The 144,179-nt window shown below is 37.9% G+C and overlaps 4 protein-coding genes across 11 annotated transcripts; 2 read left to right on the top strand and 2 right to left on the bottom strand.

The window, feature by feature from the left end:
• Positions 1 to 2,583: 2,583 nt before the first annotated feature.
• On the top strand, positions 2,584 to 9,407 carry RBP4 (retinol binding protein 4). Its single transcript, XM_059851633.1, is given in 7 exon segments — positions 2,584 to 2,801; positions 2,803 to 2,910; positions 3,071 to 3,206; positions 3,878 to 4,014; positions 4,142 to 4,248; positions 5,644 to 5,856; positions 9,205 to 9,407. Coding segments are annotated over 7 exon segments (918 nt in total). The 5' UTR covers positions 2,584 to 2,598; the 3' UTR covers positions 9,219 to 9,407.
• Positions 9,408 to 9,653: 246 nt separating this feature from the next.
• On the bottom strand, positions 9,654 to 16,707 carry FFAR4 (free fatty acid receptor 4). Its single transcript, XM_059851632.1, has 3 exons — positions 15,355 to 16,707; positions 14,504 to 14,632; positions 9,654 to 10,684 (listed from the first exon to the last, which is right to left on the bottom strand). The coding sequence occupies exons 1-3, from the start codon at positions 15,886 to 15,888 to the stop codon at positions 10,277 to 10,279; spliced, it is 1,071 nt and encodes a 356-aa protein (XP_059707615.1). The 5' UTR covers positions 15,889 to 16,707; the 3' UTR covers positions 9,654 to 10,276.
• A 6,733-nt stretch (positions 16,708 to 23,440) lies between these two features.
• On the bottom strand, positions 23,441 to 35,484 carry CEP55 (centrosomal protein 55). The gene is made up of 8 exons (XM_059851631.1): positions 35,099 to 35,484; positions 33,062 to 33,340; positions 30,777 to 30,821; positions 29,914 to 30,052; positions 27,684 to 27,997; positions 26,633 to 26,704; positions 25,886 to 26,011; positions 23,441 to 25,425 (listed from the first exon to the last, which is right to left on the bottom strand). The coding sequence occupies exons 1-8, from the start codon at positions 35,279 to 35,281 to the stop codon at positions 25,219 to 25,221; spliced, it is 1,365 nt and encodes a 454-aa protein (XP_059707614.1). The 5' UTR covers positions 35,282 to 35,484; the 3' UTR covers positions 23,441 to 25,218.
• A 1,225-nt stretch (positions 35,485 to 36,709) lies between these two features.
• MYOF (myoferlin) lies at positions 36,710 to 101,856 on the top strand. Of its 8 annotated transcripts, XM_059851634.1 has the most exons (55): positions 36,711 to 36,957; positions 42,727 to 42,782; positions 43,656 to 43,747; positions 49,920 to 50,028; positions 51,219 to 51,303; positions 53,399 to 53,559; positions 54,049 to 54,177; positions 55,453 to 55,515; positions 55,617 to 55,667; positions 57,246 to 57,276; positions 57,729 to 57,844; positions 58,946 to 59,072; positions 59,532 to 59,635; positions 60,565 to 60,633; positions 60,763 to 60,806; positions 61,264 to 61,346; positions 63,573 to 63,611; positions 65,323 to 65,447; positions 65,879 to 65,995; positions 66,358 to 66,535; positions 67,397 to 67,521; positions 67,930 to 68,036; positions 70,285 to 70,477; positions 71,517 to 71,672; positions 72,686 to 72,817; positions 74,105 to 74,268; positions 75,936 to 76,050; positions 76,170 to 76,275; positions 77,781 to 77,923; positions 78,223 to 78,396; positions 79,610 to 79,721; positions 81,000 to 81,077; positions 82,843 to 83,024; positions 83,117 to 83,275; positions 83,429 to 83,527; positions 83,823 to 83,984; positions 84,496 to 84,661; positions 85,261 to 85,337; positions 86,761 to 86,817; positions 88,697 to 88,708; positions 89,501 to 89,599; positions 90,227 to 90,352; positions 91,101 to 91,256; positions 91,364 to 91,455; positions 92,402 to 92,572; positions 93,089 to 93,237; positions 93,481 to 93,620; positions 93,900 to 93,988; positions 94,070 to 94,165; positions 94,757 to 94,898; positions 95,206 to 95,305; positions 96,241 to 96,434; positions 97,650 to 97,759; positions 98,068 to 98,215; positions 98,668 to 101,856. In XM_059851634.1, the coding sequence occupies exons 1-55, from the start codon at positions 36,870 to 36,872 to the stop codon at positions 98,701 to 98,703; spliced, it is 6,234 nt and encodes a 2,077-aa protein (XP_059707617.1). In that variant the 5' UTR covers positions 36,711 to 36,869; the 3' UTR covers positions 98,704 to 101,856. The 8 variants fall into 8 exon arrangements, 6 of the variants coding, with proteins under 6 accessions (XP_059707617.1, XP_059707620.1, XP_059707619.1 ...); XR_009487207.1 differs by lacking the exon at positions 97,650 to 97,759; XM_059851637.1 differs by lacking the exon at positions 86,761 to 86,817.
• Positions 101,857 to 144,179: the final 42,323 nt, after the last annotated feature.

Raw genomic sequence — 144,179 nt, forward strand, 5'->3', positions numbered from 1 at the left:
CCAAATGATATTTAACTGAGGCAAAGTTTACACTGTTTATGAGTTTACACAGTTCTGCTGGCATCTCTTAGGACTGAGGAAGAATTCACCCTTGAATTGCCATAGCCCTGCTCATCTGCCAGAAACCTTTCATTCGTCCCCCAGACTTAACCAACAACAGAGCAGCTTTTTTGCCTAAAATCCCTGTTCCACTGAACCAAGGAAGTGCTTCACCTGTAACCCTGAAAGGACTTCATCAGTGTAAGCTGTGTCTCCAGCAGGCAGTGTTGGAGGTAGAGCTAAAGCAGAGGAGGCAGAGCCCAGCTCCCCATGTAACCTCCATGGCATTCTGACTTGCCCAGCTTCTCTTCCGCACTTGTCGAAATCTGACTGGGAAGTACTGGTGTGATTTCACTGGAGCTGCACTGCCCCAGATTCCCAATGATAACACATCATTAGAAGATTTTCCTTGGGCATTGTCTAGAGTTTGTAGAGATCCCAAACTCAAGGACCTGAATAAGTGGAAGTTATAATTACTGAATGTGTCAGGCACCTCCACCAGATATAAGTTGCCAAATATTGCAGAGATTGGTAGAGATACACAATTAAAGAAATGCTGTGCCATGGCTTATACAAAATTACATGTTTCTGATTCAGATTTATTGCATCAGATTAATTTAGGAGGCTGTAATATCCCTTGCACACATTTAGAACTGATCGTATTATAACTTATTGACAGAAGTAAATTTTTATTTAATTGACACCTGGTTTCATTTCCTGCCTGTAAATCTTCTGACAACAGCAGTATGCATAAAAAGAACACTGACCTAGATTTTCAGAGGTGGTCAAATCTCAGCAGGTTTTGACATATGTGCATGAGTGACTGTGGACTCCTTTGAAAACTTCATAGACAATTATGCTATTGAAAAACTTGATAGGAATAGATTTGATCCTGAGAGAACCTCTCTGGTAATATAAAGAAGTATGCAGATTTTTGAAGAGAGCAAACTTAAGAGAAATGATAAAATTTCACAAATTGGCAGAGAATAAAGAAATAATTGTTTTCTTTAAATAAAGTAATAGATTCAAAACTTATGAATGAAGCAATAATCCGTCTTATTGCTATCAGTCATGTGAGACAGTGAACAAAGAAAATCCATGTTGATTTTGGTCTTGTTCATATGATGAATTCATATATCAAGACCAGTGAGTGTCTTGTAAAGGTTTTATAAAAATGTATATCTATCACTGGTATCACCATTGCCAGACTAGAGCAAGATTCTGAAAGTCACCAGAAGAATAGAGTTTACTTTTTCTCTTCAGTCTTTGTAGGAATTAGCAAATTTGAAAATCTCAGTTTAAAAATGGAAATGTTGATTTATTGCAAAGCTACCACTGAAACTTTCAGGACAATTAATATACATACACCCTTCTAATTCCCTGTGTTAAATATGTTCTTTACTATGAATAGAAGCTTAATATTAAATACAGTGGAATTTTTAGTGACTGATGTTATCCAGGAAATCAAAGGCAGACATGGAACTGCCCTGAGCAGTAGATGTTTAAGTGAACAAAACATATTTACTGTGCAAAAAGCCTCCAGCATAAAGCAGAAAAGGAAGATAAATCAATCCAATTGTTTGCATTATATGTGAGAAGAGATTGTAAAGGACAGCAACAGTAAGAGGTCTAATATTTTTATGAATGTATGAAAGGAATATTAAGTAAACCTCTGGGAAAGGCCGTGCTGAATAAATTGGTTAAAGCTGTACATCGGCTACTACTGAGGTATTTTTTATACTACATTGGTATCTCCATATTTAAATTATATTTTTGCTTGATTTTTAAAGTAATGAATACCAGCTTTTCAAATAACAGGCTTCTGCCTTTATTCTTTAAAAAAAATGGGAGGTGAAAAAGGTAGGTGAATTAGTTCTCTTGGTAACAATCATTCCTATCCTGCTCTGGTTACATGCCTAGAAAATAATTAACAGATTTTCTCTAATGCTTCCTAAAGATGTTGAAACTAGAGAACAAATATTGACTGAGAGGCAGCAAAACTTGCCGGGACAGGAGAAAATAATGGTTTATATAACCGAAAACACTTTGCCAAAACCAGAACAGAAGTTATGGAATATCTGATTTAAAGTTAACCACATGTCAGAATGGCCAGATATGGTGTGTACATGCACTTGGATATTTGCAGGCCACACTTCAGTTCTGGTACCACATATAAGGGCTCTTTCACCATCCTGAGGATCTGCAGGCCCCGCCGTTCTTGTTGCTGGGGGCTGCTCAGATGATTTAGCCAAGAGAGCCTTTTGGAAGCAAGAGGGAGCCAGTCATGAGGACCTGAAGAGCTTCTAGGATAACCAGGCTTTCAGAAACATGAGCAGAAACTTGCAAGTATTATGTTTGCCACTGTTTATCAGGGAAAAAGAGGAAAGGACTTTGGGGAGGAGGTGGAGGAAATGAGTCTGCACCTTGTAACTGGGTCGAGCATATTGGGTAAGATGGATTTTGGACTGCAGTGTGTAAAATCACAGAGGAGGTGGAGGCAGTTCACTCTCCCCCCAAGCAAAGGTGGGATGCCTCTCATTCCATTTGTTCTCCCCACACATGTGCACACCCCTTCCCCCAGGTGTGAGCTCTGCTTTCGGTTGGGAAAAGCAAAGAGAGGCATTTGTTCCTAACGCCGGCTTGGCTGCAGATCAGGGTCAAAGACCACCTGAGCCCATGGGTGTTACGCAAGAGGCTGTTGTGAAGGGGCCCCAGCCTGCAGCATCCACCAGCCCGCCTCCCTGCTGCCCTCTCCAATGTGGCTCAGCGGGTTGCGAAAGCCCCAGGAGTACATAAAGCATTCCCTGCCTGGGCACTGCCACCACCATCAACACTTGGGCTCTCAAGAGGCTCCAGGGACCGGCACTGTCTGTAAGGGACCCTGCTGTTGTGGGCTGGGGACAACCAGGGGCCTTCCTTGCTCATGCATCAGGGAAAGCTGCCTGAGACCCTGGCGACCTATCAGGGCAGCCTTCCTCCCTTCACTTGTGTGACAGAGCTTGTTTCTGATGCTATTCTCTGTTTGCTGCAGGGACAGGATGGCCCACACGGAGAGAGCTCTGCCCTGGCTGCTGCTGCTGTCACTGGCCTTGATGGACAGCAGCACTGCAGAGCGGGACTGCCGAGTAAGCAGCTTCAAAGTCAAGGAGAACTTCGACAAGACCAGGGTAAATCTTCTTTACTCTCCTGGATTTGTGATGTCTTGCATAGCTCTTTCCAGGCTACAAAATTTGGCATTCAGTGGCACCAGTGTGGTCACATTTTGAAGTCACAGAGTGTGATACTGAGAGACAGCTAAAGTGTATGATGTCCAAACCTCCACAGATGCTGGATCCTGATGCACCTGATTGATAAAGAAATACTGCAGAAACTGAGTTTTAGCAGACTGGTCTCAAACTGTAGGGTATAAGCAGAAAGACTGTATTGACTTGGCTGTTTCTGTGAAAAATTAATACTCTAGTGTTTTCAGACACCATTGCAAGGAAATAAATGTGCATAGATCTGGCAAGATCTGCCAGTTGCTATTCCTTTTTCCACTAAATTTTGTTATACTTACACTTTGTTATATACTTTGCTATATATTCCTTATACTGGACAGCTGCAGATACAGATAAGATTACCAAAAAAGTCAGTATTTCCACAAATTATGGTAGCACTACCATGTATTGATGGGTTTATGCTGTTGAAACAGATAGATTTGCTTCTTAGGTACACCTTTGAGGCATAGTGTCAAAGATCTGCATGCTCTTCCCTCTGTCACCTCCCCTATTCTGAACTGTCTGGTTGTAATGTTTCCATTGTTCTAAGTCTACATGCAGCCTTTCTTATTTCCTTGCAGTACAGTGGCACCTGGTATGCTATGGCAAAAAAAGATCCTGAGGGGCTGTTTCTGCAGGACAATGTGGTAGCCCAGTTCAGCGTAGATGAGAATGGACAAATGACTGCCACTGCAAAGGGCAGAGTCAGACTCTTCAAGTAAGCTGTTTGCCGCTCTCCTCTTGTTCTATTTTGCTAAGCTACTGCTCCAATCCTACTGCTATTCCTGTGCAAGTCACTGAACCTGTGCTCTTACACTGGAATGTGATATTTTCTTTGGCTGCAGTAACTGGGATGTCTGTGCTGACATGATCGGCTCTTTCACTGACACAGAAGATCCTGCCAAGTTCAAGATGAAGTACTGGGGAGTCGCCTCTTTTCTGCAGAAAGGAAGTGAGTACTTAACTGTAGAAGATGCAGAACTACTTGGAAGACTAGTTATGTTGTATGTCCGTGCTGGGGAAAGAAAAAGTACTGTTGAATTTCTTAAATACACTTAAAAGACTTCATAACTATCATACTGCAAAGCTTAATGTGAACGAGGTAATCGCTACTTTTTATATGGGACAGCTGGTTGGCTTTCTTTAAACAAGTGAAGACCTGGCCTTTCTATATCGTTGTATTTCATTTGTTTGTTACCCAGCAATATAATTGAAGGCCACTGTAAAGCAGATGAAGTATTTTAAGACTTGTTTTAGTTCAGAACTCAGTTACCAGATGTTAGTGTTCTCTCTGAAGCCTGATGTCAGAGCTGGCCAAGCAGGGAAGAGGATTTATAAAATGTTATTTTGTTTGGTCTTATGTCTGCAAATATAGAGATTTATCTGTTTTAAGAGACAAATATGATCATATGTTCTTCATTTGTACTTTTATGTCATCTCTCCACCCTATAGAAAATCAGTTCCTTGAGCCAAGTAGAGATTCGGACACTTTGTAGCTCAAGACATTTCCTTGGATTGTTTCCAAGAGAAGCAGGTAGAATGTGGAACTGATAGGAGCTCCATTCCATCCAAAAACAAAGTTACAAAGCATGTTTTGGATGCCGATTTGTCTTAAACAATTCCCAGGTCTTCTAACAATATGCTGCTGAGTCATGGGTTCTTCAAGTTGCAGGCTGACCCCAAACTCTGCCTTTCTAAAAAGTCTAGTGTCCCCCCCACAGGGGAGAAGGGGAAGACAACAGAGTGTTGCCTTCACCAGTGCTGATGTACTGCAAGGGAGAATCTTTGGCTCCAGGAGAGGAAGGTGCAGATATGTCAGGTTTTACTGCAAACACTGAAACAGCCTCACTTCTGTTGGAACAGAGTGTCTGTATGACTAGGTTTTTGTCAGGTTACATAGCTAAATAGTTTAGAATTATTTGAAATTGTAACAGTGCTTTAAGAAGAGGGTTTATGGCAGAACTTGTAGCAAATACTTCTAATACACATGCAAACTGCATGATTATATTTTTCCTTAAAAATGCAGTTTAAGTAACATCCCTGGTAGGAAAATATTTATGGGTTTGAGTCGCCTTGAGCAGGCCGAGCATGTCCATCTTTATTTTCTTTTAAAAAATAAACATGGAATTAAATACTGGACACAGGAATAAATGAAAAGCTAATCTGCTATAACTTGTACTGATCTTCATCTTAGTATTTTCTTTCTTTTCTTTTCTTTCTTTCTTTTCTTTCTTTTCTTTCTTCATCTTAGTATTTTCTTTCTTTCTTATGGCAGCAATTCTCTCCGATTTACTAGATTTCACTTGTGTCTCTAACACTTTTTCTTCTTTGCTATGGTTTCTTCCAGATGATGACCACTGGGTAGTGGACACAGATTATGATACATATGCTCTTCATTACTCCTGCCGCCAGCTAAATGCAGATGGCACTTGTGCTGATAGCTACTCCTTTGTGTTCTCCCGGGACCCCAAGGGATTGCCTCCAGATGCACTGAAAATTGTCAGACAAAGGCAGATAGACCTCTGTTTGGACAGAAAATACAGAGTTATCGCTCATAATGGTGAGAACTTTTTTTTTCTGAATAATTTTATTTCAGGGTTTAACAACTAAAGCACTGGGATTCTATTGCTCATTAGATATCAAATGCATAAAGCTTTTTACTTAGTGGCTGTAACTTTGTCTTTTGAAAACTGGAGCTTGTTGTAAGTTATTTCCAACTTTTGCTTCCCTTATCTGAAGGAGAGCTGAGGTGCACAGTTTTCATGCAGCATATCAGGTCAGCTGAAACAGTAATTAGAGGAAGTTGTAAAACAATTAAATCAATGTAGTGTGAGTAAACACAGTAAGGATAAACTTCATAGCTATGGTAAAAAGTAATTGGGCACCTTTTATCACATCTCTTTGCCTTTGTTCAAATACTTTTTGGAGGAATTCTTCAGAAAGGCTTTTAAGGAAAATAGAAGTCTTGGAAAGGATACCTTACAGAGGACCCTTTCTCACAAGTCCTCATGCTGTTTCACAAAGAGCTGTGGAAGAGGGACATAGCCCTCACACTGGAAGCATGACACTATCTTGAGTCATATAGTCAGGCTGAGCTTACAACACAGGGAATTACCTCACTTATGCTCAAGTGTATTACAAAAGGCCAAATGGTAATAATCTATGTTTCTTATGATAAGAATTACACCCAGAGTGGGGAATTGTAAAGAGTGAAGGAGAAAAACCAAAATATTTAGAACAAATAAAACAGTAGTACCTCTCCTTACTCCCTCCCCACCCCTCACATCCTGGGAGACATGCTATTTATGAAAGACTTGACTGGTGAATCAGATGCAAGGGAACTCCCAATGTAGTGATGTGAGCAAAAGAGTTAATACGATTCTCACATGTGTAAACCAAGAGTCACATGAGATTGTTGTGCTTGGCATAGATCTAATTGCTATGTCACATTAGGTGACAAGCATACCTGGAAAAAGGATTGAGGATGAATTAGAAGTTTTGAAGAAAAGCAGAGAAAATGATTGAAAGTTTGTAAAATGTGTCGTCCAGTGAGTGCTTTAAAGATTTTCATCTTTTCCTGTTAGGAAGAGGTTAAAGGCTGACCTGAGCAAAGTCTGTGCTTATCCACACAAGCAATAGGAATTGGATAGGAAAAGACTTGCAAACACAGAAATAATAAATTTAAATGGATGGAACTTTAAACTGGACACATTCAGAGCAGAAATAAACAGCCATTTGTTTAACTCCAAAGGTCATTAACCTTTGGAACAGTTTACCAAGGGCTGTTGTATGTTCTTCATCACTGAAATCTGTAAATCAAGATTAAAGGCTTTTCTCAATGACATGCTAGAACAAACTGGGATTGACTGAAGAAACTTTTGTGTCTTATAAAGAAGAACAGATGAGCAAAGTCAGCTCTTGTGGCTCTATTATCTGTTCATCTGATCCATAAATAGAGAGTAATACATTGCTGTGTTGTAAAGTAGTATGCTGATAACAGGGTGTCTGGGGGAACAGGGTGCCACCTACTCTGCTGAGGCAGGTGGTGTTTAGAGTACTGATCAGTGACCTGGGAAAAGTGCCTGAGAACAATGAAAAAAAAATTGTCTTGAATGAGAATTTGGAGACAACATAAGACAGTTGAAACTTAGAACAGTAAAGAATAAGAGACATCATAAATGCAAATGGAATCAACTTCTGTGAATGATTTGTATGATTGCATAAGTGGTAGGATAGAAAAGAAACAAAGTCTTTATATAAATTTATTTCACTTTTCTGGTTTGAGTCCTGCCTTCCTTGCTTTTCAAATAAAGTCCAGCAAGAATAAAAATTTCTGAAAATGAGAAAGCCAAATAATCAGATGTTTAGGGCTGTTCTATTAAATCTAAGAAAATTTAACAGCTGATCATGCTTCTTCTTGTGTGTTATAGATATCAAATATCTAATCTACCAAGTCACACTGTTCTTTGTTTGCTATCCTAATTTATACTGAGATGTTAGGTGTTGAGTACTGTGTGAGTTGAGTGTCTGACTGTGTGAGTTCCGTAGTTTACAAACAAAAAATAGGAGCCTGGGTGCCTTTTTATTAAGGATTATGCCAGAGTTTATAAACCCAGCACCAAAGTATAAATTAAACTAAAGCCAGAAATTTGCATTTTCCCCTTCATTGATTGGGACCCTATTATTAGTTAATTCTGAATTCTCCAGTATCAGCAAGTAAAAGTTCCTGCAAAGAAAGCACATTTGGGACTGAGGGAATGATTGCGAGCTAAACCTGAAAAAAAAAAAAAAAAAATTCTGGTGAAACTTCATATCAGAAACTCTTACAAAATTTGCTTAATTCCTTATCTGTGGATTAGAAGCCTTACTGCTTTCTTTTTAACTCTGCTTTTAAGAGCTACAGAACTATTACCAAAACAAACTACCTTCAGTCATCTGCACTGACCTGCATCCCATTGTTACTGTGATAAAATTCTGTGATAAAATTCTGACTGATGTTAGTAAAGCTGCAAGAATAGGCTGGTATCTGTTGCTAATTGTGCACACTCTGCCTATGTCTTAAAGCTAATTAAGAGAGTGTGTGTGTGTGTGTGTGTGTGTGTGTGTGTGTGTGTGTGTGTGCGTGTGTGTGTGCCCGCTCAACTCATAGATATACAAAACTTACTTGATTTAAAAAAATGAAAATATCTGTTAAAATATACCGACTGTTCAAGGCAAAAGAGAAGCATAGGAAATGAAAGTTTTTTGTTCTAACTTACACTGCATTTATGATAGCAGCTCCTTCTCAAATACAGCTCAAGCTATGATACTCTTGGTCTCTCAGAGTAGTAGCTCAAGTAACTTTAAGCTGTGTAATGTCAATATTAAGTGAGAGTACTTGTAAATACAGTGTAATTTCAGTAGAGTCGAAAGCTGCATCTGCTGTTAGCATTTGCTGGAAGCAACAATTGTGAAATTAAGAGTGGTATATTCCTTCTGCTAACTTACTATTGCCATTAGAAGTTTTGGGGGTCAGGAGATTCTTACTTTGTTGAAAGACAATCCTAAATTAATTCTTTTTAGGCAAATAACTAGAAGCTTGTTAAAGTACAGACTCTTTTAAATCCAGTATCACTGAAAGATACTCTATCATTGATCTGCTCAGTACGTTGTCTGCAAAAGAATTAAAATTCTCAGGAGAGCTGTAACTGATTGGATGAATTCCTGCTTTGTTCCGAGTTGAAAATTCCTTAGAATTATAAACTGCAGAGTAAGGCAATGGCATTACTATTACAATAACAGACTGCTGGACTCAAGAGCATTTTAAAGAAATTAGATATGTATGCATTTTAAATTTGGTGAATGTTTGTGTAATTAAATTTTGTCTGGAATGTTTGACAGACACAACTGTGGTTTTTGTGTGTTTCAGGATTTTGCTCTTAAGGAGATCCAACCCTATGGAAAGAACCCATGTAACAGCACCACGGATGTAAAGTTAACACATTGATCCTGTGTTCTCTGGAAAACGCTTTAAATGGGTCCATTTAGATTTTCAATATATTTATCTGAGCTGTGTATCTCACCTTGTTAATAAACCAATGAAACATTTTAATAAACTTGGATTACACAGGATGCAAATTGTATGCAAATCTGTACATACATACACACTGGTTTCATTAGTAGCCTGTTATCTTAGTACACCCTTTTGAACTGGTGACTGGTGATAATTAAGAATTTAATCTTGCTTTTTTTAGTGGTTTCAGTTTCTGACCAAAAGAGTATTTATCATAAACCTCCAAGTATATGTATTTTATTTTCAACTAGAATATTATATTTTCCCTATAAAATACTAGAAATCATTTAGAAAAGAGAAAGGAATTCAGTGACCCTACATATCACTAATTAACTTTATTATATGACTAGCAAAGACATAAAAATATGCACCTTTTTAAAATAGCTATTTTACACATGACAATTAGCCATTTATTTCTTTATTTTTTATTTTTTAATTCACATGTATTAAGTCCATCTTTTTAATTTGAGATGGAACCAAACTGGTCATTTACTTGATGATAACACATGTTCATTATCTTGTTTCAGTTAGTCTGCTCAAACTTACATTCAGGCAGACAGTTATTGAAGTTTTTAATCAAGTTCCCTCTAAAAACTGGATTTAAAAAAAAGCAGATACTTTCTGAGGATGAACATTTTCACTAGGAACTTTAAAGTACTTAACTCAACTATTTTACATTCACCAAGTTCACTGCCATATTTCTATTTATTTCAGCATAAGAGGAGAATTCAATCCCTTAAATTAAATTGTCCAAATCTTACTGAGGCAAAGCAATGAAGTCAAGAGAATTTTACCTGCAGGAATTAAAAATACATATTTCGCTTTTTTTCCTCCTCCTCTGGCATGTAATACTATAACATAATGACCTATATGACCTGGGATAGCATGGACAAAATCCAAAATGTGGCACAGATCAGACTTTAAATAATTATCTGGTAATGAAAGACAAATGTGGCTGTTCATGGTTACTTCTTCTTGCAGTGGTTTCTGTAGCTGCTCCATGCCTTTCAGGGTTCCCTGTACAACAGAGAAGAATTTCCTGACATTTACGTCTGAAATGGGCAACATTATACAGAATTGGATTGACAGCAGAGTTGGCAAAAGTGAATAATGCTATCCAGAAGAAAACTGATGGCAAAATATTTGAATCTTGTTTTAAGTTCTGAACTAAAATTAAAAAAAAAATTACTATTATTGGAGTCCACATAATGAAGAAAGAGATCATCAACAGAAAAAGGGCTCGGAATAGTTTGTAGTCTTGCTGGGAAACACGAATCTGATGACGTTCCGGGTAGGCTAAACCAGCATTTAAACTTCTTCGTGATGCTTTTGTAATCTGCAGGAAAAGAGAAAAAAGCAACTTTCACTGCAACACATTTCTACAAGTGAAAACGTAAATTTTGGCACACGATGTTTTCTTTTGAAAAGTGACTACAAAAAAACACATTGCAAAATTCATTTCTACCTTTTGTCCATGGCTCCTTTTCAAATGTTCTCACTTCACTAGCAATTCTTTTTCCTCTCAGCTGTGAATTCATCTCAATATTAGGCAAAGCGGTTGTTCTTTTCATGGCTCTCTACCAATCACAAATGCTTTTCAGCATAAAACAGTCTTAATTACTCATGAAATCCCAACATGAAATCCCATTAAATTCAAATTATGACCTCATTTGTTGTATCTAAAGAAGCCCATTGATTTTTTTCACAAATGCAAACTGGAACATAGTTAACAATCCTATTGATGCGCAAGAAGGAAGGTGATCCAATTCTCTTATGGCCATGCTGGTATTATAAGGTAGGTATTAGAAGGAGCATGAATTTATTACAATAAATTATTTTAAATGTGAATGAGATTATGCATTGTTTTGTGTCACACTTAGCTTTTCAGACAGTAATCACAATTGCTTTCTCTGAAATCTTACAGATCGTTAGAGTCACTATAAAAACCTGTGTCTTGTAAAAGCACTCTCTGATGTAATAAACTAGACTATGGGTAGCTTGGAAACCTAGTATTCACAGGTGTGCATCATCTGTCATTAGGTAGAATATTGGACCCAGTGGGCTTGCAGAAAATTTGAAATCCTCTGCTCTACATCCCTATCTTCCCTGAAGTTGGCATGGCACAATTAAGTTTGCTACATTCATACTTCTGATACAAAGAAATTAAAACTGAAATATCTAGCAAAGATTTGTGCTAAATAACTGAGATGCCACTTTATCCCCTGCATGCAAAAAGAAGGGGTGTTTTCAAAAGCCTTGATCAATCAAGGCTTGATTGATCAAGGCTTTGATCAATCCTTAGGAAAGGATCTACATAGGAAAGCCAAAAGGTTAGGCTCCACCTGCCACTTTCCCCTTTAGCAGAAACTAGAGGAAGGATAACACTAATACGAGCAACATTTTAACTTCCTGGTACAGGTAAGGATGGAAATGTTTAGAGAGAGAGAGAGAGTAATTTGTAGTTCTGTTAAAAGTTTTCTGAATTTGTCACAGAGATAAAAGCCAAAAGGTAAGGCTCCACCTGCCACTTTCCCCTTTAGCAGAAACTAGAGGAAGGATAACACTAATACGAGCAACATTTTAACTTCCTGGTACAGGTAAGCCTGGAAATGTTTAGAGAGAGAGAGAGAGTAATTTGTAGTTCTGTTAAAAGTTTTCTGAATTTGTCACAGAGATAAATGCTCTAAGAATCTAGACATCTTCTAAATATTTCAATAGAATGTAGGTCTATAAATTAAAACCGGTGAACCAAAAGTGGGTTTCTTAGCAACTTCTGAGGCTGAGAAGGAGACAGTATCACTATCACAGCTGCTTCTCTGATTTAAAAGGAGCAGAGAATTCTGGTGTCCTGAGCATGTAAAACAACTCCAGCTTGATGATCTTCTGCTGTACAATCTGGAATCCAGAAACTAGGTAACTCCTCCAAAGAGTCCAAACCAAGAGTTGCTCTCAGAGAGTGCCTCACCCGTCTTAGTAAGAATGAAGGTTTCACAAAATGCAAAGGACTAATATCCACTTCTAATATAAAACTAGGAAAACTGGGTTGTGTACACTTCTCAGTCTTCACTGTTCAAAACTGCTGCAGAATGTCCTCTACAGATACATTTTTATCTGTCCCATATAAATACCTTCTGTCTTTCCTGCAGGAGCTGCACAGCCTAGAACTAAGAATGCAAGAGTCACCAGGACTGTGGTAAATAAGACACAACTGCTTCTTAAGAAAGTGCTCAAGAGAAAGGGGGTAGCAGTGGTATGTTGTGGATCTCTTCTTGGTCTGCCCAGTATAGATACCTATCCTTGGCATCTGGACCACACTTGACAAACAGGAACTTAGAAATCAGATATATATAAGCATGTAACTTCCAGAACACAGACATCTTCCCTAGCTCTAGCCTCTGACAAAGTCTGGCCTGAGAGGCAGAACAATGTTTCAGAGTAAATTTTGAAGCACACATTTGTAGTAGTGTGTATTTGTTAAAAAATTTCAGGTCTTGTATCTGTAAACAGTCTTCATCATCCTCCTCATCATCATCATCAATGTTGTAACATGAATACATGAATGCTTGGCACTGCTTCCAGCAATACTGAGAATCATGCCATGTGTGCACTGGCATAATGGAGCATTCTCAAAAAGTGAGAGTGAGTCTGCTCTTGGGAATGACTCAGGGATTGAGACATTCTCCAGTTCAGTTCTGCTTGCTTCCTGGAGAGAGAGAAGATTCAATTTTATCTTGCTGTGGGCCTCAAGCCTTCCTCATTTCAGGGGAAATGGTAATGTATTTTAGCATCTCTGTTAGCAAGTTAGAAAAGAAACAGGAGCAGAGCAGCACGGGGATGTCTTGTAATCCAGTATTCCAAACACTGCTTTTGGTTTCTAGCTCCCTATATGCCATTTTGTTTTATAAATTTACCTGTAATCTGGAGTCTGCAAGGACAGGACTAACACCATTCCTGTCCTGGCCTCTGACCAAGAGCTATGGCATTTCTTGGCCTGCAGTATTTTGCAGTTCTTTCAAAGGACTCACTCTCCAGTGAGTTACTCTATGCTCTTTACCTACATGTATGTGGTTGCAAGTGCATTGCTTCACTACAAGAGGTATACCTAATGCATTTACCTCAAGGTTATAATGAGCTAATACAGAAACTACAGGATGATGACTTTCACTACAAGTTTAAGTTTGATCAATAGGCAAGGATATGTGGAGACCAGATTCTAGGTTCATTTTACACCTACATCCAGCTCTGGCATGTGCATCCACAGCCTGTTGGTGCTCAGCATTTCATCAGTTAACTCCTTGCTCAATAATCTATGTATGTTGAGGTTCCTTTTCAAAACCTAAAATTTTCTTATGAGAAGTTTAATTACCCAATAAAGGAAGCAAGGATCTTGTGTGTGGTTGCTAAAAACTAGGCATTGAAGTGACTAGTTTGAAGTGCTTAGTTTGAAGATTTCTAGATCTTTCCCACTCTGGTTTTAGATAGTTTAAAAGGAAGTTAGATGCTAATATAATGCTTGCTAGACTATAGATTAAAACTCTGTGGTGCTGGGTGGCTTGACTTATATTTCAGCATATATATGTTAAACATCATCCACTCAGAAAGAAAGTGGAAGCAGATGGTTTAATTTACAGGGTTTTTTTGCAATATTTGAAATTATGGAGGATTATGTATAATCTAATGAGATCTGTGTACTAGAGATGCATGCAGAAAGCCAGTAAATCAAAAAGTGGATGGGTCTTTTTCTAGCCCTGCCTTTCTCTGCTTTCTTACAAATCCCTTATGACGAGTTTAGGCTCAAAGAAAGCAAAAAATCTAGTTTTTAGCTATTGCAAATGCTAGACTCCTTCAGCATTTAGGAGACTGACAGTCTTTAAATATGAACAGCACAAAAATGAAGAAGTGTAATCAACACTATATATAAGAAGACAAACCATGTGTTGGTAATGTGCTGTTGAAGCATGTTCTTAATTGAAGTATATAGGCTGTTATGTGCAGGTTGAAATGCTCCCTTTCAAATCACATACTTGTAATTTATGAAACAAATTATGTTTGTTCCCTTTACATGTATTTGTATTTTGTGACAATATGCTGATGCCTAGTGAGTTACTGTTTACTTCCCTTTGTTTTACAAAAAAAATTTAAAGGAAGAACATACCTGTAAGATTTTGGAGTAACTGATGACAATGATGAATCCTGGTATCAGAAAGAAAACAACAGCAAAGGTCGTATCCCAGACTGTTTCTCCTGCAGTGCTGGGCCAATCCAGGGTGCAAATCTGAATGTCCTATTTACAAAAAATTAAGAAGAAAAGTAATATTGCACCATTATTTTCAGTACAGCATTGTTCTTATCTCTATGCTTATGGGGGAAAAAAATGGCTAAACCAAGACTGTGAAAACTTTCTACTTAGACAAAGGGGTCAAGTAATATACTACTAGATGGTCTTAAAAGCCCATACAATCACAAATAGATATGTCCACAACTGGAACACTTCCATTAATTTCTTATCAAATGGTAATGGCAACTTTAAAATTGAAACTTACAGAGCCTAAACTTAATAATTTATTCAAGAGTCATGGGGGTGTGCTCTTTTGTATGCATTCCAAAATATTAGGCAGAAAAATCTGCGCATGGCCGTTTTGTACAGAGAGGGCTCCGGATGCAGGGCAACTCTCCCAGGACGCTGACACCTCGGTAAGGGGAAGTGAGCAGAAAAGGAGGTATCTGAGCCGCCCGAGGAACGCAAAGAGAATCTCAGCCGATGCGCGTTTCCCACCTAACGGGACGGTCCGCCGGGAGAGGGGGCCGGGGGGGCGGCGGGGGAGCTCCGGCCGCTCCTCCGGGCACAGCCTCGCACCTGCCCGGCACACAGATCGCTGCCCGCCCTGCGGGCGATCCCCTCGCTGGCCGCTGTCCCGCCGTGGCAGAGGCGGATGAGCCTCCACCGCCGTCGGTCCCGGCGCCCCCCGGCCCGGCCCGGCTGCCGCGCCCGGCGCTCGCCCTCACCTGGCCGACGGGGGCAGGCAGCCGCACCACGGTGAAGAAGCAGCAGAGCGGGAGGGTGGCGAGGGCGGCGAGGCCCCAGATGAGGAGCAAGGCGGCGGCCAGCATCTTGCGGCGACGGAAGGCGGCATGGCGCAGCCGGGCGATGCTGACGACGCGCTCCAGGCTGACGGCCGACAGGGAGAGGAGGATGACGGTGCCACTCAGGCTCACCACATAGAAGAGCAGGTGGCAAACGAAGTTGCCCAGCACCCAGGACTCGGTCCAGCGCACGACGGCGATGAAGGGCATGGCAGTGATGAAGAGCAGGTCGGCGCAGAAGAGGTTGAGGACGAGGCAGTTGGCGGCGCAGAGCCGGCGGTGCCGCCTCACCAGCAGGCAGATGCCCCAGATGTTTCCCGCCAACGACAGCAGGAAGATGAAGGCCAGGGCACATGACTCGCCGATGCGCAGGGCCGTCACATTGTTGCCCCTGAAGTCCGAGAAGAAGGGGAAATAGGTCTTGTTCCCTTCTGTTGTGCCCCTGGACACGGGCATGAGGGTGGCCAGTGGGCATGAGAGACCCACCGGGGATGGTGGCACCAGCCCTAAGGGAAGGGCTGCACTCCCAACCACCACGGCGGCACCTGGGGTGCCCTTCCAGCACAGAGCCAGGGGATGACCGCCATACCCCTCCCTCCTCCACCTCCTGCCCCTGCTACCAAGCGCTCAGCCGTGCCAGCTGGGCGGTTTATGGCCCTCGCACTGCAGTGGAACAAGGAAGTGGCAGTGTAAACACGGTGGAGCTCACACAAAGGCGAGGCCGCAGTGCGTGAGGCGGCAGTGAGGGGCTGCCCGACACCTCCCTGGGCAGTGGGTGGGTCAGCACGCTGCCATCTCCGTGCCCAGGCACCCAGGCCCTGGCACCTCATCAAGTGCCAGCCCTGGTCTGCTTGGCTCTCCAGGCAGGCCCCTGGGGGGCCAGTGACCCTGGGAAGCCACTCAGTTTGCTCCCATCCAATGGGGCGTGCATTGCTTAGGAATATGGATGGCTGCCACACCACTCTGAGAGTTCTCCTCAGGAGCCTTGGATGACCAGACTAATCTAGGGTAAAAAAAAAAAAAGAAACAAGAAAAGAGGAATTTACCTATCGCCTCCTGTATTGACCGGGGCTTTTGAAAACAGCAGACCTGTGCATTGCTTGTCCTAATTGTGGAGAAGTGTCACCGACATGATTTTGGGGATCTGTTTAAGAAATTCGTCTAGAATATCGCCGGTGTTATGAGTTCGTGCTGGAGAAGCCCGTTAAAGTAAGAGAAACCTAGAAAATACCTTATTTTCTCTGAACTTCAATTACTAGAAGCAGTTGCTCAGATTGTAAATGAAAGTAGGGCTTTCCATTTAGGCTCTTCACTTCAGATGATTTAGAAATGGGCTGGGAGCGAAGCACATAAATTGTCACAGCCAGGCGGATAATGTCTCATAAAAGAAGATAAAATGTTTTCATAAAGTATGTAAACAGTTGTATAACTTTAGGCTGGGTGAATTCATTTGGCTGCGTGCCAGTGCAGGCGCTCAAGGGTGCACTTAGAGGCTCAGCGTGTGGACCTACACCATTTGATGAGGTGAGAGTTATTCCACGTGTGTGCGGTACAAAACCGGAGTGCCACGGGGAGCAGGTGACGGGCAGTGCTTCTGCAGTACCCTGGGTGTGACCCTGCCATCAACCATTTACGCAACGGCATTAGCGGGGATTCCAGATTAGTGGGGATTCCAGAAACTTGGTCCTTTGAAGGGGCAATCTCCTAATGAGGGATGACAAGAATGACATCTTTCCTGGACTGCTTCCTACATCTGCCTGTGCAGAATTTGCATTTATTTCAATTAGCAATTATTTCAGTTAGTGGTTCTAACTATCTATGCCATCTCATCAAACAAGGAGTTTGCAGGGCAACCTAAACAGGTGTATGAAATGCCCCTGCTGGCTCCTACTGACAGATGACTCTATGAAATATGGGCACAGCATCCCTTGTTAAGGGGATGGGCTGTGAAGTCAAGTGAAGACAATAGGAAAACTTGCAAAGATTGGCTCTTTTTTTCAGAAAGCAATACAAGTGACTGGCAAGTGTCTCAATATAGATACTTTATCCTACTTCATTTGATGGGAGAAAAAATCTGCATCTATATTACAAAAATTTCAGTGAATTTAATAGACCCACTGATTTTTATTAGCATTTAAGATCAATGCTTGGCATATCTAGCCACAAATTATTTTGGCTCTGCTATGAACTGATTCTTTAAAATGATTTGTGAATCTTGGAATACAGCAACACCTTCTAGTTGCCACAACCTCACAGGCCTGGGACATTTTACAAGCTTACAGACTAGCCCCAAAGTTCTGGGCAGCTGGCAATAGCAGTGGTGTGGTCAGCTCTAAATAATGGGAGGGATTTGGGAAAGAGCCATTGTTAATAGTCTGGTTGTATGTGTGTGAAAACTTGGGAGGCATTAACCGAGACAGGGGGAGCAGAGGTGAAGCAGCTGGAAATGGTAGCACAGATAAATGCAAATTTTATTATGAATAAAATCTTTAGCCCCTTTGACATTAGTGGAAAGTTAAATTAGAAACTGGCCCCCTCAATTCAGAGTAAAAGTAAACATATTTGAAACAATATAGGGGAAAGGAAACAGGGAGTAAAACATACAAAGCTGCATTATTGAAGAAATTATTTTAGTCAGGGAGGAAAGGAATGCCACAAGAGAAGAAGGTTTGAAGATGAGATGATGTGTGGAAGTATCTGGGTAATCTTTGATCTTCTTTAGAAAGGACCACCTTTAGCTTTGGTCCTTAGGTGTGATTTACTTAGCATAAGCCTGTTGTTTGCTCAGGAGAACCAAAGTAAAGTGCTGCTTTTAGTATGCTGTTAGTGAGTGAAATTCACACTGACCTGTGTACAAAATCTTGTGCCTGGGGACAGCAGAGGTGTGAGGAAACATGCTGGTTTCCCTCAGGTTTGATCAAACAAGTAGGGGCTCCTTGCAGAAGGAAAAATAGTCTGATTACTCATGGATCTAATGGATCCATTATCTAAAAGAGCAACTTTCTTTTCCCTCCCGTGAGGTACAAAAGTTGTATTTGCTGTTGGGTAGGTCTAATCATAGCAACCATCACGACATGAAATCTGAGGAAGAGAGGAGTTGTAACCCCCACAGAGCCACCCTGGCTTTACTGTAATAGGTGGATGCTGTGTGTGGTATTTGCACCACGTGCTCATGACAAGGAAGTGATTACCAGAATGCCTGGAAACCTGTTATGGTTGCTTAACCTATATAATTTTTTAACCTCTGTTTGCTTTTATGCTCAAACATGGAGTCAGCTCAGATTTCATTGCTCTAAGTTAAATGAAAGCTGAAGAGACCTCTGTGGAGGTGGTTTGCCTAACCTAGCAGGAAAAAATCTTGGGGTTTTTTTGTGGGTGTTTTCTTCATCCCTAATGAAAGCCCAAGGTTTGGCCTTCTCTGTTTCAGATAAGGGCTGTGTTACCTGACACCATTAGTCAAGCTCTGCTTTTCAGATTGTTGACCTGGCAACCATGAACTGTCGTGACAGATGGGGATCGATCAGCTTATTTATATCCTCAGCATTAAGAAATATTCCCAGAGAAAGGGACCACTTAGTGGGTGACTCTGGGAGATGGGAGTTGTTGTTCCATTTGGACATGGTTTAGTAAAGGTTTTTGCCTTATTTATGCATCTTCTTGCTTGTAGATTGGTGTTTTAAGTCTTTGGGTGTATTTTTGTGCACCTGTATCACACTAGGTAAATAGCACTGACTTCTGTAACAGATGTATTGCACATTTAATGTTTTCTAAGTGATGTAAATTCATTTCATTAGAAAGGTTGTCTCTTTGTCTTCACAAGAGAGGTTGCAAGCTTATAGATGATTCATGTATCTGCACAATAAGATTTTTATCATAAGTTTCAACCAAGGTAAGATGTCTATTTTCATTTTTGCTCTCACATATTACACTGCAGCTGTTCGGCTTCTAGATGCTATGAATCCTCTGCTAGAAGATGTTATAGTATTGTAAGATATGTTTCAAATACGAGTCTGTTTTGATTTCTTTTGTTTTTTAGGAAGTTTTCTAACTGCTCACCCATTTTATATTTTCATATCAGTGAGCTGAAGTGTTTACACCAATGTGTGAGGGACAATTTTAAACTTTTAGTGCAAATATAAATGTATCAGTTTGTTTACATATAGTAGCAAGCTCACACATTCCTGTGTCCACTGAAAATAACTAGATGCTTCACTTGTTATTTGAAAAACGAATCCCTGTTTCTTCTGGGACACGAGCAAGTCACTGTTCCTTCTGGGAAGTCTCATTTTACTGTGATCAGTACCCATTAGAAGCTGGCACACCTCCTGGGAGAAGTGCCAGTGGTGCTGTAGTTTCAAGCTGTAGCAGCAGCCTTACTGACTAAGGCCTCAGCCAAAAGCAGAGCTGCCAATATTACTGTCAGATGTGCTTTCTAATAAAAGCTGGGTCAGCTTGCAGTCATCAAGACCACCAGAAGTTTTGCCAACATCAGCATTGTGGCTTACAGTGAGGAAGAGATTTCTCTCTGAACCAAATGCAAATTAAGAACATAATCCACGTAACATAGGCTTCCCCTGGATGGTCACATTTTTTGTTTTGCTGCATGCTAACCAAGCTTCACCAGAGTGACTCAGCTCCAGCTAAACTCTAATTAAAGGAGGTTGCTTAACAGTCTTAAAAACTCTGTTACACTTACACATCAAGCCCGTGGATTTAGGGAGTTTATCAGTGAATACAGAGTATAGACTGGTTTGGACATTGCAGGATCTAGTAGAAGACTTACCAAGGAGCTGAGATCCTGCATGAGTTTTTTGCATAAGAGTTGGATGTTGAAGTGCCACTGGATCTTTGCTTAACTTTCAGGTGTACATAAAGTTGCTTACATTCCTTCTAATGAGCTTTGATGCAAAGACATCAAAACAAAAGCTGTGGTGAACACCTGAAGGATTTACAAACTAAACTAGTCACCAGCCTCTCATGCTCAGGAGATGTACTCAGACATTCCCTGAACACACTGGTCTGCTGGGTTGTATGCTGTGCAGAGATCACAGACACCATTGCTTCCTCTTCTTGTCCAGAGCCCAATGGTTAGAGAATGCTCTTACTCGTGAAGTTTAAAGAGAATCAGCCCTTTTCTTTCCCTGATGTCTCATCTTAGAAGAGAAACTTGTTGGAAGCAACAGGGGTTCTTCAGCTCCAAATTGGGATAGCAGCTTTACTTTTAAAAGCCACATATATCTGAAGGAAGGTCTACAGTGCCTGTCTGCTGCAAAAATTGTCTGTATTGTCAGGCTTCTCCTTAGCTAGCATTAAGCTAGGGCTGGAGAAACAGAAAAATCAATCTTGCAAAAGCAATGAAAGTTCAAATAATGCTTTAAATTCTGCTGTAAACCCTTCTGCCTTCCCTAATGTAATGGTAATCATGTTATTTCCCATACTGTTTATGGTTTTCATTATCAGTGGCCATTTGAGATGACTGATAAGATGTAACTTGGAGCTTCCCATAAACTGAATCTGGAAAGCATGTATGCCTTAATTAGACTGTAGAGTTTTCTGTCTAGTTGCATGAGATAGCACTGACCCTATCAAGCTTGTTACATGGACAAAACTATCACTTTCACTGGCATGGTGTGCACATTCACCAGTTTTGAATTTATAAGGGAAATTAAACCTGGTTGCACTTCCATCAAGAAGCCAGCTGGATACCACCATAAGGTCCCAGGCTTCTTTCTTACAGTATATTTTGAAGCACCTTATCTCGGTCTATCTTTTTGGAACTATTAATTCAGTATAAAATACTAAAAATTTTGGTTGGTCATAGAGACCACCAAATGAATATCTGTCCCTAAATGCTGGTGGGGAGCTCTGTTCCAGGTCTGAAGGGGGACTGGGTGTTAAGGGAGCCTCTCTTCATGGATACATGTCCTATTTGAAGTCTTTTTTGCTTTTTTTGCAAGGGATGCATTTGACATTGACAATGTTAGAAGAGAATTTACATCTGTGACTCCTCTGGAGCAGTCATGTTTCTCACTGGCTGCTTAGTCAGCTCCCACTCAGGACACAAAGCTTTCTGAATCTTCTACCTGGAGCACCTTATGAAGGGGAGCCTAAACACCCCAAATACCAAAGAACCAGACACCGTGGTGCTGTTTGTTAAAACAATGTGTGAATGATGCACTTCCCAATAATCAAGAATTAAGTGACATCAAGTTGTGCCTGTGACATTTATCTTTTCAGCAGGAGAGTGATGCATGAGTGCAAGTATTGATTTGAAGCAGTATTTTATGGTATTCTATGTCTGCTTAGGCTAGAAGTTCATACAGACATAGGAATACCAGTAATTTTCCAGTTGAGAAACATGAGATTAAACTGTTTTAATGACTTCTGGTACAGTAGCTACTAATTTAGCATGTCGTGAAATAACACTACTTGCTAAAGAAGAAGAAGAATCAGTGCAGAACAATGGTGGCTTTTATATTTAAATCTTTTTGAGTCTTTTTTTCTTGCAGGTCTTTATGTGCCATTAAAAATGGGGCTTCAAGGCACTGTGAGAAATCAGTGGCTGATGTCCCTGAGCCAAGGCAACCTCGCCTGTCAGGGATGGTTTAGGTCGTTACATAAGTGTCCCCATAAATCTCCAGTGGTGATTTTACAGCCTCTGTAAGCAATGTGTTTCACTGCTCATCTGCTCCTACCACCAGAAAGAAATTCCTTATCTGTTGCAATTTTGATCATGTTACTCTTCATTGAGCACTAGATTTATTTTTCTTTCCTCTGTATGAAATTGTAATTTTTCATGGTTTTTTCTAGACTGGATAAGCCTGGCTCTTCCACGAATTTGATCAGAAATCTGAAAGACTTCTACTACATTCATATTAGTCTGAATTGTACAATACTCAAAATCAATATAACCTTGTAAAAGATTGTTATCAAAACTGAGACTAAAAGCTACACAAGCAAGTAGAGTATTAGAAGTTGATTCATGGAGCTAAGAAAAATAACAGAGCCATCTCTCAGTTTTTATTTCACAAGCAGCTCTTCTTATGGAAAAAAAATTTTGGAGTTTTAGCTGTCTTTCCAGCCACCTAACTTTGCATCAAAAATATTTAATTTGCTTAAAAAGAACAAAGTGAAAGCTGGATTTATAAATACACTACTCTTGGTAAACCATTGTATTAGCCCCCAAGCTTCCCTAGATCAGCAGCTTCCAATAATGCAGTCTTTCTGGTAGGTTGAAATTCAATTACTTGAAAGGGACATAACAGAAAAAGGCTCCTGAAATTGTAAACCCAAAGTACTTGAAGTAATGAAAACATTGCTGTTGCTTCCTGCCTTACCAAGAACCATACTTACAGCTAATTAATTCTTACCAGTAAAGTGAGCATGTTAGGCAAAAACTTCTCCACATATAACTAAAGAGAGAAGCAGCAGATCTCCTTTGTTAACTTTGAGGGGAAAAAAAAAAATTCTGAGATTTCTTTGCTTCTAAGGAATGGAAAAAAAGTAGTGTTATGATTTGCATACCTTGTGAAGTTGGAGTTTTATAGTTGGTTTTAATTACATGTAGGTGATGACAATAGTATTTGTGGGTCTGCTTTCAAAGTGTTTTACTTCACTGGAATGCCATTTTGGTATTTTGCAACATATACCACAATAATGACCTGTCAAAATTTATCAGCAAAGGGGTTTTTGTGCTTAGGTGTAAAATTTATCATGTAGCACTAAATCCATTGTTAAAGTTCAGAAAAGGTGGAATGAACAAGACTTTTTAAACATTGTCACATTATGAACTTTCCAAGTCTCCCTCTGCAGTACCAGTTTCTAATGTGGAAGTGTTTTATGCTAATTTAAGAAAGCCCCAGAACTACTGAAGAGTTCTGACCTGTAGTAGGCAAACCTATTTCATTTATAATACATAAAAGATAAGGATTTCCTTTTGCAGAAACTCTGCTGAGTATGCAGCTGAGAACAGAATACTAGCTGATTAAGGTGTTGTTCAAAGACAAACTTAAAATTTTAAAAGTAGTTTAATTAGAGATTAAAAATTATTAGGCTGTAATGAAAAGCATAGTTATCATCCCGAATGAAAAGATTTTTAAAAATATATCAAATTAAGATGATTTCCCTCATGACAAAACCTTGAGATTCTGAAGCACAATTTCTCTTTTACTTTTTAGTTTATCATATCTTTGGTCATATAATCTGTTGCTAGCAATTGAGCAAATTGTCAAATACAAAGATGAGCCTGAGACACAGTCAGTGAAATTGAAAAGTGGATAGAGAATGGCCAATACAATAAATCTGGCAGAGATATTTCAGATATAAAGATAATACCTTTTAGTATTTTCTATCTCATGAGTACTGGATTTAATTGAGAATAACATCACTTGATACTATAAGTTATTTTCAATAACTTGGAAAACACCTTCATATTTAAGACTTAACCATTAGGGATCAAGGTGAACATTAGGGGTAAAAGCACATTTTGCAGTAAAGCACAATGGAGAAAGCTGACACCAGCTAGTAATCAGAATCAGCAAGCCAGAGAAAGAGACACCTTGGGTACCTGTGTGTCCTCAGCAAACCACAAACTTGTAAAATGCGTAAATTTATTCTTAACTAGTGTATCTTTGTAAAATTTCCCCATTTTAATAATTTCCACAGAAGTAACTTCTTGGGATTTCACTACATATGCAAGGAACAAAATGCTCACAACACATTCAAGTTTACAGTAAGTGCTAGAGAAAAACAACACTGCAATTGCAAATCCATTAGGGATTTTTTTGCCAGTTTCTAATTTGTTGCCAGAATTTGCCATTAACTCGTGTTTCATATTAATACCAAAATACAGTGACACTTCAAATACACTGGAACAATTTGTTAAAAACTGCACTTTGGGACATTTGTCAAATCTAAGGTTGAATAACTGACATTTCCCAACTTTAACCTCTAAAATACAGAAGCAAAACAAGTTTAATTCAGCGTAATTCTATATGCAAAATTCAAAAATGGCCTCTGACATTGTCTGAAATAGAAACGTTCTTTGGCACCAAGGAAGTTTTTGTTTGCTAGGAAGTTGGCTTTTCTGAGGTTAAACCTCGGTCAGCATTTTAGTCACCCCTGATGGTGGTTCAGGATAATCAGCTACTTAAGATTGATGGTTTGAACATCAGTCTTAGGCAGCAACGATCTAACATGGCCCTCCTGAGCTTTTATGTATCAAGATGTTGATATTCCACATATATAAGATATATAACACATGTATGTATATATTATACACACTACGCATATATACACACACCATGTATAAATAAATAGATATATATATAGTGCACCTATGAGGGCCAAAAATCTTTTGCAGCTATTCTTCTCAGTTAAGGTACAAGCACAATCATCAGGATTCAACAACCAAGAACTGGGTATGCCAAAACTAAAATATAGTCTGACACAATAATGGTCTTTTACTATTCTTACATTTAATAGTGCAAAAAAACCCCCGTCAGTAGTTTCCTATTTAAAATATTCCTAACTCTAAAAATATAATTTGCAACTAGATAATAAAAATAATAACTAGATAATAATTTGCAACTAGAAAATGCAGTAGCTGTTTTGCAAAAACATGAGGTAAAATACTGAGGCCAAATTATAATGTTAATACTGTTTTTGTGGAACTGAATTATAAAATCAGCAGTTGTTTATACAACTGCAAGAAAAAAGCTTTAAAAGATCTTTTGCCAGGCATATTGGCAGCATATATGAAGCAAAGATAGTAAGTCCATTTGGAGCTCAAGCTGTACAGAAGTCAATGTGTGCTAGTAATTCTCTATGGTGGCTAGTTGGATATAGCACTTTACATCTGGGACACTCGAGAAAACTTTCATCAAGGCAGCTGGAATGTTTCAGGGGAGGACTTCTGTCATATGTGGTCAGCTTCTTGTCAAATACAGCTTGCAAATCTTCTTGTGATTCCGTATGCCCAGACTCCTGGAGTTTCTGGAAAAGGAGGAGCTTCACTGTAAGACTGGGGTATGCATGCACTGATCAAACACTGTAGGAAAATATATTAAAGGCTTGACGGCACAGAAGCCTTGGGTGTGTTACAGCACTAAGGACTGTGCCCTGTTCACCAGCAACAAGTCTGAGTGGAAGCACATTGCATCTTTGTCACGGTGCAACAGACAAAACTGGGTCACACACTGTGATACAGAGTACAGAGCGTTCCCTGCTCAGCACCTGCCTGTTCTGGAGCGCCTGCTGCAGTGCTCCTGCTCCGTGCCCGCTGCAGAGCAAAGCAGTGCCTGCCTGGCTTGCACAGGGCTCTGCACCTTGGGGAAACAGACATAAAGCATGCAGGGACACTTAGCGTTTGAAACAAGTTCCCAAAGCAAGAAGATGTATGTTTATGCAAAATCCCTGACTGAATTCACCTGTGAGTTGAATATTCAGTACATACCAGGGGCTCCAGACGGGTTATTTTCTCCTTGGCCTTGCGCAGCTCCTTGAGAACATGGTTTAACTCAAGCTTCAAGTTGTGGCGATCAAGCTTCCCGTTCTCTAAGTCTGTGGTACATATCTGGATCTGGCAGCCCAACAAAGTGAAAACCTAAAGTTAGTATGAATTGTGAGGAATGTTTCCCATTTATGTATTTAAAGTCAGTTTTGCTCTGCAATAACATCTTAAAATGGGATTAAAAGGAAAATTTAAATGAAAAATTAAAAATTGCTATTACTTTCATTGCAGTGAAATTCACACATGCCCAGCTATTAAAATCTCCCTTAGAAGAGGTACAGTTTAAAGTTATTTTGATTGGAGGGTGTTTCAATTTCAAATAAAGAAAATAGAAAATATGGCAATGCAATTATTTCTATAACTATATCAAAAACATATTACAAAACTTTAATTAGGTGATTAGTTTCAGGATGTTTCCTGTGCCTTATCTGAGGCTTTACCTGTTTAATAAGTGATAGTGCAGAAAACAGCATCAGGTTTGATCATACCCTCTTATCAGTACAAGGTTACAGATTTTCCTCCTGACCCATGTCAAAATTTTTGAAAGCATCAAGAAATTATGTACAGTTGAATATTCATGTCTAGCATTACTTTATTTGATATACTAATCATTCTCAAATGTGAAGTTAGTCTAGAAAGACTTTGTGCCTAACACATTAAATATCAGCATTTTAGCACGTATTTGAGTACCTGTTGTTCCAACAAAGCTATTCTTGTGTGTTCTGCCTCCTGTCTGAGCAATGATTTACGAAGAAGCTGCACCTACAAGGCAGATGAACATTTTTAACAAACAACTTCCATACACAATTGTTAATAAGCTTAAAAAAACCTAATTTATAATGAGATGGAAGCAAACTCTTACATTCCAATGCCAACAGAAAATGTATGTCTGTTATGCAAGAATCAAACTCAATTCAAATCATTACTTCCCCAAGGAAAACCCTAGTGAAAAATTATTATTGCACTGAGAAGGGGGAATGCAGGATGATGTTATTGTTAAAAAAAGAAACCAAAAATGGAAGCCTAGTGATTGCCAGGATACTGACAAAAAATATACTCACAAAACCTATGTTTGCACTAGCATGATATGATGTTAATAAAAACAAAAAATACAATTTTTTTTTAATATAAGAACAAGTTTAAGAGAAAGTACTATATTATAATGATTAAGTAAATGCATACATTGAAATATCCTCTGCTTTCAGCATGTATCAACTTTTATGATAATGGTGTAGTTCAGCTTCAAAAAATAAAATAAAATAAAATAAAATAAACATATTTTAATCATTATTAACCAGTGAGAACCAGTCTGTCTTGAGAGAGATTAAGTGTTGTTCCGCTTTTGGCCTATTTTGGTGTCTAGTAAATTTTATTCTCATATTTCAAATATCAGTTGTATTTTAGCTGCCAGGGGACAGCAAATATTAGTGGTATTCCATAGTTAGGAGCACATGATGAAATGATTTTTTAGCTTTCTTATTCTCATTTATTATTAGTCTTAAGGATGAACTATATTAGAATCAATTCAGTATTTTCTCCCTTCTGTGTCCTTTAAGACTAGGGAAATAAATTAACAAAGAAATTTCATGTTTAAACAATTCAGTTTTAACCACAGGGAATGAGTCTAAATCTATGTGAAGAACAGTTACCAGAGAGAGATGGTCCATTCTGATTAACTATGAATTTTCATCTCTCTTGATTCTTTGCTAATGATCTCAAACTTCCAAATCCATCCACTTACCTGACATAAAAGATCTTCAGACTTCTCTTTTTCTTCTCTGAGCTGTTCTTTGAGAGTTTCATTTTCCTGTTTTAGTCTTTGTGCTTTCTCTTTCATTTTATTTTCATTTTCTTGAGTCTTCATTTCAGCCAGCCGTTGTGACTGCAATAAGGCATTTAAACTCATCATTTCCTCTTGTGTTTCTTCATATGTCTTTTTGAGTTCATTAAGTTCGGATCTCAGCTGGCTTATGGTGCGTCTTTCAGTCTCAGGATCACTCTTAGCACTTAGAAACAGCTGGTCACAGTATTCTTGCTTTTCCTCTTGTGGAAGACCTTAATGAGTCAGAAATAATTGAGTTAGTAATGTGAAAAAAAACCCCACTTAAAAATCAGAGCACTAAATCTAACAGCATTTTAAGGCTTATTAACAGAAATTGAAATAGTAGGCTCTTGCAGAGCTCAGATTAGAACCAAACTTTGGTTGAAACAGCTTTCAGTATTTATAATACATTAAGTCTCCTTACCAATATACTTACTGGAAAACACAGTTCTTCTAAGGCCTCATGCATTATACTGACACATGGGAATCTGACCCAAAGACACTGGATTCCTACTTCTATTTTTCGGCTTTTTAGCCAAGCTGCTGGCATTACTCCCTCCCCAGAGATACCTTTGGAGATGTGATAGATTCTACTTCAACCTTTTTGACTAAAGCCAGACCTTCTGCTGTCTTTTGCAGACCATCTTTTAGTATGCCATAATTTACTTCTAAATAGTCAATAGAAAGGACAAGGACAGTTCTTTTGATTAAAACTGCTTGCTTCTTGGGTAGCAACTATTACTTAAAACAGGGTTAGAAAATTTCTGCTTGTTGACCTGAAAAAAGTTTAATAAGTAGGAAAAAATTAAGAGGCAGACTGCAAAAATTCAGGAGCAATACAAAATATATGTAGAAGCAGAATGAGGGATGCAGAATTTCATGGGCTTTGCTGATTTTTGGCACTGTAAGTTTTATGACTACTGTTCCTATTGAAGACTTACCCTAATTATTCAAACTGTAATTTACTAGGGAGAGTTTCCTGTTTGAATGTTCTCCCTTCCCTCAGCTATGAACTAAGCCCTATCTTCTCATTAGCAAAACTCCTTTATTGGGCAGTGACATCCTCAGAGAAAGGCCGAGTTTTTCCACAGAAAAAAATTTCATATATATACTTTCAACTTGTATAGCTAGGTTCTTAGAAACTTGAATTTCTGCTACTGCCTGGCTGCTTGAAGAGAGGAACTTTCTTACACCCTGACTTCAAGTCTCCTGGCTGCTCTTGTGGCAAAGCTTTGACTGCACTAACTCTGTGGAACATTTTCTGGTGAGCTGAGTCTGCTTCCCTCTAAAAATACTGTTCATAGATTTCTAAACAGCACCAAAACAAGCTTGTGATGATATTTCACTGTTTTCCAGAAAGAGTCAAACAGCAATACAGAAACCAAGCCACTGCCCATGAATTACTAATGGTAAGTCTGTGGGCATGCTCTTACTCCACACAATGTTCGTTCTGTTTATTGAATTTACCTTGCAGGTCAGTTACAGCATGTATGAAATCAATAATTTGGTAATAAGGAAAGCAAGTCAATGCCTTCTGGTTCTTCTGCTTAATATGATTTTTAATTTTTTTAATACTGAGAGGGTGTGCCTTATTGAGGAACTACACAGCGAGGAAGTGAGCTGAAGGTGGCCAGATCCTTATTGTGAAACACTGCTTTGGAGAGGTGCCAAAACCTATCACAGGTTTTCTCGCCCTGTTAATAACTGTTCAGCTGAGTAAAGAGCATGGCAATCTTGAGCCATTTTTATAATATTTATTTTGAAAAAAGTAAATTTAAAAAAATCTGATCCACACCTAGCTAATAAATCCTTAATGCTTCCATTGTGTCTACTGAAAGTGTACTTTGAAGGATGGGAGATGTACATATCTTTGTCTCAACACTTTCCACAGAGAGGTTGCTAATAGAGTGTCAAGGCTGTTAAAACCATCTTTGAAGTGGATAAGAACAGGAAGTACTCTTGGTCAAGTAACATAGCTAGATAACAGGAAGCAGAGGAATATTATTTAAGCAAGTTTTACCCATTAAGCAGCCAAAGCATTGAGAACAAAGTCTTGATTTTAAGTGTGCTAGAATTTGTTTTCAGAAAAATTAATTCCATAGATAATTATGGTTTGGGTCACTTGTGGGAGCAAAAATGAAGTTGATACCTTCTGAATTTGATTTAGATTCTTGCTGGCTAACTATTTCTGCCTTCTGTTCAAGTTCAAAGATCCTTCCAAGCAGTCCCCTGACATATGCTTCCCGTTGCTGGTCATACAGTAGCCACTGCTGATTTTTCTCAAGAGCCTTGAGAAACATAAGAACAACAAAAAAGTCTCTGGTAATTAATCAGCTTTTAAAAGTATTTGTCCTATGTCTTCAAAATATTAGAAGTTATTAAAGATAAGCTAGATAAGTCTGCTGCAAATGGTAGTAATCTATACGAAAAATAAATAAATCCATCTTCATTTGGAAAGTTAATTCAGGATGCTGAGCATAAGTTAAAACTGCAGCAATGGGAAAATTACTTAAAAGAACAAAGGCTTTCATGAGTCATGCCTAGATTATGAAGAATTAACTTTTCAATCTCTAATATAAAATAACAGACCTTGAAAATGGAATAAAATAAAACTGTATCTTTGCAATTTAATTTGTAAGAACAAGGACATGGATTTTTTAGCTGCTTGGCTCGTTGACTTATTCAGGACCTCAGGAGGTTTCTAATCCAACCTCATGCTATCCCAGGCAGTGTCAGTTCCTAGAGGCTTCTGAGTTGTCAGCAATCACTTTGTTCTGATGTTCTAAGCAAGGTCTTTCAAAGATGATGGAAATCTTAATTTTTTCTTTTGCAAGTTTTTTGGTTTTTAAATTTAAATTATTGCCTCGTCACAAAATCATTTTAGGGATTATATTTTAGAGAGAAACATACCCTCTGAGGTCCCATACTACCCCAAAATGTACATGATGATAATTTACATTCTTCTGCATCTCAATACAGATGGTATGTACTTGAAATTTACAGGAAACTTACATCTTTCAATTGTCTTTCAACTTCAGTGCTGTTTGTTGCAGCTTCCTGTGGACAAAGAACAACTTGTTAGTGTTGTTTAAAACAGATGTCTGAAATAGCAAAGCTACTCCTGTACAGCTATTAACCTCACATAAATAGCATAAGAATATTTTAAAAATTAAATCAGAAGCATTTAAAAATTAAAACAGATGTGCTTTTTGTGTTTAAAGATCTTTATAGTTGGTTGCTGGGTTTTTTTTGAAGGATCCAAGTTATGTAGAAAGCCATTTCAGATATTTAAAATAGACTCTTCTGCAAAATATGGGACAAAGATTTACATGCAATTTATTCCATAAGTCTGCAATTCATAGTTACATTAAAACATTTCCTAAGGAAACAATAATGTATTCTCTGCTGAACTGCTGTCTTGGAAGTCCTGAAGGGTGTTCCACAAAGAGATTTTGAAAAATAAAGATATTTAAGGGTATTATTTAAATATACAAGAAGAGGTAAATGTTTTTTTCTATTTCTGTATCCTCATACATTTGACAATGACTCATACAGGAGAAGATGGGGGAAGGCAGAGACTTCCAGGCTTCCCTGGGATAACAGGAAGACTGTGAACATCTGTGAAATCGTGCAGGCCTGTCTGCAAGCACAAGGACAAAGTGCCTGATTTTCTGAGCCTGATCCCCAGCCCAGTGAGTATGACTTATGTACATGTAGAGTAGGAGACTTCTTGAGAACCATCTAAAACTGGAGAGCAGTTACACAGTCATGTTTCTCCCACTCTGACATGTAACTTCTCTGCAGGATACAAAGTGGTTATGAAATTGTGTAGGTATAAGTAAGAGGGAACTCCAGTGAGGAAAAAAAAAAGTACATTACTACCCAAATCCAAACTACATTTTTTCCATGGATCTTGGAATGTGATTTACAATATAATTTATACCTGAAAAATACAGAACTTTGAATGTAATTATTAAACTTAAACACTTCCTAATAAAAATTTGATTTAGAGATGCCGAGCTTGTTTCTATGAACATCAGAGTCCTGCCTCAGTAAAAACTTCCTCAAAATTGTGTCATAAAACTGTTGTTTCCATTTCAGAGCTAGTATGCCACCTAGCAGTTTCAAGCAGCATTGCTAGACTTGTTTTCAAGTTCTGCAAAACATCCAGTAAAACATCATTGTCCTCTGCTGATAAATCAGTAAAAACTTTAAAAGAAAACTATGGTTTTAAAGTAATACATATTTTGGTGGTTTATTGACAAAAATATTATGAAAACCTGTAGACTTCATACACATTTTAACACTGCAAATGAAGTTCAAAGTGTCTTAAAATTTAAAATAAATACGTTGCATTTAAAGTGGTATTTCTCAATAAACTGCATTATAGGAAGTACTATATATACACGTGTTACCATTCAAAAAAAGTCGATGAAGATATTCTCTTATGTGTTTGGCTATAGCAGAATTTCTAGAAATTGCTCAACTTCCGTGTAGAGTGGAGGGAACCAGCACCATCTGCAGGTCAAAAACTGGAAAAGAAAGACTTACAGCTGCCTATTTTTAGGCACCTGTACTTAAACAACTTCCCTGTGCCCCTCATAGAGTTACTATTGCATTTTCCAAAGAACATTAGAATGGGGCAGGAGTGGAAAAACAACTGTAGAATCCGAAATCAACTTGTAAACCCTGCCAGGGGTTGGCACCATACCTATTGACCACTTCACATGAGAGGAGAAACTCATTATTCCTGTCCTATCCTGTGACACATTGAAGAATTTACCATGTGTCATGCAAAATAAAGACAATTAGTTTTAACAACTGAGGCACATATGAGGATTTGAAAGAGCAGAGAGAAGATATTCTCGTGACTGAAGCTGAATTAGGTGAGGAGCCTAGCTTGTCTTTATTAGTGCCCCATGTCTCTTATCACTGCTGCCTTCTCACTCTGTCTAATCACTGAGCACACAAATCTGAGAAGGGCACAGTGCCTGCCTAAGCAACAGTGGATCATCCCAGTAGTATCACAGGTCACACGACCTGTGTGTGACCTTGAACTTGGGACCTTGCAATACAGCAGGAGAGAATTCCCTCCCCAGCTATGCTGTCTGAAGTGTGCTCTCTGACTGCTCCTCATTTAGAGTTCAATCTGGGTACCATCTCTCTTCATACAAGAATATTTCAGCATGCAATACAGCTTGTATGAAAATTACAAAAGCACCCTATTTTATAACAGGTATTGGTGCTTAGTGGGCACAAATTCTAATTTGCAATTGCAATATTTCTTCAGTGCTTACCTGAGAAGTACTACTGGCTTCGTTCTCAAGATCAGAGCATTTTGCCATGACTGCAGATAAATTACATTTTAACCTATTAATTTCTTCTGATAGAGAACAAAGTAACTGTTCTCTTTTTTCTGCTTCCTTTGTTTTTTCCTCCAGTTGATTTTGTAGTAAGGACACTTCACTAGTCTTGGTTTTGGACCTAAGCTTGTCTTTTAGGTTTTGGATTTCTCTGTCCTTCTCTCCAAGAAGATGGTTGTATTTTTCTTTTTCTTTCTCAAGCAAAAGCATTTTCTAAATGAAACAGAATAAAAAAAGAGTAAGTGTTAGTCTATGCATCAATTGCATTAGCAAGTACTTTGAGATTAAATGAGCAGCAGGGTCTAGTGGAAGGTGTTAGAACTAGGTGATCTTTAAGGTCTCTTCCTACCCAAACCATTCTATGACCTTATGATTCTATGATAAGAATATCTCACTTTCAAAGTTCTCTCTTAGCCTTTAATTAGCTGAGAAAATTACTTTTAACTCAAAGAAGACAATACTGGAGCGATCATCTGAAATATATCAAGTGATAGTAAAACCAGTCTGAAATAGACAAAACAAGGAGAGAATGCAAAGAACCAAGTTTCACAGGCTTGGTAGGTACTCAGTTTTGAATAAAGATTACTACAGTATATGACCCTAAAACAAAAGCAGTACAAGAACTCCAAAACACTTCCAGCAAAGAGGAAGTGTTTGCTTGGAACTTGGTTGCTTTTGGGAAGCAGCAGAGCCTTCTTGCAGTGAGTTACAGAAGAGTTATAATAAAGCATTCAGGAGAAGGATCCTGTTTTCCATGTTAACTAGCCCTGTGGTTTGTGTTTTAGTAGATATCTTCAACATGCACTCTTTTTCCAGTAGGCCTCCAGCACAGGTATTCATTACACACAATTAGTACGGCATTAAAGATGCCATGGGGCTCTGCATGAGCTTAAGAAGTGATAGCATTTAATTTTGCTGAGAAAGGCTGATGTTGAAATCCTGCATGTTGACATCAAGTCATTAGAAAGAGAAACTGAAAGCAAGTGATTTTGAGAGAGCCTCAATTAGGGAGTGGTGGAACACCACTGCTCACTAAAATCAAAATAGTGACACCAAAGAGTATCCGGTGTATCTAACATGATGGTGATTTTGCACCTGTTTTTCCTAGTTTATAGGAAACCAGTATTAAATAACCAACACTGAGCCAACAGACACAGCAAGTGCACTAAGGAATCTAGCCAGAACTGTGCATGAGCTACGCCCAGCCACAGCTCATCCTTGGCTTAGGACTTCTAAACTGATGTTGTGGCACAGAAACATGACAAGCCCTTTCATTAAAAAAAGTGGCCTAGAAATATTAGTATGCCTAGTCCACATGAGCTGTATCCTTTTCTAGAGTCCATCTAAAGTTTCCCCGTCCTTCTGGGAAGCCCTGACAGGCTGTGACTAGGTCACCTATTAAGTTTTGAACTTCTCTCTCTGCAACCACAGGTTTACCTGTAGTGGAACAGTCATATAGACACACAGATGCTTCAATACCTTGCAGTGTCTTAGTTTCTGCTCTTTAGATGCAATGGAAGAATAATGTAACGACCCAATTACAGTTTAATTTACCTATAGCTGAGTGGGAGCTTGACAATTCAGTTTAAACAAACACTCTGCACTTTTTGGCATGTTCTTAATCAAATGTTTTGAAACGTTAAGCTCTTTGCAGGAAGCGCTTAAAAGACTCCTCTGAGACATGTTCTAGACACACGAGGACAGGTCTTAATGGACTAACTAGCAACTCTGGCCTCAAGTCTTTGTATTTACCAGCCTTGTCAGATGAGTGTGATTTTATTAGCTCGGCTGTCATTGAAAAATACCTGAGAATAAAAGAGTGAAACTAAAAGTTTGTCTGGACTGTCTAACACTATTAAACCAGTTGTGACATCAAAAGTTTTGAGAGGAAAGGTGGGGCTCCTGCTCCCGAGGCCGAGTGCCGTATCCGTGGGACACGGCCCGCGCTGGCTCGGGGAGAGCCCGGCTCACCTGGAGGAGCTCGCTCCTCTCCGGGTCCGTCATTTTGCCTTTGCCTGTGGCCCCTTCCTCCATGGATTTCCGCGGGGCAGCGCTCTCCCGCTTACCCTTCTCGAGCCCGCCGTCAGCTCTGGAGCTGCCCAACTTCAGGCCCCCCTTGCCAATAATTCGATCTATGGCGGTCTTGGCATTCATCTTTAGGCGCCTGTAGAAACCGAACGAGGCGCTACGGAAAAGCTATCCCTTCTAGCGGGCAGGACAAGGCTTCCGACAGCCGGAGGCGAGCGCAGGCGGCGCGGGCCTTCCCGGCTCCCGCGGGGCTCAGAGGGGCCGCGAGGGCCGCAAGTCAGGGCGCGGGGACACGGCCCGGTGCGGGGACACGGCCCGGCGGCGGCTCCGTTCGGCCCCGGCCCGTGCCGCTTCCGGGAGTTTGAATCCCGCGGCTCCGAGCCGTCACTTCCGGGCTTTCCGGATGGTGCCCGCGGGCGGCGGCGGCAGGGGCGGTGTCCCCTCGTGTCACCGCCCCCTCATGTCACCGCCCGGGCGGTGCCGTCCCTACTCGGGGCTACCGGCTAGGCTGCGGCGGTGCTTGGCGGGCAGCGGGTCGCCGTGGTGCTCGGGTTGAGCCTGCCGGGCCCGCTCAGTGCTGTCTCTTACGTGTCTGTGTCCTCGTTCCTCCCTAACACGTGGGGTTTTTCTTCTCCAGAAATTCTCTCCGTCTACTCCAAATCTAATAATTTTAGAAATTACAAAGTAAGCTAGGATAGATCTCGTGTGACCGTGTAAGAACTAGGCTGAACTGCGCTCACTTGTGACTCCTTTTGCTCCCTCTTGCTGGCTTCCCCTCCCCTCTCCTTGGGGACGCGGGGACACGTGTGGCAGTGGCAGCGGGAACCTCTCGGTTTTTTACCTCTGCTCACAGCTGAGAAAAACTAACGAGGAGCACGGGGGAGCTCCGAGCTCTTGTGCTTGTCGTGTAAATGTTACCTAGGTCATGTTACCGCAGTATTTGTGCAGGTGTTTAAGACAAAACATTCATACGCCTCCAAACTGTACAGAGAGTCTTGCCACTTTTAATTTCTTTTTTTTTTCTTTTTGCACGCATTTCCTTAATACTTTTAAATTTTTAGTTATGGATACATGTTTCAATAATGCTACTATAAATCTACTATACCCAGGATGTTCCACGAGGAAGCTGCAGTGTCGTTCCAGAATACAACAGGAGGGGGAGGACTTGCACTGTTTTTTGGGATCATCGCCTGTGTCTGACTAGGCTGCCACGGAGACAAACCAGACACACTTGCCAACAATGAAGTTCTAAAAATTAGGAAGGAAAAATATAAGCCATTGTGGAATTTCATACCTCGGTATACGGAGAGGCAGATGCGGTTTAGATCGAGTTCTAAAGTCGTGCTTCATGTTCGTGTTGCTTAACAGTTATTCTAGCCTTGGTTTCTGACGAGAGATTTATCACGCAGTTTAAGAATAAAAGCAGCAACAAGAAAGTTTTTGCAGGATTAAACAGGATCCCGTTGCAGGATTTCACTAGCGAGAGCTCTTTCTGTGCAGCAAGACAGAACCTGGTGTCAATTTACAGCACTGTTTTTTTTCCAGAGCTTTGAGCAGCTAGTCCGTCATAGATCCACCCATAGACCTCCTTTGCTGTAAACCAGTAATTCCCTGCCTCCTCTTCCTGCTAGTATTTCAGTCCAGAAGTTAAGGACTGCGAAACTGAAGATTTAATTCCTTCCGTAGTAGTCAACATTTAGGGAAGAGAGAAACAATGCTTCGGGTGATTGTGGAATCTGCTACCAATATCCCTAAAACCAAGTTTGGGAAACCAGATCCTATCGTTTCTGTTATTTTTAAAGGTAAGCAAAACTGTCATAAATGTAGCCGGGGAAGAAGTTTTGTAAAATCTAGTGCCCTTTGTAAGTATCTGAAAATCTGGGAAATCATGTTTTCCTGAAATTACATCTGATGTAATTTTAGGGAAGACTTTTTAATTAGAGACAGGAGTTACCTGAATGAAGTTTGAACTGGGTGGAGCGCATTGGTCTGTTCTGAGGAGCTGCGCTTCTGTTTCAGGATCCACATCTTACACGTTTTTCCAAAGGATTAACCTGTTGCTTTAAAAACAAATATAATTCCATGAATGAACCCACTTTTAATTCTGATATTGAAGATTACCTTGTTTTCCATCTGAAAAATCATTCCTGTCTCGATTACTTTGAACAGGCACTGCTCACTGTCACTCACACACAATAAAAATGTGATTTATTGTCGTTACAAGTAGCACACTGAAAAACAGTTGTACTGTTTCGGAAGGTGTTTGATTTTGTTCTAGTTTGGTTTGGGGTTTTTTTGGTTGTTGTTGTTTTTTGGGGTTTTTTTTCACAAACAGAATTGCACATCAAAATTTTGCCTGTTGAGATTATATAATTACAAGATTTTGGAAGGAAACTGTATTTTTCACTTTCATTGCTCATCAGTTATATATAGCAGCAGGAGAAGATTGTGATAAAGCATTTATATGTAAAGCTAAGTATGTTTTAGGTATACTTTACTTGTTGCCAACATTACCTCACTTGGCTAGACTAGAGGAACTTGATTTCTAGTATTGATTTATTTTTAAGGTGCCAAAACCTTTAAGCAATTTTGGATCATGTAATAGATCAAACCAAACTGTGACAAAAAGGCATCTTATCTTCTGGTGACCTGGTTTCCTAACTGTGCACTGAAATCCAAATGGTATTTTAAAGTATGAAAAATCCTTGCAGGAGTTTGTCACCTTTAGAAACCAAATCTGAAATCAGGACAGCAGTAGGTTGAAAAAGGAGGCACTGCACATGCAGAATCTTAACTTTCAAAGTAGCAAGTTTTCAGATAAATTTATTTCAGCGTCAGAAAGATGTGAAATCCTTCCATTTCTTTTCCTTTAGTTTCCTCCTTTTTTCACGGTTTGTCTTTTTTTTTTTTTAACCACCCTGTGTTAGAACAAGTGGTAGAGCCTGTCTCAGTAGCTTTTGGAACTTCATAATTCTTAAAATATGATTTTACTTGCCCTGCAAAAGTGAATATACTGTCATTTCTCTGGTTTGTTTCACATTCTACTACTTCTTAAGTATCCATTTTCTCTTTCCAGTTCCTTGTCTCTCTTTCCTTTCCAGTTTTGCCTTTCTATGTTGCCTCTGTTCCTGCAGTTTTCAGACTCCAGAGCTGGTTTATACCTTCTTTTCTTTATGCTTAAGTGTCTGTTTCATCCCCTCCTTGTAAACTTTTCTTCTGTGTACTCTAATGCAGTTCACTTTTACCTAGTAAATAGAAGTTACAGATTTTTTTTCTTCTTTGCTTGATTTCAGTCCTTCAGTTATCCAAACAAAAGAATTGGACAGCAGACATTAAAGGAATGAATTTGTATTTATCCTTTATGTACTAGAATTGGGATTTTTAATGTTCCTGAACATGCTTAACCAGTGTCAGCTTCATAATCATGACAGGTTTTTAGTGGGATATTTAATTTCTTATATCCTGCCACTTCTATTTATGTGATTTTACTACATACCAATAGTCTGATTTTTTGCTTCCTGTCCAGAGTGATTCAAGTGAGACAGAAAATACCAGGCTTTTACCAGCTATTAAGCAGCTCTGATTTCATTTGTAAGTGCCTGGTTACCAAGTGCAAGGACAGAGTCATACCTGAAATATGTTTGACTTCTAGCTGTTTATGTTTATAGATTTTTTTATATATACTGCTGGTTCCTCCCTCACCCTGTTAATGTGTAGAGATAGGAAACCAGTCTTATTTTGGGAAGAATATGTCAAAGGGCTTTAATCTTTAACTTTAGTCCCTACCCTGTGTAAATCCTGGGGGACATAAAAAGCACATTTGGGAGTGCATGTTCTAGACTGGGAAAAACTTAAGCATTTGCAGGACCATGGCCATGGCCCTGCAGCTCATTTTCATGTTCTTGTTTGACTCTGGAGTATTCTTGGTGAAGTCTTAGTGAACAGCACTCATTTGACAGAAAATTGCTGTAGAAGTTGGAATTTCATTAGAACAGTATTTGGTCAAATTTTGATTTACAGGGCCTTTGCTGATGTCAGGTTCAGTAAATTTAGGCCTCCCATGGAAACACAGTCTTTCAGTCTCAGACCTTTACAGCCATGCTGTGAAGAAAAAACTCATGATCCTGCACCTGTTAGTATGAAAAAACTGCAAATGTTTTATATGTTAAGACATGGAAGTTAATAAGGTTTCATCTCTGAATAGAATCGATTTAATCCAATTTTTTTAAACTAAGCTGGTTACAGACTAGGCAGTTAATATAATTGTTACATTGATATATATTAGCTGCAGATTAGGAGGAAATAGGCAGAATAGGCAGCTGTTTCAGTTCTGATATACCAGAGGAGTTTTGTGCAAGCATTCCCCCTTTTTTTTTTAACACATTTATGTCCAGTCCAATGTGATGGAACTTTTATTTACTTTAAGAAAAGCTCACAGTTCAAAGAGAACTACATCCTGAGAGTAAACGAATATTGCTATCTGGAACTGGGTGCTGTTCTTGCAGAATTCTGAGTTTTTCACTCAACATGAGACAATTCATTGGGCAAATTACCATAAAAAACTGTTGCAATTTGCTAAACTGGCACTAAGTGATAATGATTAAATCAGTACAATTGTTTTGGTTTGTTAGATTCTCGTCTCAATGTGTAAAACGGATTCAATTGCTTGTATGTGCAGTCAATGCTAGGATATTTAGTGCTTTGATCATTTATTTTGGCTGCCTCATTCCACTTTATGCAGTAAAAACTGAGGTGAAATGGCATTTAATTTGATTAATCCAACTTGATTCCATTTGTGCCTAATCTAAGCTTTTCAACAGGCCTGCAATAGTTCAAAGCTATTTTAGTTTATATTTCAGTGTGTGGATGAAAATAGTTTAATAGGAAATAGTTAAACTGGATCTAATTTTTCTGTTTTGCAGAGAGTTAAATGATCTAAATTTAATTTCAGAGTTTTGGAGGTCTGCCCATTTGATCCTGCAGTTGCTGCCATAATGCAATCTTAATTCTCCTTTGACAAAAGTTTTGTGGGATACTTAGTTAACTGAAATGTGATACTGTCTTTAGTCTTAGACTTAGGACTGTTGTAAAAGATAATGTTTGCTTCTGCTATTCCCCATCTGCTCATGTTGATTAAAATTGCTAGTTAGAAAAAAAAATTAAGATGGAAACATTAAGTGTTTTGCTATACTGTAATATTTTTAATGATGAACAGTTATTGTTTAAACAGCTCATCTTAATTTTTTTTGGACACTGAGCAATTAAATTCTTATTACAGTAATTTCCACCTGAGAATATTAACTGGCATGTTATAATATAAGGTAGTATGGTGCCTCCATCAAGATAAAGCAAACAGTGATTTCTTCGACAGTACCACAGTTACTGTAGTTAGTTTTTAAAGAAACAAGTATAGAATGTTTTATCTGTATCCATTAGAATTTCTTTTTTCATGGTAGGGTCACACAAAAAATGGTGACTGGCCCTATTGCACAATTTATCCTGATGTGGTTTAGTCTTAGTTGCTATAGCTGCAATCATTACCAGCAGACGAAAACAGCCTGAGGAGCTGAAACTTTTGTGAGCTCCTGGAATAACTGAGCAATCCACCTCACCCCGCTTGGCAACGGGGGTGTTTGATTGGAAGAAGAAAGAGCTTTGCCAAGAGCTTAAAAACAAACATCACCACCACCCACTGCATTAAAATACTGATAAAAGTGTAATAAAAAGGAAGTCAGTAAAGAGACAGGAATATATGCAAAGTATTTCCTTGAGGAATGGGAGTGTTGTACTCTGACTGACTAAATCTGCAAATAAAACCCAAAGTAAGCTGTGCTTCCCAGTGTTTTTTCATCCAGCTTTCACACAGATGCATAACAGAAAAAGGGTTTTTTTTTCAATGTAATTTAGAATATGCATGTTGGTGGAGACATAAATCTTGCTTTTGTGAGATGGATAATTCAGAATGGAAAATTTAGCACCTTGTTAAGAGTTGTTCTGACTGTTGCTCAAGCCAGGACTCACCTTACAGTTACATTTTAGCTTAGGCAAGGATCATAGGACTTTTATCCATTAGTTCCATCAGAATCAGGTCTGTAATTTACTATCCTTTTTACAAACAGCTGAAACTGTTCCTTTTTTTCACTGCCAGTGAAAACATCTTTTAATCTCCCATCTTCCAGAGGGACTTGGAATATCAGTGCCCAACCCCAGTTATTCTGGGATACCCAGTTTTGAAAATGCTTTTTCTCCTATTAGATAGCATAAAGTTGAATTTCTCTCACTAGCTTGGTAATTAGTGCTTTGTTCTGCAAAATGTCAGGCCACAGTATGGTATGTTATGAAAGCACTTTGTCCTACAATGTGAGTCAATATCCTGTATGAATTGTAGACAATTCCTGTTACATAAATGGCAGTCAGTTCTTGTAACTTGCAGCATGGGCTGATTTTTTCAGTACATCCCACTCTCATCCAATGAAAAGGGCCACCACAGTCAGTAAGCCTGACCAGTGGGTATATAAACTTGCCCATTTGGCATATCTTTACTCTTGTTTCCCAGGCCAAGTACAGTCATAACTTCAAATACCAAAAATGCATTTATCTTTACAGGAGTCTTTAAAGACATGGAGTGTGTCTAAAGCTTGGACTTCCTGTGGTGGCTGAGCATTTTGGAGATCAGCAGCTGCTTTACACCCTGTACTTAAATATGCTTGTCATCACTAATATATGCAATCTCTGTTTAAAGAGCTGTGTGTTTGTCTGTGCTCTTTTGTGCTTCTGAGTGTCAAAGACTTGTCCTCCATTAGAGCTAGATATTGTAACTGAACAAGAAAAATAATGCCAAGCTTTGTTTAATTTGCACCACATCCCACATTCTCATGATTTGTAGCTTGCCCAAGTGCAAATTTTACCATGAAGTATAGAAAATTTGCAATTTTTGTAATTTTTAGGCTAATTTTTAGGTAAGTTCAGTGAAGTCATATCTACATAACCTCTGGAAACCCTTTTTTCAGGAAGGATTGCATTTCCTCTTACATGCATGTGTATTTCTTCTAATATTTGCTCATTTAAACCAGACAGTGCTGACTGTAAGCATATCTCCTTAAGATTTTTTTTCCATGTGATTTTATTCCAGAGCTAAACATTCAAAAATACTTTGTAACTCAAGTGTAGTAAATGTGTAACACATTTTCTCTATCTACTGCTTTCAAAAGTAGTGCTTTACTGCTATCACTTAGAGGTTACTGTTTGGTTTGATATCTCCAAGTCTTTCAGTCTGTCTTTTTTCATCATTATTGAAGGTGAAGCTAAGGGTCATAAAAGGTTGTGAAACCTAAATATTTGTTTTGCTTTTTTGGAAATACAACTAACTGTGCTTAAACAAAACAATAAAAAGCCTCCACTACTGAAATTGCCCAGGGGATTGTAAAACGTGCAACTTCTGGAAGAGGTAAAAAGAATTGGAACATTTGATTTTAAGTTCAAGCCTTCTTTAGAACAGTGAAAGGAAAAAATATTATATTTTTGTAGTGCTTTAGCAAAAACAACTAATCATGCTTTGTTTGTATTTGCAGATGAAAAAAAGAAAACAAAGAAAATTGAAAATGAACTCAATCCTGTTTGGAATGAGGTAATTTTTTTTAAAATAAATCCTTGATCATTTTAAGACAATGCTTGCAAAGTCATTAAGTCATTTTCAACAGCTGAGCACGTTGTTGGACAGGGGATCTGGTGCAATGTGTTCTGTCAAGGTGTTAGTAAATGCAAGGTGAATGGATTCATCTTGCACCACATATTACAATTCATTAGCAATGTGTTAATGTAAAATTAGATGGATAACTGATGAGTTTTGGCCTGGTTTTGTTCCCACTTTCTTTCCATCAAAATGATACTCACTGTTTTAGCCACGTGTATGGGAACATAATGGGATAATTTGTTACATACCAGGAAAAACCATACAGAATTAAAAGGAATTATGTATTGAAAGTCCTCATGGTTTATTTGTAGGCCTAGTCATATGTTGCATCTTCAGGAATATTTTTCTTGGGGAAAATGTTTTCTTGGCAGTGTTTTTTCACAACAATAAATGAAAGTTAAAGATTTTTCTTACATTTTGTAATTAGAATTATAAAAAAAGGGAACACACAACTATTTGTTTAAATTCAATAGCAGCTTAGTTCAGCCAGTATTGGACTGGATTAATATCAGATATTGTGAATGACAAAACAATATGTATGTTGGTGTGAGGAAGTGGAACTGCAAAAGAAATTATGATTCACTATTAAACAATTTTATTGTGCTATTGTTGCTAGTAATCAGCAAATCAAATACGTGCTATGGGCATTTTTTACTTTACTTTCACAAATGTAAGCTGGATTTGGTCTCTCACTGAATGCAAAATTTATTTCTGAATACTTTTGTTATATCTGCTACTCTGCTGGTAATTTCTACATAACTTTTCATTATAATTTGGGTTTGGTCCGTTTTTTTTTTTCCCGTTCAGATTGTTGAATTTGACTTGAAAGGAATTGCTCTGGATAATTCATCTTCCCTAACAATTATTGTGAAGGATTTTGAAACAATTGGACAAAACAAGTACGTTCCTTCTTTCCCTCTCCCTACCCACTCCCACCCCAGTATTAAACACAACTTTCAATACTGAAGTACAGGGGGGAAATGGAGCTGATAGCTGGTGTTTGCTGTGCTCTCTCTTTTCTGTCAATGCCAAGTAGTGTTCTCTGTTGCTATTCTGAAAGGAAGCATGATCATGCCATCTTTTTTTTTATTTCATGGCAGATTTCGTGTGTCTTAGGCAAACATCCAGGTTTACTCATAGTAACCCAATTCCATTGTTAGCTTTTCTTTACTGCTGTCTGCCTCCTCCCAACATGTGGATTCTGGTTCTTACAATACTCTAACAGCTCTGTCATAAAATCACTGTGAATCAAGCCAGTGCCCTCAGGTCTCTCATTCTTGAGATTCCTGCAGGTCAGTTAGGCAGGAATATATTGCATGCCTCTGACTTTAGGGAGATCTCGAAACTTGAGATAGGAAAGCTTTTCAGTAGTCAGAATTTTGTAATGGACTTTATAATGCATCAGAAAATAAAGGAAAGTGATTATCTGATGAACCTAAAATGTTTCACTCTGTAAAAACCCATGTGTCACTTTATACATGGGTTCAAAGTTAAGCAGTCATGTGGTTGGTTTTCTTCAAATTGTATTTTACAATTTCATCTAGACTCATATTTGTAACTCTTAACCCCCAGCTTGTGCAAATGCCTGTTTGTTTTGCTTGGGTTTATGCACAGAAAGTTGTTCATACCAAAGCCAGAGTAACACCTTCAAAGTAATGCTCTTTAAAAATAGATCTTCACATGTTTCCAAGGTGTGATGAGTTTGGAAGGGATATTGGCAGAGAAACAAGATAAGGGGGTGAGAAGGGAGAAACACATGAGCAGGCATCCTGATTTCATCATGGTGATAGGAAATAGCATCTTGTAGTTCTTTTAAAGACACAAAGCACTGTAACAACAGAAGAGATTTGATATTTATGAACATTCACATTTAGATGAAAGAGTACATGAAAGGAGGGAATGTGGAATAAGTGTCTTACCTACCAATTGCATGTATGCACAACCTGTATTTCTGTAGAATTACTGATTCTATTGGAGAGAGATTTAGGACTACCATATCAAAGATTTGCTACTTTTTCATGGTATCCTCTTTTAATACTTAAGAAAAAGTCAATAGTTAGATACATGTCTGAAGTGCTCCAGCATTTCAAAACAGTGCTTAGTGGAAGAGTGTGCAAATAACACTCCCAAGGTTTGTCTGCATGCTAGTTCAGGATTGGGAAGGTGGAGTACAATGCCTATCTAAGGTCCTTACTGTGGAGAGCTATTCTAATGACAGTTTAGGAAACCCAGTGTTTGCTTCTGACATTGACAAGTAGACCCATTAACTTGGGAGCTGTGTTGGGTGTCTGAGCTAGGTGGGATTTGAATTGAAATCAACAGTCTTCCCTTTAGAGATTCATGGTTTTATTTATTTTATTTTAAATTCAAATTTAATTTGGATTTAGTTTTTGAGTGTAAGGAGCATGTCTAGGGGCCTCTGTTGCCTGAGAACAAGCAATGAGAAGAACCTATACCATGTCTTTGGCTCAATTTTCTTTCTTATGGAGGAAAGTATGCAGTGGGGGATTGCTGTTGTTACATTCAAAGTAGTGGCAACTTTTGCTCAAATGTTCTGCTACTGTCTGTCTGTAGGCCTGAAGCAGAGCCCCGCGTTTCTCAGGCCAGCTTCCCTCTGTGGCTGCTCTCACAAAGCTCCTGGCCAGCACACACTCTGCTGGTCCATGCACTCTTAGTCCTGACTAGTTGCAGACACCTAGTCTGTTCCTATGCCCAAGAGGTGACTACAGAACCTGTAGAGCAACAGAGCAGAAGATTGCAATGTAAGACATGATTTGTTCCAGTTCCTAAAAGCTGATATAACTGTTCATCCAGTCTGTTTTTAAACATGCTGGAGGAGGAGTACAGTGGATGTTATTCTGCTTTTGCACTGTGCCAAGGCACTGAACTCATTGCTTTGGCATGTTTCTGTAAATTAAGCCTGAAAGAACATTTGGATATTTTTCCATTTCTTTGTTTTCCAGGAGAGAAAATTTACTGCTTCATTTACAGGATCACTAAACTTTTGCAGATAGGTTAATGAGTGCTCTTCATGGAGAAAAGTCACAATAATTGGAAAAGATAAATAAAGCAAACCACTGTATACAGACAGAACATCATAGGAATAAACTAGAGGACTCGTATGATTCATGCTTAGTTAGGTTTTCCGGCATAAAGATGTTTGAAAAGAGAACACATCTGTTTTCTATTACATCGCATAATGTTAGTAGAAAGATTTCAGATTCTCAGAACACAAATCTTTCTGCAGTTAAAAAGTGCCAAAAACTTTACAGTAATGTCAGTTGTCTGTGAAGCTAAGAAAATGAGCTGGGATTATGTGTTTCCCCGTGTCCTTTGTGTAGTTAGTAACCTAGTGAGACAGGAAAAACAGATTGGGCACACCCTTTGCTCTAACAGAAAAATACAGCTACAAATGAGCAGTGCAGCAAATTATTTAGTCATTACTCAGGATTTCTCATAGTTAAATAATTTCCAGATTGTTTAAATCCTCCTACAGCTGTACCCTTTTGTGTGGATTCTTTTCCACATCAGTGTGACTAAACATAGTTGCAGGATTTCCTTGCATCCACTGTATGCAAGATCCAGACTAAAAGTTTGTCCTTGCAAAGAGTATTATCAAATAAGTAAAGATGAAATAGAGGTTTTTCTATTTAAATAAAAAAAATTAAACATAGTAGGAATAACAGAGGGTGGGTGTTGAGTCTTGTAGCATACTCTGTAATGAAATACACACACTGAGAAAGAATGGTTGAGTATAGTAATTGTAACTGCAGCATAGAATCAAGTTGCTGATGAGAATGATAAATATAAACTCTGCCAAATTATATCCTTAAAAACAGATTAAAAATGCTTGACTCTTCAGTAATTTGAACCTTGGGGCTTTCAGAAGAAGCATATAAGCAGCTAGAGGACATGATAGGCTGAAGAGTTTAGTATATATTGCTACCGTCAAACCAAGAGGAAGGATAAAATGGTTGGTACAGTGAGTTAGCACTTCCTGATCCAGACATGGGTGTGAATTTTCACTTCACTCTGTTATTTAGGCAGCTAACAGGAAGTGCTAACCACGACACTAACGGATTAATTAGCTCTGGCACAAATGCAACTCAGTGTTTAGTAGTTGATCATCAGCAGCTCATTGATTTCATGCTTATAAACTAGGTATTTTCATTTGATCTGTGAAATTGATCATTTGACTGTGGGGAAGCTGTTGTAGGCCTGTTAAGGTTCAAAATCAGCTTCTGAATAGGGATTTTGCATTTATTTTTTGTGTCAGCTCCAGTGGTAGACCAGAATGTTTAAACTGCTTGCAGAACAGGGTTTTTGCTTCACTCCTGCAAAGCTGGGAAAGTTTAAGAGACCAGACTAAGTCTAATGCCCAGATTGATTGGGCATTATACCTGTGGAAGTCTTAGGAATGGCCAAAGAGGTACTGAAATGTTTAAGAAACAAAACTAATTTGTTTTGGTTTTCTACTAAAACAGCTGATGAACAGAAGGTCAGAGGATGCATTAAGCTATTCCAGTAGCAGAACCTGTCCCACTTGATGTTATCAAGAGACTAGTGTGACCTGGAATTAAATGGGCAACTGTTGATCTGCTCAGGCAAGAGGAAGAAAGCTGGAATAGGTCCAGCAAAGGACAGTGTCCTTTGACGATGTACAAGGGGTAGAAAGTCTTTTCAGCTGTGCTGGAAGGAAAGGATTCCTTGTCATCTTGTAAGTCATGGCTTCAGATGGAGGTCACATACAATCCTGCCTGAAGGTAAAAAGTCTTCAGAGGAAGATTTCAGAGGAACCCAGCAACTTCACAGTAGCTGTGCAAAGAACTAGGGTCTAGTTGCCTGTCAGAGGGAAGTATAGGAGCAGACCTTGCAGCAAAGCACTAAGCATCAATGAACTGGTGATGGATGTGATCTCCCAGCAGCTCCTGAGTTCTGACGTGGCTGACTTAGCCCAAAGATTAGAGACCTGAGAGAAGCATGTCAGAAAAAAGGCCTTCTCAAAGACTTGTACAAAAGTGACAAAGACATGAGGATGACTTTGAGGCATTCCTTGTTACTTGGAATGTATTACTTCAGTCGTTGAGTAGCTGTATGATCAAAACCAGACTGGACATAGTCATGGGTAACCTGTTCTAGCTGACTAAGCTTGAGCAGAGGCACTGGACTAGATGATCATGAGTGATTCCTTCCAACCTCATAAGTTCTGTGCTTCTGATAAGGGACGGGGGAAACATCCCAAATCCAGGGAGCAGGACAGCTTTTGTAAAGGCAGAATAGTGCCCAAAGCTTAAAATTTAGCTAAAGTCTAGAAGGGGACTAAGAGAGTTTATAGATTGAATATTAAATTTCTCAGTCTTGTTAGAGTGGAAAAAGACTGGAGACTGTTGTTGCCCAACCTGCTAAAGGAGGGGGAAATAAAGGCAAGTGGATAGAGAGGCAATGTGTAGAGGGAGCTGTTTGCAAGCAAGTCTATGTAACTGATTCCCTCTTCAGTCTGCTGAAGGTGATCACTATTTTAAAAATGGTTACTAGGCATTCAGATGTGTGCAGTTATCATTTGTACAGGGCAGATGAGGGTGTAGAAATGGAAATGTACAGTGCAAAATTTGAAAAGCACTACAGGTGAATGGCAATTCTTGAGTTAATGTCACCAGATAGGAGGGTGTGGTTGCTGAAACATTCATCCTGCTGATTTGAGATTGCTTTGGGTGGCTTCGGAATTGTTTTGAAGTCACTCCATAAGCTCCAGTAAGCTTATATCAAATCAAAAGGTCAAGTCTATATAAATTTTCTACAAATGTGCATAGGAAAATATTTTCTTTCTCTTTTTTCCCTTCTATGGCACCTCAAAATATGTAACTTTCTGCAGCTGAACAGAAGTTGTGATGTGTAATACCTGGAAGGTTTATTTGGAGGAAATTGATATTTTATACTTAGGTATCCTAGTGCACTTTGCAAAAAATTAATTTTTGTTCTTGTAACACAGTATGAAAGAGTAGCTATAATAATACCCTTGCATCCTTAGCTGCTCCATGGAAAAACTCTGTAACTTCAGGGGACCTTAGGTTCTTTGTGTACAGATCTTTTTTTGCTTTGGCAGCAAAGCTGGTATTTTATTTGTGACACATGATCTTTGAAATATTTACAGGGTAAAATTATCTTGGGGTTTTTTTAATTGAAAAAAATCTCTGTTATTCCAATAATCCACTTCAGTATGGGAGTAAACTGCTACTGCATGCCATGGGAATGAAATACAGTGCCAGGTATCATGAGACCAGTATCACACTAAGAAATTTTGCCTAAAAGTAATCTCTTGGGCTAAAAGTACATGCAGTTTTCATCTTTCTGGGAGAGGGTGGGTGTGACAGATGCAGTCCCAAAGTAGACAGAAGTAGCTCAGAAGAGTCTATCACATGTCAGATCCCTCTGAAACCTTCCTTTGGTAGACTGCTCTAGAACCATTAGAAACATTCTGAGAATTTAGAAGCGAGACGATGAACCTATTCCAAAATGCAGAATGTGAACAAGAAGATTAATTTTGTGATTCTCTAGAAAGCATGTTGATTGCATTTGTTTTGTTTCACTGTTTTCATTGCAAAGACATGGTTGTGTCTGGCTTTTTGTCTGTTTCTGTGTACAACAGCTGTTATACTTAGTTTATGTTCATTGTTTCTCACCTGAGAGTTTGCAAATCTGTGTAGGGACAGAAATTTTTACATTATTTAGTTTACCAATGAGAATTCAGGGGTGGAAATAAGTGACATTGATGTTGAAAGTTATACAAAAGATTATTTTCAAAAATGCATGAAAAATAATTTCATTTTTTAACCTCTTTTAGGTTAAAGCTGCTATAAAAAAGAACAACACATTTGAGTATAGTGAAAGAGAAATAAAAAATTAGCAGTACACAATCATTACATGACATTTGCAATGGTCTTTTGTTGTGCTTTGAGTTTTCAAGTAATGGCTGGAGTTACTTGGTTGTCTAACAGATGCTAGCAAAAGAAAAATGGTAATCCCTGTTTGATGTATATTTGCATTCTAATAATGATTTTTATTTAATTCCAGATTAATTGGCAGTGCATCGGTAGCACTTAAAGATCTTGTAGGTAACCAAAGCAGATCTTTTCCCTTCAAACTCATACCTCTACTGAATGAAAGGGGACAAGAAACTGGAGTGAGTGACTTACATTTTCTTATTTTACTGTATTCTTGATCAAAATGCTCCAGCAACAAGACTAATATAAATTTAATTATTGGAAATGTCTAGGAAAAGCTCCAGACAGAGGAAATTTATAACCAGAGATGATTAAGTCTATACAATTTTGTTTTCTCTGTATATATTATATATTTGCATATATGTGTTATAAATATTATGGACCACAGAGTATGCATGGAAATCAGCCTGATGTTGAAAAAGTGCATTTTCCAAGTACCAGATGGAGTTCCCATATGCACCTTTTTGCCATATGCTTTGTAACAGCACCCTGTGTCAAAGCACATGATCAAGTACATGTTCACTGCCAGCTCCCTTCAGAAAGTTACACAAGAACTTGCTTGACTTGATTTAGCACATGTTTAGATTTCAATGGTTATTAACTTAGTTATTAATTAAGTAGGTTTTGGAACCTGGGACCTTACTGTGTTTGTGCAGTGTAGCTGTAAAGGCACTTCATACTGCATTCTAGTACACTCAGTCATGAGACTCTAAGAGTAATTTCATTCTCACAGCAGCTGCAGTTTAAAATCATGATTAGTTGGTCACAGGGTAGGGCTTTTTTTTGCTGACTCTTCATGTTACTCTGGCAACTAGTAATAATAATGGTTTGTTCAATAATCCAAAACCACAGTCAAGCAGAAAAAGGAAAATTCTATAATTAGAATGGAAAATGATGTATTGTTTTTCTTCCAGGATGGAGATATGAACAAGCAATTAGAGAAGCCAGATAGGAAATTTCACTTATGGTTCAGACTTGTTGTTGATGAGATAGTGTTATTTCTCTACTGCCTTTGTTTTTCTGTCTGCAAATGTAGGATATCACCTTGTCTGCCATGAATATTGTGGAACTAAAACTAACATTTGTAGAACATCTTACATGCCTGTATTGTGACAGATTTTTCTAAATATAAACACAGCAACTCCATTTCTTAGATATTATTTTAGAACCTAGTTCATTAGCTGAAAATTGTGTAATTGTTTGTCTATATAGCTTAACAATAGTTTATTAACTTACTGGTAGCTGAAACTTTATAAAACTGTTGTGCCCATGAATAGTTAAGTGTTCATGCACAGTGTTTGAACATCTTACTGCTTTAAGGCAACTGTTGTGAATACCATGGGCTAAATAAAAAACTATTTCTCTATAGGCAACGATTGATTTGGTAGTAGGATATGAGCCACCAGCTGGACCTGCAAATCCAACTGATCCAGGAGGGACCAGTGCACAGGAAGGTATTTCATCCTTTTCTCAGAACGTTTTTGTTAAAAGCTCTAGGAGCTCTGTAAGGTAAGGCAAGAAGGTGATTCAGCAGCTCTGTGCAGCAGAAGCAAGCATGTCAAGACTGCCAGATAGTTATTGCAGAGAAATTAAGGATGATTCAGAAGCTAAGAAAAAAAATTGGTCTTTCCTGACATAAAATGGATTTTAGCATAATTTTCTCTATTTGTTTAAAAACTTTTCAAAATGGCTTTTGTTTAGGAAAGAAAGGTTTGTGAATACTCATGGAAGCAGCAATTATCTGCTGCAATTCTAGGGCTAACCAAAAAGCAGAGATGTTCCATCTATTACTTTCAGTGTCAGAGAGCTTGGTGAAAAAATTGTAGTGATCAATTAAACTTCTTTTCCCTTGTAGAACAATTAAGTTTTGGAAGGCACTGTTTTATATTAGGTTGATATTTGACTAGGCAATGAAATACTATGATCAGCAGGGAATATTCTTTGGTCTCTCTGTACATCATATTGATCAGGCTTTTGCTGAGAGAATTTTTGAGATCTGATTTTACAGACTCTTAAAAGAACTGTGAAATGACAAACTTTTGCAGTTGATTGGAAAATAATAAGCCTAATATCAAGGCTGTGTTTGTGAAGAAAGAAGGAAGTTTAATAAATGTTGTGTAAATTTATTTTAGAGAAGTAAATCAGTTTGACTATTATCTGGTGATAGATAGTAACATAAGAAGAAAAAAATTGGAATCAGGAGTCTTCTGGAGGGAAATTTTGATTACACTGAATTCTCTCAGAGGTGTTCTTGGAGAGCAAAAGGATAAGTAATATAAACACAAAAGTTGTGTGTTAAATTACTGCATTTCAAAGTAATTTTATAGAAATGTGGACTTTAAGGCTAAAAATGCAAATTCAGTTTTATGAGATTATTTGATAGCTTTTAAATTTATTTCAATTATAACATACAGATAAAATAAAAAATGGAAGTTTTTTATCTAGTAGCAGAAACTGCCTGAAAATTATTTCAGTGTGAATTATCAAACACGCTTTAGTTAGTTATTGTAAATACCTATTTCCCATGAAATGAAATCACTTTCCCTGAGACAGCTACAGCTCAGTTTCAGGAATTAAAAATTAAGTGCTAATGTAATCAGTTAGCTGCATGGGTCCATTCAGGCAAATGCATCTTGAGAGATGGTAGAGAGGTGGGTGTGGTCCTCTGCTTATAAAATACATAGTATGTCAGTCTCTCTGGTTTTATACATCTCTTACAAGGACCATGAAGGACTTCATTATACAAAGTGGTTATCAGCCTGTAATTTATGAAGTTAGGATACATTCTGTTAATGCCAGCCAGCAGAGACGCAGCTCATTCTTCCTCTAAATTTTACCATAGTCACTGTCCAGTTGAGAAAAGCGGTAAACACAAGGAAGTGACCACTTTTGTGGTCTAGATATTTATGAATCCTATTTTGCAATACTGCAATCTCAGAGTGTGATTCAGTATTATAGTGTCATGTGGTTGTAGAACTGTCTTCCAGGGAGGTATGCTGATTTCAGAGCTGTCAAAGAGCCTTACTGAAAAACCTATTCCACACTTAAATGTTGAGAAGTATTCAGTTTTATTTTGGATGGCAGACCCTAAATGTATTAGTGCATTCAAGATTCTGAACTAAAAACCAATGCTGTGCTATAGCCTAGTCTTGCTGCTGGGAAACAGCAAGATTCATTCAACAGCAATGTTTATTCAGCTGGAATAAAATGAATCCCTTGTGGTGAATTGTGAACTAGTTGGAGAATGATTACAGCTCAGCTTTGCTTGAATTGGTTGATAAAAAAAATGTATGGGAATTGTATTAGACACTCTGCATACAGAAGAGAGACAGATCTAGAGTTAGTTTGGTAAGGATATAAGTTGTTAAGCAGGCTAGAAGGACTAGCTCTCAGAAGGAGTTGGAAGAATGTTGGCAAAAACATTGTTGATGTGAGCTAATAATAGAATTTTAGTGGAACTCTTGGATATCAGACTCTCTTACTCCTGTAACTTCAACAGCAAGTTCTGCTATTTATTTATTAATTGCACTGGGTTTTTTGCTGTATGAGATGGAGAAGATGATGGAGGTTATGAGGATGGGTTGGATGGTCCAGTTGGTGGTATCACACCAGCAGTTCCAGGTGGCACAAAGGAAGCCCAGCTGGCTAAACGCATCACCAAAGGAAAGAAAACACGGAGAATCCTCTCTAATAAACCACAAGATTTTCAGGTACTAGATTTATTAAATATTGCATGTTTCCCTTTTTCTGCTCTCCATAACAGGCTTTTACACAGCCTGAGCATAATTTAATGTCAGCTTATCTAATGCACCACAGAGATAATTAGCCTCTTTTTTTGAAAGCCAGTATTTCAAAATTAGTCCTCAAATGTTCCTGTTACTCAGATGTCCGATTTTGTACAGTTCTTACTGGAATAGGGATGAACCTTATTTGCTGTATAGTTGTACAGATTTCAAACTACTCTAGCAGCTTCAAAAATAAATGGTAAAGGCAAGTGAAAAAACTCCAGCAAAATTATTACCCCAACTTGTCTTGCAAAATTAATTACCGTCATAATTAAGCTTGCAAAGTCTTGTTTGTATTTCTCAGCTACATCAGGTGTTGGCTAACATTTTTGGTGGTATAATAAGGAATTGTTGTGATAAGGATCACAGTTAATATGGAGAATTAATTAGTACAAATATTTGTGGTTTTTTCAGATTCGTGTTAGAATCATTGAAGGTCGTCAGTTGCCTGGAAATAACATAAAGCCAGTAGTCAAAGTTCATGTTTGTGGTCAGACACACCGGACAAGGATCAAAAGAGGAAATAACCCATTTTTTGATGAAGTAAGTGGTGTAAGAGCACTCTAGCTGAAGTGTCAAGGCTATCAAATGTTGAGAAGTAGTTGATACAGCTTTCATTATGATCAATTAATAAAGATTTACTAATATTTATAGGTAATTATGGCTAACATGCATTATGCCATTCCCAGTCCCTTTCTTTATGTGTTCACATCACTAAACACATCTCTGTCACTGACAGTCTTAGCAGATAAAGCTAACTAGAAGGCAGTCAAACTTCATTTGAGACATATGGAATGTTTTCTTTGGTGCAGTTGGCCATGTGAAAGAATCATTTTGAATAGTTGTGTTCGAGTTATAAAAATCACAGAGACATGAATTAGAAATCATTGTTGATCACTGTGGTGTGTGCAGAGGAGTGCTCAGTGCAATGCCAGAGGAGTGCCAGAGAATCTGGAGGTGTCATTGCCTTGCTACCCATGATTTATAAAAGCACAACTAGATTTCTCTGTCCAGACAGGGGGTCTGTGCATCCAACATGCTGAAATACAGGAGAGAATTCAAAGCCACCTAAGGGACAGGAGAATTATCCCATAGCTGAAAGATAAATGTTGCAAATCTGAAGTGTAATAGAGAAAATGCTGAGGATGACTCTTATTATCTGGGTGCGTGTGGAAAATTCAGATTTTGGAATTGCATGGCAAGCATGTTTAACATACACAGGCAAGACCAAGGAATTTATAAAACTTTAAAACTTGACCCAAGCTGTAGGTAGCAGTCAAACTTCACGAAGCCATGGAAAAAATAGGGAGGGCAGAAAGTCGTTTGCACCTTATGTTGAAACAATTCCTTGGCAGTCTCAATATCCATAGTAGTCTAAAACTGGAATAGGAATCACTGTCACCACTAACCCTGAACAAGGCCTCTTTGACAACTACAACAGCGATGGTTAGACCAGGATTTAATGTTCTAGCAAATGAATTTTATAGTTCTGGAGTTGTTCGCCTGAGAAAAATATGAAGTGGAGAGCAAGGAGCAAAGGGCAATGCTGGAAGTTGGCAGCACAGTTATGCTGACAGTGTTTGCTCAAATGGAAGTTGTGACTGTCTTGTCTGTGTTGTACTGAGTCAATTTACTAAATTCAATTTTTCATTCTGCGCCAAGTTACCGCGTAATATGTCCAGCAAGGAGGTGGGGCAAAAGTACTGTATCAGGCATGCTTAACATGCCTCTCAAAGTAATGGTTTGCATTTTATGTTCAAGTAATTATGTGTTTATCATTTTAAGACAGGGTTTTTTGCTTGTTTTTTACCTTGACAGATATTTTTCTACAATGTCCACATGACTCCTTTAGAGCTGCTCGATGAAACCGTTAGCATTCGGGTAAGAAAAGCCACAAGGCTGCTGGATACCTGTAGCATCCTCTGGCCATTTCACCAGGTTGTTTAGGAACATTCCTGTTTCATGCTCTTCTGTCTTTTTAGGTGTATGATTCTCACTCTCTGCGGGCAGACTGTCTAATGGGTGAATTTAAGGTGGGTATGAAGAAAGCTCCATATTGGGACTAAATTAAATAAAAGGGGAGAACATTTTTAAGTACTGGTTTTAAATGTTTAAATTTATACTTCTTTTTCATGGGGTCAAAGAATTACCTGATGATGTCTTGCTTCTCAAGCTAGAGACCATTTGCCCAAAGCACTAGTAAGCAGGTTTTTTTATTTGAGTAGAAGAGTATTGTTTAAAAAAATTGCATGGTTTATATACCAAGTTCTCCAATTTGCATCCAGGTAACTTTTTCTTATTTTGTGGACAAGTGATTATTTGATGTGAGGTAGGGTTTGAAGAGATAATTTCATTAGGTAGCTTTTTATAGGCAGAATAGTGGTATGCATGGTGGCATAAAGATACACATTCTCAAATAATGTGGAGAGGTCTTCCTTTGGTCAGAAGTTAAGCAAAAACAATGGTGGAAAATTCATTTAGTTAAAGTAGTTTCTATGGTTCTGATGATATTAGTGAGATGGTCTTTATTTGGATTTGTTATTGTCAATTCTGGGAAGTAGACATCTGCCTGCCAAGAATTCCCATGTAATGTAATTCCCATGTAATTCCCTTGTAATGGCTACTGGGATCAGCTCTTTCAACACTTCTAGTATCAGTACTGGCTGTCTTTTCTGCTTGCTTATTTGGTACTGCATAAATTCAATATGTCTCTAGATCAGCTTTTTACAAAAATATGCAAGGAGGGAAGAGTGCTCTTTTCTAAATAAAACACTTTCTGCCACAAAGCTGATTGCTTTTTGCTTCTCACTGCTTATTTTCTTTGTGATTTCTAGTGACTCAGTCAGTGGTGTATTGCTGTGTGAAGGATTGATTGTCACTAAGCAGGTGACAGCACATCACTCAGCTACTTTCTGTTCCTACAGGCACAAATTCCAACAGGAAACCACAAGGGTGATTCAGTCTAGAAAAATCACCCTTTCAGATTTCACCTGCAAGGAGTACTGGCCCCAGCTGCCATGAGCAAACATACTTACATTCCTGAACATGTTTAAAATCTGATCCAATGACTGAGGCAATCTTGTCCAGATTTGACACACTGGGGAAAGAAACAGTCAAAATTCTTAATAAAGAGAAGGAAATTATTCATTTAAAAAAACCAAATTTCACTTCTGGAACTGAAGGATGAAATGTTGAGCAGGAAGAAGGAACAAAAGTGTTCAAAAAGGAACAAAAGTGTTCTGATAAGCCTGTCTGAACATAAAATAATGATTGAGCATAGGGAATTCTAGAAGCAGTAAGCCAGCCCCATCTTGTGTCTCTGGTAAATGAAATAGCTGGGGATCCAAGAAAATAAGAAAATAACTGCACGTGTTAGTTCTAATGCATCTTTTCTTGCATATTCTTCTTGGCTGCTCTATCCCTTTGAAATCCCTCATTTTTCAGTGTAAGACATTTTCTCTTTCTCCTCCTAGTAATATTTTATGTAAATTGTCTTCTGTTTGTGACGAGAGAACAATGTAGCACTGCCAATGAAAAACATGGGGGAAGTTGCCCAACCATTTTCTGTTTTGGTATTTCTTCAGAGGTAATGCCTTTGATCTTTATTTCAGATTGACATTGGCTATGTTTATGATGAGCCTGGTAAGTAATGGTTGCTTCAGAACTTCTTTCTTTGAAACAACGAGTTGAAACATTTCATTGAATTTCTAAAGTGAGAGAAGAAACTTTTAATGTAAAGTTATTTAAGTCTGCTGCTTTAAGTATTAATTTCCAAATATCCAACAATATATGACTCTTTTGAGTGAATTCACAATGAAGTACAAGCCCCTTTTTTATCAAAGACCTAAAATTTGAAAAATAATGCAAAAATATTTGATAACTATGTCCCTGAATTAGTATGCCAAAATAGTTTAACACCAGATTTCTTGTTTTGGATGGCACTATTGAGACCTGTCTAGGACAGGATTATTTTGTTAAATAATTAGGGTAATTTAGGATAAAGCATACTTTTGAAATAGTTCACTGCTTATATGATGTCTGCCATTTTGTAATGGACATTACTGGGGCCAGTGATGATGTTTGTTTTATTTCAGGCCATGCAGTCATGAGAAAATGGCTTTTGCTGAGTGATCCTGAAGATACAAATTCAGGAGCCAAAGGCTATATGAAAGTCAGCATATTTGTCCTGGGAACTGGAGATGAGCCACCAGTAAGTTTAATTTAAATTTTTTTCTTCCACTCTCCATCCCACAGATACTTATGTCCCCCCAACATTGTTTTAATTCTGTATCTTTTGCTCTATGGGCAGTGCTTATAAGACAGAATCTACTAGTGGTTTCATCCTGCACTAAGTGGCTAACTCAAAGCTGGTTTTGTTATTCTGCTCAGTTAAGCAACCTCTACCATTTGTGGATGCTCCTTCTCGTACTGGAAGCAGAGATGTGTTAGCCTGGTTTTGCATGCAAGCTAATGTGTATCTCTCCTTAGCTTAGCTAAGCAGGCAGTCACTGATACCAGTTCCAGGACTAAGTCAGGACTAAGTCAGGAATGCCTCCACTACTACAAAACATAGACAAGCCCATAGAGAAACCAGAGTACCATTAAAGTTTTCCTGGTGAAGATCAGACCCCTCAGTCTGGCACAAGTAATTTGATGCAGATGAAAGCAGCAGGTAGTTAAAACAATCCAATCCTTCCTGTCTGCTGTTCTGTCAAGGTGAAAATAGGTGATTTTTTCTTGTAATGCTTTTCTTACCAGACCATTGCCTGTAGTTTTGCTTTTCTTCCTGTCTGATATTTTTGCATACTGTTCTCCTTAGCTGAATATAATGTGGTCCCCAGAACCATGGCAGATTGCCTTTTAGTTTCGTATTAACTGTTCCTCTCTGCTATCCTCATGCTTTTTGAACTCACAAGGATATGCCTAGTTGTTTGTGGTGTGTTTATTTTTAAATGAGGAAGCAGTAAGTTCCGGTAAGTTATATCAGACTTGTAAATGCCTTCTCTTGAGATGAGTATGAATTTGCATGAAGTTGGCATTTTACATGTGCCAAAATCATCATGGTCTGATGATGGTGATTTTGAAAGTGTGATTGTAGTGGGCTCCTGCAACTGAGTACTTTAGAGATAAAACTGAAAGTAAAATAGTTTAGCTAGAATTAAATTTTTGTGGCTTGATAATTTGATACAGTCTCATTCTTCATCATGAAACTGACACCAGACTTTAGCTAATCAACAGTTTAGCTAATCACCTCAATTCTAATTCTGTACATTGCCTTGTCTTTTTTGTCTACAACTGTATCCCCCAACAGGTTGAAAAAAGGGAGAGAGATAATGAAAGTGATGATGTGGAGAGCAATCTTTTATTGCCTGCTGGGACTGCTCTTCGATGGGTCACTTTCCTTCTCAAAATCTACAGAGCTGAGGACATTCCACAAAGTATGTGGCTTCTCCCTACTTGTCCACTGGTGTTTGAATACTGTTAGAAATAGTTATTTGTATTAGCTGTTCAGAATAGAATATAGGTGACTTTTTATCCCTTACTGGCATATTTTCTCACTTATATCTGTTCCAAATAGCAATGTCTTCAAATACATGTATAATGTTTTTCAAATACAGTGATGCCTTTAAATTTAGGAGCACATCAGCACTTCTTATGATGTTTGAAAAATCTATATTCTTAAAATTGCTCCTAAGCCAAAATTCTCAGTTTTTTACCTGCAACTTCTGAATTTTGTTTATCAGATTAGTTTATCCTTCCTAGGTCTGTGAGCTGGTTGATTTTGGTAAGATTGCAATGGGCAATTTATTATTTAGGAATAGTAATAGTAATAACAATAAAAATTAAAAAATAATAATAAAACAACTACTTTAATTTACTCTTTGACACCTCTCCAGTGGATGATGCTTTTGCACAAACTGTCAAGGAAATATTTGGCGGAGAAGCAGACAAGAAAAACCTGGTAGATCCATTTGTAGAAGTTTCTTTTGCTGGAAAAAAGGTAATTTAGTAAATATCTGTACCTTTGTATTCTAATTGTAGTCCTGAGAACAGATTTCATAAGCCAACATGAGTTTTTAATTTTACTGGAACTATGGAAAATAAAAAAAATGAAAAAATAAAGTTAACTTTGTGAAATGATAAGCTTCAAGCTACAATAGAAAGGGTGTAAAACTGATGACTAATGAAAGGAATGTATGACTAAGGGCTAGAACTGGCATATGCCAGATTGCTTGCCTGCCAGTTGTTCCTGATTGCTTTTAGTAATTGGTGATACAGATCATTCTGGACAGATTAACTGCATTTGTACATTTAAATAATAATGTGTTCCTTAGAATGCCAAATTTGATCTGGGGCACAATTGCACAACTCATATTCATTACTAGTAAATTTTTTTGTCAGTCATTTAATATGCTGTATAGTTAGGTTACCACACCCAGTAGTGTAGAAGCTCTTAAGAAGGTATGACCAGCAAATAATGCAGCCTCTCCCTTAGGATATATTCTTCATCTACTCTAAAATCTGCATAAAGAAAGCTGAAATCAAGTAATTCCTTCATCTCATTTCTCTGCAGTGATAAAAGCAGGTCAAATTGTGGCTTGTGGAAATAGCAAGCTTTAATAATTTCATTCCATTGTCGCCAGTGAAAAAAAATGAGGGTAACCCAAATCTCATATTTAAACACTGTTTCAATATTTTCCTCTGAAAGTCATTAATGCTGCTTATGCAGATTACTCTAACAGTAGTTTTCAGTGGAAAACTTATTGAGCATCAATGGCTCATTGCAGCATTAATGCAGGATTCACTTACTACTACCCCTAACTTTTCCAGTCAGATGAGGATGTGTCCTAAATCATAGCTAGTAAATATTTTTTTTTCTGTTTAATCTTTGATGTTGTTCTGTTGTATATTTGATTTCATTTTTGGCAGGTTTGCACAAACATAATTGAGAAAAATGCTAATCCAGAATGGAATCAAATTATTTATCTTCAAATCAAGGTCAGTTTTTTTACCCTTGTTTCTGTAGTAACCAGCCTTTTTTTTTTTTTTGGAACTCAGGGCATTAACAATGCAGAGGTGAAAAAAAGTAATGAGGTTTTTTTACTTTCATTGCTTTTTTTTTTTTAGTTTCCCTCGATGTGTGAGAAAATAAAACTTTCAGTTGTTGACTGGTGAGTTATGGCTTTTAATCAAATTACTTAAGAAGCTAAATCATTATAAGCAAAGAATAAGAAAATTAGAAAAGATTATAAAAAGAAAAGAAAATAAGATAATAAGGAAAGTCTGTTTCTATAGATGTCAGGTATTTTTACAGTGCATGAGAGTATTTAAGCAAGTGTTTAAGTACCTTTATGGTTTCTTTACCAGAGATCTGATTAGTGTAACATGAGATTATTTTTAATTGTGTGCAGCGAGAACTGAGCACTATCACTGTTTAATGATAGTGTAAAAGTCGTGTGACTTATTCAGAGATTACAGCCTACTTTTGTGACTTGCCATTACTGGTTTTGTTAGTACTATTGAAGCATCTCAGGTCATAGAAAATGTGTGTACTAGTAGCTTGCCCCTGTATGTGGTGACTAGCTTTATATTTAAATAAAATCTTCCTTTTTTTTCCTTTTTTTGTAGGGATCGACTGACAAAAAATGATGTAGTTGGAACAACATATTTAAGTCTCTCAAAAATTGCTTCTTCTGGAGGAGAGGTTGAAGGTAATTGCTTGAGCAGTGTGTAACAACACATCATCTTCTCTTGTGTTACACAGAATGGCAAAGAGCAGTGTTCTAAGAAAGTGTATATTTATCTATAGTTTTTCAATCCCCTGGCAACAGGATTGTCTGTTCCTGTTGAAATTTTCAAAACAATGCTCCTAGAAAACATTCTATGGGACTTCTAAAAGTAAAGTATTAAAATTTTAATGACTAAACCACATCATGGTGGAAATAGCAATAATTCAAGATTTGGTTTTCCACTATATATATATATATATATATATATATATATATATATATAATGTTAATGAACTGAGTAAATTTGTGAGTACTTTCCCAAATTCAGAAAATTATGTGATATCACAATCTACCATGTGTAAGATATGCAAATTTACTTAGATGCTTAATAAAAAATTTAATTTCAAGGTAATCTGGAGTCACTGCTTCAGAACCACTTCTTTGGGCACTTGTAAGCAAGACTCCTTTTGCTACCTTATGAGGATCTGTTCTATCTCTGAGAAGAGAACCTAAAAGCTGTGGAATGTTCCTGAGTAGTTAGCCTAAAGGAACTATTTATAACCACATACTCATTTCCTGGACACCACTGAGCTGCTTGCAGATGCTGGGGAACTTGGTTCAGTCTCTGCTCTGATCAGCAGCTGACTAGAAGTAGCCACTGCATCTCATTGCACGAGTGCTCTGTATTCCTATTTTGTAACACTGATTTTGATTGCACTGCTATGATTGCAGACAGTTGATTTATATGCTTCAATCAGTAGAGATGGCTGGATATGTAATTTCATATAGCTAAAACCCAAAAATGATTAACTACAAGAAAACAAGTTAGACGAGATATGAGGTCCCTAACATATTGTTCCCATTGGGAAATAGCTTTGTAATAAAACTCTTCTTTAAGCTATTATAAGAAATCATTTTTCTGCCAGCATTTTGGAAAATATTAGAAAAAATCCAGTTACATTTATATTCTAATATAATCTTGTGATTATTGATAATTTCTTTGTGATCCAAATCTGTAACCACCTCTTTTTATAGCAAGATCTTTCACACAATTGGGCCAGCTCCCATACTAGGATTCTGTGCTAACTTGCCAGAAAAATTGTTTTTATCTTTTTAGTGAACATAGCTTGGCACATTACTTATCCAAACAGCATTGAAAAGCTCAAGGTTAAACAGGCTTAACATGTATTTATCTGACTGTCTACAGTAGTTTGAAGGACATTGTCTCAAAATCATTTTCAGCATTGTCACAATAAGAATCTAAATTACTATTTTTTTCTGTTGTATTTATAAAATCTATATGATATGTACTTGTCTGAGACAGACCAATTTGTCCTTAAGTTGGTGGCTATATCAGATGTTTAAAAACAAAGTTAGTGGCTCCAATCCTATACTGACTTGGGGCAAGAATTGGATGGAATTGTATTTTCAGTCACATAAAAGCTTATAAAATAGTCCTCTTAGAAGGGCTGCTGTTGAAGTAAGACTTCATGCAAATATTCTTTTTATATATCCTGTGCACAGCCAGAAGCAAAAGAAAAAGGCAATGGGAAAGCCAAGAGAGAGGGGTTGGGCTGTTGGGGAGAATTCAGCTCTGGAGAGATCACTTGTGCTCCCCTGTGAGTGTGTATCCTGAACTGCAGCTGAGTCACAGAGCATTTACACTTCAAAGCCAGGCACTCAGTAACTGGGGAGATCACTTTGGTTTCTCTCTCTGCTGAGGTACTGGCATTGGAATAGCCATTTCTATTATCTCCTATTGAGTGCTGTGCTGAAGCCTGTTCTGGCTTCTAAAGGATTGTGAAACTGAACTAGTCTATAGTCCTCAGTAAATGTAAATGTAGATACCTTAAGGGGCTCTGAAATGTAGTGGGGTTTTAAAATGTCCTTAAGATTTTAAAAGGAGTTTTAAAAATAAACCTCTATTTCGTGTGGAGGAGAATTGTACAAAGCTGAAAAATAAGCACTAAAAGAAGATATTTTGTCAGATATATGCTGGTTTTTTCCCCTTTGGAATTTATACAGGAAGAGTAATATATTCATATTATCTTCATATATTAACCAGATGCAAAATTCTAGCCCATATGAAATTTATTTTCTTTCAGGCTTTCAACTTTATTTTTAAAGGAGATTGCTTTGTGATGGTTTTTTTTTATTTTAAATGCTATTGTCACTTGTCATGTAACTGCTTCTCTTTTCATAATATAGATTTTTCATCTTCGGGAACAGGGGCTTCATCATATGAAGGTTTATCTCTTCACCTGTTACGGATTTTGTGTTCCATTGCCCAAACTGAAGAGTATTGCCTAAGATACTCCATCAGCTCAAAAATATTTTTAAGAATTCTTTGTCTAAAAGGTTTCACCATTGTGATTAAAGAGTATCAAACATAACTAACTCTATAAACCAGTTTTGGCACTGGAATTGGTTTGAAAATACTTCTCTTTGGCTGGTGCTTCAAGCTGTGTGTTACAGATGAGCATGTAGTTGCTTCAATTACAGAGTGCTTAGTCTAACAATGGCTGGAAATTTTTTAGCTTAGCTATGAGATCACAGATATATTTGCAACTGCAGAGCCCTGCAGAAGTAAATAACTGCCTTAAATAACTAGTGGCTGTTTTGCTTATGCTTAGCAAGCTAAACAAGCTAATAACATAAACAAGCTAATAAAAACTAATTCTGTTACTACCTGGAGAGGTGACGTTTTCCAGGTGGACATCCAGGTTTGAAAGACTTTCTGGTAAATATTTAAGTAGCGAGAAAGAAATATGAGTGGAGTACAGTTGAAAGGTGATCAACATTCATCCACATGGTACTTCATTTACTATCCTCCTTTCTTAATAAAGTAATATTAAGTTAAAGGCTGAAGTAATTTCTTAGAGTCACTTTCTATTATACATGATCATTAGCCTTCTAAAAGTAAACAATTGAATTTTAAAATTAAAAAAATAGAAAATAAATTTTTTTTATTCCAGTTTTGGGAGGGTTTTTTTGTTGTCTATATTTGCTAAATTTATACTCTGTTTAATTTATTGACATCAGTAAGTAGTGAATGCAATAATTTAACACATATCTGTATCTTAAACCTAGTCATACTGAGGTCTGATGTGAGCAGTTAAGTCTTAGAATTTTTAAAAGTTGGACATTATTCAAATTTTTTTTTCATTCAATTTTTGAGCTGTTTCTGATTCAGAGATAAGGGTGTGAAAATAGCTAAATGCAAAATAGAGAGCTGCAAATCTTTATTTTGTATTGTGCAGGTTGTAGGTGACTTTGTTGACAGAAAATGACATCAAGACATCACATCCACTTTTACAATCCACTTTGTCACTCCGCAGTGGCATAGCCACATGAGGCACAGCCCTTTACTGCCACTGTCCTACCTCAGCCTTCTTTTCCTGTGAGAAATAAGTGAATCCCTCTTTGTGCTGCAGGTCATTCCAGGAAATTTCTGTTGCAAAGTTGACCTGTTTCTCATCTCTTTTTTTCTGCTAGAGAGTGCATCTTTTCTGTGCCTGTTTAGTTTGATCATTGGCCTGTGCATTTAAGTGTTTGCAAATGCTGTTTTACTCAGCTTCCCTTTTTCTAAAAACATGTTTTCTGTTAGCATAAGAGCATATGACCCTTGCACATAAATTAAAGCCATATCTTTGGAGTGGGACATAAATTCTTCTCATTCTGTGGGATTTTTGCTGCATGAAGTGTTGTGTTGCATGAAGTGTTTTGCTGCATTTACTGTAAGTGCTGTGCAGTGAAGAAAGAAGTTAGGTACAAGTACAGGCAGTGGTATAATTACTTTAAATTCATACAGCATATCCAGAGAATAAAGTGTTCTCATATTACTAATACCTAACTAATATCTAACATTTCTTCTAATGGATTTGATAGTAATATTACTTGTTTCTTTCTGGCTCAATATAGTAATTAACAAATATATAATGGTAATGTCTTCTGTTAGTAAACTCTGGAGAAACTGAAGTTGGCTTTTTACCAACATTTGGGCCTTGTTACCTAAACTTTTATGGAAGTCCAAGAGAATACACTGGATTTCCAGACCCATATGATGAATTAAACTTTGGAAAGGTAAGTTTCTTTCTTTATTATTTTTTATAAAAGAATTAACCCAATTCATTTTAATTAATGAATTAATAATTGTAATGGGTTTTTTCACATTACACACCTCTTACTCTTTATTTTTGAATAATATTTTATATTTAAGATTAATAAGGAAGTATGATAGTATTTTCCATTCCTATCTGGGGAGCAGCAATGATTTTGAGGATTTTCACTAACTGCACCTTTTCATGCATTTGTGTTTCTTCTTTCCTTGTTTGCATAAATATGTTTTTCACTTCTAGCATTAAGCCAACTGCTTTATTTCACTTGTTCCAATATGTTCCATCCATGCCTCTGCAGGAGTTTGGAGAACACTTCAGTGACTATAATATACGCAAAATATAGTCTCCTTTAGGGCACATATATGAAATTTGATTTGGTGTGTGTTTATGTTACAGGGAGAAGGAGTTGCATATAGAGGGAGAATTCTGGTTGAACTATCTACATTATCTGAAAGCAAGCCTGTTAATAAAAAATTAGAAATGATTCCTAATGATGACTTATTGGTTGTCGAGGTAAATCCTTGTTTTACTGTCACTGTTGGTAGTGGAGGTGTGCCTTGGCTGGTTGTTTTTAGAGAGTGATCTAATTCACTAAAATCAGTACAATAGAGTTCAATCTCCAAGTTAAGAGAGGCCTTTGCTGGTGGCTGAGGAGTAGTGGCTACAAAAATGTTGTGTCCTTGTAGCAAGAAGTGTTAATCTGAAACATTTTATAATATCAAATACAGTATTTTATTCTACACATTATATTTTTTGGTTTCTTCTCAGAAAATAGTAAAAGTATTGAAGTTATTATTTCCATTTAGATATTGCTGTTGTTTTTCTATCATGGTGGGTCCTGTTTTGAAATACAACTGAAAAGGTTGTTTTGGTAGAAGTACCAGCGCAGACGGAAGTTCTGCTTGGCTGCTGTGTTTCATTCTGCCACGATGCTGCAAGACACGGGGGAGCCCATCCAGTTCGAGGTGAGCATCGGCAACTACGGCAACAAGTTCGACAGCACCTGCAAACCCTTGGCATCAACCACCCAGTACAGCCGCGCCGTCTTCGATGGTGAGGGGGCTCTGCTCTGCTCTGCTCTGCTCTGCTCTGCTCTGCTCTGCTCTGCTCTGGGGATGAAATACTCCAAAATTGCCTTTTGGGTCTGCTGTCTGTAGCTTTGGAGTGTCAGCCCAAACTGCGCTGAGCACTTCCTGAAAATGTGACAGAAAAGGGCGCGGGGCTCTTCAGAGCTTTTGAGGTGAAGTTGCATTTATGGAGAACGTGCTGCAAGGCCCTGCTGAGGTTATTAGTGAAATTTTGACAGAATTCAGTGAAATCTTTTGACCATGTACTAGATATACACAAACTTTGCCAGGAGAAGAAATCACGTTATTTTAGAGGTGTCTAGAGTTAACACGCTTTGAATATTCTGATTTAGAATAAAATAACAACTTGTTTTTAAGTCATACATCTCTCAGCCTAGAAAAAAAATAAAAGCAAGCTAGATCACAGGAAAATATATTTTGGCTATAATTTTTTTATGAACTGCAAAGAGAAGTTGTTTTTTTTCTCCTGTGTATTAAATGAAATAATCAGTCTTACTCTAGAAAATTATTATTTGAATATTTTATTTCAAAAATAGTTATATTAATGTGCTATCTACATCAGTATGTTTTGGGAAAGAATATGTTAACAGCTAATTTATGTTTTAAAATCTATTGGGTTTTGAAATAATTTGAAACACTTTGAAGTGAACGTTTACCGTTCAACAGATGCTATAGTGGCTTGAAAACACAAATCCTTTTGTGAATTTGGAGTAGCCTATATGTTCTTTATGATTTGTAGTACATAAATGGTATGAATGTAGCAACAGTGTACAGTATGTATTGCTGCCATGAATTCTAAACCTTACATACAAATGTTTCACACCAGGTAATTATTATTACTACTTGCCATGGGCTAACACAAAGCCTGTTGTAACACTGACTTCTTTTTGGGAGGACATAAGTCATAGATTAGACCCTGTGAATGTAATCCTAAACATGGCTGAAAGACTGGTAAGACATTTAAAATCTTTCTTTTTCATTTTTACTTGTTTTCATTTAGAGGTGTAATGAAAAAGTTGCTTCATGTAACAAATGGCACTGTTAATTACAGGCCTGTATTTTGGCAAGGCTCAGCACACTCCTGCTTGAAGCCACAGGGAATTCCCATGGGGAGGAGGAGTCCTCAGTATTGGTGGAGCTGTTAAGTCTGTGGGACTGTTATTTGCATGTTTTGTTAAATACAGTGGGGGAGAACATCAGAATAATCCTGTTAAATATAAATTAAGTTTAAACATTACTCTTTTTTTGGTTTGGCCTTTACACTAATGAATAAATAAGATCAAAATCTTGAGGTTCCTACTGACCATAAACCACATGGGAAGTTTATAAGTACAAATCCTTTTCTTTTAAATTCCTCAGCAATCCAATTTAGCCACCTTAAAATCAGGAATGCAGGCTAAAGTGTCTGAAAACAGATTAGCTGAGATGTGGTTGAAGCTGATTGATGAACTTACAGAAGACATAAGGTAAAAGAATTTTTTTTATCTCTTATGTTATCATTCCAGGCCTGCTCAGAATCTTCGTTATTGCCTCTGCTAAGTCAGAAAACAAATTCTGAGGACTATAAAACTGACTAATCCCATGAATTGACCTAAGAACTGAAATTCCAAAAGTAAAACATCATGGATATTGCCAACCAAATAATCCATCTGGTTGTGTAATTCTCCATTATCTCAGGATAGTTTTATTACTGACACTGATAAGCCAAAACAGTATCTCTTGGAAAAAATCCGAGGCAGGATTTTTCTGGAAATGGCTGTTAGGTCTCTCTGCTGCCTTTCTTGAATCCACCCTTCTTTAGAATTCCTCATGTACCTTTGGTTTACCTGTGTTTCAATGTTATTTCTGAAACTAAAGAGGGAACAAAGTCTAGTTCTTCACCAGTAAGCCCAAAATAAAAAAATCAAAAGGTATGCAGAGATTATGGGCCATAAAGATTGTATTTTTGAATAAGCTTTTAGTCAATGTGTCTGTATGTAAGAGGGTATTCAGAGAAGGCAAAAGGAGTCAGCATTTTGAGTTTTGAAAGAGAATAAATTCTAAATAGAGAGGAAGGAATTGTATGAGAAAGAGACATTAAAAAAGGAGATGTTGAGATGGGGAGAGTAAACAAGTGGGTGATAAAACAGCACAGGAAAAGTAAAGGGAAAATGACAGAACAATTATTATCCATAAGAGGAAATAACAAAGAACATGAAATGAAAGAACAAATTCATCATGTTGTTGAGCCAATATAAAAGTTAGCAGAGGAAAAACAAACAGAGGAGGTCAGTATGTACTAGCGAAGAATTACATGATAGAAAACTTACACAAAAATATAAACTAATAACTTCAAAGAATGCTGTGATCTGAAATAAACAGATAAAAAGGACTGAAAAACTCGAGGAAAGTAAAATGTGAAGGGCAAACTTTTGTCACATGGAACCAGTGTGGAAACTTCAGGTCATTTCCTCATCCTGATACATATTTGCATGGTTATTAATTCAGACCATTATTTTATAAAATAATACTCAACAATTATGGAGCAATAGCACTTAGATATAGCACCAAATGAACTTCATTTTGCTGATGGGATACAACTCTCTTTTGGGGTTTTTTTCCAACAAACTCAAAAAACCTCTGTCAAAGACATAGCTCCCTTTGTTGAATTCATAGAAGATTTTTTTCTTGCTCTGCTAAGGTTGAAATGAGTTAGGAGTTTGAGAGAGTTTTCAGTGCAATACTTAAACATAAAATTATTTGACTTTCTGAAGGTTATGATCTGGTACATGTGATTGATGTCAAAGTAGCTCCCAGGGCAGACAGCCCTTGCATTCAGATTAGTAGAACTAACTCTAGTGGAAGACACAATAGTCACTATCAAGGTTTTACAGAGTCAAAACCCTTAGAAGTTCATAGCATTAAATGTAGGTCAAAGAAGAGAAACTAGGCAGTGTCTTTGGAAATTTTTAAACTTTTTGTAAAATATCACGTTAAAGACATTTTAATGAACTCTGCTAAAGAGATGCAGTCATTGGTCTTTGAAAATCTGCCTTTTCTTCAAACCTCCTCTCATTTTTCTAGTGGAATTGGATAGCACAGTCAGACACGTGGTGTGATTTTTGGGGGTGTTCTGTGCAGAGGCAGGGCTCAATGATCCTTGAGAATCCCTTCTAACTCAGGATTCTATGGCTTCATGGTTCCATTGAATACTTACTCTGCCCTCTGCTGACTCAAAAGTTCTGTGTCACAGATTTCTTATACAGTTCTTAGATGTTTTCTTGCCAGAGGGTTAGGTAAATCTAGTCATAGCCACAAACCATATTTGTATATTGAGTTTCTGAGAATATGCAGTTTCCAGTGAAGGAAAGGAACCTAATCTTGGTCTGAAGGCACTGGTTTCAGTTTTGAGATGTACATTTTGAGAGGATAATTTTTTACTGTGAGTATATAGAGAAATGGATTTTCCTTGTTTTAATTTGTGGCAATTACATTAGAGCAAACACCCCAAGGTGTTCTGCCTTGGTGCTTGTTATGTAAGTACAGCCTTTCCCTTGCTTACTGTAAATACCTTGTGAGGTGAGGATCTCTGCAGAAATAGATGAAGCAGCACTCTTCCAGTGGCTTTCAATCACAGGAAATGATGGCACTCAATGCGTTTGCATGTCTGCATTTAGAGTCTAACTAAATAAAAGCCACTTAAATTATTAACCATAATAAATATTCTCTTTTCAGTAAACCATTTCCCCTCATAGAAGGCAAATCTAATATTACAGTCCTTGACACTCAGATAGAAAAGCTGCGCCTCAAGTCTCTCAAACAGATTGGAGAAGCAGCAGCAAGGCTGAGAAATGAAGCTACTGAGGTGAAAGCCACTCTGACAGAAATTGAGGACTGGTTGGATAGATTACTGCAACTGAGTGAAGAGGTAAATGCTTCACAATACTGGTGTTTGGTTTAGCAGTACTGGTTAGTTTAGCAATACCTGTCTAACACAAATGGGTGTAAAGTTCTCTGCTGATCAAGCAATATCCACTCTCAATAGAATAGTAATTTCAGATGCTGTGAAAGAAAACATGATGCCCTCTGTAATTGCAATTTACTTAAACAAAACTCATTTGTTAGGTGTTCTCACTGAGAATGTGTGTTGGGTAATGATCACTCTGTGACTGGTAGAATAGACCCTATTCTGTTTAAGTGAAAATTCTGTCCTCTCCTTTCTTCCAGAGTTGCAAGTCAATTTTCTGGTTCAGGACTACAGGGTATATGTTGGATTTCCATAGCTTGTAGCCATAGTAATCAACTCCTAACAGAGTTAAATCTGTATCAGTGGATTTTTTTTTTTAATTTTCACCAATGTTTTCTGCTTTCATCTTGACTATCTCATAACTGGTTTTCACAACATTTTAGAAATGGTTTTGTTTTTAATTTGCTGCTTCTGCTCTGTAGAGTTACTGATTTTAAAAAAAAAAGAGCAATTAATTGGCCAGACTTGCAGCTGGCTCACAAAGGTGGGCACAGAACTCCGAAAAGGTACTAGGTGATTTCTGTCTTCTGCTAAAAGTCTTACAATTGCATACCTTTAATGTGGAAGCATCAGAAACACTTTAATGTGTGGCAGGTCTATCCAAAGCATATGGCATCCAGTCACTGTCATCACCTTAAGGGACTCTAGATACAAAACATCTCAAGAAAAATTTATAAAAGACATAAGGATTTTTAAATTAAAACTTTGCTTTCCAAAAATCTCAATGGTATTTTTTATTATTCTTTCAGAACTATATATTGGTTTACTTGCAAAACAAAACGATTCCCTCTATTTATCATGTTTGTCGTGATTCATGATTCTAAATTACAAATCCTTTGATATAAGCCCTTGTTTATGTTTCTCTTTTCTCAGCTCTAGATTAGTTATTGTTCAATTAATTACTCTTCTTAACTCTCCTTTCCCCACAAATAATCCTCAGCCACAGAACAGCATGCCTGATGTGATCATATGGATGATCCGAGGGGAGAAAAGACTGGCCTATGCTCGTGTTCCTGCACACCAAGTGCTGTACTCCACAGCAAGCCCCGAATCGTCTGGTAAATACTGTGGCAAGACCCAAACAATCTTCTTAAAGGTACTATTTTTTTCTCCTTAAGAAATAATTAACTCCCTGAATTGACATGCCATCTGACATGAGTGTGAAACATGCAAATAAACTATGAACAATGAGGTATCAAACTCAGAACAGATTAGAAGCCAACTGCATATAGCTTCTTCAAAATATCACAGAACTTTTAGGTTTATCATAAGCCAGTTAGAACCAGTATTGGCCCCTATCTCTGAGACTTTTCTAAAAGAGCTCAAAATTGGGATAGAACTTTTAAATGTTACTGGAGTTGATAATTGGGGATTGGAGTTGATATCAACTCCACATATTTGGGTATAAATGGAAAGTTTCACAGGGAATAACAAGTGTAAGTCAGAGTTCTAAAAACCTATTTAAAGTTTTGGATGGTTTTCTGTACGCAATAGAGCATGTCTACACCCAGAAGCTGTCTCTCTGAATTGAGTCTTACTCTTGAATGGGGATGCCTTTCTCCATCTAAGCTGATATTGTACTCCATTGAAATAAACTTAACCAGGAAAAAAGCACTCTGACAGTAAAACAAGAGCACTTAGAGTTTGTAATTTTACTAGTAGTTATATTCATGAATCCCTCAATGCAGACAAACCTGTGTCTTCATGGTTTTATTCAAACCACCATTGATTCTGCTTTTACTGGACCATCCCTGCTAAGCTCTGCATTTCCAGAGTCTCCCAACAAGAAACTCCAATTATCAACATTGAAGGTTTAAGTTGTTGTCAAAACTGAAAACTCATTGCTGAATGAAACTTGGGAGAGAATATACAGGAACAGTGACGATACTACCATTAATGTGTTTGGTTTTTACATGCCCTAGGCAGATACCATTTAAAGAATGTTTTCCTCCTGTAGTACTTATTACTGACTTTTGAGAAAAAGCAGTAGAGGAGGAGATAAATAAATATGTATTGTTACTCATATCTCTTTATTAATATATATATTTTACTGAAAGCTATGATACCTCCATAACAGAACAAAGAATAACATTTTTGTTTGTGTGCCAGTACCCACAGGACAAGACTAAAGATGTCAAAATGCCTGCAGAGCTGCGAATCAACATTTGGCTGGGGCTCAGTGCAGTTGAAAAGAAGTTCAATCACTTTGCAGAGGGAACATTCAGTGTTTTTGCAGAAATGGTATGTCCAGCAGTTCTTTCTTACTTTAAACTTGGATGTGAGTGTTGGGAATTCAATGCAGCTGGAGCTCTTTTGAATTTCTTTGCATGCTTGACAGAAAGAGAGAGTAGTGTTTATTATAAAGAAACAAGTAGAACCCATTCAAGGCAATTAATAATCAGGTCCATTGTGCCTACCAGATGAACTTCAGCAGGCCAGATTCTGAACTGGTTAGTCACTACAAATCTGGTTAACTCCAGTGATTTCAAGTATGTTTATTTTAGATTTTTATCGGTGTAATTAAGATAGAGATCTAAACTATTATGTTTTGGCATGTGAATAATCCCTTTTTTTAAATTGCTTCTTCACTTCTACAAATGATACTTGCATACGAGTGGTTTTGCTTAATTATAGTTCTTTTGTAGCAGCAGAAAATTTACTGCTGCTGACAAAATGCTATAATGCAATAACATTTCAATGAGAAGAGTTAACAAATTCAGAATTCAAATGCCTGAAATACTCCCACAGCAAATAATAGATGTTTTAGATGGTAGTAGCAGGTGTGTTTTATATGCTACATCACCTAATGGTGCATATAATCCAGCAGCAGTAAAATAGCTAATAAAAAGACATTTTTACAGGGATGGCACTGTTTTACCTATGCTTAAATAATTAGTAGGGCTGTACTAAGTCACTTAAAGCAATGGGTGTTCAAAGCCATTATTTAAGTACACAGCTTAGGAGGTATTGAATGTCTCTTTTGTTGGTCTTCAACAATCCAACAATTTTCCAGGAATAAGGGCAGAAAACTCAAAACCATCATAAACTACAAATCATCCCAGGAGGGGAAATAGACTGGGCTGACATCAGAATCATGCCCCTGGTAACTACTATGACTAGATTTTGATTCAGTTCTACATATTACAAAAGAAAGGATTTTAAATAGGAGGAGATTTGAGATGGAAATGAATGACAAAATCATGCATTTAGGGAACATAAGGAACTTCTTTGAACAATGTAACATAATTTTATTTAACAGAGCTTTAATTTAGAGAAATTTTTACTGTAGTTGTAGGGAGGCATTACATTGAGAAGATTGTTTACTAGGCAGCATAGAAGAAAATAAAAGAAAGAAATTGATGATGACATTGCAGAGTAATGTGGAAAGGGAGTACTTGATTTCAGAGGAAGTAAATTTATAGTAAAGTGTTTCAGTTATAATAGTTACATAAATATATCATTTTTTCCTCCTAAAAGCTGTTTATTATTCCTAAATAATAATTGGATTTTTGCTTTCTTCCCACACAGTATGAAAATCAGGCTCTGCTTTTTGGAAAGTGGGGTACCTCAGGACTTGTTGGTCGTCACAAGTTTTCTGATGTTACAGGAAAAATCAAACTGAAAAGAGAGTATTTTCTACCCCCAAAGGGCTGGGACTGGGAAGGAGAATGGATGGTTGATCCTGAAAGAAGGTCAGATTCTTTTAATTTTATGCAGATAGGAATAAAGGCATTTGTGGTGTTGAGTAAAAGCTCCTCTCTGTTTTCTTGGATGAGAAAGGAATTTTAAGCTGAATGTTCCAGGACAGCAAAAACCAGCCAATAGTCAAAGTTAGTTAATAGTGCTAAAATTAACTCTACCTTTTTTAAAAAGTAAAACAAAACAGGCAACAGAAAGAAAGCATCCATTTCTAAGAACTAGCTTATGGTTTTGCAATCCCCGTGTTATGATGGCCATATTGCTTAGGTTCTCTGGGTCTCAGTGCTTCATCTTTTAGAAAGGGATAATAATAGTATTTAATGGGAAGCTAGGAGACTTACGTGTGTCTGAGTGAGATTCACAGATCCTGCTGTCATGGTTTCAGAGCAGAGCCTTGGATTGGTGGATCTTCCCTGGATAGAAATTTAATCCTGGCATCCAGTGTAAATCTGCAGTTCATGCTGTAGCAGCACCATTACAGCATTTGCATGGGCATTCACAAACACTGGATGTTTTTTTTTTTTGTGTTTATTTCATTAAATGTTGAAAAGTAACAAGAAACTAAACAACTGTCACAGGTTATTTCTCAAACTGACTCAAGGCAGGTATTGCTTTCAGTAGAAGGTTGTGGTGCCCTGTGGCAGCTCCTCCCCTGGCAGACCAAATTGATGAAGTGTCAGTCCTTCCTCAGCTCCAACATGTTCAGTCTTGCTCTGCCAGAGGTTTTCATCTCCGGAGTTGTGCCAGTCCAACTGTGTTGCCGCACTTTAAACCAGACTGGGAACATTATTTCTTTCATAAACAAAAACCAGCATGAGAAAGAGATGTTTTCTTTCTTCCTAAAAGAAAATATTTGACCCATTTTAAATTATTGTGTTCTGACAATAAAAAATATGTAGAACTGTTGCTATAGAAAAACTGTGTGGAAAAAATATGTGCTGTTTTAAAATTTCATCAGTTACAGGCATGAATGGATGGGGTTTTGTTTATATCAAATTAATAGTTTTTATGAATAAGACAACGTGAAGAAATTGCATCAAGCCCTGTTGAAATGTGTATTTTTGCCATGCAGCTGCTTCCACTGGGAGATGATCTGTGGCTCGATTTGGCCAGCAAAGGGCAGTGTGGAACACACTTTGGTGCCTATTGAACCACAGTGAACCACTGTGCCTGATAGCAACAGGCTTTCATCTGATTTCATGTTCTCCTATATCTTTTACTTGCAAGTTAGAAAAATATTAGCTAATTGATTGCTTGCCTTGTCAACAGCATAAATGGAAACAAAATTAAATACATTGCCAAATTTTAGTATATACATAGATGCATGTGCTTTAGAGAGGCATATAATTCATACAGAGTCCTTGTTTCCTACACTTAAATTTATTATGTTTTTTCTTTTTCCAAGAGGATGTATTCAAAGCAGATCCTGAATAAAACAGCAGTGAAACATTCCTGCTAGTCATTCATATTTATGAGTAATGTTCCTCCTACTGCTTACTACAACTGGCGTTTCTTCAGTGATTTTTTCTAAGTTTCCTTCATATAGCTGGACAATGCAGAATACCCCTATGTGTGCACATTCCGTACTATGTTTCTGTATGTTTTTTGTAGTGAACTGAGATGGGTTTTATTTATTGATGTATTTTTTTTGGACATGCAGTCTGTTGACCGAAGCTGATGCTGGTCATACTGAGTTTACTGATGAAGTGTATGAAAATGAGAGTCGCTATCCTGGAGGGGAATGGAAAGCATCTGAGGAGAGTTTCACAGACGTGGTGAGAGTTGAATTTTTCACTGGATAAGTAAAGACTTGAGAGAAGGACTACTTTGTTTTGCTACACAGTGTATTTACCCTACTAATGCAGAAAACTGTTCTATTTCCCTTACATAAAAGAATGGAGAAAAAGCCCCACCCCCACGCGAATTCACATGTCCTTTTGGATGGGTGTGGGAAGATGACGCTTGGAAATCCGATTTAAATCGAGCAGTGGATGAACATGGTAAGATTTACTGTTTATCTGCTGATATTAGGACAACATGCTGTAGTTCATAATGAAGGAGGACACATGTCAAAATGTAGCAGTTTTGAGCCTGATATTGGTTGCCCAATGGAAAAATAGCAAGGAAATATTTGGATAAAATTGCTTAAGGAATCAGATAATATGACATTGAGAAAGTGTTCACTGTCTGCATCTATTTCTTTTTCCATTTTAATGGATTATTAGCAGCAATTGAGAGGCTTTCAGGGAAGTCAGAAGGCTGAGACCTGAAACCTCTGTAATTGCACCAAGAATATGTGACAAAGCCAGGTTTGGATCTGTCTGATAATTTACCTTTGAGCCTTCAGCCTTGGGATGATAAAAATGCTATGAAGTGAATCAGAAAGTCTGGGGACTAAAGGAAGTGGGGAACCAGTTTGTGTTGACCACACAAGTGTCGGAAGGATTCCTGTTTTGCTGAGAGCAGAATAGCAGCACTGAATTTATGGGAAGGGAGCCATTCAGGACTGATTAGGATGAAACATTGATTATTAGGCAATTCTGAAATGAAAAAAAAACTTCAAAATCTTTCTTTGAAGAGTCAGGTGCTGCTAGACAGAGATTTTCAGATTATATATATTACTAATAAGGTCAGGTTAGAAAATCCTGATTTGCTTATTACTTTCGATAAATTAAGACTGTTGTCATCACAGAAAGTTGTAAACAAGCTCACAGGACCATAGGTTGGATTCTACAGCAACAGGAAAAAGTAGTCAGTGTCTCATAGCAAAGTATTTACAGGGCATTGGTTTGATGGTTTGAGTACAAAATAAATTGTTTCTACAAAAAGGGAAGATCATGGCAGATGATGGAAAACACAAAATTTTGCAAAACTATAGGAAATTTTTCTTTTGTTCTAAACCAAATGAAAACTCTCAAATAGGTACTTCTAAATAAAAAGTAGCTAGCTATTAGAGTAGAAAAATATATTTATCTAGAATACCTGGTAGGAGTGTGCAGTAAGTTTTTAATGAGATGAATTTAAATTAAATTCTGAGTCTTGGATGCTTGGCAATTGAATTATACATAGACCAAAAATACAGTAACAGGCTTACCAGTTCTTAAAGTTTTATGATCAGAGTAGTTGGTGTTCCTCTAAATGAAAAGCTGTTGGAGTCACAAGAGTGCAGAGAAGATTTCACTCTTATTTAAAATTAAGGGTTAGATTTTCCTGCAGTGAATGTGAAAATGTGATATCAACATCTGAGAAAATAAAAATGCAAAGAAAAGAACTTGAAATTTATTGTATCTGCTTTAATGTTGAGATTTTTATTGCCACATATATTACAACACAGCATCATTATAAAATGTCATCAGTGGCCCCCTGGCTTCTGGGCTGTAAGTGTCTAAAGTGCTGAATATTCTTGTGTGATAAAGCTTCATCCTCTGTAGGTATTGCTGTGCTTTTCTTCTTTGTATCAGGCATGTATTTCTGAAAATATACTAACTCACCCATTCTGTTTTAGGGTGGGAATATGGAATTACTATTCCTCCAGACACTAAACCCAAGTCATGGGTTGCTGCAGAGAAAATGTACCACACACATCGACGGCGAAGGCTGGTGCGGAAACGAAGGAGGGAGCAGTCTGAGGGAATGACAGCAGGAAGGGTAAGGAAGAGAGATCCAGGCAGGGGCTGGTACACTGTAACAGTGTGAGAGGTTTGGTTTGTGTTTTTTAAAATCTGCAAGAGATTGCTCATGACCTAAGTGAAGGAAATATGTAATGCCAAGAAAAAAAATCCAGAACAACCTGTTATATTTTCGTTATATTCCCTTTCTTTATCTTTTTGTACACTGATGCTTCCAGCCTTGGTTTATCAGGGGGTTTTTAGCCTGCCAGAGGAAACACTGCTTTTTTTCACTACAGTTAGCCTACACTGTAGCTAACAAGAATTTATATCTTCAAGGGAAGGTCGTCCTATGAAGACCAAGAAGGATGGGAATATGCTTCCTTGATTGGCTGGAAATTTCACTGGGAGCAGCGCAGTTCTGATACTTTCCGTCGAAGACGATGGAGACGGAAAATGGCTCCCTCAGAGACACATGGTGCTGCAGCTATCTTTAAACTTGAAGGTGCTTTGGTAAGAGACAGAGTGTCAAACACATCTTTCAAAGGTCAACCTGTTACTTTGCAGTAAATAAACAAATATATTGGACATTTTAGCCCCTGAATTGTTAAACTAGTGTATAACTGGGAAGTTAATACAGTGTATATTGTTTAAATTATTTAGTCAGAAAGGGATCATTAAAGTTGGGGTAGAGATTCTTGTATTATTACTAATTTTTTATATTTTTATTACATATGCAATATTATAATCACATTATGTATAATTTATGTTTTACTGGTTTAATCCTACTTATTACTTTATTTTAAAAATTCTTTTTATTTTTGCATTATGTGAGATTTAGCTCAAAAGGCCAAATTACTAGATAAACCTCCTGTAAGTAAAGTGAAAAGATAGCTCAAGCTTTTCATGCATGTAATCTAGATGTTTTAACACCGGCACAAAAGATAACAAGCTTGGAAAAAGCTGCCCCTGATGAATGTTTGGGTTGAATAAACAACCAAACACAAGAAAGGATAGCAAAAAAAAAACCCACAAGAAAAGAAAATAGTGTGTTGGAGAACCAGAATTTCATATGACACAGATAGATGAGCAGAATGCGGTTAATCCTCAGGTTCTGAGGCTAACACAGCTTCACAAATAATCTCTATTTACTAAAATGCAAACTGTAGCAAATAATGTGAGAAGGCTACTTTGTTTTTACAAAGCATATAATAATCCTGTGTGTATAGCATTAACAAAACTTTGCACTTTTTTCTTGGTTTGTTTCTCTTTTTCGCATCAAATGTTGACCAAGGATTCACTGACAGCATTTTCTTTCTCCAGTTAATTTGGTTGCTCCGAGTAATAATTCCTATTTCAGTTTTGCTTACAGCTATATTCCTGGGCTAGTGCTGGGATAAAGCCTTGGAGCAGTTCTCTGCCACAGAACAGTGCAGAAGACCTGGGAGCTTTCCTCCACTATGAGCTGATAGGTAGCTAGTACATATCCAGAAATAAAACATTCTGGAAGTAAGATGCAATGACTGCATATGATTTCTGCAGAGCTGCAATTGGCAACAGGAAATGACCTCTGGACATGAGTAAACATCTTGTAAAGTACATTTACTCACAGAAGTAAATCTGGAAGGGAGATGGAAGCCCACAAATTCCCTCACATAGTCCATTTCTATCAAGTTCCTTCCATATTTGTAAATGCTCAATAACTTTTCTCTGTGTGTAATTTCAGGGAGCAGACAATAGTGCTGATGATGGAGAAGGAAAGAGTTCAGACAAAGCCAAGGAGTCAGCTACAACAGTGTTTGGTGCCAATACACCAATGGTTTCCTGCTATTTTGACAGTAGGTTCTTTAACAATTCCTTTCTCAAAGATGTTGTCTGTTTCATTTTGGTCTCAAACAGAATCATAAATCTTTGTGGTTTACATCTAGCTTTATATGCCTTCTCTAGTAATTACTATCAGACCCTTGACTGATCCTATTTAAGTTATTAAAGAAAAATTACAGTTAGTCATTTCAATATTTCAGTCTGCTATCATATTTTAAAAACCTCTATGGGACAGGAATTTTAATGCTAAATTTAACTTCTTTTTTGTTAGTTCAGGTCACTTAACCAGCTCAGTGCAGGATCAGACAATGCCTGGCCCAGAGGAAGCAGTACCATGTAGTTGAGTTTGCAAAGTGAACAAAACTGTAACTCTGCCAACCTGGATGGGTTTTAAATTCTTTGTAATCACTATAAAGTGAATCACAAAAGCAGGGATGTTGAGAACAGAGCCACCAGTGCTAGTTAACAGGAATAGAGGTCAGTTCTGGGACTTAACATCATTTTTGAGGAGCTCTGACCAGAACACTTGTCTTTACTTGAACTCTGCAGAACTTGATCAACCTGTTGAGAATGGATGTCAAAATCTTAAATAGTTCAGAACCTGGGGAATATTGTTTTAATAATGACCATAGCTCAAGAAAAATGCCACTTTTTCTTGCCAGAGGTCAGAGGTTTCAGCCCAATGTGGATATATAGTGGCTCAGAATTTTTCAAGGGCTGAAAGGGTTACACCTGACGTCTTTTAAAGGAAAGCTGTAGTAACTTAGCCACACACAGTCCTGGGTTGGGGCCACTCACATCTTCTTTTTAAGCTATTCCACCTAACATGTAGTACTTTATTTTTAAAAATCTTTTAACCAAAGAGACAGAGTTGCAACTGGAATAACTTTCTAGGCTAAGAGCTAAAAATGTGAAAGACCCAGGACCTTGGAAGTACTGTAGTGAATACTTAAATTAAGCAAGGGAGTGCCCAGTTCTTGATTCTCTTTGGGTGAGCTAGATTATCACACCGTTTCAAACAGCAATTTTTGAATAGAAGGATTTTTTAGATGATTGTGTGGTGAAAAAAGCCCAGATAGCATTAGTGGTTTTTTTTTTTTCATTTCTGCTTTGTGTTGGAACAGATGTTCTCAGGTGCTAGTTCATTGATATTAATACACTCATCATGTGAAAAGCAAAAATGTTACTACAGTGCTTGTGGTAAAATGTGTAAGGCATTTGTACAAACTATCTTCATCACATAAAAGAAGCCTGTATAATGCAATTGAACTGGTTTTATTTCTTTTATACAGGAGTATATACTTACCATCTTCGTTGTTACATCTACCAGGCAAGAAACCTCATGGCTTTAGACAAAGACAGTTTTTCAGGTATGAAAAAAATTCTTCTAAAGGTGCAGAAAACCCACATTTGCCCTGAACTTGTAGCTTGATTTATTTGGCTGTAGAATATCTTAACTCCTTAAGGTCTGTGTGTAGGTCCCAGCTGCTGAAACTATGCCATAAAGAAAGTCTCAGCTTTACTATGTATGATCTGAATTTGGTTACTGCTGCCCCACAGGCTGCTGCAAACAAAGTGCTCTGTATGTCCTGTACCAGTTGCTGCCAGTGAACTCTCAGGGAGGGAATTGGATTTCAGATGAGGCCTGAATTTCCCATGACCAGGCCCTTCCTTTTGCCTTGGAATCTCTTTATAACCAAAGCCTACATGCAGTTTTGTCCTGCAGGAGGCTTGCACAAAAGCAAGGATGAAGAAAGCTGGATGGTTTCTTCATTAGTTATGGCACCAACTGCCTCTCAGTGTTCAGTGTTTTATATTAATTCATTATGGAAATGAAGTTGCAGAAAACTTCTCTGTGCCTTACTGATAAGGCAGGTTCCTTTATACAGGTTTATACAGGTTCCTTTCCAACTCTTAGGTTTTCCAACAGCGCTGTGTCCATCTGGCATCTTTGTAGTCAGTCATCATATCCAGTTTTCAAGTTTTGCTAATTCAAATCAAAATTTCACTGGAAAGCCACAGAGCAAATTGAATTTAGATTCTGTAAGAATATGACTTTACACTTCCTTTAAGGACATTCAGCAAAAGACAAAGCTGAAATGAATTTTCTTTCTCCATTACCCTCCATTTGCATCCTTCTTTTTCCCCCATAATTGAGTAAATGTAATGCCTCTGTTACAGAAGATACAGTGCTTTACAGGTTTTAGTGGTATTTTCTAAAATGAGGAGGGTTTTGTACAGCTGCCTGTGTGAATTTGGTCTTATTTCAATATGCAGTACTTAAAAGCAATGCAAAGAAACAATTACAAATGCCTCCAAATTGCATTTGTATAATTCAGGACAGGCACCTCAGATGCCGTCATGCATAAACTAGCTCATCTATATTTTATTTTCCTCTAAAATTAGTTTGAAGAATTAGCCAAATTTTGTAAAACTGTGATTGTGTACCTTGTCAGAATCTGAAACTGACCTAAAGATAACCTTTAAAATTGCCTTTAGTCTTTAGTGATTGCAATTTGTACAGGAAGCGTTAATGACCATCATCAGATACCTTCTACAGAGCTGTTGATGATTTAAAGGCCTGCAAATACTGGGCCTAGACCACTTGAATCATTCAGCTGTTTCACAAAAAGAGCTTGCTATAAATGAGCATGTTTGAAGCCTAACCATGATCTGAGCAATACAGCCTGGGACAACTTGTTGTTTGGCAACTAGTCAGACCTTGAATTATTTCTTTCTATTATTTATGAGGCGGTATAGTTGTATATCGATGGAGAGAACAAAAAAGAGTTTCTGTGGACAAGATTTAAGACAAGATTAGTATAAACAGTGTTTCATTTTAGTTTTCTGGTTCTCTTTCTACTTTGCAAGATATTTTATCATTTTCATTTATTACTTTATTAATCAAGCCTTGCATAAAGGAAGTGATTTATTAATCAAATGGAAATTTCTCTATTAAATATAAATTATGGATATGTGTTCATTTTTGTTTTACATAGAATCGCTTCTAGGCCTGGTAACAACAGCAGAAAAGTAACATTATATTTGATAAAAAATGTGCTCGTGTGCCTTATGGCTTGATGTGGTTTTGTTTGTCTGTAACTCTATGCTTTCAATTTCTGTATGATATTTCAGATCCATATGCTCATGTTTCTTTCCTCCATCAAAGCAAAACAACTGAGATCATTCATTCAACTCTAAATCCTACATGGGACCAAACTCTCATATTTAATGAAATTGAGATCTATGGGGACCCACAGTCAATAGCCCAAAACCCACCTAAGGTTGTTATTGAACTTTTTGACAGTGACCAAGTGGTAAGTGAAATCTTTTTACCCTGATTGCTTTTTTATTTATTTATATTAGTTGTCAGTACATTAATGGTTATTTTTGCTATTTTTGGTTGGAGGGTAAAGATGAATTCCTTGGAAGAAGTGTTTGTTCCCCCATGGTCAAGTTAACACCAGAAGACGACATCACACCAAAACTGCTCTGGTATCCTGTAACAAATAATGGCAAAGCTTGTGGAGACATTCTTTTTGCTGCAGAACTTATTTTGAGAGACAAGGTATATATTTCTTTTTTCATATGTATGTGTAATATAAAAAGATACAGCATATATTCTTGCACGGTGAGACATTATGGGAAGAACTGTCTTAGCAGTTGCAGGGTATTTCATCTAAGATGAGAGAAACTAGTACTCATGTTTGTGTCTTAACAGGGTGGTACCAACCTTCCAATTCTTCCATCACAAAGGGCACCAAAGCTTTACATGGTTCCTCAAGGAATCAGACCAGTAGTTCAACTCACTGCTGTTGAGGTATGGTTACTCTTCAGCTAACTGAATACAAGTGCAGTCTTCTCATCCTCTAGGCAGAAAGTTTTTGAATTTACTTGCAGAAAACAAAAACTATTCATAGTGAGAAATACTCTTTTCTGTGTTTGTGAATGTCACTGTTTTCGTTAATTTTCCTAAAACTAGAACCTTGAAATATTTTGCCAGACACGTATTATTATTGAAAAGATTTCATTTCTTCTTTCCTACTTTTTGAGTATTATATTAAACATATTGACATCCCTTCCCACTTTTGTTCCTATTGGATTTTATTTTACAGATTCTGGCCTGGGGGTTGCGAAACATGAAAAACTACCAACTGGCACCTGTTATGTCTCCAAGTCTAATTGTGGAATGTGGGGGTCAAATGGTGGAATCTGTGGTGATCAAAAACCTCAAAAAGACACCGAATTTTCCATCTTCTGTTCTCTTCATGAAAGTTGTACGTTACAAAAACCTATATGCCAGCTGTCTATAGCAAAATAAGTTCCTCCATGGTTTTAAATGTCAAGGATTTGTTCTGAGTAGAAAGACTCACACATCCTTTTTTGATTTACCATAAGAAATTTATAAGTCTGAAAACTGTAATAAAGATCATGTAAACATGTTTGTACAGTCACTGGTAGGTTGCACAATTTTATATGCACAATCCAGTGCAGTGTATATTTTTTTAATTTGAAAGGGCATCAATTTACTTATAGATGTTTGGCTACTTTCCTATTGCTAGGATGGGTGCTGTGCAAGAATCAAGAAAATTCAAGATTTGGGGCAATTATTCTTATTAACTTTTATTGTCTGATAAGATTAGAAATTTTCATTCACCATACAGCCATAGAACGTAGTAGTTCAATATTAAATAAATGAAGTAACAGCTCTAATTTAGGGGGGAAATCTTTATTCTTTTTTTTTTCTTCTGTTTGCATTGTAAAAAACCTCTAACTTTCTATTTTTAGCTGTTACCAAAAGAGGAGTTATACAGTCCATCCCTTGTTATTAAAGTAGTAGACCACAGACCATTTGGAAGGAAGCCCATCGTGGGACAATGTACTATTGATTTACTGGAAAGCTTTCGCTGTGACCCCTACACCACCAAAGAGGACATTGCACCACAGCTGAAAGGTAGAAAGCTGGAAAATGAAAAGTCCTACCTTCTTGTGAGATGCTAGAATTACCTGCCTGTTTACTCTGATGAGTAGCCATCTCGTGTTGTGTACTTAGGTGGACATATTATTATCTGAAAGGAAAAACATCTAACAGAGAGTATTACTTTGTGTTACATTCTGTGAATCATAAGAGGGCATAATGCAAAGGTGAGTCCACTCTTGGACTTGTGCTCATTCCCTGAAGTTCCTCTTTTGTGTCAACTTGGAAGTTAACTACCTGCAGATCACCTCAGCACTAGTGCCAAAGAAATGATCCAGTATTCCAGCAAATATAGTCTGAATACAATGGTGCCATTTCCTCTACATTTTTTCAAGTTTTACTCTTACCTTTAGTTTTAGTTCTATATATTTGAGAAATGTTTGCATATCCTGCACAGAAGTATTTTGTTTGTTTTAGCAAAAAGTGGCAATTAATTGCTTTCTTTAGAGGATCAAACATATAGCCAGTGAATTATTTTACATCTTCTGTAACTGTCTGGATTTAAATCTGATGAAACTGTTTAGTAAGATATTTTTCCTACACCATATTGCCTTAATAAAACCTTTGGCTTACAGTTAGTCTGCTCTCTGCTGCACCTCTCCAGGATACAGTAATTGATATGGAAGACACACAGCCACTGCTAACAGCTCAGGTAATCTTTGAAATTTGATGCTTAACTTTGTTCTTGAGATCTCTGATTTCTGAGGAACTATCTAAACAGCAAAATTGTCAGAAACATATGCAACCCTCTGGAAAGCCAGATGGGAGAAAGTTACTTGGTGACAGGAAAGCGAAGGAAATTTGGTCATAATTTTAACCTTTGTTTTCATATTGGGAACACCAAACCATAGCATTTTGTCCTTGGTCAAATTCACCACTAGCTTAAGAATTAATTCACTTGTTCAATAGCTACTGAAAGTATGTGATAGACCATCACCCCATTCCCACTGATGGTGGGCAGGGCAGCCTGATTTTGCACAGACTGAGCAGTTCTAGATAAAGGAGTTAGAAGTAGGGATATGCTCTGGTCCTTCAGCCCCTCATTTTATCACAGTCACAGCTTGGCCTCTCTTACCTTGAAGCCATCCAAACCCAATAACATTGAAACAATTTTTTTTCTGCACTAACACTTCTTTTCCTTCACTTCTGTTGTGCCTTGTCTCTTTACTGGTCTGATTCTTTCGGGACCACCACAATACAGTTTTACTTTCCAGGTAAAAAATAATTCTACTTACAGAGTTCTACTCTTGAATTGAAATGTGACTGAAGACAGAATCCAAGCAGTACATTTTTAAGGCAAAAAATATTAATTCTTTTAGAACTGTAGAATATTTCCCTTGCCTAGAAGATTTTTTCATAGATTTCTGGTGGCCTGTTACATTAAAGGAAGCAGAGAAATTATGCTCTTTAATATATAGCAATTTTGATGGCTCTTAATCCACAATTTTGACTTTTGAAAATGCAGAATATTTTACGTTGTTACAGCAGTCCCGAAGTAAATAATACTGAATTTAAGCTTTTGGACTCTTACTGCTATTTGAATATTTTAATGATTACCTTGTTCTTCTTTCATCTCTTTTTCTTATTGTCATCATATTCAGACTCTAATTTAAGTAGATAGATAGACCATGATCTTGTAATTACTGTCATCATACATGTAAATTGTCAGTAATATTTAATTTACTACAGTCTCTAACCTTTATCTAAAATAGGTTTTCTCCTCTAAGTAGGATATATTATTATTTTATTTAAAAATTATAAGGAAAATATTTAGAAAATAAAGAAGATTTAGCCCTTCAAAGTCACCAGTAAAATTATTATATTTGTGTAGTTTATTTCAACTAAAAAGGGAAAATTTTAAATGCTACATAAGCAGATGCACAATTTCTTTTAGTTTGACATCACCCAAGCCAAATATAACATTAAATACAGTGAAAGCATCCATATTAGAGAAATGAAAACTCAGAACAATCCAAACTGAAATAAGTAAAACTGTGGAAAGTGTAAGTGCTATGCAGACAACACCCTGAGGACACAAAATGCCAAAATTTCATCAATTACATTCCGATTTCCAGTGTTTAAGCAGTATGTCAGCAGCACTCAGCAAAATGGCTTCTCCAACTGCAGTGCATGTATGTACCAGTGATGCATGCAGGTGACCAGGACGGGCTGGATGGGGAGCACTGTTAACCTGTGGGGCCTTGAGGGGCTACTTCTCTGGGCAGCTCTGCCAGAGGGAGATTTTGGAGGAGATGATGCTCACAAGTCCTGAAGGATTAGTTATATTAAGGTTCCCTTGTTCAGAAAATCTTACTAGGCATATACAATATGTATGAACTACTAAAAACTTCTTTTGTGTGTCAGCTTACTTAGAATCTGTGTGATAAAAGCAAAAAAATAAACAGGAATTATTTCACTATGCTATTAATATTTAAACTTTGTTTAGAAGTCTACTTCCTGGAAAATGAAATTACAATTTAAAAAATTCTGACTCTGACTTTTCTAGGGATCCACTGCATCTCTTAGATTTTTTTCCATAATTCCAGATTTTTCAAAAAGATAATAGTTAAATGTTAATGTCTTGACAACTTCATGTATAACAATGTGCAGTGAAGTTACGAGTTACTTTTAAAAAAGGACAGTAACATTACATTGTTTTTACCATGTGAGTATTTCACTCCAAAATCTCTAATTTATCATATGGCATTTTATTCTGTGTTTTGGCATTCTGTAAGCACATCCTGATTACAAATTTTAGTAACAATAATATCTGAATATTGAAGACTATTATTTGCTCTGGGAATTTTTAAAGAAGATCTTAAAGTTTTGATTTATTTTTCTCCTTAACTACTTATTCCCAAAACTACCAAGTGCATTATTTGAAGACACATTTGGTGGTATATCAAGGGGAAAAAAAATACAAACCCAAAACATAACCCCTGACTTAAACTCTTCCAACATTATGCTTTGATGAAAGATTCAGAGTTCTACAAAGTATATTTTGTGAAAAGGTTTCAAATTTGCTCTTTGAATTATGATTGAGTAATTATGCAAGCTAACGTTTGCATTGTCAACATTACAAACCAGTATTTAAACAAAGTGAAATTTAAATATAGCAAACTATTCAAAATTACCTCATGAATTCTGCCAGTAAGTTTTGCAAGTCACTAATGATGATGTTTCCACAAAAAAATTAATTCCAGCTGGCTTTAGAAAATGACAGTCCCATGCTAATCTGATAAGAATATACTAGATTTATAATTTGAAGGTAAATAAGACTAGTAAAATATAATAGACCTGAAAATCCCAGGGAAATAATTACTGAAGAGAACAGAAATGGGAGTAAATGAGAACAATATACCAGAGTGATGTCCTGACCTCTTGATGCATTTGGCTTGTATTCATAAAATGTTTTGCATTTCTTCTGCTTTGCACAAAAATCCATTGCTAATGCTTTTAAATGAAAACATGAGGTACAATGTATAAAAAGTAGCAGAAATGACATTGCTAATCGTGGCTTCCAGATGGGATGCATGATGCTTGCTCTTAATGGACTAACGGGTCATAGTTATGGTATCTGTGATTTAACAGGTGAAGCATTTTGGATTGTGCATATTATTTTCACACTTATATGGATAAATCTATAGACACAATTTTTTTGCCTTTTTTTTTTTTGGTTATGTGAAGAACAAAGCACAGGGTAATAATGTCTTACAGTCCTGAAAACCTGCTTTCTAAAATGTATGTGTATATGAATATGCATGCTCCAATTCAATATTTAGAACATTCTGCTCTTCTGACAGCACCAAAAAGATCAAGTTAAACACATGGTGTCTGAGTATTCTTCAAAAGCATTTTGAAATTATTAATGTTTGTAACTTACTTTGCACACTTACTATATACAAACTCCTAAACATTTAAAGCCTATATAACTGTATAAAATTCTACAAATCATATCCTTACCATTGCTTTTATTTTGCTCTTTTTTTATGACTTGATCCTCATGAGCAGCTCACAGAAAAGGTAATGTATACTACTTCAAAATAATCTACACATTGCTTTCTCCAATTGAAAACCATTATATCAATACTGCCTACAAATCAGCATTTTAAGCATGTGGATGAGAGCAGTAATCTCTGAAAGTGTTTGATATGAAACTTACAGAGCTTGTTACATGGTAGATTTAGGAAAAGTATGCAAGACTGAAATAGGAAGCCAAATATATTAAAAAAACCCCAACAAACACTCACCATTAATGATCTACATAATACTTTAAGATTCTCTCTAAGTCCAAACAATCTTAAAAAAAAATCAGATATACACAGGGGATGAATACTATTCATTCTGTTCATTCACAGACAATGAATCTTATTTATTACCACTGGAAGTTTGTTTTCAGGGGCAAATAATTCTATTATGCAAACCATGTGAATACAGAAAATAGCACTTTCTTAAACAGTGACTATCAGACTTAAATAAATAAAAATAGAAAAAACCCACAGAAATACTGTATTAGTAGAATGTATAGATTGCTAGTATCTAGGTGACATGAGGCTTATTGAAGTACTCTTTTTAAGGGGCAAGACTCTACTACTTTTCAAATGCATTTGGTTAACAATGAGGTAGATCTGCAACTGCATTAATTATTTTCTAATTTTCTTTCAGTAAATCTTTTTATTAACTAACTGATAATGAGTTTTAGAGGCTATTATTTGCTACTATGCTTAATTGTTCATTATTTCTGCTGTACAGTATGATAGGAGAGAGGCTTTATCTCCCAATAAAAGCTTTTTTTTGTTACGTTTTTCTTTTAAGGAGGAAGAAATTGTTGACTGGTGGAGCAAATTTTATGCTTCAATAGGAGAATATGAAAAATGTGGACAGTACATTAAAAAAGGATATGACACTTTAAAGGTAATGCTCAGGATAAAATAACATATTTCAGAGTTTATAGGCCCAAGACCTGGTCAAAACTGTCCCTTCTTTTTTTTTTTTTAATGCTCTTCAAAAATTAACTATACATGATTTTCTATAAAGGTTATTTCCTAATTCATATGATTAAATGAAGGTTTTAAGATATCTTGGCTTCTCTTCTACTTATGTACACTTATTAGGAGATGTGTTAATATTTTAATCTTGCCTTCAGTCAAAGGGAGTTTTACTCTTGACATCTTTGGACACCAGGCAGATCCTAAATAAACATACGCATTAAGAAAGTATGAGCACAGAGAATCAGTACTTTTACTGTTTGTTGGCTAAAATTTGATGTGAGACTACTTTCATTTCTTATCTAATACAGCTAACAAAGAAAATAAAGATAAGCTTATGACATGCTACTTACTCTGGTTTTAACCAAGCCTAAATGAAGCTTTATCACATGTTCTCTAAAACATTGCATTTGCTCTCACTTTGATATAAAAATAATTCCAAAAGCTTTGGTTCCATAAAATATTCCTTCAAACATAAAATACTTTGCAGTGCCATTATGGTGGAGCTGATATATATGATAATTTCTAAACTTTCCTTTTTTCTTTTTTTAAGGTGTATGACTGTGAATTAGAAAAAGTACCTGAATTCAATAACTTAACAGATTTCTGTGATACATTTAAACTATACAGAGGGAAATCTGAGGAGAGTGATGATCCATCCGTGGTCGGGGAATTCAAGGTAAATTCCAAATGATGGGCAACAAACAAATGCTAGCTGCAGTATTTTGTATGTAAGTGGTTATTTAAGTAGATCTACATGCAAGAATTTCAGCTTAAATACAGATGGGTACATTAGTAGAGGCAACAGATATTGGTAACTACTTAGCTACAGGCCCATCTTTTTCAAGGAAAGTATAGCTACACATTGCTCACACTAGATGTGCCAAATGTTAATTGAAAATAAACATAATTCCTGCTAATGTAACCTTCCTCAGTAAACATGGGACAGAACCTTCCCAGATAACCTCTCAAATTCCAAAAAGCACATTTTTAGAATGATTTTGGAAAAGGTATTTTGTACTATTTCTGTGTTTCTGTGACTTTTATAGATTAAAATAATGCTAATGTAGATAAAACCAACCAACCAATCCAAACACCTCCAAAGCTTAAACGATGTTTTTGGAGAGTGAAACAAGTATAAAGTATTTGTTACATATTCTTAGCTGGAGCAAAACTGAGCAATTGTTTTGACATCAAAACAGCTGAATTGACTTAAACTGGCAAAGGAAATAGCCTTGTCTTTTTAGTGTTATCATCCAAAACCCACTAAAATAGAACAAAGACTTCTAGGTCACTGTGGATCGGGCTATAATTTTGCTACTCCTATATAAAACAGAGTGTGTATGCGTAGGATAAATAAGAAAAAACAGACTTAGCAGAGTGCCTTTTCTACATTTCTCTTGAGCAGCCTTTATGCTGTTTTTCAGGGCTCGTTCAGGATCTATGCCTTGCCCGACGACCCCGGCGTGCCAGCCCCGCCTCGGCAGTTCCGCGAGCTGCCTGACAGCGGGCCCCAGGAGTGCATCGTGAGGATCTACATCGTGCGAGCCCTGCAGCTCCAGCCCCAGGACAACAACGGGCTGGTGAGGCTCTCTGCTTGCTCTGTCAGCCAGCAGCTCTGCTGCGCTTTAAATCAACTTAGTCTTGATAACTAGTTCTTAACAATGTTCTTTTTTCTTATTTTAAATAGTGTGATCCTTATATAAAAATAACTCTCAGTAAAAAAGTGATTGAAGACAGAGATCATTACGTGCCTAATACCCTCAACCCAATCTTTGGCAGGTAACATGCTTTTTGTATTTTCGATGTAGTGTATTTTAGAATGTTTTCCTATTTTTTTAAGGTAAACCATTACTTGAAATATTCAGTGCTCTGTTCATAGTTATATACTGACAGTTAATTGTGAGTAAAATCACATAAGGTGTTTTCCTTTGAAATCATTGGAAAACACAGATGTTTAGCTAATCCATAGATTTTCTTTGTCATGTGGGTAAATTGCACAAAATAAAACAATATATATATCTTAAAACCAGCCTGTGTTAGGCATATAAGAGTAACAAAATATGCTCATGGAATACAGAAGAAGTTTTAACTCTGAAAACTAGATGGATCTCACAAGTAATCAGCTTAGCATGCATTCCCAGTACACTGGTCTTTCCATCAAGGTTAATGACACCACTGAAATATATGAATAAAAAATACTAGTTAGGAATGAAAAGTTACATCATCTGCATAATTACTATGAAATTCTAAGTCTGGTTTAGAGTTGGAGGAGGATTTTGACAACTTAGGAGGACTAGAGAGGAGGACTAGAAGGATTATTAAGGGTTTGAAAAGTGTAATTTGCAATGATACACTACAGGTTTTCAGTTGTTCAGATTACGCAAAGAAATAGACAGCAAAGATACTTGATTACAGACACAAAATAACTTCCTTCCTCAGTCCCAATTCAAGCTGTTGCACAGAAAACATCTAAGTAACATATTGTGCAGAAAGGAAGGGAGTAATATCCAGAGTAGTAAAAATGAAATTATTTATAAGCGCATATAGAAATTGGAGCATGAAAGATAACTGTTGCTAGATTTATCAGCGCTGGAAGCATCCTTTTAAAACCTTCTAAAGGCTATTGCTCAGAAATAAACTAGTAAGGGCTTTTTTCTATTTGTGTTAAAAATAAGAAGCATTTCTCAAAAGAGTAATAGCCTTAATGGGCAATTTTTATATTTAGAATGTATGAACTCAGCTGCTTCTTGCCTCAAGAAAAGGATCTGAAAATTTCAGTCTACGATTATGATGCATTGACTCGTGATGAAAAAGTGGGTGAAACCATAATTGATCTGGAAAACAGATTCCTTTCTCGTTATGGATCTCACTGTGGTATCCCCCAGCAGTACTGGATGTAAGTCAATTTGTCTGTTGAAAATTTTAATCTGTAAGACCAAGTACCCAATTTCTAAAAAAACCTCAATTCTATGGTTAAAAAACAATGCTGTCTTCTCAAGGGTACTTGTGCTTGTTCTATTACCTAAATGCCAAGTGGAGCTGTAAATCTTCAGAACAGCCTTCACTGAAAACCATGGCATCAAATATTTCGACATTTTCTTAATGCAGTAGTGCATGTTATTTCTGTCCAGAGAACTCACACTTAACAAAATTTTCTGACCTACTGTTGCAAATAAATATGAAAGCATCTGAGAGTTTGAATTATTTTGATACTTAAAGAAAAAACACTCTGTCTTGGAAGGTAATTGAGCTGATACGAAGTTATGTCACTGTATCAAACTCCGGAGCCCTCAATCTAGGCAGTTACAGTGCTGCTCTTTCTGAGCTAGTTTTATAAATACATTTTACATTATGTGTAAATGCCCTGAATGGTGAATAATTTTAGGATATGTTTCTTTTGCTTTCATTAAAGTTCAGGTGTGAACACCTGGCGTGATCAACTAAAACCCACCCAGTTATTGCAAAATGTAGCCAGGTTTAAAGGCTATGCTCCTCCTGTCCTCTCTGAGAATGGCAGAAAGATTAACTATGGGGGTCAAGACTATACTTTGGAGGATGCTGGTGAGTTGGTTAACTTATTTTACATGGTTAACTTATTTTACATGTATGTCTTAAATTCACATTGATAAAATAAAAAACTTTCCAGTTATGTATGGAATACTAGAAAAAAACCTTTGATTTTTTTCACCAAGTTGAACACACTTCTATGGTCAATTTTAAATATCTGGTTTTAGTTTTTTTTTAAGTTCAAATGCAAATTCTAGTTCATAAGCCCCTGGTTTTTTCCCATTTATTTTATTTCAGAAGCTAACAAAATCTTGCATCAGCATCTTGGCCCGGGTGAAGAGCGGTTAGCCCTTCATATCCTCAGAACCCAGGGTTTGGTTCCTGAACATGTGGAAACAAGAACCTTGTATAGCACTTTCCAGCCCAACATCTCCCAGGTACTGTCAGCTGCCTTGGTTATGGCTTCTCGAAAGCCGAAATGGAGCATTCCAGAATTTATGTCATGTTGTTAATGGTGTGGTATCTCTGAGGGGGAAGAGGGCTGCAAATCATTATAGCTTGGTTTAAAATGTAAAGCAGGTTAGTCTGCTTTACATAATAAACATAATAAAATGCAGCTTTTTAAAGAAAGTTTCTGTAGAAACAAGAAAACTTATCTGAAAAATTAAGGGGCCACGACAAACCTATATGCCATAAACAATTCTTCACTGCTACAGGGAAAGCTGCAGATGTGGGTGGATGTTTTCCCCAAAAGCTTAGGCCCACCAGGCCCTCCATTCAACATCACTCCCCGAAAAGCCAAGAAGTGAGTATCCCCACATTCCACACACCCTCTGGCAGCCTTGACCAGGCAATCCAAACCTCTCACCCCAAATCTCTCTCTTAGGTACGTCCTGCGTGTGATCATCTGGAACACCAAAGATGTCCTTCTGGATGAAAAGAGCATCACTGGAGAAGAAATGAGTGACATTTATGTGAAGGGGTAAGAGCATTCTGTCATGTAACACTTAAAATTAATAACATTCAGAATGTCCTGGGAATACCTTGACCATGGATTTCAAATATTATTTGGTTCAGCCAAGTCAAATGCTAACCTCAGAGAACTACAGAAGTGTTATCAGAAAAAGCACAACCAGTTTATGTGTGGTGTAAGATCCCAGAATTTCATCTCTTGAGTCAGACAGCCACTGAAAAGGCAGAGGGTTAGCTTTGGTGCTGCATGGCTTGGATTCTTAATTTTTACATTCCCTCATTTTAATATAAAAAAGCAATAGAAATCAGAAAAATATACTACCAGGCAGATCTAATTTCTCACTAAAAAAGAACTCAGCAACTCACCACTGAGTTCTAAGACCACAGCACTGGTCTTAGATCAGAAATTCAGTTCAGATGTTCCTATTTACAATGCTAAATTGGAACCAAACTGCAAAGGGACGTGAAAAACTCCCCAGCCCTCTGTGAGCAAACCTTACAGCCGGTCTGCACCCCCTTAATGACACAGTTCCAGTGCAAACAGGCAATCCCACAGTGTAATCCCACTGCAAACACCAGACACATCTCTCCATATTTTCAGATGGATGCCTGGTAATGAAGAAAATAAGCAGAAAACTGATGTTCACTACCGATCATTAGATGGCGAAGGGAACTTTAACTGGAGATTTGTTTTTCCTTTTGACTATCTCCCAGCAGAGCAACTCTGTTTAGTTTCCAAAAAGGTAAGTATTCCTATAGATTTCAATTCTTAGAATACAGGTTCTAGTTAGCCTGGTAATTTGTACCTACATATTGAAAGAGACAATTTGGCTCAGTTCCATGTACTTTCTCACACTGCTGATGTGAACAGATTCATTTTGCCTTTGGGCCAGGAACAACACACTGGCAACAGCAGTCTGCTTTTAGCAGGGAAAGATTAGATCTCTTAATACTTCCACCAAGCCCAGAATTCACAAGTACTAGCAGACTCCAGCTTTGAATTTCCATAAGTAATTTTAAAGGTGTTTGATTTTTTTTTTTTTATTTTAGGAACATTTTTGGAGTCTTGACAAGACAGAATTCAGAATCCCACCCAAACTGATCATTCAGATATGGGATAATGACAAGTTCTCCTTGGATGACTATCTGGGTAAGACTTGGAATGAAAATAGTTACTCTTCTCTCAAAGCAGGATATCAAAGTGAAAAATTTTTAATTCTCACATAGGGATTGCATTTACAGTGAGACACTAAGTGTGGAAATATATGCCAGCTTTTCTTCTCAGTACAGGCTCACTGAAGGAATAAGTATTCACTCAGTAAAGGCCTACTGGCAGGTAAACCAAGATACTTTTCACTCAGGTAAATCCTCTCACAAGGCACATGAAATAATAGTATGCATGAAAATTTATTTTGCTTCTTTCTTTAAATAAAATTACCTTAAGAAGGGCACTTCAGTTCTAAATAAGAGTATTGACAATAGCATGTAATTTAGGATTAAGCAATCTACTTCACACTGTTATTAATCCCCACCTTTTCTAGAGATACTGCTCTGCACAGGAATCTCTGCCCTGTATTAAGACTGCTCCAAAGTCTTTAGCTTACATACAAACTATACAGGCCTCAAAATCTAAAAACAAGTAGTTGATTTATAACCATAATAAACTTTGCTAAATTATGCATTTAACTGTCAGAAATCTGAAAACAAGTAGTTGATTTATAACCATATTAAACTTTGCTAAATTATGCATTTAACTGTCAGAAATTACTTATTACATTGCTGTATTTGGGTATCTTCCATTTAGATTTGTGGGGGAAAAAAAATCCTCTATTAAAAAAATCAAACAATCTTGCAAGCTCTTGTCGAGCTTGCTAAATCAAATTTATCAACACCAGCAAGAGGGGCTTGAACACAGTGTGTCGCATTTCCCTGCCTCACAACATCTTTATACAAACAAGAATACAATGTGTCTGTTGATTGCCTTTCTGTATTTCCTGTATGTACATGTTTAGAGGTTGATGTTGAGCTGCTGTGCTGTATGGGCGGTTGTGTTATGCAGTGTTTATTTTTGTATCCGCCTTCTAGGCTTTGTGGAACTTGATTTACATAAAACAATCATTCCAGCAAAAGTTCCTGAGAAGTGTAATATAGACATGATTCCAGAATACAAAGCAGACAGTTCTCAGAAGGCTCCCAGGACTGCCTCTCTCTTTGAACAGAAATCCATGAAAGGATGGTGGCCATGTTATGTTGAAAAGGATGGCTCACGTATTTTAGCGGTAAGGTTATTACTTCTTTTAAAAGTACTTCACACGTGCTCACCTTTCCTTTCAAATTACAAAGACTGTAAAGAGTCTCCCACCTAGCTGTTAGCTTTCAGTGGATAGACAGGAGGGGCAAACAGGACATTCCATGCACAAGTTCAGAAATTTAGTCCAGCAACAATTTTTTTGTTTTAAAATGTGAGTTTAATGCTTCATTGATGTAGTTTGTTGCTAACTTTGTTTAACTTGAAAGACTGTGGTGCCAGTTATGCTATCTTGCCAAAGCAGCTGATGAAGTCGTGTGAATGAATCAAGCTGTGCCAGGGGAGATTTGGCTTGGACATGAAGAAAACTTTCTTCACAGAAAGGGATGTTGAGCATTGCAATGGCTGCACAGGGAGGTGGTGGAATCACCATCCCTGGAGGTGTTCAGGAAAGGACTGGATGTGACAGTTGGTGCCATAGCCTAGCTGACAAGGTGGACTTGGTGATCTTAGAAATCTTTTCCAACCTAAATTGTTGTGTGATTCATTAATTTATCACATTATTGCTCAGAAGAACATCAGATACATCCCAAATGCATTAAAGATGAAAGGAAAATGTTTAAATCCAAAGGATTTTTGTACACAGCAAGCAAAATCTCTGTACTGAGAATCCAGACTAGCTTTGTGATTATGTATGCCATCAGAAGACCCAAAGCATTCTAACTTGTTCTAACGAGAATATAATGTGTATTTATCATTTGCAGGATATTAAGCCTTTCAAAGGTGTCTTCTTCTTTCTTCCAATGTTTCTGCCTTAAAACTTTATTACTGGAATTTAACAAATGATGAAAAATATTCAGAAATATTTACAATATGAAAATATGAATATGCAATATCAAAAATTAGATGCATGGTCATTTGGAAAATATGCAGTCCGTGGGCTGCTCTTGGAAGAAGAGAAGAACTGGTTTTGTTTTGCTAAATTGGAGGAAAAAAATTATGGCTTAGAACTATGGATGAACTAGCAGAACAGTTTTATGTCCAGTGATATGCTTTTCTCTATGTGTCTTTTCCTGACACTGTTGTGACCTGTCATAGTACAGAAATCAGTGTATTTTGAGGAGGAAATTGGAATCACAGATGTACACTGTGATAGCTGGTCCCAGCTATTCTGTCGAGGTACCAAGCAAGTCCCATTAGTGCAATTTCAATAAGATGCTTGTCTCGTGCCACTTTTTTTCTGAAGGGGAAGGTTGAAATGACACTGGAAGTTGTCAATGAAAAAGAAGCTGAGGAAAGGCCAGCTGGTAAAGGAAGAGATGAACCCAACATGAACCCTAAACTAGATCTACCAAAGTAAGATATTTTTATCCCACTAGCTTTAGAAATGCCCAGCATCTAGTAACTCTGATGCATGCAGTAATATATTAGTCATCAGTTATCCTTTGCAAAACTCCACTTATAAAAGCCAATCTTGTTTCCTCCTGCAAGATTTAGGGTAAAATGCAGGATGGTTTCAGTACTAATGGCACATGTTTACAGCAGCTATCTTGCATTTCAAAACTGTCTGTTTTCTTCAACCTCAGACCAGCATGTTTTAAAGTGATATAATCTCATGCTTAAGTTTTAGAGTATAAATAATACTTACTTCTTTCAAAATGCAGCCGGCCAGACACTTCCTTCCTTTGGTTTACAAATCCCTGCAAGACCATGAAATTTATTGTGTGGCGCAGGTTTAAATGGCTCTTCCTAGGCCTCATCATTTTGCTGATTCTCCTCCTGTTTGTGGCAGTGCTCCTCTACTCCCTGCCGGTAAGGATTTCGGAATGTTTCTGTTCCTCAGCTGTGGGATGAGCTTAGACAGCAGTCATCAACAGGATAGACTCCTGACTCAGACAGAGTCTATCACCTCTGTTTTAGCAGGAGATAGGGATTATATCCTTTTAGCTATAAAAAAATTCAACTGATTTTTATTGAGAAAGAATTAAAATTTAGGTTAAAACTAACCTATTAACTAAACATGGAACAAGGAACTGCTTTAGAAGAGTTAATAACCTGCACAATTAAAATAGCTAATAGTTGGCCTAGAGTCTACATTAGTCTTAAGTAAAATTACCTATTTTCACTGTATTTTAACTTAGCTTACCACATCCTAAATACATTTTGATCCATTTTAATATCTAAAATGTCTTTTTCAAAACAACACTGAAGTATTTTGTGTACATCATTTAAACTCTTTTGTTTCCTTCCTCCTCCCCCAACAGAATTATTTATCAATGAAGATTGTGAAACCAATTTAAGGAAGAATTTTTTACCTCATCTTTTTAAATAGTGCTGAAATTTCGCCTCAGGCTGTGGACCAAAATCAGCAAGGCTCTTCATCCTTTGTATCTGCTTGTATTTAGAATGGTAAAATAGATAATTAAGACTTTCAATAAGGTTAGCCAAGGTTCAAGAGGTCATGGAAGGTGGTTTTTAAAAACAAGGAATAACCCACAACCCCCATATATTTTACTTCAGTGGTATCTGTACATGGTGAAGTTCTGACTTCGCTTTTAAAGTGGATTTTTCATAAAAATCACTCAGAGGAGCTGCCTGCTATTGCTATCTCTGGTTTTTAACGGATATTTTCTTTTGAGAATCCTTTTTGTTGGGCACACTTTGAAACTCTGCATTTTAAATTAAAGGAAAAGAATCACTACTTACAAATATGTCTACCAAAGAAACATGACAGTGCAACCAAAGGGTCATACATTGTTTCTAGTTCCAAAGTTTTCATCATCATGCTGCTTAAAATTCTTAATTGCCATGCTGTAGACTTGACAACACTATACAGGTATCCTGACAAATTCATAAACATAGAAATGAATTATACATTGGGTTTTTTTAGTATAATTACAAAATTTTAAATAAACTTATCCACAAGTAAAACACAAGTTTCCAATTTTCTTCAACTGTTAAAAAACTACAATGTATTAGGACTTGTGTAGTACCTATCAGAGGATATAATGTCACAGACCTGGAATTTAAGGTATTTTTACTGTTATCTGCACAGTGAAGAATAAGGAAATACTTCTACACAAAGTTCTCATTAATTTATTCATTAGTTAGGAAATTAATAAAGAAATCTGTTGACTAGTTTCACTATACTCCTTGTATTTAGAGATGATCATGAATCAAAACACAGGAGGATACATGACCTAGAATCAACCCTTGTTTGAAATCTGATCTGCACATGGAAGTATCTCATTTTGCCTCAATCTCCTCTCCCAAGGCAGAGTAAAATATAATCTGCACTAAAAATCAGGTTATAGTCTGTGATTCTATCTCACTTTTATGGAGGGCTGACACAGAAGCGCCTCTGAACATCCTCTGGTCCTTGAAATAAAGGAAGTCTGCAGCAGAACCTGAAATCAGCATTTGGTATGATTGTCACATTTTTGACTGCATAAAGACTTCAGCTGCCTTTAAAAAGATGTCAAAAATAACTACAAAAATTGTTCTTTAAAAGCTTCTGTCATTGCGTTTAGTGACATACTTAACACTTTCATAAAACACAGTACTGTAAAATAATAAGCATGTACTTGTTGGGCAAAATAAGTAACCTTATTCTGTTGGAGGAATTAGGGTAAAGGTCTAATATTAAATAGCTTCCATCATGTGAAGTCCCAGTGGCTACAGAGTGGAGCAAGCAGCAGTCACACAGTCGCAGACATAACACCACCCTTAGTTTTTTGTTGTCAAGAAACTCTCAAGCATCTTGACCCTTGAATGAGAGCTTAGAGCTGGAACTAATCACTATCCAGATGGATTGACCCTCCACTAATGATGAAATAGCTCTCCAGAAATAACCAGCAATTTGCATGAGCTAATGTTTGATCATCCACTATTAAAATCTGTCTCAATCAATGCCATAAATCTGACACACGGTAAAAATCACAGCAAACTTATTTTCATGCAGGACAAGAAAGTGTGCTGCTTCTAAGGGTTGTAATTAGAAAGCATTTAACTTCAAAGGGCGTGGAGCAGAGATCCAAGCAAGCCTGTTCACAGAGCATTTGACGAGTGGCAGGTACTGCCCTTCTGAGTGGAGTTCACCGTCTTCCAGATGCCTTTTTGTTCAAGCATGCATAGGCTTGATCGGTTCACTTCAATTAGGCAGTGCTATTAAAAACATAACTGAAAAGTCTGAGAAGCCATTCCGTCTGCCAGCCTGCCCCAGTAACAAACAAAAGACAGCACATCTTCACAAGAAAGAAAAGGTCATCATTTATATTTACATACAGTGCTAGTCAAATCTGTAATCCCTGGTGCAGCTGCTGTGCATGACTCCAACATGCAACAAGTTTTTGTCTAGCTGGAGCAGTTACCAAAGACCGAGCTCTGTGTTGGGACCAATTTGGTGCTGCTCTCACCATCCACCAATGACTGGGATGTTAAGTTTGGCCAGTCCAGCTCTGAACCACTCCAGTTACCAGCAGCTGAGGAAAAAGGCCTGTGAGGCCACAGAAAAGTGGGCAGAATGTAGATGCTCCTGATACCACTCCCCCTATTAAAGGAAATTACTTAATCCAGGGAATTCCTCCTCCTATGAGTTTGTTTTTTCAGCCAGCTGGAACAGCCAGGGAAAGGCTAAAGCTAAACTGACAATGCTTATAACAAAAAATGGGTAGGTAGCAGCAGGATGTCAGAGTCATCCTGCCTCTGCCATCACACAGGTTTAGACACCAGTGGCTGCATCTTTGATGCACTCAGGTATCCAAGCAGCATATCCAAGCATTCCTATCACTGCTTGCTGTAGTCGCCCCACACCCTGACTACTGGAATGGGCTGTAAGGAAGTTAACAGCTACTGTCATGTACTTTACAAAAAGCCATCATGTAATTAAAGATAAAATATTTGGAGAAACTTGCACCTATACCAGCTCAGTGTAAAGAGGCAGTAAACTCAGGCATATTTACAAGCTGTTCTTGCATTTCTTTGAACAACCACAAGATGACATCCCAAGTCTCGTGTGTTGGCGAAGGCCTTCCCGTACTTCTGTTTTATTCCTACCCCAAATACATCTCACATATGGAGATGAACAAGATATATTTAGTAATCAAGGAAGAACAGCCCCATCAAGTCCATTGCTTCTAAGTGTATTTGAAAAACACTGCTGTAAGCACCTTTGGGACTTATCTGTTACATACAAAGTGACTCCAAGCCTGGCCCTTGCTGACCTTTATGCTGTTGTATCCACTCCTTGCCCCTACATGCTTAAGTATCTATTGAGCAATCCGAAAGCACTTTACTAAAGTGTGAAATGGTAGCATTCAGTGCTGCATCTTGTGTCAATGCTAGCTCAGCTAGTAAATACCATGCAGCTTTTTACACAGTACTTGCCATTGCTCAGAGCTGCCATGTCATGTTTACAGACAGGGACATGAATTAAAAAATTTTCCATCAAAGAATTGTCTGTCAACTTCTTTAAAAATTCATGTGCAAAAAAAAAAAAGTACACATTTATCTGTTGAGTCGGACCATGCTCTGACCACAAAGTTATTTTTTGAAAAATTTATTTCCCTTGTAACCTTTACTGTGGCTAGAGATTGCATTCACTGATAAGCGCTAAATGAGGAACACTGTAGGAAAAAACACTTTCCTGAAGGCTGCAAAAACTCTAAATGCATTGCAGATGCTGAAAAAAGACTCCAAGACAGTTCTGTTCCTTTCCCAGACCTACAAGGAGTCAGGACTTGAGCAAAAACCACCGGGGCATTGAGAACACAACAGCAGGTACCAAACACCCAGAACGAGCAGTGGGACTACCAGCCACCCACAGGGATCCCGGAGTGCCAGCACAGAAGGGAGTGGTGCTCCCTGCATTTCGGAGAGCTACCCAGAAGTGGTCAGCGAGCAACACTGAGCCTGCAGCGTGTCTCACACAGCACAGGGCTGAGGAGGGTGCCAGCATGCACCTGGGGGCTCTGGGGGCTGCAGACCAATCCCCTCCTCACCACTGCTTTGGTGCTGCCACAGCAGCACTGCTGGGCAGTGACCGCAGCACGGTGCAGTGGTGCTGGGCAGTGACTGCAGCACTGCTGGGCAGTGACCGCAGCACGGTGCAGTGGTGCTGGGCAGTGACTGCAGCACTGCTGGGTAGTGACCGCAGCAGGAGCAGCCCTGCACATTCAGCGAGGCACCAGATTCAGGTTTAAACCTTTCAGGCAGAGAAGTGAACCGAACCTTTGCTTCCAGTCTCCTGTGTAATTCTCATCACTGTTAAGCAAATTCGGTAAAACAAAAGCACAGACACAGGGCACCACCTTCCAGGAGCAATTGTGGACAGTCAGTAGCAGAGACAGCTGTATGAGTGAACCTGTCAGCCCAGGCCTTTGGAGATAATAAAGTTTTTGGCCATGATGCAGGTTCAGTGCCAAGCTGGTTTGCTGTAAAAACATACACATACTTCCAGAAAGGAAAAGGTGCAGAACCAGGAGAGACTGGAGAGTTTATATAAACCTAAAGTGCTGTTAGGCAGTAATGGAACAGTTACAGATTTGTACCTAAGCACCTGAACTCCCAGTAGTGCCTCTTCGCACAGCTGTGTGTCTGTTGGGTCTTGTCATTGCTCTCTATAAAACAGCAGTTAGGAAAATTAATGGAGTTAGATGCATCATCAAACAGGAAACAATTAATAAACCCAGGATATGTTAACAGTGTTCTATCAATCATAATCCTCTTATGTTTAAACCATGTATTTTATTTTGCTACAGGTCTCAAAAAAAGGCACATTATAAATGAATAAAGATTCAAATGTGGATAATGAAACGAATCAAAAGCAAGCAAGTAGGATAGGCTTCCTGTACAAGAAAAGCTTGAGACATCAGCACTAGCCTTGAAAGTGGCAGAGCAACAAGAAAATAACAAGTGTCTAAAGTAGGCTACAGAGAGGTAGAGGACATAAATCAGATGCATTTCTTCAAGGACTATGTTAAAAACATGCACATGCACACATGAAGACTCCTTTTTCCCTCTCAAAACCTTTGAACTAAAAGCCAAAAACTTTACAAAGTGTTAGAGGAGATGTTTTAGTGCAGATTTTAGGTGACTGCTGGAACGTACTGGCAGAGCATCTTATTTAGTTTAATAATAACAGAGAACGCCTGCAATGCCTCCCTGCATTTACATATTAGGACAATGTTATGAAATAAGCTAGCTCTGATACTTCACTGCATCCCATCCTCACTGGAATCCCCAGAGCAGTGTTCCACTCTAAGACAGATAGCACTGTGCTTCTGAGAGGAGGATTATGCACCCACAGCTGTGAAAGATGCCCTTCCCTGTTGAATTCCCAAGTTTTCTAGCCCTAACTGCATACTGCTTACTATTCAGGTTATCAGAGCAAATACCATGAAGTCTGATCATGGGCCAGCCCCAGTCACCATTCCAGTTGGGCCATGGCTTCACAATGCATTGGCACTGGTGGCATGACTAACTTCAGGTATTTATTCCCATTCACTACCATGCTTTTGACTAACAAAATCAAAACAAAAAGAAAGTACCAACCTTCCTACACCCTTTTTGAGTTTTTGTTTACTGTGAGACAATCCTCTTATTTGCTTCCAGCCATAGTACTATGGTGTGTTGAAAGAAATCATGGGTTATGGCCTTGAGAAGGATATCTTAAGCTGATGTAGTCATCAAACAAAATATTCTCAAACTGAGTCGTCAGCAAGTTCCTCTGCCACAAGACTCCATTTCAGGACTGCAGGCAAACTCAGGGAGACAAGAATACATCAGCAGCACAGAAGAGGCCCTCAGAATAATTTATTTGCTCACAGGAGAACAAATATAATAAAGAAAATAAAACTAAATAAAATATAAAATTAAGGTAAGAAACATCTACTTAGTCACCAGCTCACATATGTACCAAAAATGAGGATGGACCCTGCAAAGAGGACAACTTACCAGCTGAGATAAAGAGTGCAGAAGAAGGCCAACACTTACCTTAAATGTAAAAGACACCTAAACATGCACTAAAACAATGAAGGCACCAGTTAGCAGCAAAGCATTGGACATCATCTACCTTGGAGAAGAGCACCAGGCTTCTACAGCAAACTACAGATCTCTTAACACTCTTTTCCATGTTTTCAAGGGGAGAAATGTTGCAGAAGTATTTTTTATATGATTCTGCTCTTTTACTCCTAGAAACAAGAAGCTTTTGTTTTGACTGAGATAACTCCCTGGCTGAGAAGTGGTAGCACAGTTAATTAGCACCTTCACTGCAGCCCAACACCTCCTGTGCAGTCACACCTCCTGCCTCCAAAGGCAACTCACAGCCCCAGCACCTCTGGGACCAGCCATGAGCTCCTGCCCAGGAGCCCTGACCCTCGCTGGCCTGGCAGAGGAGATCCATTTCAGTGGGCTGCTTCCAAAGCTGAAGAGTTCCTGGTTTGGAGTAGGAAGCACTCAATTCAACTTTTAAAACTAATCCTGCCCACGTCAGAGCAGTCTAGCCCCAAATCTACACCTTCTTGCACCTGCATGCGCTATAAATGATTAACTGCTACTGTTAGAATATTAAGAAAGTTTAAAAAATAAAAAAGACAAACCCCAGAGACAATTATTTATGCAAGAAAGACAGGAACTGGAACACCTAGCAAGATCTTCTTCTGGTGTTGCCATACAGAAACTTTGTTACAGAGGATTTATTCCAAGGTTTTGTTATTTCTTGCCTTGAAATATCCTGAAACAAAATAGGATAGTCCAACTGTGCTGTGAGCTTAAACACACACACACACACACACACACACACACACACACACACAAAGTAGACAGGTAAAAGCACTAAAAGCAATCCTTCTGAGAAAGGATTTACTTTTACTTCAGTTGCACAAGTACATGTGGGTGTGTTTTTAAATAGAAAAAAGATGTCTCCACTCATCTTGCTCTGATCCCCATGCTGTGCCAACTTAAACCCTGCCACTGCATCTGAATAGTCAAACAAACGTCTGTCCCTCCCCAAACATCCACCATTCACATTAAATAAAACACATAACAATGGGGGGAAAATAGACCTGAAAAGAGCTTATTTCCAAATACAAAGGTCTAACCTGAGGATAGCTATTTTCATGCAAATCTCGATTCTTCTTGCTCATATACATGAACCCAGAATTATCTGTTCAGTTAACATTCTTAGCTTCTCTTATGCAATTAACAGGGAGGAGAAAATTAAAGGAAAAGGGAATGGAAATTCCCCAAAGCCACGAAAGAGAACCTTAGCTCTGGTGCTCCCAACTAGCAAAAGACCCTGAAAACAAACTATGCTCAGGGCAATAGGGAAGGGAGAAAATGCATTGAACCCCCAAATCTCTCCTGCACAGCAAAAGCCAGGCCAGGCTGGCACATCATGGGAGAGCCCTGCTGTCAGCACCAGGTTAGTGACTGATCTGCTCCTGGTCCCTTTTGGAGCATGGGGGAAATGCCTTCAATTCAGGCAGCCTCCAAATCAGTCTTACCTTAGCAAAGGTCAGGCAGTACAGATGCTGATGCACCACTGAAACACCTTCCCACAGCAGCTGTTCAGCGTGTGGCCACCTGCTCTGTGAAACTTCCACTCTGTTATACATACCCCCTGCAGCATGCCACTACTGGCTCAAAAGCTGAGTTTCCAGTTTGGAAACTGGAAATACCAAATTTCACCTCTGATTTTTTTTTCTTTTCTTTTTAATCTGAATGCAACTTTTTTTTTTTTTTTTTAAATCGGGGTAAAGAAGAAAATCTGTTGCCTGTCTGTGAAAACACACACTTTTTGGATTTGCCATGAACAGCAATTCCAGTGAAAAGCAGGAGAAAGGTACCAGAATTGCCTATGGTAACAGCAGTGACATCTAAACAAGCTCCGGGCAATGCTGGGGCTGTGACAAGCTCTCAGAGATACAGGCCAGGCTGTAACAGACCCTGTGTCTGTATAATGAACAACACCTCAACTGAAATGTCAAGACCAATGAATTTCTGTTTTCTTTTTGTGCATAACAAAGTTACTTAATTTCACCCCACTTTAATTTCTTAGTTCCTTTAGGTAAATACATCTTGCCTCTGCAAGATATGTCTGACAAAGATGACAGGTTTTAATTGATTTTAAAGCACAATGGTGAATTTCAAACAAAACTCAATTCTAAACTCATTTGTCTTACCTCATAACTCAGAATTACCCCATTAAAATAAATTATTTGGCGTAGGACAGAATCACTAAGCAGCTGAAGGAAGGATGTGTGGTTTAGAGAGGACTTGAGGGAAAGGAAGAATTTGACTAACAAGCATTTTTAAGAAGAACATTCATAAACAATGTTGCCCTTATGCTACCAGAGAAAATAAAATGAAATTAGCATTTGTAAAAAGCGTTATTAATTTCCTCCTTTTTCCCCCCATTTATTTCCTGATCAAAATTTCTAACTACACATAAAGCTAGGCAGAAAAGGTCCAAGGAGGACATCATTACTCCTCAGGATGTTAAGGGCAGGCACAGTCAGGGTTAGAGGAGTTAGCAGGTCCCACACCCCACAGTTAAAACACCAGAGCGGAAGAATGACCTGACCAGGTCCCCTCATGACCAGGCTTGTCTCAGCACCTCAGCTCCCAGGCAGCTCTGTTAATCCTCAGAGCCTCCACTTTCCTGCACAGTCTTGGAACAACAATTCTCTTGTATTAAATGCAGAGAATAACAGTGATAGCATGATGTGTACCTGCTGAGAACAAAGAGCTGTGTGGCTAAATTTAGTCAGCATTTTCTCCAAATGTGCCAAACAATCCTGTGCTTTCATTGTGTAAACCATCTACAGAAAGCAGTGCTACATCAGGTGAGGAATTTCTTAAATATGTTTCAAAGTTATCAGTAGATGTTGCCTTTACTGTGCCAGCTGATGTTTACAACAAGCAAGGTTACTTCAAACTCTGTGTGCTTCAGTTCACTTACCTACAGGAATTCTTCCTTCTCCTGACTTCTCTGTCCTCTGACAAGAGGACTGGAAGGGTCACCTACATAATAAAGCACAGCTAAATCCACATTCTTGTGCAGTATCTCTCAAAAGTTATAAAACCTGAATTGTGAACTTTACTGAAATTTTTCAGGAAATAATTTTGTCCCACACAAGCCAAAGCCAGTGAAATTTTAAGGACCTTCTTTTACAATGCATTACCTTGCCTCTTGAAAATTTGCAAAGAGCTAAACCACGTTCTTTAGTTCTCCTAGCTGGGCATCTGTTGAGTTTGGAAAGGGACTTCTTATCAATTCAGAACTCTGCCTGTGAAAGGCCTGAAAGGACTCTCAGGATCCTTTTGGTGTCATCCTAAGCTCAAACCCACAGGGAGACTGTCCCAACACCAAACTGATGCACAAGTATTTTAGCTTTTTGTCCCCAGGGTTCCATCTGCAAGCCCAGTTCCTTTAGTCTGGAAGAATGGATCACTGGACCCAGTATTATCAGTCAGGTGTTCTCTTATCACCCACCTACCTCAAGATAAAAGCCTTGCTGTTTAAAATGTAATCAGCATCCTTGTTTGAGCCCAGCCTGCGTGCACTAAAAAGGGTATGAACTCTAATTAGTGCCAAAAGCAGTTTTATAGTTTCAAGTACTTATGGCACATAAGCAAGTGCTCATCTCTGAAGATGGAACATTCAGACTGGATTCATCACCTCCTACCTCTCTCCAGTAAAATTAGTCTGCAGCCTCACCCCAACATGTCAGGCACAGCTCGTGATGCCTCACTAAGCACCCTGGGAAATTCTCAGCAACAGTTGCCTATGGCAAGCAAAGGCTCATCTGCTAATTTTGTTCCTTCCACAGAATCTATGATTTCTGTTCCATAGGATCCACCCTGCACTCTCTGGATTTTAGAAAGCTAACAGTAACTCCATTTTGCCATGAAAGGAAAGCATCCTTGTTAGATTGTGCCAAGTGCTTTGCTAACAGCTAACTGCAGGCTTGATCTCACTGTCAGTGGAAATGGGTAAGACCCTCCTAGACAGCAGCAAAACATAGTTTGATACCTGTATTTTAAAACAGTATTTCCAGACACTAAGAGCACTATATTACATATAGAGACATATATTGGGCTTAAAAATTCCATTATAAGTGTTTCAAGGGAAAGAAATTTCACTGCAGCAAACATACTACTAAAATGTTTCTGAAGTGCAAATAACTCATCCTCAATTCGTTCAGAAACTGCAAACAAGTAATTAGCCCTTCTGAACTCCAGAGTCTGTAGCCTGTAGCTAATGTGATGTTACTAATGCATTTATAAACATCAGGCTCCAAAGCCAACACTGAGATATTCCATCATAATTTAGATCTCTCATTAACTTCACCACCCTGACCAACATGCTGTCACTGGCAGAGTGTTTGACAGTTTACATTACCTGCAGACATGAGTTCATGTCAATTCAATTAAGAAAGATTAATTCCAGAACTGACAATGCATAAATATTTTTAAATTACACCTGGCCTTGTTTGGCACTGCTTATTCCCAGACTGACTTCAGAAAAGAGAATGTGTCTCTAGCCTCCTGGGCAGAAAGGAAAACTCAAAGGAAGGTGAAAGAAAGAAAGAATTTATTATGAATTCAGTATTCCATCATACTGTCCAATCTATCTTTTGTGATTCCCCCTCCCTCTCCCCCCCAATAATTAAACAAGCTTATCTCTCACTGTCTGATACAGAATGAAAGGAAACAGGAAAGATTCGATGCAAACAGGCACTGCCAGAAAATTGTCAGCGACATCTCTGTGATGATCATTTGCTGACTGGTTTAGATCTAATTTGTGTACATCACTGCTCTGGAAGGCATTCAGATCCCATGGTGATAGACACCATATGAGGATGTAGATTGATAATATTTGACATTTATCTTCACAAACAAAGATCTGGGTAACTCCCCACTGATTGCACTTCTGATGAGTGAAGATAAATGTCACATCAGACTAAGCCATCCAGCATTCTAGTGAAACACTCTTACTCTTGCCTCTGATGTGTAAAAATATCCAGCTTCAGTGCATGTGAACAGGTTTAATTAGGTAAGCATCAAGCACACAATGATAAAATTATTGGCTCACCGTTACCAAACCGGTCATGATCCCCAGTAGCCAAATTTATTAAATTCTGGTCCCAGGTTTAATCTACTAGAAGAAGCTTTCTCTCAGATTTCAATGTAACCATTTCACAGTCATTGCCTGAAAATTGCATTTTAAGAAGACAAACTCCGTGCTCTAGTCAAATCTGTGCCATTCCCAAATAAATCTGTGCATTCCCATTGAGAAAGCAACAGTCCCTGATGAGCATCACGAGGATCCTGCTTTAGGGACCAGAGCCTTGTCCTTGTCCTGAATTATGCTGAACTGTGCAGACACACAACTCCAGAGCTATTCACATTGGCTGCTGCTAAACAAGGCAGATGTGCTTAGTGCAACAGGAGTGGGAATCTCTACTAAAACATTAACTGGGAGCACAATGGGGAGCATTCAGACAGCAATGGGAAAGGCAGGGAGAGGTAACACACTTTCACTATTTATAATCTGATGGCTCATCCCATGGACTATTTTTTTTGTCCTATTGAGTGAGCTTGGTATTAGGGTTAAATGAGATGGAAGTAGTCATGGAATCCAGAGCTACCTGACATAAGCATTCAAGATTTTGATGCTTTGATATGACTTTTCTAATTTTTCTGCACCCACAGGTTGAAAAGCTGAATTGAGTGGCTTGCAGGGTTCCTTAAACTCATAAATTTGAGTACTTCTGTACTAGCCAACATGAGGCAGCATAAAAAAGAGACAAATAGAGCAGGAGAAAGAAATCCAGAAAGTAATAATGTTTTCAAATCCCTTCTAAAGTACAGGTTTGAGTAGATATCAAAAGACTGAACCAAGTATGTAAAAGTGGTGCTCTCATGGTTTTTTTTGTTTGGCTATTTTTTAGTATTTTGTTTAATTTTCAAATCCTGGATTGTATTTGCAAGAGTATTAATTGTTCAACACTTCTGTTATCACAAGTTGTAAAAATAACAGATTTCCAGATTCTGTCATCATTTTATGGGAGAACTCTAGGTTTTAGTTAGAATTTTAATTTTTTCAAAGGCTGATGATTTTTAGAATGTGCTAGGAGAAGCAAAATGCTTCAGAGGCTAAACCTTTTTTAAACCCCTTCAAAATTAAAAGAGAGAAATGCCCAAACCCAAGCAAATAAAAAAAATCCCAAAGTATTTTCACATATTTAAGTTCATCCCTAACACAACCCAAAACCTAACACAACTGGGGAGGGGGGGAGAGCAGTTCATATAGGGGGTCTTTGTATGAACCAGAGATGCTTCAGGGTTTCTGGAAAACAACATCCATAGACACATATTAGAGCTCTCACTTATCCAATCAAGCTTTACTATCACATACTACATCTGACCTGGTCACTGCACACATCAAAGCTTTTTCACCAGACTCTGTTATCCTGTCTGACAAAGGCACCCACCTGTGGGCTTCCTGTTTGTGAGGAGCATAGATTTGGCCTTTTGAGCACTAAAATTCATTAATCTTAGCAAAGCAGAGAGAGCTACAGCTGAATACAATTTGTTTAGAGATCCTTCATTTGAGCGAGACTTAATTAATTTGTATTAATTCCAGAAAGGCACTAAAGAAACCTGGACTTACTGAAATTCTGTGAAAATAAATTTGAAAACAAAGCCACCTAAGCTAATAGGTAGTGCCAAGTCATTAGAAATAAGTAGCTGTATTAGGGAAGAAAAACAGAATTAAAACCACCATTGTGAAATACTGTCTTTCCGTGGAAATAACTTTTCTATGTGGAGTGGGAAAAGACATAAACTGCACTGAAGCCATAGAGGAGAATGTTTCAGCTCCATGGAAGTTATTAACCCTAGGAGTCACAATCCAGAAAAACTAATGACAATTTCTTTGAGAATTTTTGTTTCAGACATGGATAAATTTGTATTCTTTCATCTGATCTCCTAGGTTTACTTCAATTACTTACAACAATTACTTCAAAATCAGCACTAAATTAAGTTGAATTTCAAATATTTTTAAATAGCCAATTTGTAAACTAACTGTTGCTGTTTTCTCTGATATCAGCTTTGGAGGAAATGGGTTTCAGATTGAATAAAAATTTTGATAATATGCTGGATAAATCTTTTGCCTTGCTTGTATTTTCTTTTAATTTTAACTACTTATTTTTCTTTTTGTCTCTTTTTTTTTTTTTTTTTTTTGAATTCACCTTTTTTAAAACAAACCAAACAAACCATCTCCAGTGGAAGGACAATATCCTTGGGAGCCAGTTACAAACAGTTGAGGCCACTTTTAAGGGGGAGTCAGAAGAACTATTAAAATGACACTTTTTTTTAATTTGAGAAGACATTCTCTATTCTCACTCTTTCTTCCTTTCTAGCACAGCCATTTTTAGACAGCTGACTTGCTCAGCTATGCTATCTTTCCCTGGAATATTGCCTTTGCTGGAACAGAGCCAACATCATCACTCGATGTCTCAAAGTGAGGGGTGCTTACACTTGATTTCTGTCAAGGATCAACAACAAGGCAAAACCTGCACCTTTATGGAGTTGAAAACCTGCTGTTCTGAGCTTTGGGCCAGGAGCCTTGGCTCATCCCAAATTTTTCTTACTGCTAGTAAAGTAGGATGTCTGATAAATCTCTTCTTTGATTCAAAATCTTAGGAAGTGGGGTTTTTAAAGGACTTCTGAGTTCTAAGCCCTTTTGCACGTAATTTCCATTTACACTGCTCCTTCCAGTGCAGGCCACACTGTTACTGTTCTTGCAGCCAGATGAAAGAGGTTCCAGGCTGCAGCCCCTGGGACAAGCAAGCCCAGAGCAGACCAGAAGGAGTAAGGACAGCAGGTTTTCATTCTCACTTTAGGCTTATCTTTCATGATACCCAGTGGCCCTGGCATAGCAAGATCTCCAGCAGTCTAATCAGCATTTTCAGCAGGAGCCTGTGTGCTGGGAATTGGTTCCTCCAAAGGCCTGTGACAAGCAGTTTGAAGCAGAATACAGACTAATTTTGTTTAACAGCTGAAAGAAATGTAGGTATACAAGTGCAAAAAAACAGAAGAGAGCTCAAATTAAATGGAAAAACTTGTTAAAGTTGTATGATGGCTTATGAAAAAGTTACACAAGAACAATAAAGCATGTGTGAGCAGTGAAATCCCCAGTAATAGCAGGAAGCAACTAGAAAATAAGAGTAGCTACAGAAAACAGCAGAATGGGCAAAACAAAAAAGTTTTTTTTAAAAAGGGCAAAATGTGCTCTTAACACCTAAGCTATAGCCCAAACTTTCAGACACTACAGAAATAAACACTTCATGAGAATCCCAGTGTAGCATGAGGCAGATGGTGCAGCTCCAGAACAAAGAAGGCACTGAAAGGCCAATACACTTAAGGTGTCTTAGAGTTTGGTTTCGGTCATGGAGGGCTGGTTTTGTTCTGACTCTCTTTGAAAAGAGCATAACCTGCATTACTGCATGAGCAGCCTCTGCATCAGGCAGCAGAAGACCTCCCTCTGAGATGTTTAGACCCCTCTATGTTTTCCTGAGTCAATCCAATATGACCACAGGGAAATCTAAGTTCCCTAAACAGAGGCCATGAATGACATCAAGCAGCATAATTCTCCGCTAGCTTTGAAAGCAGCTATTTAAATTCTGTATAGGCTTTATCCTAATAGTTTGGTTTGGTACAGATGGTTTTTCTTTTTTACTATTAACAAGTTACTGTGGATAATTTCTTGCATTTATGTTTTTAAAATCTTAAAATATGAAGAAGTTCCTTAAATTAATACTGTCCCTCACATTTTAAACTACTTCTCATCTACATGAGCCACATTTAAATAGCATCTTCCAAACAAAGACTATCTTTGTCATCTTTTTACAAAGTCCATTCTAGGCTATGTTAAGACAATCAGGTTTTGGATTTTTTAAAAAATTAGAAAAATAAGTATTTTGTTCCATGTTCTTCTCAGTTTTTAAATAATTTTCTTTCCATACTGCAGGCATGTTGTGTGTTTGTAAACATACAAGAGCCATAGCCAAATGTAACCAGCTGCATTAAAATATCCCACTGACTAAATAACATCAAATGACCTGGATTAAATAATGCCAAAAGACCTGGCCTAAAAGAAAATAGGCAGGAAATTAAAAGCCACATCTGACACTTCATTTTTAACTGAAACGACTGAAAGAAGATTTAAAGGACAAAGGTTCTTTTATCTATGAAATTAATCTGAGACACTGAAGAGTGAGACAGAAGGTAATAGACTGTCTGCAAGTTGTACCATCACAGTCACTGAAATACTTTACTGTCAACCAGGACAGGCAGTAGAACACACAGGGCAACCCAGGGTGCTGTAAGCCATGGAACCCTACACTCAGCTACAACAGGCACAGCAATATTCCTGATCACTCAGGCCATTAAATGGGAATTTCAGGACATTCAGAGGGGTAAATATCTCTGTTCCACTGCACAATTCTTCATTCTTCTACTCTCCTTACAGCACCACTGAGTGCATATCCTTCGTGCCCTTTGCTGGAAATGGCATGGCTCTGTTTCAAAAGCAGATAAAGGGATTTCAAATGAATTTATAAATCTCTTCCAATTGAAAAGCATTGTCCTACTCAATGTCCAGCAATTTCTGTCTGATGTATTTTGATGTTGTTGAATGGAACCTTCAAAATTTGGTAAATTTTAACTGCTCTTAGAGAAGCAAGAACATAAATGTAAATTACAAGATAATTGACAGATCTAAGAGCTGCTCTTTTCGGAACAGTCCAAGAGAGATTCTGAAATTAGCTGGAGATCTCAGAAACTCCACCATGGTATCCTTGGTTTCAGTGAGCAAGAGGTTTGGAAAGCACTGATGCCCAATGAGCTGGTGCTCAATGAGCATCCAAAGGTCCTGTAATCATCCAATCACACCACTCCAAGAGAAATGATCACTTACCAAAGGCAACTAAAAAAATTGGGTCTTCATGTTAACAGTTCAGATTTCATACATACTTCTAGCTGAGCAGATAACTGAACAAGAAACCAGTGGAAAGCTGATACATTCTGCTGACTTGTTTCATAGTGAGGTGACAAGAGGACAGAATAAACCACAAGACATTGCCTTGAACCATAAAAGCTTTGTTAAGTGGAAGCATTGCCCTAACAGTTAATGGACTATGGAGAAATATCCAGAAGGTTATGGGTGAGCTCAGCTTTCTCCTTAAGTGGAAGGCAGAAATCAGTCTTCACCTGCCTTTGCACTTTTCCTCTGTAGGAGTTCCTCATCCAGAAGTTGAGAAGATTACAGACACATGGATGACATTAAGCAGAGGCAGTGGATGCAATGGACACACTTCTCTGGGAATGACAGTGAAAACAGTGAATGAACAAGGGTGAAATTGGAGTATCCATAGGGGCTTTTACATCGGAGTCCAGAGGAGCCTGACGACTGCTGGATATGCTCAGTACTGAGTGGAGTCCTCTCTCACAGGGCAAGGATTGTGATGTGATGCTGCTGAGAACTGCAGAACTCAGTGCACCTGAGAAGCAGAAAGTGCTATTCTGGGACAGAAATGCATTTACCCCAAAAGCAGAGCACTTGGACTTACCTTCACCAAAAATGAACTAAGAAAACTTGAACAGATGACTGACACAAGAGAAGATTGACAACCAAAGCAATTAACAGAATTTTCTCCAGGTTTTGTCTTTGGGGTTTTTCTCCCCAGCAGGAATTTACATGAGCTGAAGACTGATCACAAAACAGCAGCAAATAATAGTAGAACGAAAATCTTCATGATTTCTCTGCATGAGACTTATTTGGCAGAATGTTTTATCCTGCAGACAGCTGAGAGGAAGTGGAATTGTGGTGGGCTCCTCCTGCACAGGAACACGAGGGATAGCAAAGCATGAAAAAAACCACTACTTTCATGTGAAAGCAAACTGGTCAGTCTCAGGAGCAACAGCACTGCACACTTGCAGTGTTAGTGTACTCACAGACTACCACTTTGAAAAGAACATAGTGGGTCCAACTATCAGATACGATAATGTAGGATCCTGTATTATGTAGCTATGACCCCAGTGCCATGTACTAACAGTTAAAAAAGATGAAATATAAAATATTACCACTCTCATGGAAAATATTAAATGAGTAAAATATGAAATTAGTAGCACTGTGAGCAGACAGGAAACAAAACCAGAAACTCTGTCTTGAAAACAGAGAAGTCAGAAGTTCAAAAGCAGAGAAGAACAAAGGCCTGTTAAGAGTGAAGACCTATAACACAAGCAAGAAGAGAGGGCACAACTGTCAGGAGTGAGAGGCCAGCAGCTAAATGAAAACAGGCTGAGTAAAGACCAAGTGAAAACAGGATACGTGAAACGTTTGAAAGAGATTCATCCCCAAGAGTCCAGGCAGAGAGAAGAGCAAGAGACAGCTATGGTCTGTGTTAAGCACGACTCCATGTCATACAGCAGTCACAGCTAAGCAGCTGCCCAGTGTCTCTCCCTCCTTCTTCTCTGCTTAGACTGTAACTGAATTTCCACCAGTTGGGCAGGAGCTTAAGAAAAGAAAGTTAAAAAAAAAAAGAGGTAGTCTAGTTTAGTGGGATTCTGACCTCTATCACGTAAGGCTCCTTGATCCTCTGGCAAGCAGGCATGAGTAATCTAACAGGGTGATGGGATCAAACCAAGCAGTGGAATTAGGAGAACTCAGATGTCAAGTTGGGTGGCCTCCCGTGGGCTTCTTTACAAGAAGGGCAGGGGCAAAACCTGAATAAAGATGACATGAAATTCTGTGGAGTAGGGAAGAAGACATTGAATGCAATGCACATGTCATGAATAAAGAAAATACAACAAAATTAAGAAAATATTTCTCAGAAATGTAAAGTTTTAGATTTTGATTATCTTCCCTCAAAATACACTTTGACAGAAGTACTTTTTGCTTTCCTAGCATTCAAAGACTAGACAATTTAAACAAACCTCATCTTCAGTAAAAACACCTCAAAATCTGTGCGTAAAGGACATGAACAAATTTTATGCAGATTCTTAGTCAAACCCCACAAAGGCTTCAATGAATTAATAAGGTATAAGGAAAACTATCAATGGAAGATACTATCAGTTTACCCCAGAACAATATCACACATCTCCAGCCAGCAGATTTCTGAGCATAGGAGAACAGTTTTTTCTTTCTTTTCCCCACAGCAATTTCTTAAGACACTCCCCCACAATGCATTTTAAGAGCCCAGAGACATGTTCCCATTACTAACTTTTTAACAACCCCATAAGAAATTTAGGTCAGAAAGCAAAAAAATTGTCTGAACATACCTGTAACATGAAGAAGATGTCTGGTTTACTGAACAAGTACCAGGAATATTGCTACTACTTGGTTCATATTATGCTCCATTCTGACTCAAAAGGTTTTTGCCCCAAATCTCTGTAATTAAATGTATCATGGCAAGCACACACACATTCATAATCTCCTATTTGTATTTGATTATGAAATCTTAGGGACTCTCTATATCCCCCCAGTAAATGGTAAAGGATCTTATCTCTGAGTCTTGTTATATGGGTCATGAATAATACTAGAAAGCAGGGCTGTGTCTCAAAATTGGACAACAACAAACAAGGGAGCTACAGAAGAGCAATAACAAACACAATAGATGAAAAGAGAGAAACATACATCCAAGGCACTATGTCACTGCCCTACTTCATTTATAAAAGAGTTGGCTAGTCATGAGCATTAATTTAGTTTACATCTTTTAATGGTATTACATTATTCTAGAAATACATCTTCAGAACTGGGTAGTGGCACGTTGGCTGCTTTTGTTACTTTTACATCCAGTCCTAATTCCAAAATTAGCTAAAAAGCAAAACCATTTAGGAAAGATATGAAACTCAAATAAGACACACACAATGAAAATCTGTTTTAATCACATGGCTTACCCAAAAAGAAGAGGGAAATCATCATGAACAAGTCCATTTTCATCTTGACTCTCTGTAAATGTGTAATGTGAAAAAATGTGATAATTAACGTTTCTATACTCTTATGCTTAAGGAGTCATTACAATCAGCCTTTGTTTGCTACAGAGTTGGCAGCGCAGACCTGCTGCATTTGAGAAGGGAATGTTTTAGGGTCATTTAACATTATATCACTCTTGGTGATCCAAAAGCTGCTATAATTCTGCCAAAGAGTATAGAGGGTTTCCCAGTCAAGTTTCATCCTGATTTTGATTATTGTTTATCTCTAGTCCATGTCTGAATAGTTGTAGTAAAATAGAGGAAGTTTTACTCCTGAATTTGAGGTCAGCTTGTAATGAACCATGGTTTCAATCGCATGAACAGCTGCTTCTTTTATAAGCAAAAAGGGTTCACTTACAGTTCAGGGTAACACAGTAATAATTTAAGGAACAAGGAAGCTTCTATTCATTTCTTTATTTTTTTATATGTTTTTGAAATATTTGAGTGCATATAGTGGACTTGTCTGAGTAGAATGTAATATTCACACTATTCTGCTTTACAAAAAAAAAAAAATGAACAAAGTGAATTTTAAAACCAGAAATACAGTAGACCTATCAATCACCATATAAAAGCCTTTTTCATTGAGAACTTCATTTTTCATAGCAAGAAAAACTATTATTGATCTTCTAAAACTTTGTAACTCAAGTTAAAAGGGACATAGTAAATCTGATATGCTCTCTGGAAACCAGACCAAAAATATCTAGAAATTACAAGAAACAAAAAGGGGAAAACATCCCAAAACTAAGACATAATTAAAGTCAGTGGGACATAAAATTTCTTACAATTACCCAAGATCTCATCAGAAATTAAGGGTTAAGTGTTTTTTACCTTATCTAATTTGTAAATGTCCTTCTGGATGAGCAGATATAATTTCTACAAATTACAGAACTAAACAGAAGATTAACAATGAATTTCTCATTTGTTGTCTATTGCTCACTTCTCCAAGAAAACACACTGTCAGGCAGACACAGGAGTGAGCCACAGTCCCAGCTCACAGCTGTCCTGAAGAGAACTTTACTCATTCTTCTTTCTGACCTTTACAAAAGGTTTGACCCTCTCTGCTCCAGCCACTGTGACTTCAATTCAGCTGGGACTTTTCCAAGTTATTCTGTACCTGTGCAATGCTGTGCAGTGGATTGGTTCCTTACCTACCTACCAACAAAAAGGTGAAGAAAACCTGGTGCTTTTGCTTTACCTGGCACATTTCATCACTCAGCCATAGACATCCTTTTTCCAGTGTTATTTTACTGATATAGCAAATGCCTTGATTTCCACCTTCCTTTTAAACATGATTTAATTGCCAGTACCAGCACACTCACTCACACCAGGCTTGCCTGCTTAGGGGCATTCATTTAAATGTATCCAATTGCTTTGCAATGCACTCAATTTATGTTCTCTTCTCTATTTACTAAGTAGCCATCAAGTATGGCATATGATTTCACAAATTACTAAAGTTTTACCAGAATTTAGTGGTGGTGGGATTGGCTTTTCTGTAATGCATTTTAGCATGATGATAGCAAGGGGAATCCAAATCCAAGACTCAAAGTTTTATTTACCCTGGAGACAAAGCTGTGCCAGCTTCCAACTCACGTGAAGGATGACTGTCACAAGGAATTGTAAAACCTAAACTCAGTTCTAAATGGTCCTGAATTTAGAGGTAAATTGCTTCTTTACTACTTGGTAAATCCTCAGCTGTTCACAGCAGAACTAGCTGATGGAGAGAGAATCCCAGGAGCAAAGCAATGAGAGCTTCAAATACACAAAAGGGTACACGACTATCACACTGCCTTTAGTCCTCTCTCATGGTTGCTTCTCTGATAACTCAAACAGGCTCTTGGCTCCTTTCTCAAGTGGCTGAGGTAGAGATGAGCTAATTCAGGATTTTATGTGACCTAATTCAGAAAACACGCAGCTATTTCGCTTCAGCATGCACTGTGTTGCAAGTATTTTTATTCATGTCTGTGTACCTCCAAGGCTCTAGAACTTGGAAACTTACAATTCTGAAACCTGCTGCTCTCCACATGTCCTCCTTCCTCCCTAACATTTGCTGTAATTCACCTCTTTACCAGATGAAATAGTAACTGATTGGTCAGGGCACACTAACCTCAGATTCCTTGTTGGACTGGCCATTTTTAAAGTGTCACAGCAGAACAGCAGGACTCACCTCACCCTCAATGGCACTATATGCCACAAGGAATGAGCAGCATGATGAAAGCAATCTTTCCACATCTCCTATCTGAGCAACGATTCTTGCCAATTCTTGGAGCACACATGTGGCTGCTGCCACGCTGCATTTATGCAAGTTCCATATTTGAAATCTTATTTATTCCTTCATTTTTGACAGAGAAAAAGTCTTACGGCATCTCGATGGTTCTTATTCACACCACTGCTTCTTTTCATGACCAATTAGGTTTTTTCCCGATTATTCTTCTTCCTAGCCTCACATTTTTCTATTTTTGACACTTCCTAGAGTAAGGACGACTTCCTGAAGCAGAAGCATGACCAGCAAAGCAATACTGCTCATCATTCTCTTCCACCAGTGCATACTAAGCATTAACATTTTTCTTCCTTTCTCACTATCCCAAACTAAAATTTCTTGGTAAGGTAGATGCTCCACGCCACAGGTCTGCATATGCCCTGTTAGTTAAAATTTAGCTGGGATTCTTGGCTTGAACTTAAAGCAATATATACCTACATAGATTTTCCCTCCTTAAACCATGAGGCATACTAGTATTGATTTATGTAGCAAGTTTTCAACCTATTAATTCTTAATCTCTTCTCGTAGTTAAAATAGAGATTTTTACTTTGTCAGCCTTGAACACACATCTAAACCTAGGGTCAACCCCTAAAGTAATTAATAAACAAGTATAAACAAAACAAGAGGGAAGAAAGCAGTAGCTGATTTTATTGTTGAAATGGGCCTACTTTGTAGTGTGAAACAGAATAACCTACATTTGTAAGTCTGGTTAACAAAACAAGAGAAAATTTCATCTCTTGTAAAGGCACATTAGGTGCCAGACTCCTTGAGAGACTTCATAAGATTCAGGTACATGTTTTTCTTAAGTCTTTCAAAGTCTCCCTCAGAATTTGGTTAACAAACTGCTCTGCCACATCTCCCAGCAGTAATACAAACCTTTGTACCTCTGTGTTCCATCAAGAAATAAATTCAACATAAATTAGGGGGTGTACCAGGGCCCAAGCCTGAATTCTGGGGGGGAAAAAAAATCACATTTTATGTGATGCTGCTTCCTTTCTAAGCATATTACCTGTACTTCAGGAGATCATTGCTTTTAGGTAGCAAGACCACGCCCTCTAAAAAATGTTCAGTTCTCATATATGTACATTTCTAATATTCTGAAAAGGAGAAATATAGAAAACACATTTTAGATGAGATTTTGAATTCAGAAATCTCCACTGTATCCTGCTCTTAAAGTACATGACAGTGCATCAAGCAGGAGATGCACTTATGTGTCACAGCAGGGAGAGATTTTTTTTAACTAATCATAGCACTTTAAACAATATTTAGACACAGAATATCATTCCAGAGGAAAGACAGCAATGCTAAGATGTAAGGGTGAAAAGGAAGCTTTAATAATGTTTTGTGTGCAAAATAAGAAGGAAGTGCAATGCTTGACACTCTATGTCATGCCAAACATGGATTCCTCTGGATTTTTAAGAAATGGACAGCAAACATACACCCCCATAAAAGCATGAGAGTCTTTTCATCACTTGTACTTAAAACGATGCTGAAGTCTCAAACTTATTGCAGCGAGTGAAAAAATAACTGCTGTGCACAGGGATTGCTTTCTAACATTGGAAGTTTCTGTCCTGGTTACAACTACCATTTGTAAACCCTTTTCTTTGCAAAACCAAGGAAACAGCAGCTCACTGATTTTCTGTGTTTAAATCCATAGAAGAGTTAACAGGAGTTCCAGCAGGCCAGCTTGTGGCACCTTCAGTGACACTGGCCAGTTCTATAGAAAACTATTTGAAAACAAACAAACAAACAGGAAATAAAACTTCCAAGTATTGCAGAGGTTAGTTTTCTTACTGGACCAGTGTGAACATGCAGACCACTCTTGGCCCAGTATAAACATTTTTTTCTGTCAGATGATGCTTTATTTCTATACCTCCACTAAAGAGGAGTTTCCTTTATACAGATAAGACTGCAACATGCACACGTATGGATGTTTGCATATGCTCAATGGAATGTGCCTCAGCCATGGAAATCCCATCAAACTGTAAAGGTTTATGAATGGAATCCAAAGGCTACACAGAATACCATCGATGATGAGCTATTTTATAAACCGGGAAATAACAACAAGACCTTAAAACCCCTGTAATCTGCAGCCAGAGACTTACTAATGTAAAACAGATTGCTTCTTGAATTGTACACTTGATAGAACCACTCTGAAACTTTCTCTTGATGGATTCATTCACAAACTATGCTCAAAGTATTACAGCACCTGCCAGTATGCCATTATGCAGCTATTACCAAAACTAACAAACAAACCCCTCCAAAACATACAAACAACCTCCCCCCTCCATCCCAGAGGTACTGGTGTTGCCATGCTTTGTCTTCCCAACCTGTCTAATTCCATAAAACTGTAAACTATGAGCAAAGATGACAGTTCTGCTTCTGCAGATACACTCAGGTTATCCAGACCAAGGTTTCTGCCAACATATTTGAGTCAGTATTGTGTAAATTCGAGCATTTTCCCATCACTCTGATCTGTTTTAGAAATACAAAATTACTAAACCAGGAGTCCGCTACAACCACCTTAAGGCTTGTAAAGTTACATAAGGAGGAATAGAGACACTTGATGTAACTAAATACCAGCTGAAATAAATGGCAAGCTGCTTTGTTTAAACAGGTCAAATCCCATGGTCAGCATTCAGAAAACAAATCAGAGTGAAGTTAATGGGATTCCTCCCTAGACAATTGTAGCAAATTGGCCCCATGATAATGAAAATAAATTAATTCTGTAATTGAAAAGATTTGAAGCAGATTAGAACAACCAGGACACGGTTCTGTACTTCCATCTTAATCCATGTCTGACTGTATTATATTTAGAGGATAACTGTTTCTTCAAAGTTATGGGAAAACACGACAACATTGCCTGTTTCAGTCACTAGTCAAGTTACTTCCTTCTACATTGTTTACTGGATCACAATGATCATATCCTTCTTCTGACCCCAAGCCTTGAAAAAATACCACAAACTGCTAAAATACTTACAGTAAAAGCATCCATCTAATCTTTCTACTCGAGCAAAACAGTATGCTCTATCAGGAATGAAAAACTGGTTTCACTGAGGCTCACTTGACATAGGAATGAACCCAGCGAGTATGTAAGGTAAAGACAAAGGGTGTTAAAATAGGAGTGAAATGTTGCAAGAAGCGTTTCCCCTTAATGAATTACTGGGAGATTTGTAGCAGGCCAGCCAGGGTAAGTCTTTCAGCATGTGTATCCAGAAGTGTCATGGACTTGCTGCACTATATCCTTGCTGCCCTTTCCATGAACTGGGCAGTTTCCTTTCACCAGTTTATTTTCACTTCTATTCTGGCAGCTGTCTACAGCAGTAGGCATTTATCTTAAATAATTTGCTACTTGTTGAAGAATTCATGGAGGGTGGGGGGAGAGGGAAATAGCCATTCTTGGTGCACCATGTCATAACTGATTAAAAAAAAAAAATCAATTAGAATTAAAGAGATTTCCCACAGATTTCCCCCCTCACTTCAGAGGAAATCTTACACATATAGGTACCTTCCCCCTCCCCCAAACAAAACACTACTACAACTTACTGAATTTAACTTTCCAATTATTCAAAGTAGCAAAATTTGTGGAAGCTGTGCTTTCAGTTAATTAAATCAAAGTATTTTCCTTACCAATTAAAAAAAAAAGTTCAGTGATAACTGAAATAAAAATTAAACTTGGAAATAAAAAAGTGAGTGTTCTCATTTTTTTTAGCCTTTTTCAACAACAGGGCAGACCCTTTGATGCAAACTGCCTCTTCCTATGTTTGGGAACTAATCTCAAGAGCAAAGTTTCTGGAACAAAAATATTGGGTAGTGAAAATTCAAAAGGTAAAAGCATAATTTAATGGGGAATATTACTAAAATGTACATTATCTTATCTGTGTCATGAAAAAAAACTATCATTTGCCCAGTTAGCAGAGTACTGTGCAAGAAAGAAAAAATGTCATTTTTAAGTGCCATATAAAGGGCTTATCATAAGAAAAAAAAAAAAGAAAATAAAGAGAAAAGTAAACATTTTCATTCTCCTTATTGGATACAGTTAATTATTTATTAACTGTATTGAATGGGAGCGAAAGCAAAATGGGAAAGAGTGAAAGTCAAATTATATTCTTGTGCTGAGTATATGAAACCCAAGGGAGCAACTGGTATTTCAGCCACTGGTTGCTACCAGTGATTTGATGAAAGACTGGTAGCTGTAAAACTTTAATGCTTTTCTAGGCTTTACACAAATTTTGTGAAGTCAGAAGTTCACTGCAGCAGGTGAAAAACCAGGCAAACCTCCCTAGCCCTCATTTTCTCTCATTTGAATGCAACAGTTTACACTGCAAGTTTGCATACTACAGCCCCACAATAAAGCAAGCAGAACTGTAATTTGCTATTTAGAGTAACCTATCTTTTCAGACAAGCTAGCAGTAAAACAAAACATTTTTCAGTTACAGAGACAAAAAAAATTCATTTGCATAACACATTCATCATATTTATATTTCCACTCCACTATCCCAGAAAAGTTTCAAAGGCAGAAAAACAACAGACAATGTTGAAAAACAAAATATTTTCTTTTCACCATAAAGTCTGAGTAATAACTAAATGGCATTCTTCAAATGGAGATTAACAATGTTGAACCAGATGTTCTCCATTTCACAAGTGTCGATGCCTCAAAAGTACCCAAGACAGATATTCTTTGGAAAATCCTACATCCAGAGTTCAAATTCAAGCTTAAACAAAACAAAACCAAGTGGAACCAACACTCCCTCCCTTCAGCAGTATGTGACACTTCCTCAGTCTGCATATATCAGAGTAAACTGATGGACAAAAGGAGTTTAATAAGTTTTGTGTGCACATGATTACATGAAGTTGGTTAGAGAGGCATTACAATCAGAACCTTGACTCCAATGCCCTGATCCATCTAACATTTCAGAAAAAAATTAGCTTCAGCTATGAGAGTCAGTCTCCTCAAAGTTGTCCAGTACTGAAAGAGCAGCTTTGACTCCAGTTAAAATCAAAACCAGACAGATTTTCTTCAGTTTTAGTCTGTCAGGAGTTGGTTGAAATTTTCATGAGAATATGAATTTCCATAAGGATCGAATTTCAAAGAGCAGACATCTTATAAGAATTGCTAACCTTTAAATATTTCCCTTGGAATCTTACGGCATGTGGATGTCCTTTCATCTGTGCCCATTTTTTTCAATGTAACCTTAAATAACGCTGGGCCTAAACCTCTTTACTCAGTATTTTTAGGAAGCAAAAATGAGAATGCCATTTGTATTTCCCCCTGTATAGAGACTTAAAAAACTATTCAATTTTTAAATTCAAATTTAAATTAAAACTTAGCTGGCTAATTTGCATGTATAGAGGAAGGGTCTCAGATTTGCTAGAGTGATGTTTACCTAGGAGAGATGATCTAAAGTGAAATGAATATCAGTACTGTGTTACAAATTCCAGTTGTCAAAAACATTTGACTTAGGAACCAGTCATCTCCAGAACTTGCTTAGCTGACCAGAAGCATAGAATCATGGAATCATTTTGCACGATAAAAGTCTCTTTTCAACTGCCCATTATTTCACTACTCTCTTTAATCTGAACATTCATGTTCCTCAGACATGGGAGTGTCTTCTGGAAAGCTGCAGTGCAACTGCACCACTGCTCCCAGAAAGAAGAATTCCTTTGCCCCATCAATACATTCTGATGATAGCACCCAGCACTAGAATGCTTAAGAACAAAGGCTTAAGACTTGATTTGGGAGACCACTCTTTCACACTCGCATGAAGTCAGCTTGGGGATGAGGATGAGGAGCAACAGATAGGGAAAGAAAACAAAAAGGTTTTATCAGACCTTTGCAAAAGATATCCTGTCTGCAGGAGATTTCATGTCATCTTCACTGAGTTAGACAACAAGTCATAGAGGCTTGTCAGTCCAAAACCTGTGACAGAAGCTTCTGTGGCATCAGCTCTATGAAATGGCATCTTGTGGAAACACACAGATCTCATTCACAAACATGTAATTTTTGTATTCAGTTTTTACTGAATACAAACAACCAGTAACAGCCAAAATCTTTTAAATCATAAACAACAGATTTTCTTTTTGCCAATGAATCAGGCCTAAATACCTTCTGCAAACTTGGCAGAAACTCTTGAACCAACCTCCCTGCACTTTTGTCATACTTCATAAGATGAGGGCATATCCCCTTCACACTGTAGGGCTGCTGTGAAAACAAAATGTCTTAATTAAGATATTAGCAAAGCATTCCAGAAGGTACCCTTGGGAAAACACAATGTATATCACAAATAAAGAGGAGGATTTAACCTCAAGTTATAAGCAGCAGTATACTCTAATTAAATAGAGGAGGCACTCAACTGCAAGCAGCTCCAAAAGAGCCAGTCTGTCCAAAATACCTGTTAAATCATGGCCACTGTTAGGCCAAACATTTCTAGACTTCTTCCCTTTCACATTTTGCTTCCTGTATTAGCTGCTGATAAAAAACATTTTGCCACTACTTGGCTGGGCACAGAAGCAGACAAAGCCAAAACCCAAAAAGCTGTTACATGGTTCATTTACTTAAAAAACCATGTTTTCATTGTAATATGAACAAGGCTCAATAACTACATTCCGGGAATTAAATATTCAAACTCAATGTTCTTAATTTGTATTTTTCCATAGAGCCAATCCTTTCAGAGATGCTGCATGGTCTAGTGATGGTCAGAGGAGAAGACTGGGAGCCTTTAGGATACTGGGTACTTATCCAAATTCACAGCACTGACTCATAGTCTGGGACAAGTCACTTGACCTCCTATGCCTCAAACAGTCCAGCTAGAAAATACAGAAAGAAAAGCAGCAACCCTGAATGAGAAACAGTTATTATGACTAAGATCAGCTCCTGGATAAATCCAACATCAAATAAAATGTGTTTTCCATATGGAAGCTGCTTTCCTAAAGTGGAATAAAACGTAAATGCCTGTCATTTATAATCATCTGAGAGGCAAGTGGTGAGAAAAGCAGCTCTGCAACAGACCAACAGGAAAGACTCTGTTAGGAATGAAGAACACTTCTTGAGGTGCAGAGAGAGGGGAGATGGAAAGCAGTCAGGCATCTGGCAGCAGCAAAGGTGAAGCCATGATTTGAGGAGGTCAGAGACAACAATGTGTCTGAGTCAGAAAAGGTCACTTATTCAATATTCCAGCTGTAAGATGAAAGAATGCAAGTGGAGATTTTTCAGAGAAGAGATCACAGATGCAAGAACATCTAAAAGGTGGACTGTTTGAAAGTGCCACTGACAGATATGATGAATCCATCTTCTCAGGCCAAAAAATTTCTCACCCCTTGATTTTACCTTTTCCTTCTCCTCTCTTGCACTTCTCTAAGCAGATATCCCTGTTTTCCAGAGTTTCCCTCCCACTTGCATTCAAGCAAGCCTGCTCAAAACACTCCAAGTCTGTGTGAGGAGATAACAGCTCCCAAAGTGAAAGTAGAAGATTCCATTCCCGTGCTCTACTCTGCCTGAGCCATGCTTTCTGTGCACTTTTGGACAGCCAACCCATTAAAATACAGTGTTACTGAAAAAGCTTATTTCCTATACTAACAGAACAGCTGAGGTAGCTGTGCTATTCCCTACTGGTATTTATATGAGGCTCATGTGAGAAAGAATAAAAGAAAATACTAGTAAAGCAGATGAATTTTATGGAATTATACCTTATAGATTAATACCTTATAGAAGCACACGGAATGCAAACTGCCAAAGAAACAAGTACAGCATTATTTGACCTCGGAATAGATACTGATCTCCATCATGACCACAAACTTTCAGATTCACCAGCTGAGACGTCTTTATTTCAGAGAAAACAAAAAACTACAAAATGTTCAGATGTCCCTTATGTAAACTGAAAAATTAGTCCGTGACAGTAGGGAATTGTGAACCAAGGGAAAGAGGAAGTCTGAAAGGCAGTCATCTACAGACTGGACAGTGAAGTGCTTGAAGAAAAAATTATTTCCCTGGACTGACTTTAAAAAGCCAAACCCAATTATGGAAGTGTTGTATGAGCAGCACTCTCCAGTTCAAGATGGAAACATGCCATCAGAAAGTCCTCAACTTGCACAGCTCCTGTGGAAATTGGTAAAGCTTGTTCAAAGCATTAAAACCAAACACATGCGGAACTTGAGTTTAAAGAACTGGACATATAAGGCTGCAGCAGTGGATGTCCTGACTTTCAGCAGCATTGTCATTACAACGAAGTAGTGACTCCTCTTGAGTTTTTACTGGAGTGGGATAACATCCTTGGGCACAGGACAAGCCAGTGACAGTTCTGGCATCCCAGTGTGGAGACAAACAAACCAAGGAGCAAGGAGGCCCCTGTACTGTGTGGCCTCGGGCAGGTCCACAGGGTACAGAAGTGCACCCTGGAAGTTTCCTACAATAGCACATTTTCCAAAATACTGTGGCGAAAACTATCAATAGCACAGAGTCTTTTATGGGCTGTGAAGCCGGTACTGACAGTTTCTCACTTCTATCTAGCCAGGAGAATGTCTAAGCTAAAAAAAATGGTTTTAGCAGTTGTAGTAAAAGCAATTTGAGGAATAGGGGAACAGAGCTGAACAGAGCAGCTGAGCAACTGTCTGAGAGGAGGCAGACCTGAAGGCTTAGGCAACCTACAGTCTAGCAGCCAGCAAACAATGCAAAGAATTAGACCTGCTAACCACAACTTGACCAGGTACCTGATCTGATGATGAAGAGGATATGAAACATATGTTAATGTATGGCTAGCCTGCTGTCAGTGACTCTGCTTTGACAGGAAAAGGGGAAATAAGTTCAAAACAAAGATCTCTCTTAACAGTATCCTTAGTAGGATGTCAAAGTACTTCAGAATCCCAATGCAGACAAAAACCAAGACAGAATTCTTGTTGGAATTCTTACAACTAACATTCTCATTTATTCCTGTTTTTTTCATAATCTACTTCTTTGCTATTCACAAATATTCTGGTGTGTATTTCATCACTCCTGTTAAGGCAATTAGAGACACAAACACTTGGGCAAGCCATAGAAGTAATGTCTCACTGCTCCTGTGGACCAATGGCAAAACTGGAATTCCTGCAGGCACTGACTCTTGCCCAAACTAGTGCAAGACTTGACCACACTGACTTAGAGTTGGGACTGCAGTTTACCATTTCCCTTCTGGGAAGGCACCTTACTACCAAATTATTTTCAGACTTCTGAGCAGTCAGAGGATCAGGTTCCTGCACCTTTGATGTGCTTTTTGTTAACAGAATAAAGACATACACTGGTGCACTAGCCTGGTCTCTGTGCTGTCAGTGCCAGTCTCGGCTTTTTGTTGTTCAGCCCTTAATTTAAGTGACTTCATTTTAAACTCCATGTCAGCCACCAGAGGACCAGTAAATCTAACAATTAACCAGAGTAACAATGCATTTATGAAGTAAAAAGGTAACACTAATATTTACTCTGAAAGGACACTATTTGGAAAAGAAGTTCAAAGCCTCTACTGCATTGTATAGATAAGACCAGGAACCACTGAATTAGTAATTGTTCAACCACTCTGGGAAAAAGTGTACAAATTTTCCACCACTGTCATCCAAAAATATTTTAAATGTTTTTATGTCAAGACTAAACAGAACGTTTCTGAAATCACCTTAATGGTTTTTCAATATTACTTAACTTGCAAGCAGAGCCAAAAGGATAAAATACCACTGAAAATTCTCTTTCCCAAATACGTGCAAAAGGGCCAGTAAGAGGTTAGTATCTGAAATCAAGTTTTTGTTTCAGGTTTTCAAGTCAACATTTGAAGTCTCAAGAAGCTTGAGAAAAACTGACACCATTTTAGGTGCTTAAATCAACAAACCCCAGAATTTCAGCCTTCTCAAAGCAGGCAATGTGCTTTCTTTCTGTGCTGACCATGAGTAACCTAAATAAAGTTATTGATACAATTATAATTAATAGCAAATCTTAGTAAATGTGGTAGTTGTTAAAACAAACAACAAATTATAATTAACTAGAAAACCTAGTAATTCAAGCCTTAATGAGCAATACAATTCCTGTGCTGGTCTTTCTCCCATCCTGGACTTATTTCCAGTCACTAAATAATTTGATCACTCCCATTAAGAGCAGTCTGAATAGAAAAATGTATTGCATTTATCACCACTATTATTCTACTTCAGTCAAAACAATATGAGATGAATGCAGTCTAATTTATGAATGGTACTAGAGTAGTCTGACCTTTTTCACATAGCTCTAGTAATTAATCTCAGTGACTATCAGTTTTTTGCTATTCATACCCACACAGAACTGAGATGACCTAAAGGAAGAAACATCTAACAAAAAAAATGTGAGTTGCCTTTTTTTTTTTTAAGATTTTGATTTTCTCAGTCTGACTCTAAAATACATTAAATACACTGTGTAGCAATCACTACACATTTAGGAGAAGTGATTATAAAAACAAGAGCCATCTTTAGCTTTCACCTGTTAGAACCCACCACAATGAATTAGATTCTGAACACCTATTTGTGCAAGAGATAGCTAGAAAATAAATAAATATTGTACTATTATCTCACTAAAGTTGAATAAAAGAGACCATACAATGAAAAGTATGGTGTTGCATTTACATTATTAGTGCTGCAGCCTGGTTTCAGTAGAATATTTTTCAGTAAAGCTCATGTTCCCAAATGGAAAAAGAAAACTCTGTTTACAGTCACTGGCCATGTGTGAATAGAAGAAAAGCAGCCTAGTCATTCTACTGCTATGCCACTGCAATCAATGAAGGCCACCTCATCTTTAGTTGACTCTCCCTTCAGCTGAAAGCTTACACAGGACTCTGGTCTAAACTGCACCTTGCAAAAACACCAACCAACCAAATAACAACTGCCAGCACCCCTGAAATTCTCTTCAGCTTACAAGTTGGACAGCAGTTTAGGAAGGCTGCCCATATGTTGTACCTCCTCTACAGAGAGCTCTCACAGAAATTACAGAATGCTCAGTTGGCTTAAAGCCATCTCTGAAGCCAGGCTGTGTCACAGTTTCTGAGGTCACTTGCTGACCATGCTATGGAAGGCTGCCCAGATGTGATGAATGACTCCCATAGTACCAATCCACCTCGAGGAATGCTGGAAGGCAGGGCAGGAGGGCTCTCAGAAGGACAGTCTTCCTCACCTAGATCTAAAATCCTGAAAGCTTGATGTACTGCTCTGTGATTTTTACCCAGCATAAGAGGACTGAGGAAAGACTTACATGCATATATAAAAATTAGGTTATGATGAAACTCCCAAGTAGGTTTGTGGCTCATGCTGAAAATCACTGATGCATTACATAAAGCTTCCTGCCAGCACTGGTAGGAAGCTATTGCCACAGAAATGCATGCCTTGTATTGTGGAAATTCTGTTTCCCTGGCTTTTCCCAGGACAGCCTGCCAGCAGAAGAGAGCTCATGCCTGCTGCAGCAGAGGTAGCTCACGAGTTCAGCGTCACCAATCCCTGGAACTGGTGCACTTGGTCAAGATGCTGCAGCAGAAGTGCCCAGGATAACCAGCACTGGCAACTATCAGACAAGACAGGCAATGCACTCTCTCACAATGTGTAATTTTTCCATTCAGCAGACACAAATCTTGAGAAAGAGGAAGGAGACAGGGTAGTGATCCTAGTAGTAATCACAGCTCACATCACAAGCTCAGTCACAATCTCAACTACAAGTATGGGCTCAGCAGCACAGCTGGTGAGCTGTTGCAGATGTCACTAAATGTGATGTTTCCTCACTCTCTTTGCTGTTCACAAAGAACATGATTGCCAATTTCTTCTCTATGTTCATATCTGTTCTTTGCTGAGTAACAGAAGGATACATGAATTATTTCAAACAATTAAATTACACCTTCTGCCAAAAGCATGTGCTTCATACAGAGGCCAAATTTTATCAAGAATCTGAAATTATTTTGCTTTCCTTAAATGAGAAGTTCCTAGAGTGTTATAAGTAAATTATAAGCCCCCATATGCAGCCTCAGGCCTTATACAGCATCAAGAAAAGTGCAAAAATTCAAAATTATTGTAATACAAAATCAGAAAATATATGTGATACTGAAAAATATATTTCAGATAATGCCTGCTGTGTTTGGAGGTTTTCTGTTCTGAACCTTGAATTACTTACAACTTATGAAGAGTCAGTGACAACAGCCTAAAGTTACTTATGATTCCAAATTGAAGTCTGGAAAAAAAAAAAAATGAGAGCTGCTTCTTCCTGATAGATTGAGACTCCAGACCTACTAGGAGGAGGAAGAGAGTATGCATAAGGAATTCCTTTTCATGGAAAAGAAGCTGAATTTATTACAGACTCTTCAGTTTCTGGTAAGTTTCCACATTTATGAAATAGTTTTGAACAAACTGGTTTTGTCCACACATTTTTATATTCTAGCAAGTAGGTGAAAATTGCATTGACTGATTTTTCATTCCTATCAGTCTTATACTTCACACAGGCTTGTAAAACCACCTCAACTGAAGACCATATCATGAGATGACATAGATTCAAACTTTAAACAAATACATAAAGCCATGACCCGTTTGTTTTGATATTCTGCAATGTTCCAGACAGGGAGAAAAGCCATCACTGAAACCATGAGACATACAAGACTTCACCATTTATTAAGAAGATTAGCTGGGTTTAGTTTGTGCAGTAATGATTAGTCACTGAATATGTGTTGGTTTGAAAGCCTAAAAGGTCAGGGATCAAGGAATTATTTGGCTTAATTGTGTTTTAGGGGTTTTTGTCTTTTAAATAGTTAAAAGGTTTTTTTGAGTCGAGCAGAACTTTGCAAATGCAGAACTCCAAGTATATTCCACATAGAACAACAAACGCACCTTAAATATACCAGGTTTTTTCACTTTCGGATTATATTTGTAGAACTGCCTGCTGTGAAATGACAAAGTTCATGGTTCATCTGAACTTTTGAACTCAAGTGAGTATTTGACACAGCAAAACAATCTAAATGAACCTAACACAAAGTTTTCATAGTTTAAACCTAGCTTTCAGGCCTTTGTCTGGGGCAATTGGGTAGGAAAGTTCTTTATTGATGTTGTAAAAACTACCAGTTTAATAACAGGCAGAGAGAGTGGAGCGATCAGTGGAAAGAGCACCTTAGCATTTCTGAAATAGTGCTGGTTTGGTAGTTCATTGAACTTTACCTGACCCCATTACGAAGGCTTCCCCAGGACAAGTTGTAGCTGCATTTGTGACAAGACTGAAGCTTCCTATCTTATTTAAAATAGGCTCCAGGGCTGGGAGTTCACAGATAAAGTTAGTTAAAAAAAACCCAAAACAAACTCTGCACTCATGAGTTCACTTGGCTCCTTGCACTGCTCTTTCATTTTGATGTTTAGGCTGTATTCTTTTTATTATGGAGAAGCATAGATACTTTTTTTCCAAAAGGAAAAAGCTAACAAGCTTTCATTCCCAATATATACCAGCAAAAGCCTTTGAAAAACTAGGAAAAAACAGTGCATTTAAGATTCCTATGCTGGTGCTCCTCCTAAATCTTGGCCTGCATGCACATGACTACTACTGTCCCTTCTTAATGTTATTAGAAATTCTACAGCAGTTTTAATTCATGCTTTATCAGTTTTAGACCTATCAACCAAAAAACCTGGAAAATATTTTGAGGCTTTTAAAACTAGTAAGACTAGAAGATGTTCTGTACTTCCAATTTCACAAGCAGTTTTTTAACTCACCGGTGCATATGAATGACAAATATTTCTGACCACATTAGAAATGGGTCCAAACAAGCCTTACAATATCCGAAGAAGAGTGATAAACTTCTTCAACTGTGTAAATTCCCTGTGAAAATAATCATAGCACACAAAGCCCTGTATTTCACCCGCCTGTAAGGCTAGAGTTGCTTCCATCCAAAAGAATGAGGAAAGGCAACCCAGAGATTACTTACAAGGAGCAGCTGTAGCAATCACTATAGTATCGCCCCTCTCTTGCAGCTCACTAATGCAGTTGTATGTTTTTAATCAGCTAAACTATGACAGGAAGACAGATTCAAGATTTAGAAAATTCTAAAGCAATTTCATGACAGTTTGCATTACTAACTTCCTTTTCTAACTAGATCTTCCAAATTTACCATTTGACTCCAAAGCCTTCTAATACAGCTCTGTTTCCAGCCCTTGCACTTCCTTTGCTGGCAAGTTTTACGTCCAAGATATCTGCTTTTTTTTTTTTTTCCATTCACCCAAGAGCTGAGCAGTCAGCAGGAATGAGGAAAGGAAATACCAATCTCGCTGCATTTTAAAAAATTATTTAAAAAAAAAAAAAAAAAGTGAGAGAAGGGTTGGGGAGCCGTGCTCCACAGGGCCGGGGGGCAAAGCGCAGCCCCGGCCGGGCGTTCCCGTGGCCACGCCGGGGGCTCTGCTCTCCCTTCCCGCAACGCCGCAAGCGTTTCCCTCCGAACCTCGCTCCGCTCCTGGCCGGGCCATTAGCCGGGGGCACGACGCAGATAACCGTGAGGAAGCGCCTCAGCTGGCTCCCGAAGCCGACTGCGGACCCGCTTCGTCCCAAGCAGCCCAACGCAGGGGTGGGATGCCCTGAGGTACCTGCGAATCACGGTCCCGGCATCTTCTTACGGCACCAGCAAAGGCCCCGAGCCCGGCAGGCTGTGGCAGGGCCCGGCCCGCGGGGCACCGGCTGAGCAGGGGGGATGGGGACGGGATCGGGACGGGACCGCCAGCCCCGGCCCAGCTCCGGCCGTCTCTGCGCCCCCGAGCCCGGCGCGGACGAGGCCTGAGCAGCGTCACCTGGAAAGGATTGTGCCACCTGCGCCTGGAAACCAGCCCTCCCTCATAACCAGGGTGATGGCTGAGGATCCTCTTTATTACTATTTACTTATTTGCTTTTTCAGAACCCACCTGTGCTCCTAAAATATGCAAAGTAGCTGACAGTGAGGCACTGTTGAAGGGCGACACTGAGCTTAAATTCCATACAGGGATGTGATCTAAAACAATAACATTTTGTACACACCACTAATTATATTGTTACCAGAGATCAGAAAAATAATCACCTGAATCACCAGTTGATTAATTCCATATATTCTCCATGAAGTATGCAAATTGACCCCCCAGATGCTCTAATCTTCTGAACTTTCCAAAGGATAAAGTTGATTTTCCCCATTGCCCTGCCCAGTTGTTGAACACTCTGAGCATTCCGTGCCAAGAACCATAAGCCCTGCCAGGCCTGGCCCTGGTGCAGTATGCACACCCAGCAACTGTGCCACCACATATCTACCCCACGGTTTTCAAGCTGGCTCTGCTAAGGGAGCCTTTGCTTTGCTAAGGGAGCTATGCTTTCTTAGGCGTACCTTTCCGGTCAAGTCTTTAGGCATGCGAGAAGGAGAATTTCTTTTCATCTCAAATATATGGGAGTGATTTTGCTGCTTCCTGCCCCTCTCTGAACTAGAGGAGTGGCTGTTGGCATCCATTTTGCAACCCAGAGAGAAAGTTAGCTCTGGCATCTGCAATGACAGCAGCTAGGAAAGATTTTGTTGTCAGTGCCCCTGAGGCTGCTGTTACCTTCACAATGACAGGTGTGGATGACCAATATGTGTTTAATCTCTCAGATCCCCACGTCTTTCTTCTGGGAAGTTCAGAACAGTATATCAAACCCATTCCCCCACTGAAACACTGAATCCTCTGTGAGACTTAGGAAGTTGACCCTTGCTCTCTAGACCCTGTGTGTGCCCCTGCTCTCCCATTTCTTTCTAATTTGTTGTAGGACTTGTACTGGCAACCTATTACAGAAGCATCAATCAAATCAGCTCCTAAAATGGTTTGTCAGACTGCTGTGTTGATTCATGCATTTTTAAGAGTTTTGGAGGGAGAAAGTTAGAAGCAAGCAGTGCCACTGAAACACTGGGACCAGTTTTATTAATTCTGGAGTAAGCAGAAGCAAAGTAGCTAATGTGTGCAGAATACAGTGTTTGGAACTAGGCAGCAAGTGCCACAGGCTTTTAAAAAGTCTGTGTTTAGACATGACATCTTTATTCAAACAGGATCTCCCTGCTTGATACTGAAGAAGGCTTGAGTGTGCAAGGCAATGCAAGATAGCCAGTAGATCATGCAAAAGTTAGTATTTCCATTTATGGGCTGTTGCGCGTACAGCTTTTGTACAAGTGTTGTTAATTGTTCTTCTGTTGGCATTGATGCAGGCCACAGCAATGCAGCATAAATGCAAAACAGAAATCGTCCCTGAGTCTTTGCCCCAAAGAGCTACACCATTAAATAAAAGAGCACAAATTATAACAGAGCTGTACAAAAGAACACCAGAACAATACTCATCATCTTGAAGAGCAGGCGTCTCAGGAGCCCAGCAGCCTGTTGCTGGCAATTTTTTGTAGGCATTGTATCTAAGGGCAATGAAGATAAATAGGTTGCATTTCTTCAGAAGTTCTCAATGGAGCTTCTGTCAAATATATGGATGAAAACACTCCAGTGCTCCTTTGAAAATGTAACAAGTGGAAAATAGACTGGCATCATTAACAGGTTAAAAATAGGAGTCAGTCTTTAGATGCTGAATGAGACGATTACATAAGCGATGAAACTCCTAAAGGACAAATCACTTCTGCTGACTTAGATTGTGGAAAGAACAATTGTGAGACAGGTGAATGAAGTAACAGTATAAGAAAACTATATTTTAGCTATCTTTCTGAGCAGAAATTCATGGAGAAGAACTGAATTTGTGAACACCAGACAAAAAGATGTGTTAGAAACTGATATGAGGGGGTGAGAGTTTCAAAGGTTTTAGATGTGTAGGCATCTGGAAATCACAGATCAGGAAGAATCTGTAAGTTAAATATAGCACCATGGTCATCACTGGTACTAATTTGAGCATGTGGTGTTGTGCAGACAAATGGGTGAGGGTTGTTTACATGGAACTCAGCCATGTACATGGTCCCTAGACCAGTTCCTTGGACCAGACTCCAGCTGTGATCATCTCTTTGGCAGATAATCCCAACTATTTGTTCTTCATCTTGCATGTTGCCCTGGGCATTTGTTTCTTCTCTACCAGTTTTGAACTATTTCAGGCAATAGCAGAAGTTAAAATGTTAACACAGGTAGAAATACAGACTCAGCACTGAAATAGTTCTAGACTATAAACTCCAGAGCAAAGAATATTATGTTTTATAGCCATAATGATGTTTTTATGGCTAGGATTTGAAAGAATGTATGTTAGGTCTGTGCTCAGACTTTTCTGGAATATAAAACTCTGAAAAATATTGTGTGGAAGCTAATTATTTGCTTCCTCCCGCTGGTCTCATTGCACTTCTCTAATCACCAATTACACCTTTATTTGGTTAGGTTAGATGTACCTCAATCATGCTCTAAGTCAATTATTCTAAAGCACAGAATCAATACATTAAGAAAGATGTGAAGAAATGCACTAAAACCATCCACAGTTACCACCATAACTACAACGATGTATTTTTCATATACTTAAACCAAAGGATATTTTTTTATCTACTCTTTCTGGTATTTCCTGTGGTGCTTTTATGTAATCAGTACCAGCTGTATTGTTAATACAGGTCACAGCAATGTAGATTTCCAGCTCAAATAATTGACAGCTTTCTCCACTGACCTCATCCTCTATTGAGGCATCATCTCTAAAACACTTTCCACAGACACAATCCTCCTGTTTGCATGCTCTTAACTCCTGCCCCTGGTTATTGTACTGTCCAGTTACATCTGGGCCTCTGTCCATTCATTGTTCTTCTGAAGTTTTTAGAAAATTAAGGGAGTGATGTTGATAAAGTACTATGAAATATTTTCTTGGTCATCCTGACATCTACTGTAAGACCATGATTTTTGCAGAGCATCACCTTCATGAACATTATTTAATGTTCATGCTTTTTTTGTCACTGTCTTTCTTCTGTTAGTACCTAATACTGCTCCTGCATAACAATCTTAATAAAAACTCAGGGATCTTTGTGGGTCACTAAGTTTCTGGTGAAATGACCATTGACTTGAGCCAATTTGTGGTCTCCTCTACTGATTTTGTTCTTTTTTCCACTTTCTTAATTCTCTCAGGAGTATGGCTGCTCTCTTAAGAACATACTCTGCTGCCCAGGGTCTGCCCTCCAAATGAGTTTGCAATGGAAAGGTACCCCTGGAGTCCCTTCAAGCCCTCTATTTGTGGTGTCAGCCCTGCCCTTGCTGTGACCATACGGCTTTGATATGCTCTCAGATAAAACTCTTAAGAATAGATGAGATAGCATAAATAGTTTCTCTGCTGATCATTCAGCAAAGATTTCCCACAAGATGAGTCTTGCATCTTTTATCTGCACTGATACAACTGCCTACCCTAACTGACTGTAGCAGTAGCTTTTATTCTGGGCCTTTGGCTTATACATTTTATCTGTTTCACATTTCTCCATCCGATCACATTTGTTTTCAAATCTGTGTGCAATCTTTAGAAGCTGTCATTAAAAGCAGCCAGTACCAAACACTGTTAACTGCTGCCTCCTTTTGCAATGAGCCATGCTGTGCTGCCTCTGGATCTATTGCCCCAATAAACATCACATCTGTGACCTCAGCTCATTCTCTTCTATGGACCTCTGTGTTTCTCTCTTGGGAAGCACATTCTTTGCAAAGGGGTTTTCTTTACCTTTTGAGCACAGTTTATCATAGTTTACCCTGTGCTGGCAGTTTTGATTTTAATGGGATGATTGGTGCTCCATTACTTGCACCAATTCATATTCATACACCAATGAAATTAATTTAGGGGCTGCTGTTTAGCATAATCATCCACCTGGCCTTTCTATCAGATATGACCCTATGTGACCTAAGTGAATCCTGGATTGGATCTCTTAATATTAATATTTATATATTTGATCAAGTTAGCTTGTACCTTGCAGAGTAGTTGATGAGACAGAGTTTTCAATGTTTTTTTCCTATATAGTGGAAAAATAACTTCTGTTTTAAAAGGTCTATTTCAAAAGACAGTTGTAAAATCAAACTTTATCCTACCTCTCTCAAAAAGGCAAAAAAAAAAAAAAAACCACCACAAAAAAACCCAATCCTTCTGTGAATTGACCTGTGAAAGCTATTCTGTTCATATGTATCATTGCTTTTCATGTAACAGAATTGACTTTGATCCATGGATTCTAAGCTGTCTTGGCACAACTGAAGCAGGACTTTGTTGTGAAATCAGTGCCTGAAATACAGGTTACTTTATGCAATAGGGTGAACATCTTGCCTTACAACCTATGCAGTGTTGCTAAAGATGGCAGGAGTACATGATGGCATTATCTAGGAACTGCTACTTGAACTTTTGCAAACTTCCACTGAAGTAAGTGAGATTACTCACCTGAGTAATGTAAGCAGAATTCATTACCAAATGAATGTTTTCAACACATCTGTATGTAGACATCACAAAAGACTGACTATTGCAACACTTTTCAATAAACATCCATCAAAAACTTTACATATTTTGCTGCTGAATTTTCTGATTAATTTTTGAAATTTTGTCTCTAGTATTTTGCCATTTTTAGTCTACTCAAAAAGTAAACAAAGAAAGAGGTGAAGGTGTTTCACAGACACAATTGCTTCAGGCAAATGTCAAATGTAAAATTCAGTGGAAAACTTCAGCATGTCTCTAGTTTAACTCAGTTGAGGAATGCTGCAAAAACAGGTGTTGTCTGACACAAGCAATAATTATCTTTCACCTTGATGGATGTTAGTTTAATCTGTTTTTTACATGGTAGCTAGGTCTCAGCTGGGTTAATGCCAGAAAGCAGATGAGATGTTTTGCGTACTTTCTGTATGACAATATCCCAGACTCTTTTTACTCCTCTTTTTTATTTATTATATGGAACAGTTTTAATAATCTCAGTGGTTTATCCATTAAATTTTGGCTCTAGATTCATTTTATTTCACACTATCAATGCATTTTAAATGAGCTTAAAGTTAAACCGTTGGCTATTGAGTATTTTACTGAAAGAAAAGAGGCTAATGAACAGAATATGCTTCTAACACATAGATGGTAACCTATGCAATATTGACAAAGTAAAATAGCTTAAAGAACAAGATTAAGGGGAAAAACTTCAGTAAAACAAACAAAAATCGCCTGACTTCTTGTCATTCCATGCATACATTTAAACTAGAAAATAAAAACATGTAAGTTCTACCTTTAATCTAAAATGCTTAATTACTTTCTAGTATCCAGTACTTTTATCACATGCTGCCTCATATTAAGTCACTCCAAACTAGACTACACCCTTCTTATGGCCTTGGGCAGAATTTTTAGCCCTGTGGGCATGGGAATAGTCTGTAAACTGTGCTAACATTGAACTTGGCACACAATGTCAGGGATTCTCTTTGCATAAACAGTGTTTTAACAGTTTCTTTAAGGTGTTAGACAATATATACAGCAAGTTAAACAAAAGGCATGCGGGGCCTCCTCGTTTGGCAATGTTTTTTGCAAAGCTTGAATTAACAGAAATGTGGTAGACCACCCCAATGTAAGATTCTTCCTGGTAGTTCTCACTTGTGCAACATATAGTGTTGAAATTGTTTCAAATTAACACACACTAGTCACTAGTGACTTCTATCAGAACATACACGAGTGAACTTACATAAGTAAATTTCCACCGGTTCCTGTTGTTTTCTCTCAATAGCTCTTGTCTGACACAGAATTTCAGCAGGACAGGAGCCTTGTGCACTGAAAATGGTGGGTTGATATTAACAGCACTGGTTTCCTCTGAACATACACTGTACTTCCCCCCTGTGCAGAACAGCCAATGGTTTGAGTACATTCCTTGGCCTACATATTCTTCTCTCCACAGTTGGCACCTGAGAGTCTCATTTATTTCCTCTTAAGACAACTACCTTCACTCTTCTGTTATGGCATTAGGCTATGACAATAGGAATAAACTGTTTCAGAAGGACAACACATAGCAGGATTGAAGGACTGAAGGACATGACTACCTGAAAACCTGTGTTGAAAGCAGACTGTGTTCTGCAGAGCTTACAGATACACAGGGGAAAATTGTCCCAAAGTCATATTTCTGAAAGAGACCATTAAAAAGGGTTTCTTAGCCCCCACAAAAGAAAATCACTAAAGGAACATGGAGACTTTCTATTAAGAGTTAGCTGTAAATTTGAATGCTCTAGGCCTTTGGTAAATTTTGGAACTGCGCATTTTGTCACAGGGAAAACAAAAGTCAGGTAACACAGAATAAAAAATGAAAATGTGCAGAGAACATTACAAGAAGGACCTACATAGAGAGGCAGAAGCCTATCCATTCACCATAGAATAGAAAATCAGAAAAATAATGAAGCAACCTTCAATGTTGATGAAATTTATTTCATTTGGGTACCTATATGCAAAAAGTATAGAAGTACCATTGAGTTATTTAAAAATCCTATCCCATGTATGTTTTCATTCCTTATTATTAAAACAAGGGGAACACTTATTCTGTAACATACTCCAGAAGGAAATGATTCTATAATTATGTTTTCATTTCTAGAGAGCAGCACAAGAAATAGAAGTGGCTGCATTTTATGTATTGGATATACAAACACAGTTTTGTAGTTTTGCATCCATTTTTTTCATCTTTCTGGTTACCCATTTCAACATGACCCCCAAACCACAAACTTTGCACAGAATACAATACTTGGCAGATGATTTTACACTCTATGGAAAAGAAACAAAAGATAAAAAGAGATGACCATGTGTGCTTAGGTATTTAATAAAAATACTTCTGGATATCTTTTAATTAAAAGTTAAGAGTAAGTCTTATAATAGGTGCCCAGGAATTTCTGCGAAAGACATTGATATGAAAGATTGGCCAGCTTTCAATATGGAATCTGGTTCTATTTTGTCAATGTTTTTAAGATGGCATTATGATTTATTTAGCAGCAGCTGGAGCTATCATTGCTAACACGTGTGCCCCTCCCAGGGTAAGCATCGGAAACACTCAGCAGGCACCTCAGACACAATATTGATGTTTATGGATGTTGCTACAATAGACAGAGAAAGTCCATACATGTACAGCCAGAGAAGAAAAAAAACATGCACCCATACAGATAGAAAATATGACAAAGCAGCAGGACTCGAGTTTGTAATCAAATTTGTAGAATGATGCATAAGCATTTTTCATCCAAAAACTCAGAAATTTCAGACTATGTAGGCTCCTATGTTCTTAGGAGTTTTCCTTTGAAAGGTTGAGTTAGAAATATGCTTTATGTCATTTTAAAGGAGGAGTTGCAGCATTACAAAGGAACACAAATGTGTGAAATTTTTTTCTTCCCTTGCCTTGCAGCTGATGAACTTGAATCAGTGAACTTGCCTATGATTAAGGGATAATAAGAAAGGGTTTTTTGGACCCAACTAACACATTAGTGACCATCAAGAGTTTTTACCCTTTCTTGTTAGAATGACAGACAAGGCTTTCTATTATTTAAAAAAAAAAAAATGATCTTATGCAGTGTTCTCTGACTTGAAATACAAACGTGTGCACAAACACTAGAACAAAATATGGAGTCTATCTGTTTATGCTACATGAATTTACCAACTATTCAGAAATTACTTAGCCATGTTTTATTGAAAGAATAACATAAGTGCAAAATCAAATTGCATACCTGTTAAACATAGGGAACATGAGACAAAAACTGTTACAGCTGTATATCTGTAAGAAGTAATTTGGTGTTCGAGTTTTTTAAATTTATGATTTTGACTACAAAATATCAATACAAAATTAATATGAGGTACTATTTTACTAGAGATGCTACCAAAAAAAAGGTTTTGCCCATATCCTCATAATTTCTGGCAACTACACTAATTTTGAAACCACTCTACTGAACTCACCCCATTATGGAACAAGTCTATATAGGTGCACTTATTGTGTGATTGCTGAACATGATGTGTACATAAGAGTTTATCTGAAGTCTTTGTCTGTGATGTCATTTCATTTGTCTATTACAGATCCAGTTGCTTCATGTTTTTAAAACACTTGCAGGAAAAAATACTTTGTAAGATTTGAAGAGATTAAGAGGAGAGTAGCTCAGACTGAGCTTCCAGAAATCACTGAGAAACTATTTCCCTAACAAATTTTGATATTAAATGCTTGCATTGTAAAACATGCTAATGGCTGGTTGTGGATGATTTCTACATCACATTCAGCAACACGTAACAGGAAAAGACCAATTTTCCTTTAACAAATGCCTAAGAAGAAAGCTTAGTCTTGGTCACTCTGGAAATTGATTATGTAGTTAATCCATTAAGGAATTATGGAAAAAGATAACTATTCCTGCAGCACATGCAGGTATTAAAGATTAATAGTAAACAAGATACTGTCACACAAATACTTATTTTCTCAAGCAAGGCAGATGTTTTACAGTGCTATTACAGCATTGACATCCTACATGATTTCTTCTCCCTTCTTTTTGGAGAGAACATGCAGACTGAACAAACCACCCCAGAAGGCCTCAGCTGCCTTTTAAAAGATTTGCATTCAGATTGACTGTGTTATTAAATATGCTGCCTCCTGGAGAAAGTGAGGCTGGGTCAGGCAGATCTAAAACCTCACGACTGCTGTTTCATAGGCTTGGTTTCAAATGTCCCTGAGTCTCAGAAGCAGGACATTTTACAGAGAGCCTCTCATTCACTTCATACTAAAGGTGTAAGACTAATATTTTGAAAACCTCTAATTCAATGACCTGTTATCTTTGCTTGACCTTATTTCCTGTCATTGGCAAGAAGTGAGCTGCTTCTATTCACTCTAATAGCCATATAGTATAACCCTTGCTGTGAACAACTGCTATTTATGCATCCCTTTGTAGAGAGCTCCAGCCTTGGGAAGTCATACCCTGCCTCAGAAGGGTCACATACAAACAGCCTCTTGTTTGACTTAAGGGACACATCACATTGCCTTGCCCTGTATTTTTACCTTGTGTGCTGTGCTTCCTTCCTCTCCCGTTTAACTCTGCACAGGTGGTTCTGTGCTGCAAAACCAGGTGTCTGAGTCTGAAGTCATCTGCAAAAATTTTTACCTTCTTATAATTTTTAGCTGGATTTCAGTAGTTATAAATGTGCTGTTGGGGTTTTTCTCTTTTTTTGGTTCTTTGGGCTTTTTTGTGGTTTGATTTTAATTTTTTTGGTTGGTTAATTTTTTGAGGAGAAAAAGCCTATTTAAAATGGGTTCTTTCCATCCAAGAAAAGATTTTGGTGCCTTGCTACATGTATTTGTCATCTGACCAAATATGATTCCAAACCACCTACTTATTCCTTTTTTTAAAAAAATTTAATAAATAAGTGATTAAAAATATATGAGAACAAACAAGAACCAGGAACTTATATCTGAGAGTTATAAATCTTTTCCACTCTTAAAAGAATGACTAATATACAAATTACAGAATGTATTTTACAAGAGATTCCAAGGATGAAAATATTATGAAGGTTCTCTACATTTAATTTTTTTAAAATAGTATATGAATAGCTTTATATAGATA

The sequence above is a fragment of the Haemorhous mexicanus genome, chromosome 7, assembly GCF_027477595.1.
Source record: "Haemorhous mexicanus isolate bHaeMex1 chromosome 7, bHaeMex1.pri, whole genome shotgun sequence".
Taxonomy (NCBI): Eukaryota; Metazoa; Chordata; class Aves; order Passeriformes; family Fringillidae; genus Haemorhous; species Haemorhous mexicanus.

Bases quoted from the DNA above. Each gene is read 5' to 3' on its own strand.
- FFAR4 (XM_059851632.1), bottom strand. From the start codon at position 15,888: ATGCCCGTGTCCAGGGGCACAACAGAAGGGAACAAGACCTATTTCCCC. The intron at 14,633-15,354 runs GTGAGGGCGAGC...TTTTGTAAATAG, and splicing joins TGCCTGCCCCCGTCGGCCAG to GACATTCAGATTTGCACCCT. The intron at 10,685-14,503 runs GTATGTTCTTCC...CTTTTCCTGCAG, and splicing joins GTTACTCCAAAATCTTACAG to ATTACAAAAGCATCACGAAG.
- CEP55 (XM_059851631.1), bottom strand. From the start codon at position 35,281: ATGAATGCCAAGACCGCCATAGATCGAATTATTGGCAAGGGGGGCCTG. The intron at 27,998-29,913 runs GTATCAACTTCA...TGACTCATTAAG, and splicing joins ATCTAAATCAAATTCAGAAG to GTCTTCCACAAGAGGAAAAG. The intron at 25,426-25,885 runs GTATGTACTGAA...CTCCTTTTCCAG, and splicing joins TAACCCGTCTGGAGCCCCTG to AAACTCCAGGAGTCTGGGCA.
- MYOF (XM_059851634.1), top strand. From the start codon at position 36,870: ATGCTTCGGGTGATTGTGGAATCTGCTACCAATATCCCTAAAACCAAG. The intron at 57,845-58,945 runs GTAAGTTTAATT...ATCCCCCAACAG, and splicing joins GAACTGGAGATGAGCCACCA to GTTGAAAAAAGGGAGAGAGA. The intron at 83,276-83,428 runs GTATATATTTCT...GTGTCTTAACAG, and splicing joins AACTTATTTTGAGAGACAAG to GGTGGTACCAACCTTCCAAT.